Genomic DNA, 116,197 nt, shown 5'->3' with positions numbered 1-116,197 from the left:
TCACTCTTACTTTTCCACATTTTGCAAATGTACATGCAGTTTTTGATATTGCTATCTTTCCTCAAGTTTCAGTTCCATGTCACTCAACCTTGTCCCTCAGTGATGCCGTATGAAATGTTCATAGCTCATTGTCAGATAACAAGTTTGTGAAAAGCTGCCAAGCGAGATAATATTTGTAGTGAGAATAATCATTCTGTAGAACATAGTGAGTTTTTGTTTAGGATTCTTGGGGTTTAAAAACACAGTTGTATAAAATATACAGTTTCTCTGCCACTGTGCCAGAGATACTTGTTTAAAAAAAAGGACCTGTGTTGAACTGGTGTGATCATTATGACAGAATTAGACAGTATTAATTTTATATTAATGTTTATTTTGTATTTATATTGCATTAAATACTGTATATAAAATGAAACATTAGAAGAGCTGTTATAAATAAAATCTTACACATATGTTGCAGCACAGCTATATCAAAAAACATTAAAGCACCATATTTTCAGATACTAAGACTAACCACTTAAGAAGCAAAAGTATGCATTTGTGTCTTTTTGTTGGGTATAAGGTAAGGCACAAAAAAAAACTTAAGGTCTCACTGAGACAGGCTCACAGGTATACTTCACACAACACTTATATTTCCTTTATAAAAATTATAAAGGTCTCTTATGAAACTGAAATTATGCACTATCTATACAAAAAGTTATATGTGTGCAGTGAAAGAGAGAAGCCACAATGCCAACAGGAAATTTACAATAGCAACAGGCTAATGAAACATAATTCAATTGTGTACATTTCATTCAGTTTGCTAGTTTTAACAGACAAATTCATGGTTTTCACCACAAATTACTTTGAGTTCTCAGTCTATATTGATTGGCCCACTGTAGAATTAAGGAACAATAATAGAAGCATTTACCAGGGAAATAATAATAATGATGAAATAAATTCTTAGCATTGTTTTCAACAGGCATAGTTATACATTATGAATCTCTAAGCTGATGATCGATCACTGCAACATTTATAAAATTTAAATTAAAAATTGTGGTAGAATTAATTTCCTAATATATCTTTCAGTTGTTTAGGCGTAATATGTCTACAGATACAGATCAGCCTCAATATTTATCTGACCAAGCTCAAATAAAAAGCATGCATTTTCATATAAAGTTAAAAATATATTTTTCATGGATCTATATACATAGTAAATTTATAAACCAAACAGTGACATTTCTTGTGGGCAGCTGTGGTTTACACTTACCCATTTAAGGTACTTGACACCTCTACTGTAAATACAGTAATCATGATCCCACCTGACCATTTAGATGTAGATTTGTAAAACCTTTGCATTTTTAACAAACCGTGACAGCAACTGGTATTTGAGAAAAAGCATGGCAATTCTCCAACCTCATGAAAACAGAGTTAATAGAGAAATTTCTCAGCCTGTCCAATTTGCAGCTGCCAAAAATCAAAAGACCTGATCAAATGATGATCAGAAAAGGTAATGTTTGACAAATTAGATGATCATTATGGTATTCAAAGAATGAGGATTTTTCAGCTGTATAGTTCTCTATTTTCTGCAGAATGGGCTACAACTTATGGGTTATTCGCTGGTAAAGGAGCAGGTGGGCCCATAAAATATGGTGTCAGGTCATTGGTACAATATCTACTTCTGCAAAATTTTTAATTGGCTAAGATGTTGGGTGGGCATTTTGGCCAATGAAGACCAAGCAGGCAATTAATGACTATTTAAGAGCCTGATTTGTCCCTGTAATTGGTCAGCCACTGAAAGGGATGTCTCGTTTCATGGTCCCTGATGCTAAACAAAGGTTCCCATTTCCTTCTGTAGCCACCCTTCCTCTTGATTTATCTAACATGCACTGTAGCCCCTCATTGTTGCCTGCCAATAACCCTGATGAATTCATGGTTGCTTTTCCTCCCACACCTCCTAAAGTATAAGCGGTAGTTTCTAACTCTACGAGGCAAGATTTCTCAATGCAGGAAAGGTTTTGCCTAATTTGCCCAAAAATTAGACCTATGAGCTAGCCAAGCTGTTGGGCAGGGTGGAGAGTTGTAGAACAGTAATAAATGTTTGAAATACATACAAAATGATACAATCCTTAACATTTTTGTCTTTTAACTACTGTATTTATTTTATGATTGAATAATAACTTCAAATGTCCAATTGAGAAATTACTACATTACAGAAATCTACATTTGACCCACGTGCCCATGTTTGTGAACCATTCCCTAAGTTTACATTTGGTCTCCCCAATGTAGAGATCACATCAAGAGCATCGGATGCAGTAAAGTAGGTTGGAGGAGAGGTAGGTGAACTTAGGGAACGGTTCTCCAAGGATCTCAGCCAGGCCAGCAGGTGCCGACTCGACCTCCTAGTCATAACCATTTTAAATTGCCCTTCCTATTCCCTTTCCAACATGACCATCCTTGGCCTCCTCCATTGCCACAACGAACCAAACCGCAAATTGGAGGAACAACACTTCATCTTCCATCTGTAGCCTACACCCTGGAGAACTCAACATTGAGTTCTCAGATTTCAAATAAAATCCCTTCCCAGCCCCTCCCCCTACCTTCCACTCCCAGCCACCTACCAAATTTATTCCTCCCATTGACCTATCAGATCGTACCCTGTACATTGTCTTCAACTATCCCTACTTCACCACACTGCCCCTGCCATCCTCTTTATCTGCAGGTCCCCCTACACCCAAAATGTCAACTTCTGCATCTCCTGATGCTGCCTGGCTTGCTGTGTTCTTCAAACTTCCTGCCTGTCTACTTTGGATTCCAGCAGCTGTAGCTTTTTTTTTGTCTCTAGAGGAAGTGGTGGAGGCAGGTACAATTACAACATATAAAAGCCATCTGGATGGGTACATGTATAGGAAACTTCAAAGGATACGAGCCAAATGGGACTAGGTCATTTTGGGGATATCTGTTCAGCACAGACAAGTTGGACCCAAGAGTTGGGTTTCTGCTCTGTATGACTCTATGAGAGCTGTTGTTACATCCAACTAAGGCACCTCAAAAATAGATTATTGTTATTTGCAATATCAATGTGAAAGGTTTGCAGCAGTAAGTTTGTAGTCAGTCTGAAGCAGGTTTATTTTTGGATGGTGCAAAGTCGATAATTTTATCTGACATTTTTCTTATAGCTATTTTTTACCTTGGTTTGCATGTCAGTACTGGTCTATAATGTGGGAGCACATCAACTAATTTTCTCAGAAAGAGATATCCATTGAGAAAGTTACATTGATGTAAGGTGTGCCACTATCAGATTAAAGAAATGATCGGTGTGCTCCATGCACTTGCTATTAATGATTGAGAAAAGATAGACAACCTTACAAAAGAAATTTGCTTGTGCCATTTCATTTCATGTCTTGTTACGTGGTTTGATATCTTTGTGTTTGAATCATGCAATTGAGATCCTTCAGAAAAATGGCAGCAATATCAGTGTTGACAGAAATGATGAAAGACATGCAATGCAAAAGTATCCAAACCATCTCGGGGAACAAAGTTTCACACCTGAAAAGCAATCTAAGGAAAATATCAGAACAAATTAAATGTAGTAATAGAAATCAATCATGAAACAAAAATAAAAGATGCATCTTTGATTAGGATGTGCAAGACAACCTACAAAAGAAATCAAAATTAGCTTATTTAATCCTGCTATTGGTATAATGCTGGTCAGCTTAAGTGAACAGTCAGATTGAGTGTTTTATGCTTTTTTTTGTAACAGAAATAAAGAACGCTATGAAAGATGATAACCTGGAAGAGAGATAGCATGGTCTGTGCTCAAAATGGGTGATATTGATCCATCTTATACTGGACTTGAAATGAACAATGATCGTTTTTCTTACAAAGCTTTCCAAAATAGTGCTTGATATTTTTACACAATTATATTTGAAAATAAAGACTCCTTGACTTTTAATCCTCAAATAAGTATTGCATTCAGGTTGCTGTCAGGAGAAAGTGAGGACTGCAGATGCTGGAGATCAGAGCTGAAAATGTGTTGCTGGAAAAGCGCAGGAGGTCAGGCAGCATCCAAGGAGCAGGAGAGTCGACGTTTCGGGCATGAGCCCTTCTTCAGGATGGTGCCCTACCTTGGATGCTGCCTGACTTTTAGATTGCTGTCACATGACATGTATAATAGTTGCATCAAAACTAAATGTTTTCTGACTGAAATTGATCAACTATTTATATTCAACTATATCATGAGAATTTAAATATTTTGGCAACAATCTCAATTGAACTCAACATTTATTTGGAACTCAATGAAGGAATTATACAAAACTTTGCTGCAGCTGAAGCATGAAAAGCTGTTTCAGTTATAATATGCTTGTGTGCTGAACTTCAGCACTTCAAGACCTTCTTAATTACTCAGTATCATTTATTCTTGTGTTATGTAAACTTGACCTTTTGTCAACTATTTTTATACTATCGATTGCAAACATGCACAATTGTGAAGAAGCATGGAAATCTCACACCGTTATACTGCAGCAAAATTTAAGGACCTGAAATCAAGTTGATTTTAAGCCTCTTCGAATCCCTACAGCATGGAAGCAGGCCATTCAGACCACACCGGCCCTCTGCTGAACATCCCACCCAGACCCATCCCCCTACACTATCCCTGTAACTCTGCATTTCCCCTGGCTAATACACCTAACCTACACATCGCTGGACACTATGGGCAATTTAGATTAGATTACTTAGTGTGGAAACAGGCCCTTCGACCCAACAAGTCCACACCGACCCGCCGAAGCGCAACCCACCCATACCCCTACATTTACTCCTTATCTAACACTAGGGCAGTTTAGCATGACCAATTCACTGACCTGCACATCTTTGGGCTGTGGGAGGAAACCGGAGTACCCGGAGGAACCCACACAGACACAGGGAGAATGTGCAAATTCCACACAGTCGCCTGAGTCGGGAATTGAACCCGGGTCTCTGGCGCTGACGCAGCAGTGCTAACAACTGTGCCACTGTGCGTCCCACTTAGCATAGCCAATCCACCTAATTTGAATATCTTTGGACTGAGAGAAGAAACCGAGTGCCCGGAGGAAATCTATGCAGACTTAGGGAGAATGTGCAAACTCCACACAGCCAGTTGCCCAAGGATTGAATCAAATCACTGACCATTGCAAACACTACCTTCTATACTATGGTCAAGACATTATTAATTCAGTTTTAAAGTGTAGGAAGAAGCACAGAAAAAGGCTCTTTGGCCCATCGAGTCTGCATCAGTCAAAAACAAGCACCTAATTATAATCATCCCATTTTCCAACACTTGGACTGTAGCCATCTAAATGCTTCAATGTCATATGGGTTTCTGACTCAACCACCCTTAAAATCAGTGATTTCCAAATTCCCACCAACCTCTGGGTGAAAGAAGTTTTCCTCACATATCCCTCAACCTTTAGGTCCAACTCATCCATGCTGACCAGATATTCCAACTGCAAATGTGTTGCTGGTCAAAGCACAGCAGGTTAGGCAGCATCTCAGGAATAGAGAATTCAACGTTTCGAGCATAAGCCCTTCATCAGGAATATTCCAACCCAATCTAGTCCCACCTGGCAGCACCCAGCCCATGTCCCTCCAAACCCTTCCGATTCATATACCCATCCAAATGCCTCTGAAATGTTACAATTGCACCAGCCTCCACAACATCCTCTGGCAGCTCATTCCATACACGTACCACCCTCTGTGTGAAAATGTTGCCCCTCAGGTCTCTTTTATATCTTTCCCCTCTCACTCTAAACCTATGCCCTCTACTTCTGGACTCCCTGACCCGAGAAAAGACTGACTATTTATCCTATCCATGCCCCTCATAATTTTGTAAACCTCTATAAGATCACCCCTCAGCCTCCGATGCTCCAGGGAAAACAGCCCCAGCCTGTTCAGTCTCTCCCTATAACTCAAATCCTCCAACTCTGGCAACATTCTTGTACATATTTTCTGAACCCTTTCAAGTTTCACAACATCTTTCTGATAGAAAGGAGACCAGAATTGCATGCAATATTCCAACAGTGGCCTAACCAATGTCCTGTACAGCTGCAACATAACTTCCCAACTCCTGTACTCAATACTTTGACCAATAAAGGGAAGCATACCAAATGCCTTCTTCACTATCCTATCTACCTGGGACTCCACTTTCAAGGAGATATGAACCTGCACTCCAAGGTCTCTTTGTTCAGCAACACTCCCCAGGACCTTACTATTAAGTGTATAAGTCCTGTTAAGATTTGCTTTCCCAAAATGCAGCACCACACATTTATCTGAATTAAACTCCATCTGCCACTTCTCAGCCCACTGGCCCAACTGGTCCAGATTCTGTTGTAATCTGAGGTAACCCTCTTCACTGTCCACTACACCTCTAATTTTGGTGTCATCTGCAAACTTACTAACTATACCTCTTATGCTCGCATCCAAATCATTTATGTAAATGACAAAAAGAGGACCCAGCACCAATCCTTGTGGCACTCCACTGGTCACAGGCCGCCAGTCTGAAGAACAACCCTTTACCACCACCACCCTGTCTTCTACTTTTGAGCTAGTTCTGTATCCAAATGGCTAGTTCTCCCTGTATTCCATGAGATCTAACCTTGCTAATCAGTCTCCCATAGGGAACCTTGTCGAACGCCTTACTGAAGACCATATAGATCACATCTACCGCTCTGCCCTCATCAATCTTCTTTGTTATTTCTTCAAAAAACTCCATTAAGTTTGTGAGACATGATTTCCCATGCACAAAGCCATGTTGACTATCCCGAATCAGTCCTTGCCTTTCCAAATACATGTACATCCTGTCCCTCAGGATTCCCTCCAACAACTTGCCCACCACTAAGGTCAGGCTCACTGGTTTATAGTTCCCTGGCTTGTCTTTACCAGCCTTCTTAAACAGTGGCAGCATGTTTGCCAACTTCCAGTCTTCCGGCACCTCACCTGTGACTATCGATGATAGAAATAACTCAGCAAGAGGGTCAGCAATCACTTCCCTAGCTTCCCACAGAGTTTTCAGGTACACCTGATCAGGTCCTGGGGATTTATCCACCTTTAACCGTTTCAAGACTTCCAGCAATTCCTCCTGTGTAATCTGGAAATTTGGAAGACGTCACCATCTATTTCCCTACAATCTACATCTTCCATATCCTTTTCCACAGTAAATATTAGTGCAAAATATTAATTTTGGACAATAATTCCTCCACCAAGGGAGCATCTCTGTCTATGTCCCTCAATTTTGTACATCTCAGTCATGTCACCCCTCAGTCTACTCTGCTCCAAGGAAAACACTCACATCTACTCAACCTCCCTTTGTGACTAAAACTCTAAGCCCTGCAAATATCCTGGCAACTCTCCTCTGCACCCTCTCCAGTACAAACACATCTCTCCTATAATGTGAACTCCAGAATTGTATGCAATACTCTAACTGTGGCCTAACCAGTGTATTAGCATAACCTTCTTGCCCTTAAATCTATGCCTCAGCTATTAATAGCAGGTATCCCATATGTCTTCTTTACCATTTTATCTACCTGTCCCACTGCCTTAAAGGACAAGTGGACATGCACACCAAGGTCCTTCTGAATCCTGGTACTTTCCCTGGTCTTGCCCAAGTGCATGACCTCAAGTATTAATGATTAAGAAAGTAAAAATTATTATTCATGTGAGGAATATTACAAACAAGCTTGATGAGCTATACATTATAATGTAGACCCAATTGAAAGATGGGAATTAAATTTCCTGTTTATATGTAATTAGGAGGGTTAGTTGTTTTGTTGGGGAGGGTAGTGGTTAGCAGAATTGATAAAAATTAATATTAGATGTCTTGAGAGATAATGTACAGGAAGGTTTAAAGACTAACATTACTTGGTTACTGTTAAGAAACAGAAGGAGCAGCATTATGTTACTGGGTGTTTGTTATGAATTCCCAAGTAGTGCATGTTTCTAGTCCAAAGAGACCATGAAAAGAAATCAGTAGCAAATAAAGACAACACATTTAGGAAAAAAAGTATTAGAATAAATTAAAGGAATTTTGGAACCTATTCCAGTCAAAAGACCGCGACAGAGAATGTGGCTGAGGTACAGAATAAATACTTTCAATCTTCCTTTATAAAAGAGGATGAAGTTATTAATATGGAAGCGGATAAGAAGCAAAGATTTTGGACAAGATAAGTATATATAGAAAAGTAATGTAATTATGTGACATGATTCAACATTAACAAGGCATCTGATCCTGATTAAGAAAGCGAATGCAATGTTGTCATTTATCTCAAGAGGGTTGGAATATAAAAACACCGTTGTGCTACTGAGACTTTTTAAAGCTCTGGTTAAGCCCCATTTGGAGTACTGTGTCCAGTTTTGGTCCCCACTCCTCAGGAAGAACATACTGGCACTGGAGCGTGTCCAGCGGAGATTCACACGGATAATCCCTGGAATGGTAGGTCTAACATACGAGGAACGGCTGAGAATCCTGATATTGTATTCATTGGAGTTTAGAAGATTAAGGGGAGATCTAATAGAAACTTAGAATACATGGCTTGGAAAGAGTGGATGCTAGGAAATTGTTTCCGTTAGGCAAAGAGACTAGGACCTGTGGACACAGTCTTAGAATTAGAGAGGGTAAATTCAGAACAGAAATGCAGAGACATTTCTTCAGCCAGAGAGTGGTGGGCCTGTGGAATTCATTGCCGCAGAGTGCAGTGGAGGCCGGTACGCTAAATGTCTTCAAGGCAGAGATTGATAAATTCTTGATGTCACAAGGAATTAAGGGCTACGGGGAGAATGCGGGTAAGTGGAGTTGAAATGCCCATCAGCCATGATCGACTGGGGGAGTGGACCCGATGGGCCGAATGGCCGTACTTCCATTCCTATGTCTTATGGAAGCATGCATCCTACGTTGATAAGAAAAGCTAGGCCACAGAGAACAGGAGAAGTTGTAACCACAGTCTTTCAAATCAACCCTTCTAAGGATGTCTGGCATACTTGGCTAAGGAGTTATTGCCACTGAGTATATTAACAAGGTACTCATGCTAAATATTTACATATCACTGATTGTGCACCTGCTGGTGCACAATTCTGGCAACACATTATCGGAAAGCTGTTAAGGTCTTGGAGAAATAATTCATGTATCCTTAATCTGGTTCTAAGTTATTTTCACAAACTAGGTAAGGAAAAACTGTTTCCTTTGCCAAATAGGTCAGTTTCAAAACATAATTAGCAAAATAATTAGAGATGAAATCAGAAAAATGTGTTTCATGTAGAAGATATATTTCCCTCCCCTCCCCTATCAGCGTTCCGCAAAGACCACTCCCTTCACAACTCCCTCGTCAGGTCCACACCCCCCCCACCAACCCAACCTCCATTCCCGGCACCTTCCCCTGCAACCGCAGGAAATGCAAAACTTGCGCCCACACCTCCTCCCTTACTTCTCTCCAAGGCCCCAAGGGATCCTTCCATATCCGCCACAAATTCACCTGCATCTCCACACACATCATCTATTGCATCCGCTGCACCCGATGTGGCCTCCTTTATATTGGGGAGACGGGCCGCCTACTTGTGGAACACTTCAGGGAACACCTCTGGGACGCCCGGACCAACCAACCCAACCACCCCGTGGCTCAACACTTTAACTCTCCCTCCCACTCCACCAAGGACATGCAGGTCCTTGGACTCCTCCATCGCCAGAACATAACATGACGGTTGGAGGAAGAGCGCCTCATCTTCCGCCTGGGAACCTTCCAACCACAAGGTATGAATTCATATTTCTCCAGTTTCCTCATTTCCCCTCCCCCCACCTTGTCTCAGTCGATTCCCTCGAACTCAGCACCGCCCTCCTAACCTGCAATCTTCTTCCTGACCTCTCCGCCCCCACCCCACTCCGGCCTATCACCCTCACCTTGACCTCCTTCCAACTATCACATCTCCATCGCCCCTCCCCCAAGTCCCGCCTCCCTACCTTTTATCTTAGCCTGCCTGGCACACTCTCCTCATTCCTGATAAAGGGCTCTGGCCCGAAACGTCGAATTTCCTGTTCCTTGGATGCTGCCTAACCTGCTGTGCTTTAACCAGCAACTCATTTTCAGCTTAAATCTGGAGTGGTCTGCCTGGAAAAATGGTGAATCAAATTCCAAAGAACATTCAAAATACAATTAGATATGTATTATCCAGGGTTATGCGGAAGATCATGTAGTGTAATTGGACAGTACTTTTAAAAAGGCAGCGCTTCCATAACAAGCCAAATAGCCTTTTACTATCTAGTGTAGTAAGATTCTGAATGATAAAGTTTGAATCATGCTGGTTTTTGGGAATCATGATTGCACAGCAATGTACTCGACAGACATGTTCATGTCTAACATGATTTAAAATTTAAAAAAACAAATACTGAGAAACTTAGCAGGATTGGCAGCATCTGTGGAGACAAAAAAAAATGAATATTGAGTCCAATATGACTCTTTGAAATGCAAGACTGATGGGTTTCATGCCGTTGAAAAGGGAGGAGATACAAATAGAACAAAAAAAAAGGAAGGACAGGGAAAGATGAGATGGTGAGGGAAATTGGACATCATAAGTACAATGGAAGAAGTAGTAATAGTAGTGGCAGTGGTTATAAAGGATTGGTTTCAAGGAAATGTTAAATCGCAGAATAAACGTCAACTCCGACTGAAAACAGAACACGAAATCAAGATAGAAACACAAAAACAAAATCAAAATAGAGGAGGAAAGGAGTTCATAGTCTGAAGGTGCTGAACTCTATACCGAGTCCAGATGGATTTAAAATGCCTAATCAGAAAATGACAAGCTCTTCCTCTAGCTTAAGTTGGCCTTCACTGGAACACTGTGCCTGACCTTGGACAGAAACATGATTCTGACAGCAAGACAGTGTACTGAAATGGCAAGCAACAAAAAAGTCAGGATCATGCTTGTAGATTAGTGAAAATGTTCCAGTCACCCAGTCTGCATTTGATCTCCCTAATTTAGAGGGGTCTACATTGTTGAGATATTGGCAATGTCACTGACTCCAGCCAGAAATTATTTGTGAGGAAGCCGAGGGTCACAGCAATCTTCATGGCGACTGTCGGACCATTCTTGGCTTGCTCTGTAGCTTCAGATGTGGTTGGAGGAGGAGAAAATAGAAGAGTCTTTCTGAAGATTCCAGGTTCTTGCTTTTTAGTTAGAAGCATCCTTCTCCCTGTGAACAACCTCCATATTTGGCTACCAGCACCCCATACCCCTTCTTCAACGGGTTTCTGACTTTCAAACTCCAGAGCGCTTTGGAAAAGTCCAACAACACTTACTCTGAGTCCAGCCCACTCCACTAATTCAGTTGCAGTAAAACAAAGTCAAAGCACTTCACATAAAATTCCCATAATGAACCCTGTAAATAGTGCTGACAATGGTGTCTTGATGTGTTCAACTGAGATTGTCAGGGGAGGGCATTAACAGATATTGCAAAGTCCATAATGGCAGGATGTGCACCAAATCAGCATTAGATATTGAGTGACTTCAAAATCTCCCCACTCTGAATGACTCCACAGCACTTTCACACGAACATCTTTCTAAACTGGAGGTGTGCCAGTAATGCTGGCACCAGCAGCACTATGGATCCGAACTTGTGGCCAAAACTTTTATTCAGCATAGAAACAATGCAAGAGATGCAAATTTTCCCAGCTATATGGAAATAAACAGCAAAACTGGACCTTACATTATAAGAGTGCAGAACTACTGTGAATTTAGAGAATACGATAGGTCTTCAGCAATTAAGTAGTTCAGAAATAGTCTGACCACACTACAATAGATTTAATAATTATATTGATATGCCTTTATCAGCAGTTAAATAGCTGCAACAATTTTAAGAACAAAGCTTTGTATGACAGTAAATGGAACTCTTTAGTTAGTTGATTGATCTGTGAAAGCACCAGTTAATTCACATGATCTCTTCCATATTGCTATGATCAGATGTTGATATGTTTTATATTTTAGTACAAAATGTTCTGAGATGCTCTCAGATTACAAAAGTAGACAACATGAAAGGACAGCATTTTTCTTGACATTCTTTGTCTAATGAAGAGCAAGTATTGGCTTTATTTTTAAGTCTTGTATCCTTATCATCTTTGTAAACCTGTTCCACCCCAAATGGTAATAAGAGCTAAGTCAATAGAATGTCTTGAGAATAGTTAGGTGCTTGTTTTTGACTAGCACAGACTTGATGAGCTCAAGGACCTTATTATATGTTCAAAACCTCTAGAACTTCTAAAATGATCAGGACGCTAAATCTCACGAATTCTACTTCATTCCACAACAAGACTTTTCAAAATGCACAATATGTATGGAACTTGATTAAGAATCAGACATATCCCAACCCAATCTAGTCCCATCTGCCAGCACCCGGCCCCTACCTCTCCAAACCATTCCTATTCATTATACTGAAGTCACAGTATTGGAAAGGCCACAGACACTTATTAAGGGCCATTAAAGGGAAGATTTAAAAGGGTAAATTAAAAAATACTTAGTTACAGTGACTAATACAAATGAAATCAAAAAATTGGTTAATTAAAAACTGTGCAACTAAATTCAATTAACATGATTCCTGTATGGGTTAATGGCTCTGGAAGAGTTAAAGTTTAATTTGTAATTACAGATGGCCAGGGAAAATTTACCACTCTGATAATGTCATAGAGTCTTTGGATGAAGAAACAGTTAATCTTGCATAAAAGCAAACTCCAGCAAATGTTGGAATTCTGAAACAAATGTTGGAGAAACTCAGGAGGGTCTGGCAGCATCTGTGGAGAAAGAAACAGAATTAATGTTTTGAGTCTTCTGAAGAAAATTCTCACTTGCTCCGTGCTATAATAAAACCCCTCTGTACAGCTTGATTAGGTAACTATCTATAATGGAGAATTGGAGAGGTGGGGTGCTAATGTCACAAGACTGACAATCCAGATCCTTGGGATAATGTCCCTCCTTCTAAGCATCAGGAGGCCAAGATTAAAGTCCCACCAACAGAATCGGAAATAGCAAACTACTCCTGTAACAAATCAAAGTGGTTGACAACCAGAAGACACAAGATAAGCAATGTGAGTTTGAATTCCATTTGACCTTGGAGAATAAACTTTTTGAACATGTGAAATTTATGATCCAGCATTTTAACAGAAGGCTTTTAGGAGGTTAGCAGCTAAAACATGAAAAATGTCAACTAGTCATCTGCAATTATGGGAACAGCAGCAGAGCAAAAATAGCATTCCAGAAGACTATCACTTCGGAACTGATAACTGCAAGGAAGACATTGTGAACAAGGAAAAGGGTCAAGCCTAGCCACTGTGGGAAGAGCGAGAGACCTTAGAGAAGGTGGCTTTTTAGGGAGTGATTAAAGGCTTCAGAAGTTACTAATGTTTAAGGGAATGGGGAGAAGACTTTACAAAAAAAAAGGTGCATAGCCATAGGCAGCGAAGGAAGGGGATGAAAAGAAAGTTCTCACCTCTCAAAACAAAGTATCATTGCCATTCTAAGTGGCTCCACACAGCACAGCTGCAAGGGATAGAGCAAGGGGCAACACAATTAGACTCAGAGTCATCAAGATGTACAGCATGGAAACAGACCCTTCGGTCCACCTTGGCCATGCCGACCAGCTATCCCAACCCAATCTAGTCCCATCTGCCAGCACCCGGCCCCTATCTCTCCAAACCATTCCTATTCATTATACTGAAGTCACAGTATTGGAAAGGCCACAGACACTTATTAAGGCCATTAAAGGGAAGATTTAAAAGATTTGGTAAAAGAGTCTAACATAACGAGAAAGGTTCAACAATCATAAGAATTTTAGAAGGTCAGGATACTCAGCCCATGCTAAATTGCTTATAGTGTCCAGGATCTGCAGGCTAGGTGGATTAGCCATGAGAAATGCAGGGTTGTAGGGACAGGGTGTGGGATACATCTGAATTGGATGCTCTTTGAAAAGTCAATGTGGACTTGATGGGTTGAATGGCCTGCTTTCATGTATGGATTCTATGATTCTAAACCATGATTTCAGTTGGAAGATTTATTAAGGCCACGGTGAAAGACTTTAAAAAAAAATAGAATAACTAATCTGCTTTATGTTTGGGTCTGGAATGGCATTTTATTGCATTAATTTGAAAGTATTCATTTTATCCAGGAAGAAGCAGGAAAACCTCCATACTGACTGCAAAAGGTGGGAGCCCCCAGAAGATGGCAACCACCATTTTGAGTATTCAAAAAGGTGAGGAATCCCCCAGTAAGAAGTACATAAAGATAGGTTATTACTATTTAGCAGAAGTTGAAGCTTGACAGAAGTAATCAATAGTTATTAGAACTTAAAGCTTTATTGGAAGAATATCATACAGTATTGCTGGAATACAGAGTTTAAAAGATTAAAGAAAACCTTAAGACAAGCTTGAAGGCAGCAGAATACAAACAGCTTTAAGATGCTATAGGTTTAAAACAGCTTTAAATGGATAAGAATAAATATGTTGTGGTTCTGTTCGCCGAGCTGGGAATTTGTGTTTGCAGATGTTTCGTCCCCTATCTAGGTGACATCCTCAGTGCTTGGGAGCCTCCTGTGAAGCGCTTCTGTGATGTTTCCTCCGGCATTTATAGTGATTTGTATCTGCCGCTTCCGGTTGTCCGTTCCAGCTGTCCACTGCAGTGGTCGGTATATTGGGTCCAGGTCGATGTGCTTATTGATTTGAATCTGTGGATGAATGCCATGCCTCTAGGAATTCCCTGGCTGTTCTCTGTTTGGCTTGTCCTATAATTATACTATTATAATTATAATAATTATAATAGTATAATTATAATTACACTACTATTATAGGACAAGCCATACAGAGAACAGCCAGGGATTTCCTAGAGGCATGGCATTCATCCACAGATTCAAATCAATAAGCACATCGACCTGGACCCAATATACCGACCACTGCAGTGGACAGCTGGAACGGACAACCGGAAGCGGCAGATACAAATCACTATAAATGCCGGAGGAAACATCACAGAAGCGCTTCACAGGGGGCTCCCAAGCACTGAGGATGTCACCAGACAGGGGATGAAATGTCTGCAACACAATTTCCCAGCTCGGCAAACAGAACCACAACAACGAGCACCCGAGCTACAAATCTTCTCACAAACTTTGAATAAAAATAAATAAATGTGAGGAAGAAATGGAAGAAATATTTCAAAACGATTTAATATTAAAGATGCACAAGACAATACACAGGAATAGATACCTTCGGCTGGGGTGGGGATGGGGGATTTTTAAGATACAGAAACACTTCAAAGTTAAAATATAAAATCTGAAGCTGAACAAGTTAATATATCATTGCAATCCACGGGTTTTACAGTAGTTATAAATTATAAAATATCAAAGAAAGCACTTGTAGCATCTTTTGATCATTATTTTGGTCTTAGGACCAGGAGAATCCTTGAAGGAAAAACAGAAATTGCTGAAAAAGCTTAGCAGGTCTGGCAGCATCTGTGGAGAGGAATCAGAGTTACCATTTCAGGTCCAGTGACACTTCCTCAGAACTGATAGTAGCTAGGAAAATGTTGATTTTATGCAGAAGATAGGGTGTCTGGAAGGAGGCAAGGAGTAAATGATAAATGGAGATGGAGCCCAAAGAAGAAGAAGAACAGTTGGACAGCCTAGCAGAATGAATAAATACTAACAGAGACTAGAGTGGGTTGTATGGAATAACAGACCATGTGATCACAAGGCCTGGTGTGTGGGGTTTGGGGTAAGGACATGGGAGAAGGTGCAAGTCCTAAAATTGTTCAATTAGATATTGAGTCCAGTTAAGTGGAAACGGGGCTATGCTGGAGCACTGCAATGAGCCGGAGAAGATGTTGGCCAGAGAACAAGGTGGTATGTTGAAGTGGTAGGCATAGGTGTTCTGCGCAATGATCACCTAGTCTAAGGTTGGTTTCCACAATGTAGAGAAGACTACATTGTGAGCAGCGAATGTAGTAGACTAGATTGAATGAAGTGCAGGTAAAACACTGCTACACCTGGAAGGTGTGTTTGGGGCCTTGCACACGGAGGGAGGGAGGAAGTAAATGGACAGGTGTTACACTTTCTGCAGTTGCAGGGGAAGGGTTGGGGTGCTGTGTGTGAGAGTGAGTGAGGGAGTCTAAGAAAGAGTGTGAATGTGTGTGTATGTGAATGTGTGTGTGTGAGTGTGAGTGTGAGAGAGAGAGATGAGATATGATGGGAATAAAGGAGAAGTGGGCCAGCATGTCCTGGAAGGATTGATCCTTGTGGAAGGCTGACAAAGGAGCAGAGAGGAATAGGTGTCTCGTAGTGGCATTCCACTGGAAGTGGTGGAAATAGTGGTTAATAATCCTTTGGATTTGGAAGCTGATGGGATCGTAGGTGAGGATAAGGGGGATCCTATCACTGTTGTGGGAGGGAAGAGAGGGGGTGAGAGCTGAAGTGTGGGAGATAGGTCAGACCTGACTGAGGTTCTGTCAACGATGGTGCTGGGGAAATCCTCGGTTGGGGAAGAAGGTGGACATTTTGGAGACTCCCTTGTTGAAGGTAGCATCATCAGAACAGGTGCAATAGAGATGGAGAAACTGCGAGAATGGAATAGAGTCTTTATAGGAAGCAGGGGGTCAGATGTATAATCAAGGTAACTGTGGAAGTTGGTTGAAATAGCAGGATTTAACAGAGGAGCTCAGTTTCCAGCGATACCTGGAGATGATTTCATGAATGGCGTTTGCAGATTAATTATAAACTGTAAACATGGAGCTTTGGAATCAGAATTCTAAGGGCCTGAGTTGATTTTGGAATTATTGCTGATTTGGAATTGTTAGATTTTTTGCAGCCCAAGGAAATTTAACTTTGGAGGAAGACATTCAAATCGCGTTGAAAGCAGAAGAACTCTCAAAAGATCCTTATAAGAGGAAGAACAACTATACCTCAGAAAAGCAATACACGTATTTGCCATAAGGTACTGAAATGATGTCAGTCTCCCATACCACTGGTCTCCCATCACCTTTTATTTACACATGAAGGGTTCTTGACTCTAGTACTGCCTCTTTCAGAGTCAGCTCTCAGAACTCCAGAGTCTGACACTCTTTTTTTTACCTGTCTGCCCAGTTTCTCTAATTGGAGCTCTCATTCTGATCCAGTTAGGGAACTCATATTCTATGAGATCCAGCTGACTGACCTTGTTATGATCACTAAAGGTACAGACACAAAAAAGGCATATGACAAGTGAACACAGTAGGTACCACAAGTCAGTGTCAGTGCTGTGAAAAAACAAAATCTCATCGGGTACAGAAAATACCCAGCCCTGACAAAAGAATGTGACATCTATAAGTCTGCAGGTCACTTCCAGAAGGATGTGCCAGAGTAGGACACAGTTTTAAAACAGCAAAGAGTTGAGACTTACACAGAGGCTAAATAAGTTTATTGACCACTATGAGGAAAAAACCATCTTAGATGATGTACCTCAATTAGAAAAGATATCCAAGGCATTCCTAGGAGAAATTACTGTCTTAAATGAAAGTAGTGATTCAACTGATTTGACTTTTATAGAGCAAATCTATGCCAACGTTATTCATTTTAAACTTTATAAGGAATGAATTTCACTATCCTACCACATCAAATGCTATGGGTGAAGAAACAAAGGTTACAGCCTAACCAGATGAAACTACATTGGTCTTTATAGTTGTCCCACTTGAACTAAAGTATGCTACAAATAACAACGTAAGACAAACAGCATACGAGAATTGAAAATATGTATGTGGTTCACAAAAAATACTCACTTTCGAACCTACATGCATGTCTTGGCCTCAATCACTTTCTGGCAGCAGCAGCAGCAGCAGTGTGACAAGAGAACAAACAGTTCAGAAACAAAGTCATCAAGGTGAACCAGTAGATAATATCATTATGATTCCTAGACTCATAAGACTCATGAGAGTGCAAACAATAGAAAGAGTCCAGTGAGACTAGCTACATTGGTGCAAGAAAACCGTTTCATACTGTCAACAGAAGTAGTTAGAAATTTTACAGGACTGGAGTAAATGTTTCTCACTCTCAAAAAAGGGGAAGTGATGATCTAGTGGTATTACTGCTCGACTATTAATCCAAAGACCTAGGTAACATGACCTGGGTTTAATCCAGCCATGGCAGACTGTAGAATTTGAATTCAACTTTAAAAAAAAATCTGGAATTAAGAGTCTAATGACAACCATGAAATCATTGTCCATTGTCAGAAAAATATCATCCAATTAATTATTGTCCTCCCTGAGGAAAGGAAACTGCCATTGTTACTTGGTTTGGCCAACATGACTCCAAACTCACAGCAATGTGGTTGCCCTCTGGGCAATTAGGGATGATTGCCTAGTTAGTGATGGCAACATCCTGTGAATGAATAAAAACAATTCCATTGTTACTCAAATCAGAACTGGTCAGTGGCAGTGACAAAGATAGCAGTGTGAGAACAGCAATCCTCCAGTACAGTAACTAGTGATCTGAAAATATCTAGTTCACTAGAAAGGATGAATGAAGACATCCAACTCAATCATCATGTTGGGGTGGAGAGCTTGTACATTTTGACATGGGTATATCAGCAGATAGAGGGGAAAGATTTACTTAAGCTACGTTGGACACGCCAACATCCACATATTCAGGACATGGTCAAAAATAAGAAATTGCTGGTCTGGATATGCAGAGTACTTCACAAAAAGAGAATCTATGTCCAAATTAAAAAGCAATTGCTTTGTCCAGAAACCAGTGTACAGTGAGGATTCAAATGCTAGATTCAACTCAACGGCTATCTTCCATAATGGATATTCATGAGATTAAAAGTCCCTCAGATGACATTATAGACTTCTAACTTGAGTTAGCAGAGAAGAGGTCACCTGAATATGGATTAAATTTGGTGATTAAGGATCCTCAGATAAGATACTGGACCATCCATCAGCTTCAATAGGAGGTACATCCTCCATGAAGGACAAAGAGATAAAGGATCCCCTAGTGGAGAAATAATTTACAGTGAATCAGAATTACGTGCAATGGTCCTTGAGCAAAAGATCCAAGTCTAAAGGAAATGTGCATTTGGAAGAATTGCGAAATACCCAGACTCTCTGAATTTGTGAAGTCAGAAACATGCAGGTGGATGGGATAATGGGAAATAATATCTAATTGTTAACAGAGGTAAAAAGCTTGTGGAGAGGTTGGGGGGGGGGGGAGGATAAGAGGGGTAGGGAGAGACGTTCCAAATAATGATTCAGAAAGAGAAGAGAACTTGTGCTAGCTCTGAGTAAAAAATGAGGTCTGCAGATGCTGGAGATCACAGCTGCAAATGTGTTGCTGGTCAAAGCACAGCAGGCCAGGCAGCATCTCAGGAATAGAGAATTCGACGTTGATGAAGGGCTTATGCTTGAAACGTCGAATTCTCTATTCCTGAGATGCTGCCTGGCCTGCTGTGCTTTGACCAGCAACACATTTGCAGTTGTGCTAGCTCTGTCCAACCTGATGATGTCACAGAGTCTCTGAGTGGAGAAACAGTTTGTCTTGCACAAGGTTCCAACAGAGACAGATGTGATGTGCTTGCTTCAAGATAGTTATAGTTATACCAAACTACTTAAGATTATTTGTACCTGTGCTTTCATGCAGCAAACTACATTTTGTTATGTAAAATAAGATTCTCTTCTTGCCAAAACTCTGTAGGAGTCTGTCTTCTGTCCACCCACGGAAAATTTGACAGGATCGGAGTTCAGCGATGTGGCTGGAGTGTATCATCACTCAGGATAACTTTAATTTTAATTTGAATCTGAAAAGTTTCTGCACCAGGTCTGTAGATATCCAAAAACCAACAAAAGAGTAATACTGGGACATGTTGGATGGCAGAGGGGCAGGCTGGATGATGTCATGTGCTTGGCAGTAAGGGGGTCTGGTTAATGTCCATAGTATGCAGTTAGAGCCATTGACAATCTCCTGACTGTGGAACTCTGTCAAAAACACACAGCGAATTAAGCCCGTTTAGTTTTTAAAAGGGACGGATTTAAAAAGTTTGGTTGGACGTAATCTCCAGGTTCCTACTGTATGGGCGATCCGTGTGGGAAGGTAAGAGTGGGAGCAGATAGGCGGGAAATCAAATCACAGCCCTGCTCCTGGATCTGGCCAAAATGGCCATCAGCACGTCCAGGGAGAGAGTCGCGAACAGGGTCATAGTACCTCACTGTCTGCCCTTCTTCTGTGGTCAAGTCCCTCTCTGGTGCCCTTCAAGGGGGAGCACGAAGTGTCTGCAGGCACAGCAGAGGACGTTGTAGTTGCTGCTGGGGAGGCAGGGACTGGGGTTCATCATTGCCCACATTTTGATTTGATTTTGGTAGATTTCCGTTTTGGTTGACCATTTGCTATTGTTTTTGTCCTGCTCTCCTACTTGGAGCTGTTAACCTGTTTTAAGTTTTAAGGAGAGTATAAATAACGACTAGTGGCAGCAAGCTATCCTAGCCACAAGCCACCAGTGGTTGGTAAGGAAATAGATCAAAGAGGATTCTTTCCAAATGGTTTCTGTTACTCTCCATCAAGGAAAGTAATTAGCTCAAAATGCTTGTCTTTCCTCATCATGGAGTGTAAAATACCAAATTATGAACAAGCCTCATTTCGAGATCCACATTTTACATCTGTGTATTTTAGTACATATTAACTAGGCACAAAATACAATTTGTGGACTATTCTGCAGCTGAGATTTTCAAAGACCAACAAGCTGGAATTCTACATTAAAAGTAAATGTCTTGATTCTGCGGATAATAAAGCACCATCTGGCACTTTATATTAACTTGCTCACTACCTTTGTTCAAAATAATTATTAAACCAACTTCTTATTTCCAACTCTTCCACATTCTGAAAGGATCATAAAATATATACTGCTTCAAAAATTGACAAGCATTATAGTCACTTTAACTAATCTCACTGCACAAATTGAAAAGAAGCAAAATTCAAGTCCACCATCCAATCTCCAATTTCACCATGTAAACTAAAATGAATCTTATGTACTAATTCTGCTATTTCCTATCTTTTGAATCCAATTTCTAAGTGGTTTTTAATTCAAATTAAATAGTGTTACAGTATTTCAACAGGTAGTGTCAGAAATTAACAAAAAAAATTTATTTTCAGCTGCTCAAGTAAGCGATGTGTGTATTTTCAAAGTTGTGAAGTAGCACCAAAGATCAAGTACAAGAAATTGTGTCTGTGATGCCATATTTATATTTTATTAGCATTCAGTGGACTTTAGCGCATACCGAATCTCAAACAGACGTTTTTTCAAAAAAACAACTTTATTGATCCACGCAACACAATTCTAGAAAGGAATCACATCAGATGCCACTACTATTAACATCCACAAGAGTGTTTGAAGTAGGGCACACTTCAATCATTTTACAATGCACAAAGCACTAAGAAATTAGTTTTGAAATATGTTAAAATTTATGTGGTTATGTTAACTTTTTAAAATGAATGCAATAGGAAAGGAAGGTAGCCCAGCCACCATCCAATCCAACAGCATTTTAATTCAGTACTGTAGTAGATTTTTTAAAAAGTGAAATTTAATTATGTTTATATTTATGAGTTCTGGTCAAATTTCCATTTCTTTTCCCCAAATCATTCAAGAATAGTGGTTTTGTGAAGGGCCAAAAAAAGGATAAAGTAAGCTGTGAGACAGGTTGAATGTGGGAAAATAATTCAAGAACAGAAATGAGATCAAAAAATCAATTACTCTCTAAATGAAGTACACTACATGATGTACCCTTACAAATACAACAACTGAATCATCTTTTTAACCCAAAGAAAAAAGCCAGGTACTTCACAATAATGTAAACAGACGAACTGGGAATGTCAAGACGAATGAGAAACGTGTGTGTGTGTGTGTGTGTGTGTGTGTGTGTGTGTGTGTGTTGGGGGGGGGGGGGGGGGGGGGGGGGGCGGAGAAAGAGGAGTGACTAAAAACTTTGACAAAGGGCTGAGTTTTGAGGAATGCATCTCCAAAAAAAGAGAGAGAGGGGGAGGGCATTCCTCCAAACCACTGGAGCTTGACTACTAAAGGTACTCCTCCCCAGTAAAGGGAATCAGTCAAGAAAGGATTCATATAAATTGGAAAGGTAGACAGAATAGGCTTCCAGAATTCGTTTCCAAGGTAGGACTGGTCAGGCAAAAAGTGATTTAAACACAGATAAGAATTTTAACGAGAAAGTCAAATTACTAGTTTTGTCATTATGATTGATCCAAAACAATGCATTCCTAGAATCAATCAGACCACCTTATCAAGAATGCTAGAAAACAGCTGTTAGTTCAATTGCTGAACAGTTTCTAAAGGTGGTAAAATCCCATGGACGAATCCAAGGTCCACTACATTTGGACGGCAAGAAGCTTCTCCAATCGAATCCTTACTGAATGGGAGGAGGCTTTTTATTAAATTGCAGTCATGATACAAAGTCCAGATCTTTCCAGTTATTTTGAAGCCAGATTTTACATGACTATAAATCACCGATTGAAGGATTTAACTTACCTTCATGTAGATTTCCCACCTAACATCTGAGAGATTCAGTAACAAAAAAAAAGTGGTAAAATCTTTATCCAATCACTAAAGTAAACTGTAGTGCTTTACTAATTCTTCAGTAAACATAATTTACTGACCCAAAATGATATGACACATTTTGTTGGCACATTACCATGTGAAATTTCAATCTCTGAAAGAGTCTAGAGGATCAATTAGGATTCCTGGATCAGTGAAGATGGTTATGACTATTTGTTTTCACTCTTCAACAACAAAAAAAATTGTACAGAATTTCAATATCACCTTTGTGAAACATGCAATCATCCATTTCTATTTCCTCAATGCTTAATAAGCAGACACTCACACTTTCAGTTTTTTTTTCAAAATTCAATAAAAATGCAGAACAAAATGATATAGAGATCAATTCCCATTTTGATAAATAAGTAATAATATACTATTAATATTTAAGTTTCATATTCATTAGAAATTTTCCAAATAACATCAATTATCCCAGCAAGCACTTATCCCTGTCAGACTGGTAAATATGCAGCCTACATGAGCACAAATTTAGCTGTGTATTATCAGGCAGTCGTCAGGATTTTTAAAAATTATTCTGAATTTCAAACCAGCTGATCAGAGCAAAGAACAGGGATATTGGACAAAACTTCCCCAAGTGTGGCATTGCGGGTTGTCACTTTACACTATGTGCCTGCAGAAGATTTCTTAACCAATAACATGAATTTTGTCCCATTCCCTGAAGTTTATTTCAAGTATAAACTGAGGAAGCAGAAGTCTGCTTATAAGGCATACCTTCTCTTCTGTGCTTAAACTAAAATACATTGCAGATCCCAAACAAAGGACTGATCAAGGCCACTGCATTTTCTTAAGACTCTAATAGCATTTACTCTTCATGCTTGTGTACAAGCCTTGTGAGTAATGTGAAAATATGACACAATCGGCAGTGGTGCTGTATTATTAAAGAAATAGGATCTCATGTAACAATTACCAATTTGGCAATTTCCATCACTACAGTCGTAACATGGTGTCACACTGCTGATTCAGCCTATTTTTCCAATTTAGTTTGGCTACAGTTGGGGTATTTTCATGCACTTAAGAGGGCAAAACACCTCCTTTATCCTGCATAAATGAATTGCTGGGTAAATTGATTCCCGTGTCTCTACACAGACAAACCTCCCAGATTGAGAAAGCACAACCCAATTTTGTTTCAAAAAGTCACTGATTTTCATTGGCTTCCTCAGCTAATTAAAAGTTTGCTTTACTTGAGTGGATCACCTGACCTGGATACTTGCATGTTTTCTGGAAGTCAATTTTACTCAAGTAACTGCAGGTAGAGACTGTTGTCTGAAAGCAGGAGGTCACTCACATCAACATGCTATCATCACTGATTCAGTTCTCTCAAATGCCCAGCAAATTACTTATTAGTGGTGTTCTGGGATGATACAGCAGGATGCACTCTTACAATCTCTTCATATTTTGGAGGTGGGTCACTGTATGGTGTGCTTGTCTCCTCCCCACTGCTTTCCACATGTCCAGTGACCTCTTCATAGGAAGGTGGGGGAGTGGCATTGGACAGTCTAGAAGAGACTGATGCAGATTGTTCCTGTGCATAAAGAGTTCTGTTTGATGGTGGGCCACTGGGCTCACTGCGGTCTAAAGGAGGTCTGCTGCTCTGCTCATGATGAGATGTGTCTGTCTGAGCGTGTGACGTTTCCCGATGCACAAGGACTCGAGGCAGGCTCCGTGTCGTGCGGCTTGTCAGGTACCTGCTCTGAGAGTACGTTGGACGGCGTCGAGTTGCCTTTTGCAGCTGACACCTCCATATCACAAAAAGTGCAATAACAATTAATAATGCTACACCCAGGAGAGGAACGACAACATAGATTGCATCAGTGCGTTCCACACGCAGGCCAGAGTTGTTGCTGGGCGTTGTGTACAAACTGCTGGTATATTCCTTCCAGAACGCCATCTTTTAAAAAAAGAGAAAAAGTTTACATTTGAAACGAATCCTCAATTTTATCAAATTCACATTACCATTATTAATTACTTCATCATTTAACAGATCAAAAAATGTCCCACAGCTAATATTCTGTACATTTTACTTAAATGTCTTGTCCACACTAGCAAACCTAAAGCCATACAGGTTCCTGATCTGAGGGATTAACACTAAGTACACTTGAAGAAAAACTTAGATACACCCTGCAGGTGAGCAAAGAAAAAGTCATTCCTCTCCAAGGCTGCTGAAAACATATTTTCATACTGCAAGAATTGTTTGGATCTTCCTCCACTGGCTGCTTTCAAGAGTATAAATTCGCATATACTGGTACAAGAGAGAAGGGGAAAAATGGGCTGTGCCAGTCATTCAGAAAGTGATTAGGTATACTAGAGGCCTGGATTAATAAAAGGAGTTCATATACCACCACTGTTGCTGAGAAATTTCAATTCAAATTAATCTAAACAAAAATGGTGACCAAATGGTTACTAAAAATCCATCTGATACACTATAATAGTTTTAGAAAGGAAATCTGCTGCTTTGCCTGATCTGACCTACTGAACTCACAGCAACATAGTTCACTGCCCTCCAAAATCACCTAATAAGTATTCCATTGCCAAGAAGACACATTACAACAGCAATTACAAATGGGCAATAATCTCAATAGCAATTCGAGATGTGCAATAAATTCCTGTCTTGGCACCAGCACCCGCATATCACAAATGAAGAAAAAATTCAAAAGGACGTCAAGTTTAATCTTCCATTTTGTATTGTTTATCTGCTCTCAGCTAGAGTGGCACATGGTACACAACAATTAGCTTTAGCACTCTGAAATAGGAGGCAGAGGTGAAAATTATCTAGACTTCCTAATCTTGGTTCACAATTCGATGATCCCTACTGATAGTGTAAATGTTCAGACATGAACTGAGAATGAGATGAGGCATGGTTACGATATCCTCAGCGGTTCAGTAATCTACATTCCACCCTCAGCTTTATACAAAAATCTCCATAAGCGAAGTAATTCAAGAAGTACAAAGACCAGTACCTTTGGAGAAGGAGAGAAAGGACCAACTGGAAAGGAAAAGGTTAGGCTTGGCCATTTAATTTGCTGTACACAGGAGCAAGTTTACAATTTCCCTGGTCATGTGCCCCAAATTGCTTGTTTGAGGCAATGAATGGTGTGCTTGTTGAATTACAGGGGAAAGTTTTTCACACTTGCTGTCATATTGCAGAAGTTTGACAACACTATACACCAGCATAAAACTACAAATTCCAGTGTATGTTTTGTGAATATGCTTGACTTAAGGATATTACCCTCAGAGAATACTTTGTACTGTGTCATCTAATGTCACTGCTTAATCCATATTCTGACTCAACTCAGGAATGTTTAATTCCAAGAAAAATTCCATCAATACTCTATTATCAAGAAATCAGAAATTAACTTAAGCACTGGTTAGGCGAAGCATGAAGTTTCCTGGACCACATCCACTAACTAGTCCTATGTCAGCAATAATCTTCGAGTAAAAAATGAGGTCTGCAGATGCTGGAGATCACAGCTGCAAATGTGTTGCTGGTCAAAGCACAGCAGGCCAGGCAGCATCTATTCCTGAGATGCTGCCTGGCCTGCTGTGCTTTGACCAGCAACACATTTGCAGCTATGTCAGCAATAGCTCAGGTTGAAATTGCTCTGGAAGGATAAAGTAGCTTGTGTCAGAAGGTAGTGATTATTTTGAGTGTATTCAAGATGGTGTTCTGGAGCAAGGTCAAACCAAAAAGGGGGTCTTATCAGACTTAGCAAATAAAAATCCAAATTTAGCCTGTGAGCTGTGCTAACAGCTGTATATCTGAACCATCGATAAGACTAGTTGCTTTCCCATCTATGGTATCGTCTGATTGACTAAACTCAGCTGCTCTTGAACCCTTAATCATATATTTGTAACACTAAATTTGACTATTCCAAATGTTCTCCTGACCAGTCTCACCACCATTTTCCTTGATAAACCTGAGTTCATCATAACTCAGCCCCCCTCTCTATTTCTATTAGCTCCTCCAGGCCTACAATCATCCCAGATCTCTGCATTATAATCAACTGTGGCCTCTAGCACATTTCCAATTTAAATTGTTCCACCACTCATGACCATCTCTTCCACTGTCCAGGGCCCTCAGCTCTGGAATTCCCCTTGTGAACCACTTCTCTCTAATTTAAGACACTCTTTAAAGTTTACCTCTTCGACTAAGCTTTTGATAATTTGTCTCCATATCCCCTTGTTCTTACCTTCTCCAAAAGCTGTAAATTTCTTTCTCCTTGAATTCTATTCCTACTAATTGGCTACCCTACCTCCCTTCCTGGCTCCAATGGTAGTTAATATTGTTGTGAATATTTTGTCCTCAGGCACTGACCCCTTGTCTTCAAAGTCCTAGAATTTGCTGTCTCCTCATAAATCAATGCCAAACTTTCCTGCAAATTCCTCCAATCAGGTTGTTGCTCCTATCTCAGTACCAAAATAAAAGTTGTATTAAATATCATTTGTAACTTTAATGATTATTAGTTCACAGAAGTAGGAAGCATTTGCCTGGTTCCACTCTTAGAGTCATAATGTCAGATAGCACAGAAATAGACCCTTTCATCCAATTCATCCATGCCGAAAAGGTTTCCTAAGCGGAATAGTCCCACTGACAATTATTTTAGACAAAGTATAGTGAAAGGTAATAAAAACTGACTCATAGAATCACACAAATGTTATAGCGCAAAAGGAGGGTTTCCTGTCCATTGTATCAAGTATTAGAGAAACCCAACAAGTCTGGCAATATCTCTGGATAGCGAGTTTACATTTCATGTCCAATGATTCTTCTTTAGAGCCGAAAGAAACTGAAACAATAGAGCACGTGGAACAGATAGATGGAGGATGGAGCCCAATGCAAAATACGTGGGGAATGCTAATTGTTGTAAAGGAGAAATCGAAATGCAAAATAGTGTTAATCATAGGTGTGAATAATCAAAGAGAGTGGGGGGGGGGTATAATCACAAGGAATACTGTTCTTGTTCTGAAATTGCTGAACTCAATGTTGAGTCTTGGACATTGTGAAGTGTCTCATTGCAGTGTGCTGTTCCTCCAGCTTGTTTTACACTTCACTAGAGCACTCCAACAGGCCAAGGATGGAATTGCTGACATGAGAACAAGATTGTATTGAAATGGCCAGCAGCTGGAAGGCCAGCGTCAGAGTCATTCTCGCAGACAGAGTAAAGGTGTTCCACAAAGTGGTCACTGTAGAATCTGAAAATGGATCAAATGAAGGTGAGAGAAAGAAGGAAATAGGATACTCATCACAATGACCTAGAGGGTCTGCATTTCTTCCTTGAAAGGAGTTCAAAAACTCTACATCCTGCACCACTCTCTATCATCCAGCTGAGCTCATTGTTACATTGAACAATTTCACCTTTGACTCATTCCAGTTCCTCCAAGTCAAAGATATGTCTATGGGTACCCACATGGGTGTCAGCTGTGCTGCCTCTTTGTAGGGTATGTGGTACCATCCTTGTTCCAGTGTTACTCAGGCCACCTCATAACTCTTTTTCTGGTTGCTTCCTGGTCTCATCCAGAATTGGCAAAATGAATTAATTTTGTCCCCAATTTCCACTCTCCTCTCACGTTCACCTGTTTCACCTCTGAGTCTTCCCTTACTTGACTTTTCTGTTTCCATTTCTGCAGATACACTGTTCACCAGTATCCATTACAATTCCATTGACTCCTATATTAGTTACATTGACTACACTTTCTCTCAGCCTGCTTCCTGCAAGGTTTCCATTCCATTCTTCTTGTTTCTCTTTCTCTACTGCATTTCTTCTGATAATGTCACTTTCCATAGGAGTGCCCTTAACATGTTTTTTTTTTGACACCTCAACTGAAGACGGGATGTTAGCCATGTCCAACCCATTTCTACCATCACCCTTTCCCTCCCTTCCAGAACAGTAGAGTTACCCCTGTCCTCACTTTCACCCCACCAGTCTCTGCAACCAAAGTTAATCCTTCACAATTCTTTACATTGACAAAACCAAAATACAGACTGGGTGACTACTTTTCAGATCATTTAAAGTCTGTCTGTAAAAATGATCCAACTTTCCCGTTGCTTACCATTTCAATACACCATCTTGCTCCCAGGCCAACATTTCTATCCTAGGCCTGTTGTTGTGTACCAGGGAGTGTCACAGTGGCTAGTACTGCTGCCTCACAGCACCAGAGTCTCAGGTTCGATTCCAGCCTCGGATGACTGTCTGTGTGGAGTTTGCACATTCGCCTTGTGTCTGCGTGGGTTTCCTCCGGGTGCTACGGTTTCCTCCCACAGTCCAAAGATGTGCAGGCCAGGTGAATTGGTCATGCTAAATTGCCCATCGTGTTAGGTGCATTAGTCAGAGGGAAATGGGTCTGGGTGAGTTACTCTTAGGAGGGTCGCTGTGGACTTATTGGGCTGAAGGGCCTGTTTCCAAACTGTAGGGAATCTAATCTAATCAATGCAAGCTAGAGTAACAATATCATAACTTTCTGCATCTTACAGCCTCCAGGACTCTGAGTCCAACTACTTCAGAGAATAAACAGTGTTTAGACTTAGACTTACAGTGTGGAAACAGGCCCTTCGGCCCAACAAGTCCACACCGACCCGCCGAAGCGCAACCCACCCATACCCCTACATTTATCCCTTACCTAACACTACGGGCAATTTAGCTTGGCCAATTCACCTGACCCGCACATCTTTGGACTGTGGGAGGAAACCGGAGCACCCGGAGGAAACCCACGCAGACACGGGGAGAACGTGCAAACTCCACACAGTCAGTCGCCTGAGTCGGGAATTGAACCCGGGTCTACAGGCGCTGTGAGGCAGCAGTGCTAACCACTGTGCCACCGTGCCGCCCTTACAATTACATCTTCTCCCCATGATCCACTCCAAATGTCTAATTTGCATTGATTTGCTCTGAGAAAAACCGAACTTTTTTTGAATATTCACACCGATCATTACCACTTATCTTGTATTTGGATTTCTCTTTTTCTACCACTGGCATTCCCTTTGACTTTTGATCTGGGAGCCAGCTTTTCTACTCGCTCCTTCTCTCATTTTAGCAATAGCATAAAAAATTGCCCAGTCTCATTCAGTTCTGAAGAGGCGGCTTTGGACTCAAAACATCAATTCTGTTTTTGTCTCCACAAATACTACTAATCCTGCTGAGTTTCTCCAATACTTTGTTTTTATTTTTGATTGCCAGCATCCATAGTATTTTCCTTCTTTTAAGCAATGAAAGTTACTTGGCCCATTTACAAACAAATTGGGGTGACATTTTTTGCAATAATACAACAGCTGGCTTATCATCAAATAAGTTTACTAGCATTAACATTCAATAAAGGAGGACAATATAGCCAACATTCCAGGAAAACTAACAAGGACTGGAACTCACTAATCTAATGCAAAGAAAGAAATGGTATTAGAAAACATAATGACACTAAAGAATGATCCCTCCTGGATCTAAAGATTCCTTTCCCAGGATTTTAAAGAAGTGAGGAAACTACAAATTCTTTAGCCACAATCTTCCAAGGAGCTCTCAATTCAGAAATTTTTGTTTATATTCCAAAATTGCAAATGCAATTCCATTATTTCAGAATATTGAGAGAGAAAAATCAAGGGATAGAAATCAAAACATTATAGATCTGTCAGTCTAATATCTGTTTTGGAGATGCTACTGGAAAGGAGCATTTAGAAATTTGAGCTCATCAGAATGAGGCATGTTAAGGCCAATGAACCTAACTTAATGTTCCATAATAAAGTAGAAAACATAGGAATGTCTCCGAATGTAGTTTATACAATCTTCCTGAAGGCATTCAAATAAAAATTCCACAGAAGAGAATGTTAGCAAGAAGTAAAAAGTCATGAAATTGAAGGAGAATTATTTCGCTGTTTAGAGGATTGGTTAGATGGGGGGAAAACAGAGTGGGGATAATGGGCAACTAATAGCAAACTACAAAGATATGTGCTGGGCATCAACAGCTTGCTACATTAATGACTTAGACATTATAATACAGAACCTTTACTCCAAGTTTCCTAATGGTCTAAAGCAAAGCCTGGTGGTATACTTAATGTAAACAGGTGCTTAACATTACAACAAGACAGTGAAGAATTAAGTGAATGGGTGAAAAGTGCTGGACATATTTCAATGTATGTAAATAGGAGGTCTTCATGTTGACCCAAAAAGGGTGATCTGAATAATACATGACTGGTTAAAAACTAGGAAAAGTGGAGCTCCATAGCGACTTAGGGATTCATGCGTATATATTATTGAAATGTATTAGCCAGGTGTGAAAAATAAAGGATAATGGAACACTAGCCTTTATAACTAGGCAATTGGAATTTATATTGGAGAAAGCATTGCTCCAGTTTTACAAATCTTCTGTTAGACCACATCAGGAGTACTGAGTAGAATGTATTGGCTGAAGCAAAGAGTAAATTAAACAGAAAATTTTAAAAAAACGGAATCCAGATTCATGGCCATGAATGAAGACTGAATAGAGGTCTTCTGCATGTGGTAATTAAGTTTGCATTTACTCCTTTCAATGTAGGGGATGTATCATGTGCAGTGAATAGAACATATTCAACTGAATAATGTAAACTGTTGCCCGACTAATGGATAGTGGGAAGTGAGGAGGTAAAATGACACACCTTGTGTTTTACAAGGAGGTGACATGGGAAAGACAGAAGTAGTTAGGGTGAATGTCCCATAGGCAAGAGAGTGTTAATTGTTAATGTAGCAGATTGGATGAATAGGTGGGAACAATGGACAAGAAGAGAGAAAAAAATGATATGCAAGAAATCAGTTTTGTGAGGCAAGAACAGATTGATTCAATGAGGCTACTAAGCTGGCCTGTTTATGATTCTTGGGCAGGAGGCAGTACAAGGTTTGGAGGCCATGGCAGAAATGATATATAAACCTCAGAAGCAATGCAATGGAGAACTTTCATTTCATCAATCAATGCCAAATTCAAATGGAATTTGCAGAAATGCAAAGACAACATGCGAACCAACCGTGCAGTTTGCAAATGACAAACTTCAGCTCAAAACGTCTTTAGAAATCTTGTTCACGCTGTACATTTTATGCCAGATGAAATAGTCATAATGTTGCCAATCAGCATTTTACAGCAACAAATCTCAACTTCCCAACTCCATGTCACTCCAGTCAATTCATCCTATTATAGATGAAAAGCACCATGTAATATTACATTTTTTGTAAACTTTATGACATTGTGAAGAGGCAATTTAATTGCATTTTTATTAATAAATCTTGCTGCAAAATTATCCCTATAGCTTTCCAACAATAATGATCCTTAAGGAGGAGAATTATTACAACCTGCTTCCAAAGCACAAAACTGATACAGCAAAAACATACATTTTCAATTAAAAAAAACTTGGAAAATAACTAAGCAAGAAAATGAATTGAGTAATATGTCAATGTAAGTTAATAATGTGTCAAAATAGAAACAGATACAGATGCCAGCAACAAAAGGCTACAAATACTAATCTTAAAATTCAAATTTGGTTTATCAGCTTTCTTCATTCCACTCCGAGTACATGCTGGCATATGCTCACAATGCTGTCAGTAACCAGATGATACCACATTCAAATAGCCATTGAACCATGGAGATCAGAGGTAATTCCAATGCTGCATTTAACTGACATCACACATCAGAATTTTACATTTTAATACATTTATTATAATAGTTAATGTGAACAGAGACAGCTCTTTTTTAAAATTCCTAATCAAAAAGAGTCCTGTGATGAATTATATCAACACCTACCTGGACTGATTTAGCTTACTCAACAAGTATCTAATTTGTGTCATTAGTTACTCAATGGTTTAGTTCTACATCTGTTGGTGCATTTCTAAATATAAATCAGTATATTCCACAGCAGGACCCAGAACAATACTTGCTACCAGTGTGAAATTTGCCAAAAGGTTCAAATTTCACACTTAATCAGACCAGAAGAAACAAATTTTGTATGTACACAATAAAGACATGTACATTAAGCACTACTTAAACTTTACACGTCAATCAAGGTGGTGAAATCTGAAGAATACACTCACTGTTTTATCATTGTCCTCAAATACCTCCTTTACCTCTTCATACACACAGATCTCCTCCATACATTCTCGCTCAATGCTGCCTTGCCGGATCTCTTCTAGAAAACGATTTGCTCTCGGAAACCGCTTCAGAATGGAGTTGGCATCTTTGGATGTGAGAAACACTACAGGGGCAATGGGAACATTTAAACCTTACTAGTATGTTTCTGAATAAGTCTAAGAAAGGTTTTCAATACCTGCAGAAACCAATAGGATGCCTTGCATTGATCTGTGAAATGAATGTAAATACCAAAACAATAATGATAAAGTCAAAAATCTGCTTCGATCTGCATATATAGACCTCATGGAGCTTTCAATTCATGAATAAAGAAAAATACACACCACAAAGGTCAGATCTTCATTAACTAGGACTTGAAAACATTGCAAGGCTCTAGAACTGACTAGCAATGACAAACATTACTTGGTACGGAGCTGACCATGGGTTGAGACATTGCAATGGCCTAACAACAATCACTGATTTGACATAATTTGTTTCTGGTCAATCATGTTGGCAGGCTGAGAGAATTTTTCTTTTAAAAAGACTCTAATGAGGTATTTTAACTTGAATAAAAATAAAAGGTTCAATTTATGAAAACAAAGGATAACTAAATACACATGATACTGAAAAGGAAGAGTAGGTCAATCGCCATCCGGAAAGTGAGTAAACACTTTGGTTATGATCCTTCAAAATACTAGAATAGAAACACAAAATTGCCAACAATTAAGGAAGTAACAGCTCTAACAGATTGACGGGGTGGTGAAGATGGTGTTTGACACACTTGCCTTCGTTGGTCAGAACACTGAGTATAGCAGTTGGGATGTCATGTTGTGGCTGTACAGGACATTGGTGAGGCTACCTTTACATTACTGCATATAATTCTGGTCACCCTTCTATAGGTGTTGTTAAACTTGAGAGGGTGCATGAAGATTTATCAGGATGGTACCAGTTCTGGAAAGTTTGAGTTATGGGAAGAGGCTGAATAGTTTGGGGCTTTTTCCCCCTCGAGCATTGGAAGTTGAGAGATGACCTTATAAATGTTGATAAAATCATTGGGGGAGGTGTGGGGCATGGATAGAATGATTAGCTAAGGCCTTTTTCCTAGGGTGGAGTCCAAAACTATATGGGATAGGAGTGAGATGAGAAGGGCAAGATTTAAAAAGGACCCAAGGAGCAGCTTTCTCATGGAGAGGGTTGGTGTGTGTACGAAACAAGTTGCCATGGAAAGTGGTGGAGGGGAGTACAATTACAATATTGAAAAGGCATCTGGGTAAGTATTTGAGTTGGAAGGGTTTAAAGGGATATGGGCCAAATGCTGATAAATGGGAGCAGATTAGATTGGGATGTTCTGGTCGGCATGGACAAGTTGGACCAAAGGGTATGTTTCCATGCTGTATGATTCTGTGGCAATTCGGGATGGGGAACAAATGTGACCTTGTTAACAATGCTCACATCGCTTGAAGAGAAGAGTTTAAAAAACTAGATCACCAAGTACAACACACTTAGACGATGTTTATCAGAACTAGTGCATTCACATTGAAGAGGGTACAGGCTAGAAAGACCAATTTGTAAATACTGTGCTCTTGCAATAAAATGAACCAGCCTAGATTCAGAATCAGAAAACATGTGGAAGTGACCTTTGCCATTTTGATGAATTATTGAATGAATGGCTAAAGTAATACATCCAAAGAATTCCATCTGCTGCCATGTTTACCAATGAAACTGCATGCTGATTAGGAGGTTCAGAAGAAACATATCCATTACTAAATGAACTTCCGCAGGCAGCAATCTTTGTTAATGCATTAATAAAGTAAGACCTGGAGATGATCACATTGTTGCAATGTAAAATTTCACCTATTTGTTTCTGTATATGTATTAAAAGCTATTGAATGGGCATCAAACTATTAAACGGTGCAGCTCACATGTCACTATTTTTACATCAAGGAGGTTCTAAGTTAGATATTGTGCTGAGGAAGAATGGATCATGCTTCACCTTACTGTAATAACAGCATTATACTCACTTAAAAACAAAATAATTAGCATGGGGCAAAGAATTCAAACTGTGACAGCTTACTCTTGAAAACCATAGTTTCATCACAATCTTTAATTTACTGCCTTCTCCAATTTGGGATGAAGCACAAATAAGTTGTTCATACTGTAATTTCTGATGCAAATGAAACCATAAATATTTCATGTGTTGAAACAAAACTAAATTCTAAAGTCTCAAATCAAATTCAGTTATGTGCATAATTAAAAATGTTAACAGGTCTTTGAAGACACATTATCTCGTTGTGATTGCATTTCCTGCCAGAATAAATTCTTTTCCCTCAACAACTGAAACGTAACAATAGATCCCAGTTCAAGCAAAAAAGATTTACCATTTCCCATACCTGTAAAGCAATAAGGTGAGGCTCCAAAATATCTTGCATACACACTGAAGTGTTCAGTTCTTAAGCTATGCAAGCACTATACAAACTCTTACATAGTTCAATATAGAACCATGCCTGAAAATTTCCAGGATTATGCGAACTAACACCCTTGCATAAAACCAACATACTGAACCAAACTGGGAGTGCATTCAGGGAGTATATTGATAGATTTACTTTCCCAACTTAATCTGAAATACCCTGATGATGTTTTGGGGAAAACAATGTTTGCTGATGCTGTAGCTGCAAAGGGCACACTCCCACATTTAAATAATGACATCCTTAAACATTACTTGCATCCAAGACAGCAGAGTGTCAGAAAATCCTTTCCTATCATCTGTTTCACAATTTCCCAATCTCTCCCACCTAACTCCACTGCCTTGTCCCCTCTCTCCCTCTGGGAAGCAGCAGAGTAAACACCAGGAGCAAGAAATGGAAAGTAGTAGGGAGCAGTCAGAGAGATTCCAAGAAGCAGATGATGGGCAGAAACATGGTAGTGATGTCAGCAAAGGAAGAAACAGTGCAGGTATTAGTGTATAGAGTGATAGCCAAGTCCCAGATCAGCAGCAGAAGTTCAGTGTTTCCAAAATTAGTATCAATTTCTAGACAAAGCATGGAGAATTGGAGATGCCAACGCAGAGGCGGAGCTTTTCCATGAGTAGGGAGGAGATAACTCAACACTAAATTAATATGCAACTCAGACAGTGGGATCAATGAAAGTTTTGGAAGAATCTTGAAGCAAGAAAGCGCTTTATAGTGGGATGATAATCACATGATAAAAAAGTCTAGTGGAAACACAATTAGTTTAGACAATACTAATATGTTAAACATGTAAACAGGCAGTATGTGCATGGTAGTGGTTTTGAAATATACAGGAAAGCTACAAAAAGGGAAGCAAAATGCATGAACAGATAACACATCTTAGCTGGTGCAGGGTGTGAAAAAAGTTTTTAAGGTGAGAAGAAGCTGAAAGTAAAATCTCCACTAGTAACAAGTAATGACTCAAACAGGCCCATCAGGACAATAGAGACAACTTTTATTTTCAACGAAGAAAATGACAGTTAAAAGAAAATGACTGGCCTATTCAACAGAATCCTGATCATAACGCCCTAAACCCATGATCAGCTATGCAATCACTGGAGAGAGAGAGAGAGAGAGAGAGAGAGAGAGAATCAGATTAAGAAAACCAGAGTCAGAGGCAGAGGCAATTTAGGAAGAAAACATCAGGAAAAATTTTGAACTATTTAGGTTATTTATTCCAGCTCCTATTTACTATGATTTATATCATTTGCTAATCATCCTACCTTTTGTTTGTTGTCAACGTTGTTATAAGCAGGAACTGATCCAGCTCTCTTTTGAAATACACAGTAAATCAAGCCAAACCTGCAACTTCTCCATAGGTATCCTATCAATTGGGAAAACAATAACCTCCCAATGCACAAGTTAGTGCTCGGCTTATATAATGAGTCGGTATGATCTCAGTCCTCCGATCTGAATGAAATAATCTATGTAAACAAATATAGCCTAGATCCATAAAGCTGTTAAATACCTCTACTAGATCATCCCAACTTTAGTACAAGTACATCTAGGTTTTTAATCTTACTTGGGCAGCTACGATGGTATAAGATGGGTGAAAAAACAAAGCCAGACATGATTACTGAAATAAGACTCAATCAAAGTCTTACATAAAAGGAGAAAATGCTTTACTTAGTTTTATATTTAATTTTCCTGTCAATTTCTAACATGAAAATTGTTTGGTCTTCCATTGCTAAAGTCATAAACATATTTGCTAAGGGTACAGAAGCCCTCAGATTATAAACTACAAAATAAGGTCCTCAATACCCATAATGGGAATGTTTGAAACAACACTGTTGACATCAGAAATTTTTTTTAGATGTAATAGTATATGTTCTGAAATGACTCCAAGAAGAAGAAAAATGATTTACTTACTTCTTTCTCGCCTGCTGAAATTCTCCTTGGATAGAACACATACACCTGTCAACAAGACAGAATTTATTATCAGTAGCAATAGTTGATAGCAATAGCCAGATAGAACCAGAAATCTGTAACCATGAGATATAGTGCTGCTGATTATAGGAAGTAACTTAAATGTGTTCATTGTCAGCCAATTGTTAGATCGAACATAGTAGCCATATGCTGAACTGTAATCCCTAATTCAGATGCCAACAATGAAGAGCTCTTGTTTATGAGTGCCTAGCTGGACATCAGAATGTAACAGAAAACAGTTCTAACCACAACAAACTAAAACAAGCACATTAGATGACTGCATCAAAATACAACTTTATCCACTCATAAAATATTATTCAAGAAATTAAGGTAAACAAAATAGACTCAGCAAATATGGCTTTCACAAAAAATATCTATGAGGAAATTTACACAGCGGTCAAAGTTCAATATTTTCAAACTTCACAAGCATAAATTACCCTAAACAAATAGCTGTAATTTTCACATGTGCACCTTTCAATTTTGCTGGTACGCCCTACATTTTCTTTGAATATTTCTCTTCCTTTCATTAACCTGCTTTCCTTACTGAAATTAAAGACAGTGGACATGCTTTGAAACTATTTATTAAAAATATAAGCAGAGGGGGCAAAGTCTTTGAAAATGACTCTTAAAGACAATGAAAGTAAGCAAACTTGGTGATGGAAAAGAAAGTGGACAACACCCAAAGGAATTCAATTCCTTAAATACTTAGGACAAACAATTGACTTGTTACTGCTCATTCATTTAGGAATTCCAAGTGTCTTCGGAACTTCAAAGGCACAAGTGTACATTTTTATTGTGCATTTTACCTAATCCCACATTAGATTAGATTACTTACAGTGTGGAAACAGGCCCTTCGGCCCAACAAGTCCACACCGACCCGCCGAAGCGCAACCCACCCATTCCCCTACATTTACCCCTTACCTAACACTACGGGCAATTTAGCATGGCCAATTCACCTGACCTGCACATCTTTGGACTGTAAGGGGAAACCGGAGCACCCGGAGGAAACCCACGCAGACACGGGGAGAATGTGCCAACTCCAGTCAGTTGCCTGATTCGGAAATTGAACCCGGGTCTCTGGCGCTGTGAGGCAGCAGTGCTAACCACTGTGCCACCGTGCCGCCATAATGCAGCACAATGTTCCCACCCAGGATCGAACTGGGGACCTTTCGCATGTGAGGCGAACGTGATAACTACTACACTATGGAAACTACACATTGTCCGGCAAATAGTGAATAGCTGCTAATAGTGTGGAGTATCATGACATGTTTGATACCAAGTGTCATTTTTGAGTTAGATATTTCAGCTAGCAGCTCTCTTAACTTTACACAGTTAATCATATTAAGCAGCAAGAAAGTACTTCTCACTAGCATTATTTAGAGGGATCATCAGCTTCCCATTAAGTTACTGCTTCACTTCTTATGGCTATTGCTCTACTTCTATAGTGTTTAATGATTTATATTGTTGTTCCAAACTCCTACAAAGAACTGTATGGCAAGTGCTGAAGGAATTTGTTTCTTGTTTCAAGGCTCCTGCACAAACTGGGTGCTTGCACACATAGATGCACTAACAGATAATCCACGTGAAATTCAATATGAATTGGAAAATAAACAGAGGTCTCCGAGAAAAAGACAAACGGCTAAAAAAGAGAGGAAGGTGCAACAAATCTTATTGCTGACACCTGGCTAATGGTGCAGCGTGTAACTACACACTCACGTGTGACATGTATACAATGACAACTATCATGCCCCAGAAAATGTCATATAGTAAACCACAGGCATAAAGAAATACCATTTCCAAAGTTTCAACCACTCTAGAGAAGACCTGCAGCACACGCCAGAGAAAACATACAAGCCAAGGTGATCTGTTGCGTGTTATACATTCTTTGAATTATACCCTAGAGGGCAGGTAAGGGGCACAGAGCGTATTGCAGCAAGGATCGAGAGGAAGAACAGGAAGGGTGCAGGCAACACAGACAGACATTTTGTGCTTGGGCTCTCTGAAGAGCTCATCAACTCTGAAGTCAGAAACACAACTCCTATTTCCTATTTATCACCGTACAGTCCTCCATCAGTAAGCATAACAGTGTACACTTGGTACAATGCAAAAAATTTTAAAAAGTTAACTGGATTTTAAAAAGTAAGATACATAAATAAGCATACAAAGTCAACTAATCACCTTTGTTCATGCCCTGACAGTCTGCCTTCTGCTTATGTATGCCTTGCTAAACACACCTATCCCAGTGACTTTTGTATATCAGAAAAAACAAAACAAATGGCCATGCAAAAGACTTCAAACAGCTCTATCTCCGGATGGTATAAGTTCAGACTGCACCATCTTGGCACTGGTGACTGCAAGCTAGGTTGGCTAATGAGCTGACAACAGCAAGGGCACTAACAGATTGAATGTGGCATGCCACCAATTAATATCTTCATAAAGGGATGACAACAGTTTTGCATTCGGTGGATCCACTGTCACTCCCCATTTTCTTTTTTATTTACTCACGGGATGTTGGCTCAGGCAGCACTTACTGCTCATTTCTAATTGCTCTAGATTAGAGAGGCTTGCAAGGCTATTTCAGAGAGCAAATAACAATTAACTTCACTGCTGTGGATTTGGAGTCACATGTAGGCCAGATCCAGGTGAGGATTGCAATGTCCCCTGAACAGCTCAGGGGATTCAGGCATTCCTAACCTACAGCACCTCTCCATTTACTCCATGGTTATCTGTGACCTTACCCTGAAACAGAGACATAAGAACATCAGCAACAATCTGTAGGTTTCATATTGCAATACTCTGGCCTGCCTGCTACAATTGAAGCTATGTTGATGCTGCAAAAAGTTGATATAAGGGTGACAAGCATCGAGTAAAAGTGAAGTGCACCATTCGAGTGTCAGACAAAAGTCCTGTTTGCTAATGGGTGAGTGATAGGGCTGTGGTACAGTGGGTAGTATGAGAGACTGCTCCTGTTGTAGGGTTGATTTGAAAAATGTACTCACTGACCTCAATTAGATTTGCAAAGCTACTGAACATTTTCCCGGTCTTCAGGTTGCTTTAGCCACCAGCTCCTACTTCCTTTGCAGGGTGTGCCTCAATGGTCTCATGGTCCCTGCAGACCCATCATCTCGCTCCTGTTTATAAACTCCATCACTAAGACCTACAGTACTGCATCAACGAAGCTGGAAGCCTTCTGCTTCTCTGCTACCCTAGTACCACTCATTTTCCATCACCAAAGTTTTTCAGGATATGTTCGAGCAACTGATGTAACCCGATGCACCTCCACATTAAAGAAGCACAGGCAGACATGCAGCCAGTCAACATCACGTATAGTATCATGCTAAAGTGGACACTTTCATGTTAGAGAGTAGGCTGCACAATGTTTGTGTGCATTTCTCAAAAATTTCTGCTACATCATAGAGTTTACAAAATTAAACATTACTTTATTTATTAAGCTGTTCTAAACAATAATGGTTTAAATTAAAAAGATTTATACTCAGAGGAAGATAAATTTGAGAGAAAGTGCCATAGGGGTAATATCACTGAAAGCAGAGTACCTGACATTATTCATCAAGACGACTGAGCTAATTGACCTTCTATAAAGTGTGGCACAGAATAAAGACGACAGCATGTGTTCGCCATGGTGATTCATGGAGGCCTGCCTCCTCCCTTTATTCTATGCTTGTGGAGTAGTCAAACCCAAGCTGTGTGAAACCAATTGTCTCTATAAAAGGAGAGAGAAGTGCATGGCCCTTTGTGGGCAATAGCATCTTATATTGCATTATATTACAGTATAGGGACTGGAAGGAGTGTGCAGCAAATGGCACCACTGTGAACCGACTGCAAGAGCAGACCTGCACAAGCATGGTAGCAAAGGTTGATATAAAAATTAATAAGTTAGAACACCCCCAAACACATTCCAACCTGTCAGAGCTGAAGTGTGGCATCACAAAAAAACAAGTAGTTAACTTTTAGATATTTCTTCCATGTCTGTTTTAATTGGCCAAGTAGTTTGATTCAGGTAACATTATTACAGCTGGAGGACGGTTAGGAAATTTGCATTTAAGAATATGTAACATCCAGATTAATTAAATGGAATAGAGATCACCCATTTAGTTATGTACAGCAACTATAATAAATGGGAACTGGTGGATCCCAGTGCAGTTCATGGTGACCATATCTACAGCAAGCATTGACTGCTTAAAGAAACTTTGGCTCACAATTGATGAACTGGAGCCCAAACCATGCCACTGTTATGCATCAGGGAAGGGTGAAATGCCCAAACATTGTTTCAAGTGGCAGTCAGATCCCTTAGATTCATTAAATCAAATTTTATCTACAGTCAAGCACAGATGGTGTGACTGCCAATGAGGCAGTTATTGGGATCCAATCACCAATTAGCTTTGGCAGGGCCTCAGCCAGTTCCTTTGTTCAACAGTTATGCTATACTCACCCGCAGTGTCAACAAAGGCACAGACTGCAGGGACAGTCAGAGTTTGACTAGAGGGTCATTCAAGTTGAGGAAGAAAAGAGAAATTAAATGGTCATAAGGGATAGTACAGTTCATGGAACAGATGCTCCACAGCAAAGTTAGAGTCCTGTGTTGGCTACTTGGTGCCAAAGTTCAAGATATCACTTTTGGGGTGGAGAGGAACTTACAAGGGGAGAGGAATGATCCACCAGTCATGGTTCACATAGATATGAACAACAATACAGGGAGAACTCCTCACACTTGAAGATTACGAGGCACCTGGGCCAAATTAAAAAGCTAAACCACAAAAGTAATAATCTTAGGATTACTACCTAAACCATATGGAAATTAGCAAACGATAAATAAAGGAGAGATAAATATCTGGCTAAAGATTAGTCTACAAGAAATGGGTTCCAATTTATGGGCACTGGCACTATAACTGGGAAAGAGAGAGCTTTTGGTTAAGACAGACTTCATCCGAACCCTGTTGGGGCTAGTGTCTAGTGGATCAAATACATAAGGTTGTAGATGGGGCTATAAATGAATTAGTTGGAGCTTGGCTTTTGGGGCGGGGCGGGGCGGGCTAGTTCAATTAAAGTGAATGTAAAAAGTCAAAAATTTATTACAGAATAGAGGTGCAGGATAGTGAAGAAATGAACAATAATCAAAGTGTATCTTGAAGAAGGCACTGTCTTACAGCAGAGATTAGAACCAGAATAAGTTATAAAGGTAAGGAGTCAAAAATTAAGCACCTTTATTTGAATATGTGCAGCATTTGTAACTAGAAATGAATGTCAGATACATTTGTAGACTGTCTCAATGATTGTTCCTTAGATCAAGATGGTGCACACCCTGTACCTAGGAACAGGCTATTTTAGATAAAGTAAACTGTAATGAGGTGCAAATGATATCTCATAGCTTGGTATAATGGATGCAGTGCATGTCATCCTTTTTTATTTCTTTGTCGTACATAGACCTATCAGATTTTTAAAAATTTATTCATGGGATGTGGGAGTACTGGCTCAGCCAGTATTTATTACCCAACCATACTTGCTCAATTGGCAGTTAAGAGTCATTCACATTGCTTTGGGTCTGGATTCACATGTAGGCCAGACCATGCAAGAATGACGTTAGTGAAACAGATGGGTTTTTCTGACAATCGTCAATGGATTCAGACTCTTAATTCCAGATTTTCGTTGAATTCAAATTCCACCATCTGCACACCGGGATTCAATCCCAGGTCCCCAGAACATTATTTAGGTATCTGGATTAACAGCCCAGTGATAATACCACCAGAGCATCACCTCCCGATAAGCAAATGAAGAAAAACTGCAGGTCTATAGAGAGCAGGCAGAGGAGCTCGAATATCTGAGCTGTTCTTACGGAAAGTCTACATTGACATGATGGTCTGAATAGCATACCATGTTTCTAATACTTTAATATACTGGCTTCACACATCAGTTCCTGGAATATTCCTTATTAGTTTGCTTGCATTGCCACCTTAAAAATTACTTTACTCTGCAATGACAGCCCATCTTGACCAAACTGAAACACAATGCAACAAGCTGGCAAAGCCTGTTAACAGCATGCACTTTTCTCCAGTCTTGGCTTCAGACAGTAGAAGTCATACAGCACCATGATGTGTGCAGCAATAAAACACAGGAATGTGTGGTGAGATCAACTGTTCGAGATACACATAGTGCCAGAATGCAGATGCTGTTGAGATCGACTCTCAGGGACTCTGCGATCAACATGTAGGAGACCATGGCTCTCAGAGGTAGCAATCACAGCATGATAGCGTTTCAAATTCAGTTTGAGAGATAGCAATTCAGGTTTCAAAGCATTGTCCTAAAATTAAATAAGTCCAGTTACAGAAGTATGTAACTGTGGGCGGGAAATAGACTAAAGGGACAGTCAGTATATGAGCAGTAGGCTGCCATTTAAGTAAACATTAGTTCTGGTTGGAAAGAAGGACCCAATGGGAACAATGAACTATCTTTTGTTAACCCAGGTGGTCAAAGAAAGGTGGTCATCATGGTGTGTAAGGTAGAGACCCTCATTTCCTGTTAAGTGAGCTATATCACATATTCATTCCTAATGCTCAAAACTCTTGATAATATCTAGTTGTTCTTCCAGTGTTATAACCTTTCTTTTGCATTCACCACCTGCAATTTTAATCACCAGGACACTTCTTGTTAACATCCTTGTCACTATGCCCCTCCAATATTTCAAAAATGGGATAATCTATGAGTGGTTTACCTTTCACTGGAAGCTGCTCAATGCATCTCTCTCAGAAATAGAGAGAAAGCTGCTCTCTGTACAGTACCTCTCTCAGTACCTCTGTCTGCAGCTGACATCAGCACATGCGCAGAACAGTATGAAGACCGGCACTGACATTGGTGCATGCGCAGAACAAAGCGCGTGAAATGATCATCTTGGAATCATGCTATTGTGAACAGAGGTAAGCATTCTCAAAATGCGGTTCCAAAATGCCAGAATGCTCGCATTCAGAGAACTTCCTGTAGCAATTTCTAACATGATGGACAAAGTTTTTGTCTTACAACTAACAGGACAGAAAGCAGACTTGTCACCAGGACCTGGTGACCAGCATGCAAGGATTTGATGCAACAAGGTATGTGTCAGGCAATAAGTGAGTGGGCTCACCTGGAATGATAGCATGAATTTGTCTGTATTGTGGTTGCTTTACAAATTGGAGAGAGGCATTACATTTTTTTTGTTTAATTGAATTTTGTTTAGGAAAGCCCCAAACATTAGAAAACTGCCTGGCATCAAATGTAAGAACAGGTTGTCCTAGGGGAAAAAAAAAAGTTATTTCAGAACATTTATGAAATTGTTCACCTCGCTGTTGAGGGTTTCAGTTTGAAAAGCTCAGACCTGAAGGGCTTGGTTAAAAACCTTGAAGGGTTTTTTGAAGTTTAGAAATTTTTAGATCAGTTGTGTGAATAATCAATGAAAAGGCTGTCAAGTTCTCAAAACCGGGAATCAAAAGAAACTTGTAGATGTGATAAGAGAAGGGAATTCTCTTACAGTTGAGTACTGTGAAGTGATAGTTTGAAATAGATGGAATTTTGTTCTGTCATGTGCTACAAAACCTTTACAAATAAAAACAGTTTGTTCTATCTTAGTTTTGTTTCTCTTGTGTATTATAATTAAGCCAAATGTGCATGGAGCATTGCATGCAAATGTTTCAGTGAAAGACCACCACATTAAAGAAAAGAAAGACAACTTTGATCTATTAAGGCAGACTTCAATCTGGGATCTGACTTGTTCAGCAATATCATCAGCTGAGATCATAATAATATTTTCCCATTGCTTCTCTCAGGCTGTAAAACATGGAATGTGTTTTAATGACATAACCAGATGATTTTGATAAATCCTTCAAACAATGCTTTGCAATGAATGCAAATAATGAATGAATGAATGAAAGCCCTATCTATAGTGGCCGCTCTTCATCTGGAATACCCAGACCCAGTCTGGTCTGTATGCAGCACCTTCCAAATTCACAATCACTACCATCTAGAAAAACAAAGGCAGAAAATACATCACCAAGTTCCTATCAAGTGAGTCACCTTCCTGAATTGGAATTATATTTGCCATTCATTCAAAATCCTGGACTCCCTGCCTGAGAGAATTGGGGTGATATGTAAACCAAATGGACTGCGATAATTCAAGGAGGCAGCAGGCCATCATCTTCTCCAAGACCATGAGGAATGAGGAAAATAATGTTGGCACAGCCAGCAAAGCCACATTGTATGAATAAATAAAACAAAATTAATTGTCCTCTGGAATTGTCCAGTAAAGCGCTTAGATATGAAGAACTCAACTCATTACCACTTCATTGAGGGTACTTATGAATGAGCAATAAATGTAGGCCATGACAGTAGGTCACATCCCAAGAATTAAGAAAATACAAATTGCTAACAATATCTTGTACTTATCACAGTAGTGAAGTTGTGACACTGGTTAACATTATTTCAGAGTTGTAGCCTTGTTTGAATCATGACATCAGGAATTATTTCATTAAAAATATTCCAGAAGTAGAACATCTACCCTGTATAACATCAAAACTGAAAGCCTACAGCATTAATTCAAGTGATTCAGATGATATCATACATTATGAGGTAAAGTTGGAAATCAACCATGAGGAGATGTGTTGTTAAAATACAGTTGGTGTTATTCAGCCCAAAAGCAATAATCAGGAAATACTAAATTACCTAAATTTGATGTGTTCTGTTAATAAATCTTGCAAAGCCTGAGAAATCCTGGGTATACAGGTGAACAATTCATTTTATTTAAAATTTCACGCAATGCTTCATTCAGAATGGGCAATTGCATCAACAGATTTACTGCAGATGTAACTGCGTAGACAATTAAGGATTTCTAAGAATACCTATTAAACCATCAAGTGTGAAAACAACCCTTTAGTTAACTCATACCAATGTTAATTTAATACTAAATAGAATATGGAAAGTATTCCTGCCATCTGCTGGATGGCATTATAGCAACATATTCCACATTATTTTCTTTTTAAATACACTATCAGCAACCATATTCCTACTATCTTTCTTCACATTCTTCACACACCTCACTCTTGGTTAACACACCAAGGTTTCTTTTCCATAGTAATGCATTTTACAAATACATTAAAGGACAAAAGGGGAAAGAGGGAGAGAATAAAGCCCCTCAAAGATCAGCGAGGCAAAAGTGAGGACGGCAGATGCTGGAAACCACAGTTTAGATCAGAGTGGTGCTGGAAAAGCACAGCAGGTCAGGCAGTATCCGATGAGCAGGAAAATCGGCGTTTTGGTCAAAAGCCCTTCACAAGGAATAGAGCCTCTGTTCCTGATGAAGGGCTTTTGCCCGAAACATTGATTTTCCTGCTCATCATCCTACCTGACCTGCTGTGCTTTTCCAGCACCACTCTGATCTAAACCCCTCAAAAGGTCAACAAGGCGGCTTTTGTGTGGAGCCACAGGAGATGGGGCAGATACGAAACGAGTATTTTGCATCAGTATTTACTGTGGAAAAGGACATGGAAGATATAGAATGTAGGGAAATAGATGATGACATCTTGAAAAATGTCCACATTACAGAGGAAGAAGTGCTGGATGTCTTGAAACGTACAAAAGTGGATAAAAGTAGGACTTGATTAGGTGTACCCTAGAACTCTGTGGGAAGTGAGAGAAATGATTGCTGGGCCTCTTGCTGAGCTGTTTGTATCATCGATAGTCACGGGTGAGCTGCCGGAAGACTGGAGGTTGGCTATCGTGGTGCTATTGTTTAAGAAAGGTGATAAGGACAAGCCAGGGAACTATAGACCAGTGAACCTGACGTCGGTGACGGGCAAGTTGTTGGAGGGAATCCCGAGGGACAGGATGTACATGTATTTGTAAAGGCAAGGACTGATTAGGGATAGTCAACATGCCTTTATGCATGGGAAATCAAGTCTCACAAACTTGATTGAGTTCTTTGAAGAAGTAACAAAGAGGATTGATGAGGGCAGAGTGGTAGATGTGATCAATATGGACTTCAGTAAGGTGGTCGACAAGGTTCCCCATGGGAGACTGATTAGCAAGGTCAGATCTCATGGAATACAGGGAGAACTACTCATTTGGATACAGAACTGGCTCAAAGGTAGAAGACAAAGGGTGGTGGTGGAGGGTTATTTTTCAGATTGGAGGTCTGTGACAAGTGGAGTGCCACCAGGATCAGTGCTGGGTCCACTACTTTTCATCATTTACATAAATGATTTGAATTCGAGCATAAGAGGTACAGTTAGTAAGTTTGCTGATGACACCAAAAGTAGAGGTGTAGTGGACTGTGAATTACAACGTATTACAATGGGATCTTGATCAGATGGGCCAATGGGCTGAGAAGTGGCAGATGGAGTTTAATTTAGGTAAATGTGAGGTGCTGCATTTTGGGAAAGCAAATCTTAGCAGGACTTATACACTTAATGGCAAGGTCCTCAGGAGTGTTGCTGAACAAAGAGACCTTGGGAGTGCAGGTTCATAGCTCCTTGAAAGTGGAGTCACAGGTAGATAGGATAGTGAAAATGGCATTTGGTATGCTATACTCAATACTCAGACCAACAAAGGAAAGGAGTTGGGAGGCCATGTTGTGGCTGTACAGGACTGTGGTTAGGCCACTGTTGGAATACTGCATGCAATTCTGGTCTCCTTCCTATCGGAAAGATATTGGTGAAACTTGAAAGGGTTCAGAAAAGATTTACAAGGATGTTGCCAGGGTTGGAGGATTTGAGCTATAGGGGGAAGTTGAATAAGCTAGGGCTGGTTTCCCTGGAGCGTCAGAGGCTGAGGCTCTATAAACCTTAGAGGTTTATAAAACCATGAAGGGCATGGATAGAATAAATAGACAAAGTCTTTTCCCTGGGGTGGGGAAGAGTCCATAACTAAAAAAGGCATAGGTTTAGATTGAGAGGGGAAAGATATAAAAGAGACCTAAGAGGCAACTTTTTCACGCAGAGGGTGGTACATGTATGGAATGAGCTGCCAGAAGAAGTGGTGGAGGCTAGTACAATTGCAACATTTAAAAGGCATCCAGATGGGTCTATGAATAGGAAGGGTTGGAGGGATATGGGCCAGGTGCTGGCAGATGGGACTAGATTGGGTTGGGATATCTGGTCGGCATGGACGGGTTGGACCGAAGGGTCTGTTTCTGTGCTGTTCATCTCTATTACTATGAGTCTATAACTAAGTTTATACAATGGTATTCACAATACACAGCAATGGTTATTTGGGATATATATACACAATGGAATATATCTTCCTCTGTGTAAACTGTTTTCTTAAATTAAACATTATGCTTATGACAATAAAAGGAATTTTTTAACCTTAGAAGGAAATAGTCTTTATTCTGTCACATAAATAAAATTAATACGTGTTTTCTCATAAGCATTGTCATTGAATAAACTCTCACTTGTTGTAATATCCATGATGTCCATGGGACGCAGAGCATAAACAAAAAGTTCATGCGCTGTATTACAAGTATCAGAATCACAGAAGACAGTACAAAAGTAAAAAATGTTGAAACATGGGGCACACTAATCTACAAGTAAAAAAATGAGGTCTGCAGATGCTGGAGATCACAGCTGCAAATGTGTTGCTGGTCAAAGCACAGCAGGTTAGGCAGCATCTCAGGAATAGAGAATTCGACGTTTCGAGCATAAGCCCTTCATGATGAAGGGCTTATGCTCGAAACGTCGAATTCTCTATTCCTGAGATGCTGCCTAACCTGCTGTGCTTTGACCAGCAACACATTTGCAGCACACTAATCTACAGTTAAAGGAAGGCAAGGTTTGATAGAAGCTTATAAAATCATATTCTATCAATCGAAGGGTGATCAACATACTGCACATTTCTAACATTATGGGAGGTAAAATAAATGGCCGTTAAAAATGGCCACAGGGAATGCGATGCACAAATAACTGACACCTACTATCAACAATGCTCATCAGTTTAATGCCACCTTCTCATTTTCATGGTATCCAGGCAGCATCAACTGCATTGTTCATTGGCTAGCTGCATCTGAATGCCTACCATCATTGAAAGCTAGTCTGCACTGGTTAGAATGTGCCTCTTTGAGGTAAGGCATTGGTGGAGGGAGTGAAAATGAGGATGTCTCGCATCTGCAGGTGATCATAAGGTCTTTTAAAACCACAGTCAGATGACAACAAAAGCAGATAGCCATGTAAATCAATGCCAGAAGGCAAGCTCCAAAGATGCAGTGCTGTAAGAAGTGATCACACAAGTGGTGAATTCTAGCAAATACTCTGTCAATGCTTACCAATGTCACCATTAACCTCAGATACCACTGAAATCACCAGACCCCAATCACCTATCAAGTCTGAATCAATCAGAATACACAGCAAACATTCATGTTTCACTTAATTCTTCTACATTTAGCCTCACATCTTCATCATATAGCTTTTATTTGAACAGGTCTTCCACATCAGCTAAATAGATTAGTGAGTGTCCTTCAGTCTATGTTTCTCTTTTTGAGGATAAGGTGGTACATAAATGAAAAAAGAGCAGAAGCTAACTTGAGGGGCAGGCGAGTCCACATGTTCTGAACAGTTTGGAAGAGATGGTGTTGGTCATGATTTGGATGTCTACTGTTGGGACCATGACTAGTGGCAGGCCCAACATCAAAGATGACAACATTAACAAACCTAATCATCCTCCTCAATTTCTACGCCAATTCTCCTCCACCCTCCCCATCCCCCAGATTCCTTGTTATCTTCTTTCTTATCTTCTTTAGTGCAGCTCTAACTACACTTAGGAAGCTCACTACCAGCCAAATCCAAATGGCCTGCTAGATCAGCACAGCATATGCCACCTGAAACATTCTCTCCAACAACACATCGTGAAATTAACACATGCCATCTTTGAGATGCAGCACAGCTATTTACGATACCACCTTGACTGCACTTTCCAAACAAACTACCCTCTGATCTAGAAGGACAGCAGATACACATTAAACAGTAGAAGATTAGCATCTACAAGTTTGGCTATTAGCCGAATACCATCCCAATTTGGGATTACTATCTCTGTGCTTTCATTGCTGTTGTATCAGAAACCTGGAAGTCCTTTCCCAAAAGCATTGCATTTATGTGTACACCTCATGGTCTGTACCACAGAATCACAGAATGATCATCACAGCAAAGGAGAAAGACATGTGGCACTGCATCTCTGCCAGCTCCCTGCAACAGCAATTCACCTATATCTCTAACTCTTCCTTTAATTCTGTAACTGTTTCCTATTCAGAAAAGTTATCTAATTCTCTTTGAAGGCCTTAATTGAATCAGCCTCCAGCAAAACTCCTGACATTGCATTCTAGATGCTCACCAACTGCTCTACATTAATGTTTTACTTGATGCCGCTATTGTTTCTTTTATTAATCACCTGAAGGTGTTCGCTGGTTCTCAATTCTCTCACCAATAGGAGCAGTTGCTCCGTATCTACTCTGACCATACTCTTCAACCTTTGTAGGTACTCTTCAATCAGCCTCACCAAAGCCTTTGACTCAGCATCAAGGGAAATTCTATGGGATGTCCTATCCACCTATCAATGCCCTGAAAAGTACATTCAAAACCGGAGACTTCTCAACTGTGGCAAGCATGCCATCGAGATGGTCAACAATAGTAACAGTGAGCCTTTTCAAGTCAGATCAGGAGTAAAATCGGGATGCGTGATTGCCCCAGTTTTGTTCACCATCTTTACTGCGATAAATCATCCATATCATCAAGGACGACCTACCCCCAGGAATCAAAATTGTCTACAGAACAGATGGCAGACTTTTCAATCTTGCCCAGCTTGAAGTCCAAAAACAAGACATCTATGAGTTCCCTCATTAGGTTCCAATATGCAAGTGACAACAATGTTGCAACTCTCTCAGAAAAGCACCTACAACAGATTCTGACTGCCTTCAACCTGTCATACACGAAACTTGGACTTACCATCAATTCTAAGAAGACTCAGATTAGCTATCAACCGTCACCAACTGAGACAAATCAGATAGAATCATCAATTCAACTTGGCAAAACAACCCTGGAAAACGTGAATCACTTTCTGTATCTTGGAAGTCACCTCTCCTCCAATGTCAACCTTAATGACAAGATCCAACATTGTCTTAAATACGTTTGGATGTCTCCAAACAAAAATCTTTCATGATCGTGACACCCAGACGGACACCAAAATGTTACTGTACAAAGCAGTGGAGATCCTAATTCTCCTTTATGCATCAGAAACTTGGACAACATACCGACAAAGTCTGAAGGCCCTTGAAAAGTTCCATCAATACTGCCTTAGAAGCATCTTGAATATCAGCTGGGAAGATAGAAGAACCAATGTCAGCATGCTGAATGAAGCAAAAACAACAAGCATTGAAGACTACGTCATCAAGATGGAGCAGTCATGTTGTTTGGATGAAAGACGAACGTCTGTCCAAACAAATCTTTTACTCCCAGCTTAAAGAAAGCAAACGTAAAAGAGGTGGACAACAGAAGAGATTCAACGACATTTTAAAAGCCAACATGAAGAAATGTAATATTGACATCAACAATTGGGACACCAATGTCAAGGACAGAAAACTCTGGCAAACCATCATCCAAGAAGGAACAGCAACTTTTGAAGCAAACGGATTGTGCAGAACTAGAAGAGAAGAAAATGGAAAGCGAGGTTCAACAACCAAAGCCCGACCTGCCATCTGGCACTACTTGTCCTGAATGTGGAAGAACATTCAAAGCCAAGATTGGACTCACAAGCCACCTGAGAGCCCATAAATAGATCAACAAAATGAAGACCATCATACTCGACCACGAGGGATAGCTGTGATGACATGACTCTTCATGGTTTTGAAGACATCTCCAAATCTCTTTTCTAAAGGGAACAAATCTAGCTTCTCCAATCTATGTAAATAAAGTTTTCATCTATTAAACCATTGCTATGAATAGTTTCTGAATACATTCCAATGTCTTCATCTACAACCTTAAGTGCAGTGCTGGACACAATCCCCCAACCGAGACTGAAACAATTTATATGCATTTATTATAATTCATCTTTGTACTCTATGCATCTGTTTATACAGTTCAAGATCTAATATGCTCCATTAACAGCCATCGCAACCTGACCTGCCACTTCAATAATTTTTGCAGAAACCTCATGTCCTTCTGCTCTTGTACCCTCTTTAACACTGTACACTCCATTTTATATCCTGTTCTTTTTTCCCATTAAAGCAATCACATCAAACTTCTCAGAAATAAAATATCTGTCACATGTCCACCTATTCCACTTCCTTTGGAAGCTTATACAGTTCACAATATTGCCAATTTCAGTGTCATTTTCCAATTTTGAAACTGAGCCCTGTTCACCATTTCAAAATCTTAATATTAATCAAGAAAAGCTGAATTCTCAACAGTGATCCCCAGGGAAACCCAATGCATACCTTCCTCTAAACTGAAAAACCACCATTCACCATATGTTTTCTTGTCATTCAGCCAATTTCATAAGCTACAGACAAAATCAGAGATTTACAGCATAGAAACCGACCCTTCGGTCCAACTTGTCCATGCTGACCAGATATCCTAAATTAATCTGAGTTAAAAATCACACAACACCAGGTTATAGTCCAACAGGTTTTTTTTGGAAGCACTAACATTTGGAGCACCGCTCCTTCATCAGGTGATAGCGGCAATCCAAAAGCTAGTGCTTCCAAATAAACCTGTTGGACTATAACCTAGTGTTACATGATTTTTAACTTTATCTACCACAGTCCAACACTGGTGAGATATTAAAGGGTTAATTTGCTCTGTTGACCTGCAGGAAATTGGATGTCCTGAGGGTAGGATAGCATGTTTCTGTCTTTACAGGCAGAATGTAAGGAATTTACATTCCCATCTCTTGCCATTCAAAGCCACTTGCATGGCCATTTCCTAGTTTTTCAGAGTAAAAGAATTTACATTATCATCCCCTATTCAGAAGAATTAATAGGACATTGCAATTAAAATTCCGACTCCTCCCTGCAGTTTAAAAAAAAAGAGACACACAACAAGTCTGGCCATTAAGGGATGATTTACATTACATTGTTCCTGGAGATGATCATGTCACTGCATTGTGTCTTGACTGGCATGCGACTGTGAGGGAGTGGCTGGGGTTGTCTTGTGGGCATTACTGACTGTGATGTAAAGATTTTGTATAAAGGAAAACTGTTGCTTTGTTCAGACAGCTTCTCTTGACACGCTTCACAGGCATTGTGAAGAGTGTTAAGTGATCCTCCAAAGCTTGCACATGCTTAATAAATTTTGGTTATTCACGGAAGTTGGCGTATTGCAGTTGCATCAAGAAAAAGAACCTAACACTGACACTTCCAATTCATAAATTAATCTAGTCCCATTTGCCAGCACTTGGCCCATATCCCTCTAATTCCTTCCCATTCATATACTCATCCAAACACCTTTTAAATGTTGTAATTGTACCAGCCTCCACGACTTCTCCTGGCAGCTCATTCCACACACGCACCAACCTCTGCACCCCTCTAGTTCTAGGTAAAAGACCTTGTCTCTTTATCCTATCAACGCCCTCCATGATTTTATAAGCCTCTATAAAGGTCACCCATCAGTCTCTGCTATTCTAAGGATAACAGCCTCAGTCTATTCAGCCTCTCCCTTTAGCTCAAACCCTCCAACCTTGGCAACTTCCTTATAAATCTTTTCTGAACCCTTTCAAGTTTCCTAACATTCTTCCTGGAGCAAGGAAAACAGAACTGCGTTCTTATTTCATGGCTATAAAAGACAGCTGTGAATTAATTAGTATCTCAGTCATGTCCCATTTCTCCATTCTTAAAATTTATTTTCAGGAAGAAATAAAATCTATTTTGAGACTCAAGCAAACTTTTCAATTAATGTTAGCTGTCAGCTGTAATGAAATGTGTGTGTATATATATATATATAATAATTTTATTTAAAGGAGTTTGGATTTCAAACTAGTGGCAAATGGGTGTGGGTTGACCTTTGAAAAGGGCTGTAAAGATTAACCAGGTTTTAAATGATTGATCAATCTTTCTGGAACAATTATATGTCTGAAACCAAGTGACACCAGGCTTTCTGAGTGTTAATGAAAGTTTCTGCATATTTGTGGGGTGTTATGACAGGAGAAACCATTATGCCCTACATACAACGCCTCATTGTCTGCCCTTTCGGGCCTCTCCAAAATTCTGTATGTTTAAATGAAATCAGCTGTTTTTCTAACTTCTAGGGAGTATAGGCTCATTATACGCAACCTCTCATCATATAACAGACCTCTCCTCCCTGGGACCGACAGTGAACCTTCGCTGAACCTTCACTATAACACCTCCAAGGAACGTATAGTCTTCCTTGAATATTGAGACTGGAGCTGCATGCAATATTTGCTAAGTGCAAGTTAGTGTTCCTAAGTTTAATCAGCAACTACTCATCTGGAGTTCTTAATTGGCTGTAAAGTGTTTTGAGATGGTCTGACGTTGTGAGAACTGCAATCTAAATGCAAGCCTGCCTTCCTTTTTCCAAAAGGAGTATTAAAATTTCTCAAGACCCAACCACATTTAAGAATCGTCATGAAACAAAATAGTTGACTTTTGAGCTTCTGTGCATGTTCTTAAAATGCGGAACACTTTGAACAGTCTAAAGGACTTAACATCGTGCAATTGCATCAATCAAAGAGCAAAGCTCATGGCAGTCCGTCAGAATCAACAGATCCACATAGTAAACAGAATCCCTGTTCACAGATTAACTGTGGAACCTGGCGAAATGCCAATAATTCCTGAAATTGTGAAGTGGAACAAAACATTGTAGAACCAACTATGCTTCTTACAATTACATATTCTGGAAAGAACTAAGTATACAGCTATTTTAGATCTAGTATTATGCAAAAGGAGAAAGAGAAGTTGTAATTTCTTAGCAAGGGCTCCTCTGGGAAAACTGAATTCCACATTAAGTCTGAAAGCAACATATTCAAGTTTACAATAAAGAATCTTAAACTTAAGTAAAACAAAGCTAATTACATAGGTATTGGGGTGCAGATTTGGGTTAATTGGGTAAATAGACTGAAAGAGCCAGAGAAAAGGTATCATGGAATTTAAACTTAAAAAGAGAAAGGAAGAAACCTTCAGAGTGATATGGATACCTTAAAAGGGTAGTATTAGAGGAAAGGAATACTGCTACAAAAGGTACAAGGCCTGAGAATTGGAAGGGTTTTAAAAATCAGCATAGGATGACCAAAAACTGATAAGAAAAATTACAAGAAATTGAAGTATATAAAAAAGAAGAGATTAGCAAAAACAAACATGGATCTCAGGCAGGTTGAGGCAGGTGACATGATAAAATTCAATATGTTTTTTTGATGGTGTAATAGACATTGAGGATGCTACCATTGAACTATAATGGGACATGGAAGACCAGAATGGGGCAGACAGACGCCGGATGGAATTTAACACACAAAAGTGTTCGCTGATGCATTTCAGCAGAATTGATAGGGAGAGCCAATATAGACCAAAAGGTACAATTGTAAAGTGTGCAAGGATGTGGACAAGAATGATAGATCTTTGAAACTGGTTGGCCGTATCAAGAGAATATAAGCTGGTGTGCTTCATAAATAGAGATTTTAGGTATGTTATGGTTGCACATATATAAAGCTCTGGTTAGACTGTAACTGGAGTAAAGCATCTAGTTTTGGTCACTGTATTTTCAGAAGGATGCAAACTCTCGAGAAGGCTCCAGAGGAGTTTAGCTAGAATTGGTCCAGGGATGAGATCTTAGCTACAAGGTTAGATTGATCTCCTTTTAACCAAAGGAGATTGAGATGAGATTTAATAGAGGCAAACATGATTACCGTAGATTTAGATTAGATAGTCAAAAGCTGTTTCTATTAGTTGATGGTAGCTGGCATGAAAGCAGTGATCCAAATGACCATCTTCTGTAAAATAAAAATGATGATATTGTATCAGAATTAAAAAGACAACATTTTGCATAAGGATGATAGGATGAGACACATACAATTTGTGGATTGAATTTTATACAGTCCTTAGGATTGGCAACACAAATGTACAATAATTATGTAGATAAGTTGTAATTTTTAAATTTGTTTATGGGATATGGGCATCGCTGATTAGACCAGCATTTATTGCCAGTTCTTCATTGTTCCTTGAATCAAGTGGTTTGCTAGGGCTATTTTAGGGGACAATAAACAGCAACGTTTCTGCTAAGCTGTAGTGCTGCATGAGTGCAACCGCTCCAATATTCTGCACATGGCAATCAGTGATGGCACGCCAATCTTGGACATTGACTTCCAGATCTGGGCCTTAGAGACCTGCTGCAAATGTGTTGCTGGTCAAAGCACAGCAGGCCAGGCAGCATCTCAGGAATAGAGAATTCACTATTCCTGAGATGCTGCCTGGCCTGCTGTGCTTTGACCAGCAACACATTTGCAGCTGTGATCTCCAGCATCTGCAGACCTCATTTTTTACCCTTAGAGACCTGCACAGCTGGTAAGAAAATTAAAGGGAGTGCTGGTTAAGAGTCAACCATGTTGCTGTGCTTCTGAAGTCACATGAAGGTTAGACTAATCTAAAAGGTCATTAGGGAAGTAAATGGGTTTTTTAATGATAATTGACAATTGTTACATAGTCATTTTTCAGCTAGCTTTTCAGATAGACATATTGTGACAGAGTTAAATAGGAGTTATAGGAGAATGTGAAATTGGGCTTATTACTATGTTTTTTGTGGGTCATTCATTTCACTCCTGTGAATGATTTTTTTAAAAATGCCCTTGATCATATTGTTGACCTGCTGTCCAAAAATTTAAACTAGAAATAATTAATTATTGGGTGGGGTAGGGTGAAAATGGATCCACTCCAGTTAAGTTGGAATCAGAGATTGGTATCTATCACTGTAGTTGAATGAGCCACTTTCAATGAAAAGGTTGTTCGAGTACAGTTCAGATATAATAAACACCACAAGCTTCCTGAATGACTAAAGAGATAGAGATTAAGATGATGGGTAAAATAAAAGGCGACATATAACAGATGGCAGATGGATAATACAACGGAGAAGCAGCCTGAACATAGAAGGCTCAGAAGGAAAAGTAAAACAACAAATAAGAGAACAAAGTAAAGGAATAGTATGAGTAGAGACCATGTTATAATTCCAGCTGATATTATGACTGGAGAAGTCAGATTCTAGAATGAAATCTGGTTTGATAGATCATATTTTCTTTATCTTTAATTTAACATGAAGTCTCACTCTAAAACACAACACACATTTTAAGAATAAATCAGAAGTTTTTGTTTTAATTGCATAAAAAAGCAGATAAAACCAACATATCAGCTTGAAAGATTTCAAAACATTGTAAATAAAATTACAAAATCCCATTTAATCTCCAACACCGTCAACTTACAATCAGTCAATCAGAATCCATAGAAATGCTTCTTCCTTGTCTAATCTGTTTGACTTCATTTTTGACTTGATGTAGGTGATAAAATGTTGACTGGAAAGGCACAGCATGTCATGTAGCATCGGATGAGCAGGACAGTGGCTGTCGTGTCAGGACCCCCAACCTGAAAAGTCGCCTGTGCTGCTGCTCTGATACTGCCTGACCTTCTATGCCTTTCCAGCTCCACATTTTATCAACTCTGACTTCCAGCAACTGTAGTCTGTACTATTTCCCACTTAATTTGACATAGGGTTTGCCTTAACTGTTTCTTTTTAGTTCCTGCCCTGTGAGCTTGAAGTCGTTTTCCTGGAATACTCTCACAACTGAGAGCTTAGACTGTCTCAGTTATTTAAATAATCAGTAGAGATCTAACCAAAACTCCAGACTTAGAAGATTCGAAAATTAACCTCCTTCTCTGAGGTAACTTGTTTCCTGAACTGCTCTGAACAACCTTCTTTTCTACAAAAGACCACACTAACTTTGACCCCAGTGATGTCTTCTTCAAACTAAACCCACAAGCTTTTAACCAAATTTTTTAAAAAAATTTCTCACCTTGGATTCTGCTAAAGCCCTCAATGTCCGCATTTTAAAATAGCTGTATTCTTAGTTCTTTCCAGAATATTTTATTGCAAGTAGAGTTGGTTCTACAATGTTTTGTTCCAGTTCTCAATTTCAGAAAGTGCTGACATTTCGCCAGGTTCCACAGTTAATCTGTGAACAGGGATTCTGTTTACTATGTGGATCTGTTGATTCTGATGGACTGCCATGAGCTTTGCTCTTTGATTGATGCAATTGCATGATGTTAAGTCCTTTAGACTGTTCAAAGTGTTCCGCATTTTAAGAACATGCACAGAAGCTCAAAAGTCAACTATTTTGTTTCATGATGATGGGGCGTTGTATCTGCTGACAGGAAATCTAAACACAAGGGCAGAACTGTGAGATAAGGAGTTGATTATTTGAGACGGAGAGGAGGGGAAACCACTTGACACGGTTGTGAATCTTTGGAATTCTCATTAGTCGACTGTAGATACCCACATTGTTGACTCTGGTCAAAGCTAGGTTATCTGGATTTTTGCTGAAAATGTGTTGCTGGTTAAAGCACAGCAGGTTAGGCAGCATCTCAGGAATAGGGAATTCGACGTTTCGAGCATAAGCCCTTCATCAGGAATGAGAGAGAGTAGCCAAGCAGGCTAAGATAAAAGGTAGGGAGGAGGGACTTGGGGGAGGGGCGATGGAGGTGGGATAGGTGGAAGGAGGTCAAGGTGAGGGTGATAGGCCGGAGTGGGGTGGGGGCGGGGAGGTCAGTAAGGAGATTGCAGGTTAGGAGGGCGGTGCTGAGTTGAGGGAACCGACTGAGACAAGGTGGGGGGAGGGGAAATGAGGAAACTGGAGAAATCTGAATTCATACCTTGTGGTGTCCCTCCTCCCTACCTTTTATCTTAGCCTGCTTGGCTACTCTCTCTCATTCGTGATGAAGGGCTTATGCTCAAAACGTCGAATTCCCTATTCCTGAGATGCTGCCTAACCTGCTGTGCTTTAACCAGCAACACATTTTCAGCTGTGATCTCCAGCATCTGCAGACCTCATTTTTTATCTGGATTTTTGATCTAGCAATATATTATGGGAAATGGGGTGTGGGAGCAAAAAGTGTTGAGACAAACGTTTAGTCATGATTTTATCAAATATTAGAGCTGGCTTGAGGGGCAGTTTGGTCTATTCCTGCTCCTGTTTAAGTTCTTAGAAAACAAAGCAATAATGCATGAAATGGTCATTTCTGAAATTTATTTCTGTGTAAAATCATACATTTTGCCAAATATAATGACACTAGGCAAGCTATTCTGATCAAGTTATTCTGTGGAAATTACAATATCATGGCTGCATCATTCCTTATAATGAATTTTCATCAATATTTTCTAATACTGCACAGACTTGCCAGCATGAGACCTGGAAAGAAAGAAAAAAGGAGCTTGCATTCCTTTAGAACCTTTCATGACCTCAAAACATGATCCCTTGATCTCAAACCACTCTTGACAACAGAATATGTCTTTTCAACTATGTCTACTATTGTAATGCAGGAAAACAGAGCAGCCAATATGTACACTGCCAGCCCCCACAAATGGCAATAATAACCAGATAACATGTTTATTTTAATGCTGTACATTGAAGAATAAATACTGGTCCCAAGCTACCAAGAAAAATGCATGTTCCTGTGTATTGAACTGGTTACATGATGCCATACTAATTCAACATATTTTGTCAGATTTGTTCAAGTGACTATGCCCCTCCTTGATGTAACATGTGCAATGGCGAAAAAGATGGGAAAGAATTCAACATTTGAGAAAAGTTTTTCCAACTTAAGTTTTAAATGGTAACTGCAAAATCTTGCCACTGAGTGGTAACTCCCATATCTACAGACATTTGCAACTCATTAAAAAGTTACATCTTGCCCCTCTCGCACTTTTAATTCTCCTCTCCTTCCCCAAGAAACTAAATTCTTGAAAATGTAAATCAGAGCAGGCACCTAGAAATACAAAATGATTTCCCCAGCCTGCATCCAACTGCTTCTTCACAACAGTGTCCCTGCATGCCTTTACTGGTCAGTGCATTGAGTGCAGGAGTTGGGCGGTCATGTTACAGCTGGACAGGACATTAGTCAGGCCACTTTTGGAATACTGCATTCAATTCTGGTATCACTGCTATAGCAAAGATGTTGCAAACCTTGGAAGGGTTCAGAAAATATTTATAAGGATTTTGCCAGGGTTGGAAGATTTGAGCTATAGGGAGAGGCTGAATAGGCTGGGCTGTTTTCTCTGGAGCATGGAACCTGAGGGGTGACCTTATGGAAGTTCATAAAATCATGAGGGGGCATAGAACAGTCAAGGTCTTTTCCCCAGGGTAGAGGTGTCCAAATCTAGAGAGCATATGTTTATGGTGAGAGAGGAAAGATTTAAAAGAGACCCAAGGGGCAACTTCTTCCACACAGAGGGTGGTGCATATATGGAATGAGCTGCTATAGGAAATGGTAGAGGCTGGTACAATTACTTTTAAAAGGCATCTGAATGCGTATATGAATAGGAGGGAAATGGGCCAAATGGGACTAGCTTAATTTAGGATATCTGGTCAACATGGTCGAGGTGGACCAAAGGGTCTATTTCCATGCTGTATGACTCTACGTTCCATGGCCATCATCCTCCTCTATTTATCATCCATGAAAGTCAGCCATGGCAAGCTATGAGCCTCACTACACCCTCATTTCTGCTTCCACATCAATTTACTCTCTTGATTTAAAGCCAATCAGACACAGGTGAAGTCCAAGAGAACTAACGTAGCTTTTCAAAAGTACATCATGGAACATCCAAGAGTCTTTTTAACACTCAAATAGTTCCATCAGCAAAGTAATTTGAAATATAATTTTAAAAGTGCAGTGGTAACGTCCATACTCCTGAACAGAGACATCCAGATTCAAGTCCCACCTGCTCCAGAGATATAATAGCTGAACAGGTAGATAAGAAATAATAAGTTAATGAAAGAAAACTGCAGTGCGTGATGTCAAAAGGACACAAGAAACAATTGTGCAGACAGAAAGAATGTGAAAGATCTTCATTGGTGCAATGTTTAATATTTATGAATGCAATTTTCCAACATTTAGCATTCATTTTAGCATCGGCTGCATTATTCAACCCTGGAACCAATTACCAGATGTGACAGTAACAGCACAACTTTTTTGATGTACTGAAATACACGGTTAGATTTATGATTTAATTATAAATATGGCTGGCATTCCAAAATAATCCCAAATACAGAATGTTGTCTAAATAACCTAATGTCGATGAAAATGCTAATACAGAGGGGTATGGCACCATTGTAGCATACTACTGAGCCAAGCAATCAGGAATAGCTTAGCTTGTTCCTCAGCCAAGCCAAGTTTCTGATGGGGCTGATGCAGTGGGGGAGCACTTGGGGCCAGTGACCATAATTCTATTATATTTAAAATAATGATGGAAAAGAATAGACTAGATCTAAAAGTTGAAGTTTAAATTGGAGAAAGGCCAATTTTGACAGTATTGTGCAAGAACTTTCAAAAGCTGATTGGGGACAGATGTTCGCAGGTAAAAGGATGGCTGGAAAATGGGAAGCCTTCAGAAATGAGATAACGAGAATCCAGAGAAAGTATATTCCTGTCAGGGTGAAGGGAAAGTCTGGTAGGTATAGGGAATGCTGGATGACTAAAGAAATTGAGGGTCTGGTTAAGAAAAAGAAAGCATAGGACAGGTATATACAGGATAGATCGAGTAAATCCTTAGAAGAGTATAAAGGAAGTAGGTGTATACTTAAGAGGGAAATCAGGAGGGCAAAACGGGGACATGAGATAGATTTGGCAAATAGAATTAAGGAGAATCCAAAGGGTGTTTAAGAATATATTAAGGACAAAAGGGTAACTAGGGAGAGAATATGGCCCCTCAAAGATCAGCAAGGTAGCCTTTGTGAGGAGCCACAGAAAATGGGGGAGATACTAAATGAGTTCAAGGTTTGTGCGAAGATTTGTAGCTCGGGTGCTCGTTGTTGTGGTTCTGTTCGCCGAGCTGGAAGTTTTTGTTACAAACGTTTCGTCCCCTGGCTAGGAGACATCATCAGTGCTCTGGAGCCTCCTGCGAAGCGCTTCTTTGATGTTTCTTCCGGTATTTATAGTGGTCTGTCCTTGCCGCTTCCGGGTGTCAGTTTCAGCTGTCCGCTGTAGTGGTTGGTATATTGGGTCCAGGTCGATGTGTTTGTTGATGGAGTTTGTGGATGAATGCCATGCCTCTAGGAATTCCCTGGCTGTTCTCTGTCTGGCTTGCCCTATGATAGTAGTGTTTTCCCAGTTGAATTCATGTTGCTTGTTGTCTGCATGTGTGGCTACTAGGGATAGCTGGTCGTGTTGTTTCGTGGCTAGTTGATGTTCATGTATGCGGATTGTTAGCTGTCTTCCTGTTTGTCCTATATAGTGTTTTGTGCAGTCCTTGCATGGTATTTTGTAAACTACATTAGTTTTGCTCATGTTGGGTATCGGGTCCTTTGTTCTAGGGAGTTGTTGTCTGAGCGTGGCTGTTGGTTTGTGTGCCGTTATGATTCCTAAGGGTCGCAGTAGTCTGGCTGTCAGTTCTGAAACGCTCCTGATGTATGGTAGTGTGGCTAGTCCTTTTGGACTACTGGACTTGTGCCTCACTACACACTTTACATTCAACAATCAGATATACGAACAAATCAACGGAACACCCATGGGATCACCAATCTCGGGACTCATAACAGAGGCAGTTATGCAAAGGTTAGAACAAACAGCCCTACCACAAATTCAACCCAAACTCTGGGTCAGATATGTCGATGACACATTCATAATCATCAAAAACACGGAAATAGAAAAAACACACCGGATCATCAACGCCACACTCACAGGAATCCGATTCACGAGAGAAGAAGAAAAGGATAGCCAACTCCCATTCCTAGACGTGATAGTACAGAGAACACCGAACGGAGAATTCACCACAAGGGTACACAGGAAAACAACACACACAGACCAAGTCCTAAACTATGAAAGTAACCACCCCAACACACACAAACAAAGCTGCATCAGGACCCTATTCAAAAGAGCCACAACACACTGCAGTACACCAGAACTGCAAAAAGAGGAAGAGGAACACCTATACAAGGTATTCGCCAAAAACGGATACCCGCGCAACTTTATCAACAGATGCCTAAGAGACAGACCACGGAACGAGGACATGCCACAACCAAAAGGACTAGCCACACCACCATACATCAGGAGCATTTCAGAACTGACAGCCAGACTACTGCGACCCTTAGGACTCATAACGGCACACAAACCAACAGCCACGCTCAGACAACAACTCACTAGAATAAAGGACCCGATACCCAACATGAGCAAAACTAATGTAGTTTACAAAATACCATGCAAGGACTGCACAAAACACTATATAGGACAAACAGGAAGACAGCTAACAATCCGCATACATGAACATCAACTAGCCACGAAACGACACGACCAGCTATCCCTAGTAGCCACACACGCAGACAACAAGCAACATGAATTCAACTGGGAAAACACTACTATCATAGGGAAGCCAGACAGAGAACAGCCAGGGAATTCCTAGAGGCATGGCATTCATCCACAAACTCCATCAACAAACACATCGACCTGGACCCAATATACCAACCACTACAGCGGACAGCTGAAACTGACACCCGGAAGCGGCAAGGACAGACCACTATAAATACCGGAAGAAACATCAAAGAAGCGCTTCACAGGAGGCTCCAGAGCACTGATGATGTCGCCTAGCCAGGGGACGAAACGTTTGCAACAAAAACTTCCAGCTCGGCGAACAGAACCACAACATACTAAATGAGTATTTTGCATCAGTATTTACTGTGGAAAAGGATATGGAAGATATAGACTGTAGGGAAATAGATGGTGACACCTTGCAAAATGTCCATATTACAGAGGAGGAAGTGCTGGATGTCTTGAAACAGGTAAAGGTGGATAAATCCCCAGGACCTGATCAGGTGTACCCTCGAACACTGTGGAAAGCTAGAGAACTGATTGCTAGGTTTCTTGCTGAGATATTTGTATCATCAATAGTCACAGGTGAGGTGCCAGAAGACTGGAGGTTGGCAAACGTCATGCTACTGTTTAAGAAGGGCGGTAAGGACAAGCCAAGGAACTATAGACCAGTGAGCCTGACCTTGGTGGTGGGCAAGTTGTTGGAGGGAATTCTGAGGGACAGGATGTACATGTATTTGGAAAGGCAAGGACTGATTCGGGATAGTCAATATGGCTTTGTGCGTGGGAAATCATGTCTCAAAAACTTGATTGAGTGTTTTGAAGAAGTAACAAAGAGGATTGATGAGGGCAGAGCAGTAGATCTGATCTATATGGACTTCAGTAAGGCATTCGACAAGGTTCCCCATGGGAGACTCATTAGCAAGGTTAGATCTCATGGAATAAAGGGAGAACTAGCCATTTGGATACAGAACTGGCTCAAAGGTAGAAGACAAAGGATGGTGGTGGAGAGTTGTTTTTCAGACTGGAGGTCTGTGACTAGTGGAGTGCCACAAGGATTGGTGCTGGGTCCTCTACTTTTTGTCATTTACATAAATGATTTGAATTCGAGCATAAGAGGTACAGTTAGTAAGTTTGCAGATGACCCCAAAATTGGAGGTGTAGTGGACAGTGAAGAGGGTTACCTCAGATTACAATGGGAGCTTGACCAGATAGGCCAATGGGCTGAGAAGTGGCAGATGGAGTTTAATTCAGATAAATGTGAGGTGCTGCATTTTGGGAAAGCAAATCTTAGCAGGACTTATACACTTAATGGCAAGGTCCTCAGGAGTGTTGCTGAACAAAGACCTTGGGAGTGCAGGTTCATAGCTCCTTCAAAGTGGAGTCACATGTAGATAGGATAGTGAAGACGGCGTTTGGTATGCTTTCTTTTATTGGTCAGAGTATTGAGTACAGAAGTTGGGAGGTCATGTTGCAGCTGTACAGAACATTGGTTAGGCCACTGTTGGAATATTGCGTGCAATTCTGATCTCCTTCCTATCGGAAAAATGATGTGAAACTTGAAAGTGTTCAGAAAAGATTTACAAGGATGTTGCCAGGGTTGGAGGATTTGAACTACAGGGAGAGGCTGAACAGGCTGGGACTGTTTTCCCTGGAGCATCGGTGGCTGAGGGGTGACCTTACAGAGGTTGACAAAATTATGAGGGGCAGGATAGGGTAAATAGACAAAGTCTTTTCCCTGGGGTCGGGGAGTCCAGAACTAGAGGGCATAGGCTTAGGGAAGATATAAAAGAGACCTAAGGGGCAACATTTTCACACAGCGGGTAGTACGGGTATGGAATGAACTTCCAGAGGAAGAGGTGGAGGCTCGTACAATTGCAACATTTAAGAGGCGTTTGGATGGGTATATGAATAGAAAGGGTTTGGAGGGATATGGATTGGGTGCTGGCAGGTGGGACTAGATTGGGTTGGGATATCTGGTCAGCATGGTTGGGTTGGACTGAAGGGTCTGTTTCCATGCTATGACTCTAACTGATCTCAATGTCTAAGCTGAAACAAAGTACTAAAGGACCAAAATTTTCATTTGGTACTGCATATAAGGCTACTTATTAAGAACCATGATGGTGGAGCTCGTATACTTGAAGTGTTGCTAACCAATAGAAATCAAAGGGGAAATCAGTTTAGCTCATTTGGCTGGACTGTTGTTTACAGAGCAGTGTGATACCAACAGCGTGGGTTCAATTCCCATCACAGATTGGAGGTTACCATGAAGGATCCTCCTTCTCAACCTCTTCCCTTGCCTGAGGTCTGGTGGCTCTCCGGTTGAACCACCAGTTGCTTCTCTCAAAATGAGAGCAGTCCCTGTAGTTTGATCAGACTATGACAACACAACAGAAACCATAGAGATTGCCATCCTGAAAATTTATTCAATCTGTAACTAGTGGAGTGCCACAAGGTTCACAAGTTGTTAATACAGATTAATGGCTTGGATGAAGGAAGGAAATGTAAAGTTGACAAGTTTATGAATGGTACAAAAACAGGTGAGAAAGCAAGTAGCGAGGAAAACACAGAGTCCTCAAAGTAGTGTAGACAAGAGACTAGCAAAAACTTGGCAGATGGGATATAACATGGGAAAATGAGGTCATGCACTTTGGCATGAAGAATAGAAGGATAAGTATCATTTAAATAGAGGAAGGGCACAGAAAGTGACAGAGAGGGATTTTCTAATAGAATTCTAATATGTTACTTGTTCCAGCCTTCTCGTGCATTCCTGACTGCCCAAAGTTCCAGACATTTTGGAAGAAAATTATTAATTGGTCTAATCTGAAAACATCCCTTTATGTACTAGACATTCCCAGCAGCAATTCTCCTTTCTAATTAAATATTGCTTCTGCTAAATTAAATCCACTCAAATTTCAGCTTTTTCTTAAAACTTTGTATTTTTTCAAAAAAAATTTAATGCAGATGCAGCAGAGTGCAAACTTCAAACTTATTTTTAATTTAAAACTCAGGAATAGATACAATTCAGTGGGGCTTTCTTTGAGATAAGAGTTGAATTTCTTTTAATATAACAATGGCAAGTGCTAGTGAAACTCAACGGTCTGGCAACATCTGTGGAAATAGACACAGAATTAACATTGGTTGAGATCAGGTTTGAGGTATTCAATTATCAGGTCTAGCTCTGATTTTATAAAACCTACTGACAAGGCTAGATCTGTTGTCATCGGACATGCTGACAGAGGCTGAGTGCCAACTCTCAGACTCTTCCATCTATCTCTCTCTTGAACGTGACCCTATCACTGAACATCAGCTATTGTTCCCAGGACTGTCATTAATATCACCTCCTCTGGAACTCTTCCCTCCACAGCTTCCCACCTCATAGCTGCCCAACCTTGCACAGCCTGCTTCTACCTTCTTCCAAAATTCCAAAACAAACAGAATTGCTCTGGCAGACCAATTATCTCGGTTTGTTCCTGCCCCACTTTCTTCCGACCTTGACTCTCTTTTTTTACCCTCTCCTCATTCATTTTCATCTCATTTACGTTTGTTAAGAGTCTCATTGAGCTTGAAACATTAACTCTGTTACTCTCTTCACAGATACTGCCAGACCTGCTGTACTTCTCCAGCAATTACTGTTTTTATTTCAGATCGCTATTATCAACTGTATTTTTATTTGAAATTTATTTTCAACTCATCAAGTTTATTGTGAACTTGTTGGGACCAGGTAAACAATTAGTCAACTTGTACAGTAAATTAACACAAATGTAGTTTGTGAATTTAGTCTACTTGAAAATCTCTAGTGGGATTCTATCTAGGTAAACTAAGACATACGGTACAGGGTAATCCCCTGACAGCCTACGCCTCAAGTACTAGTGCAGACTTTGGTTATGTAGTAACATCTGGGTACTTGGCACAATTGCATGTTCAGAGCTTAAAGGAACATCATTTCAAAAGGTAATAATACAATATTCCTTTCCTTCCCCCAAAAGGTGGCTTTTTATGCTACAAGTGAAAACACAAACATTGAGTGATAGAAAAATTAGTTGCACACAGATAGGCAATGTAAAACTGAAAAATACAGAAGATGAAGAGTGCATATAATGTTTTGGCAGTTTGACAACTTTGCCAGATCTCATTGTGTTGTAACCTTCTGGAAGTGCGCATTTCACTCTGGGCTGTTCTTCGTCTCTTCTGCCTCCGTAGGTACCTTGTTGATCTCATGGATAGTCACAGCTTGAAAGAGCTATTCAAGCTGGCTATCCTGCCATTGTCTGCTCATATCTGCCAGGTAAAATATTTGTGGTTTCCATACCGAATTGCCATAACTATACTGCATATTTTGATTCAGGTCTCTGGCATATGCATTGCTGTTGTTGCTCTACTGCTGCACCTGTCCTCTTTGTAACATCTGACTATATCTTTGGAGCAGCATTTCTTACACATGCAGGCTCAATGTCACATTGTACTGCAGGCCTCACACAGATCTTGGATAGCAACAAAGCTTCACAGTGAATACAGTAGAATGCCACTTGCCACACAGCTTGCATACTGTTCGTATCTTGCTTGCAATGTCAGTACTGGCTGCAGTACAATGCTCACAGGTAGTACTGTCTGGCTACAGTGGCTTCATTTTTTCTGACATCTGGTGAGCAACGAACAAATACAATGACCTTTCCTTTCTTTCCCAGAGCTATTTTGAATGCTTTGATAAAAGCTGATGCAATCACCAATCCATTATCTGTGCCACAGTTCTGTCTTTGGGCAGTCATATTGCTGACTCACGACTGCAGTCCAATTGGTGCAGGTGAACTCAATGTCTACACCAAATCAAATATAGTGGTTCAAGAGGGCAACTCACAATCACATTCTGAAGGGCAAGTGAGGATGAGCAACAATTGCTGGCCCAGCCAGTGACATCCACATACCATTAATTAATCTTTTAAAACTTTGGTTGCTGCTAAAAATGTATCTATAATTCCTGCAACTTTTACTTGTGGGACATCAATTCTTCGCAAATTATTCCTACCTATACTGATCTTCCAGCACTCTTTATGGGATCTTTCTGGTCCTCTTCAGAAATGTTGATTATCTAATCTCTCAATACCAACTGCTGTGCAACTGGTCTATGAACCTTAGCTGCAATGTGTTGAAAACATTTCAGTTTGGATAGGAGGTCTGTGATTTTCCAGTTCATGCTTGAGGATATGGTTTGTGCTTTTGGCTTTATACTTTGTGTTTCTTTTCTATTTCTTGGCTTGAACTTTGCTTTGGGGCTTATTCTGTTGGCTCACTGCTGTTCCTGAATTCAGCCCACCTTTATTTATTGCTTGAATTTATGTGTACTTTATCTCATTTCAGTGCAAGACTGACATCCAATGGCTATTCAAATTTCACACAGCCTTTAGATGGGATGGGCTTGAATCAGCTAAATGCCTGAACAAACTTGGCCAACTCAAATACTCAATTTGTAAAGAAATCTAATTTTCTTCTCTTTAGTGTATTGGAAACTTTTCGATTACTGTTATATTTTGTTTTCTGCTGCTCCCCTTGGCATTCAAGTTTATGCGATTGATTTCTTATTTGTTCTATTTCCTAAAGAAAAAAAGATCTCATCTGCACACCATGTAACAGTATTCTTGTGATGTGGAGGTGCCGGTGTTGGACTCAGACGGACAAAGGCAGAAGTCACACAAGTCCAACAGGTCTACTGTAAATCATAAGCTTTCAGAGCGCTGCTCCTTCATCAGGAGGTGTAACAGTGACTATAATCTGATGTTGTGAGACTTCTGACGGAGTATTTTTGTTTTATCTAAATGTAACCAAATTATATATGTGGATTCGATTTACTTGAAGATCTCTGGTGATTTTATTTACAGCTGAACTAATATATACGAGTACACCATAATCACCAGACACAACCGGTGCTTCAAGAGCTGCACTGCAGACAGTTATGGCTGTACAATAACAGGCAGGTACATAGCTCATTTGGAATGTTGAACACTTAAATGGACATTAACCTTAATGTGATAACACAACAACTTTAGCTCCTAATGCCCTATTTTAAATGCTCTGGACAATCAAAAGAAGTTCTGCTGCATATTCTTAACAGTAAATGACACCTTTTTTTGGGACTGGTATAAAAATGGATAAAAATATTGCTTTAAGCCAAAGAAGCTGCCGAAGATTATGTTTACAAAACAAGTTACTACAGCATATTCTGGAGTTGTATATGCAATGTTGCCTTATTGGAGAAACAAGGAAGAATTCCAGATAAACCAGCACTGTTCGAGTGCATTCATGGTCATTTTGCACAGGGACAGTATTGATCAGATAGATTGAAATACTAATCAGTACCAGTTGCTGTCGGCTCAAGAGGTCTCAGCATAACGAGTACTTGACTGCGTCCTGGGTAGGTGGCTACAGCCTGGTATGTGTATCATACAATAGAAATATCCAGCCTGCCAACAGAAAGCATCCACCTCTCTCTCTCTCTCTCTTTTCTGTGTGGAAAAGTAAAGCATCTGGCATCTAGTTACTCTGCTTCAACGTCCCTCTGAGTTACTCTCTGCAAATCCCTTGGTGAAATGAAAAGGGAAAAGATGAGCTTCAGAGGCCCTGAATGAGCAAATCTTCAACAACACGTGAAAGGACAAGAATCAAAGAATAAAACACAGGAACAGGCCTTTTAGCCCTCCAAGTCTGTGCCAAAATATTTTGCCCTTCCCTTAGGGATATATCTAAGGATTATGTGGGAAGGAAGAGAGGAAATTGCAGAGCCATTGGCAATGAGCTTTTTGTCTTCAATGTCAACGGGGGTGGTACCAGGGAACTGGAGAGTGGCGAATGTTGTGCCCCTGTTCAAAAAAGGGAATAGGGATAACCCCAGGAATTACAGGACAGTTAGTCTTACTTCGGTGGTAGGCAAAGTAATGAAAAGGGTACTAAGGGATAGCATTTATGAGTATCTGGAAAGACACTGCTTGATTAGGGACAGCCAGCACGGATTTGAGAGGGGTAGGTTTTACCTTACAAGTCTTATTGAATTCTTTGAGGAGGTGCCCAAGCATATGGATGAGGGTAGAGCAGTGGACGTAGTGGATTTTAGGCATTTGATAAGATTCCCCACGGTAGGCTTATGCGGAAAGTCAGGAGGCATGGGATAGTGGGAAATTTGGCCAGTTGGATAGAGAACTGGCTAACCGGTTGAAGTCAGAGAGTGGTGGTAGATGCTAAATATTCAGCCTGGAGCCCAGTTACAAGTGGAGTTCCGTAGGGATCAGTTCTGGGTCCTCTGCTATTTGTAATTTTTATTAATGACTTGGAAGAGGAGTCAGTAAATTTGAAGACGATACGAAGATTGGTGGAGTTGTGGATAGTGCGGAGGGCTGTTGTCAGCTGCAAGAGCTGGGATGAGGAGTGGCAGATGGAATTCGCCTCGGTCAAGTGTAAGGTTGTCCATTTTGAAAGGACAAATAAGAATGTGGAATACAGGGTTAACGGTAGGGTTCTTAGTATGGTGGAGGAGCAGAGGGATCTTGGGGTCTATGTTCATAGCTCTTTGAAAGTTGCCACTCAGGTGGATAGAGCTTGTAAGAAGGCCTATGGTGTATTAGTGTTCATTAGCAGAGGGAGTGAATTCAAGAGTCGTGAGGTAATGTTGCAGTTGTACAGGACCTTGGTAAGGCCACATTTGGAGTACTGTGTGCAGTTCTGGTCACCTCACTTTAGGAAAGATGTGGAAGCTTTGGAGAGGGTGCAGAGGAGATTTACCAGGATGTTGCCTGGAATGGAGAATAGGTCGTACGAGGAAAGGTTGAGAGTACTAGGCCTTTTCTCATTGGAACGGCAAAGGATGAGAGGTGACTTGATAGAGGTTTATAAGATGATCAGGGGAATAGATAGAGTAGACAGTTAGAGACTTTTTTCCCCGGGTACAACAGAGTGTTACAAGGGGACATAAATTGAAGGTGAAGGGTGGAAGGTATAAGGGGGATGTCAGGGGTAGGTTCTTTACCCAGAGAGTGGTGGGGGCATGGAATGCGCTGCCTGTGGGAATGGCAGAGTCAGAATCATTGGTGACCTTTAAGCGGCAATTGGATAGGTACATGGATAGGTGCTCAAGCTAGGACAAATGTTCGGCACAACATCGTGGGCCGAAGGGCCTGTTCTGTGCTGTATTGTTCTATGATCTACTAAAACGGTCTTCATTTACAAGATCTGTATCCCTCTATTCCATTAGGTCACAAGACATAGAGGTAGAAGTAAGGCCATTCGGCCTATTGAGTCCATTCCGCTATTTAATCATGGCTGATGGGTATTTCAACTCCACTTACCCGCACTCTTCCCCCATAGCCTTAATTCCTTGCGAGATCAAGAATTTATCAATCCCTGTCTTGAAGACATTGAACATCCCGGCCTCCACTGCGCCTCATGGCAATGAATTCCACAGGTCCACTAGTCTCTGGCTATTCTCCCTTCCTATTGAATGTAACGATATACTTACATGAAATGTCATCAGTGAAGAGTCAGAAGGAATCAAATAGAGCAACATGAAAACAATGCACTGACATCCATGATACAGGCTGGTGCTAGAATCGTGCTTCTGACTGCTTTTTCATTCCTCACTATAATATTTGAGTCTTGTCTGTTTGTATGTATATGGAAATTTTAAGAAAGGGGTGGAGTTTAAGTTACAGATTAGCATTCAATTTGTTTACTTTTTCTAACTGATCAAAACAGTTGATTACAACATGCAATTGTTTTTCTGTTAACAGAAAAAAACTGGTTTGCATATAACTTTAACCTGAATTAGACATTTAGATAGAATTGAGCAACTTTGTGTTTTAATCAAATTTTCACATTTGTGACAATTGATGGGACTTGATTTCCAGTGCACTGCACCAGTGAGTTGTGACATTACATACTGGGCACCTGTCTGAAGAGCAGCAGTTAGAGTGAAAGAGAATCAGAAAGTTCAATATCTCACCCTTACTTCAGCAATGCCATATGGAAAGGCTGATGGGCAGATTAGCTTCTGATTCTCTTATGGGACAAATGAAACCTTTGGTTAACCAAAGGAGTCAGAAAATACATATATTAAAATTTACAATTTGTTTTAAAACAGTCAAACTTCAAATGGATAAGTTACATCTTCTTTCACAGTTGTGCGGTATCCATTCTCAATTCATGAACTTTTCTGATCTGAAAGTTCTAAACCTTCAGCATAAGAGTTTGAAAAGAACAAGTTTTGTAACCAAAAGTGGGGATGGACTTGAGATTGTGTCCCTCAGAATTCCACAGGAAGCCAAGCACAACAATTCAAGTAATGGTAAATATACTTGTTTACCATGACAATGCAAATGGTTGCAACACAGGAGGTCATCCAGTCAGTTATGTCCATATCAGCTCTCTGCAAAAGCAATTTAGCTTGTCCCAGTCCATACCCTTACCCAATAATCCTGCAACTTCTTTCTTCAGATGCTCATCCAATTCATTTTTGAAAGCCAAAACTGCATATGCCTCCTCCTCACATTCAGACACAAATTCAGATTCTAACCACTCATTCTATGTACAATTTCTCGCATAGTGCATTTGATTCTTTTGGCAATCACCTCAAATAGTAGGCCTTGGATTCTCAATCCTAAAGACAAAGGGAACAGTTTCTATCCATGTGTCCAATATAGACATGAACACTTTGATCAAATCTCCTTTCAACCTTCTCTAATCGAAAGGAGAACACCGCAGTTTCTCCAGTCCATTTATGCAATTCAGTTATTCCTGCATCCAAGAACCATTCTTGTGCATCTTTTCTGTACCCTCTCCTCATCATTCCTAAATTACTGCACCCAGACCTGGACACAAAATTCCAATTGATCATAATATACAGTTTTATAAAGGTCATCATAACATATTTGTTGAACCCTGTGCCTTCATTTATAAATCCCAAGATCCAATATGCCTTTTTAACTAACCACTTACTCAACCTAGTCTGCTGCCTTCACCTGCACAAATTTGGAGATCTCTGCATTCTTTCAAATTCCCTCACCCCTAACTTTAGAATTGTAGTTACTGTTACTTGTGAGTAATACAGAAGCCAAGGTTAATGCTGACGACAGAGGTTCAAATCCCACCACAGCCACTGGTGTAAATTAAACTAAATTAATTAATAAATCTAAAATTAAAAATTACTCTTGGTAAAAGAGAACATGAAGCTAAATCTATTTTATACATAAGTAGGTTATCTTCAATACTTTGCTTAACTCAGTATTACTAATATATGTCTAATTTTAACTTAACTTAAAAATTTCTCTCCTGGAAGGGTGGAATTCTGTGATTAGTCACATGCTTTATGCAGGTCGGGCAAGGAAGCAACACATAAGCTAGAATGGGGATCAAACACGGTGTCTTTGACATTTATCTAATCTATATTCTAAACCAACTAACCCACTCAATTAAAAATTAATTCTTCATGTTACAATTTGATTTAATGTTAATTTCATCCACTGATTAAACATTGTAACTTTAAACAATATACAAATATATTGCATTTTTTTTCAATTGGCTTTTGCTATTTTCAGTGCTTCTTCAAATGGTGCTCAATAAATGTACAGGTAGTTCTCCTGTAACACTGTAGTTGCATTCCTGCAAGACTTTGCTTAATAGAAAATCACTTAATATAAATAATGGGGCCTATGGGAAAAGTGGGGTAGGGCAGACCACCAAAAAGAAATCACTCACAATCACTCAAAAATCACCCATAACACAAAGTCTAACATAAAGTACAGCATGGCCTGAATGAAGGTATAAATCATATTTATCAATGAACAAGAGTAAGTTTAACACCGTAAATTTAAAAATGTTGTTGCTGCAGGGACAGGGCTCATCATGGTGTTTACTCCTTCTTTCCTGTTAATCACCAGGATGCATCTTGCTAACATTCTTGTCACTGTGCCCCTCCATTTGGTCAAAATAAAGGGATAATCTATGAGAAGTGTACCTTTTACAGGAAGCTCCTCAATGTATCTCTCTCAGAAAGCTGTTCTCTGTACAGTACCTCTCACAGAAAGCTGCTCTCTGTTGGCAGCTGACGTTGGCACAAGCCCTGAACGGCATGAAGACCAGCACTAACATCGGTACATGCCCTGAACGGCATGAAGACCATTGCTGGCATCGGCACATGCCCAGAACAGCGCAGAGCCTTTGACGCGTACATCGGTGACTGCACAAGACGAAGTGCATGAAACAATCACCGCTGGAATTGCACTATTGCGAATAGAGAGGTAAGTGTTCTCAAAAATAACTTTCCTTAATTCATCAGCGATGTTATAAGCAAATTGTGCTGCCAGAACACGTGTTATCTGAGAACTATGTCTACCCTGTACTACCCTGTATTCAGATCTACTTTAGGTACACAAGTGATTAAGTTACTACTCTGCAAGTACACAGTAAAGCAATGGCATCTTCAAACATGTGCTAAAAGCAATATCTTGAAAAAAATATACTTAGTGGAGATGTGATTGGCCTAGCATCACCTGTGTTAAGGAAAAGGAGCAGTGGAGGAACAAAATACAAAAAACAGTGCAAACATGAGGAATCTATGTCTGCTTTTACATAATTTCTCCATTTGGATATTTTGAATTATTTAATAAGTAAACTAAAATGGTTACAATTCAAAGTGAAAGAATCCACAAACATGGAAAGATATCCTACACACAAAAACTGATAGCACTGAGACACTTACAGAAATTCACCCTTCTTGTGTTTGTATTCAAACCAAAACAACAAGATGCAGTGTTGCACTAGCTGTTCAGAATTAGAGGGAATTCACTTAATTAATACCAATAACCAGCACTTCATGTAATGGCTGACTTCAAAATTGTTCTGTTGTTTTGTCACTGAGCCAAATTTAATATTCTAGGGTACAGAATATTCTACATGTCACCTACAGGAGAATATTCAAGCAAGTACAGGCAGGTATCAGTAATTTCAAGGAATCAACAATTTCAGACATGGCCACTCTTTTTACTCATTCATGGGAGACTAGCCTAGCTGTCAAATCCAAAATATTTTGCACAAAAGTGATGGCAAGCCATCTTTTTAAACCACTGCAGTCTGTATAGTGAAGATACACCCATCGTGTTATTATATAGGAAGCTGCAAGATTTTAACAGGGTGACGATGAAGAAAGATAAAATATTTCCAAGCCAGAATGGTAAGTAACTTTGAGAGGAACTTGGAAATATTAGTATTTCAATGTGCGCAATGACTTGTTCTTCTTGGTGATAAAAGTCTCAGGTTGAGGTACGGTCAAAGATGCCAAAATGAATTGCTGCAAAATACTTTGCTCATGGTAAATTTGTGTTTAAGGTCATACATTTGGTGCCAATCAAATGAGTTGCTTCACCCTCAGAGTTAGAGGAAAACCAGTCATCAGGAAAATGCTGGAATCTATGAAGGCTTAACAATGGACTTAGAAAATTATTGTATTACCAGATAAAATCAATACAGTTTTACTAAAGGAATTTGTATTTGACAATTTTTAAGGAGACTTTTGAGGACTTAACCAGCAAGGGAGATAAAGCGGACTAGTAGATTTAGTTTACTTATATTTCTTAAAGCCATTTGGTATGTTACCAAAATCAAAATTTGCAAAATATCGAACCTGGGGTTGGGGATTATGTGTGATCATGGATAAAGACTGAGCTAATGGACAAGAGCCAGATATTGGGGACAATTGTTTTCAAGTGGGCAGGTAGTAACTAGGAATGCTGCAAGGATCAATACTGGGCCTTCAGCTATTTAATTTATATTAAAGGCTTAGACAAGAGGCTACAAGTAACGTATCAGCATTTGCTGACAATACGAAATGATATGAACATGCACAGTGAGGAGCGCACAAACAGTTTGCAAAAAGATATTGACAAATTAAACGAGTAACAAAGTGGCAGACTGAGTGAAATATGGGAAAAAGCGTGGATATTCACTTTGATAATAACAATACAAAAGCAGCACATCTTTAAAAGGTGTAAAATTTCTAAATATTCCATGTTCAGAGAGACACAAAATATGCTTGTGTGATTTACACAAAGTTAACATGCTGATACAGCAAGCAATTAGGAAAGCAAACTGAATGGTAGCCTTTGTTGCAAAGGGATTGAGAGTAGGGTTTAAAAAAAACCTCTCAATACTGTTGTACAGGGCTTTGGCGAGACCATACCTGGATTAATAAATGCAGACCAAAAAATATTTTTTTAAGGATTAATAAGCTTACAGTACAAGTGGTAAGATGAAGGTGTACCAGCTTGATTTCTGAGGAAAGAAGCTGTATAAATTGTGTCTACAGATGATTTCACTAAAAAATGCAATAAAATCTGTCCTGATATAATGCGGTAGTTATGTTCCCATGTGATTCTGCATTAAGCAAATTGCGTAATAGCAGCACCATTTAAACCAATGGGATCAAAATCACCTTATAGCAAATACAGGTAAGAAAAATTCACGTCTACAAATAATGGTCTAAATTCTTCAATCGTGTTATAGCCAATTTGCATTGAAGAAACACGCTTTATAGCAGAACTAACTGTACTCTGAATTAGCTTGAAGAGGTTGATATCTCTACTAGGAAATCCAGAAGAGTCTCATGATATGGGTTCAATCATGTATGCTTCAGATGAGCAAAGATTTCTTGATTCAGAAAGTTACAAATCTTTGGAAATCTTGATAGAGACTTGTGGTCAAGAGACACAGGAAGCAGGTTGGGAAGTGGAGATCAGGCAGAAGATCAACCATGTTTGTACTAAATGATGGAAAGGAGCTGTTGTTTCTCCTGTTCCTACATTTTTAAAATATTACCTCTGCCACTTACGTTGAATGGGGGTAATGTTTTTGCTCCTGTTTTTCAGTTTGTGTGAAGACAATATAACACGTAACAAATAGATCGATTTCAATAAAACCTCGCACCCAGATATGGTATGGTCAAAGGAAGAACTGACTAGTTTTTGACAAAGACGTGGATCCTCATTTGGGATTTTGGGGTACCACTAACATTGGTGATTTGATATTTTCTTTTAGAATATTGTTGGTTTATTCTTAATTTTGTTTCAAAATATTGTTGATTCATTTAGAATGTGGAGGGTTATTTCCAATACTGTGGTAGAATATGTGACATCAGGTCAAAATGTGAGCAGAGTTTTCACAGCAGGTCAGTGGATGCCTTAAACCCCCTCAGAGCCTCTTAATAAAAATATTTATTTTTCACATTTGTTGGTACAGAGCATTAATCAAGCAGGAAAAAGCTTCAAAGTGGAGCTAAGAACTGACACAGCATTGCACAGGTATACACTCTACTGCAAGCCCTCTTCATATATATGCGTATGTTCTCAAGCTGATCAATGAACAACTGCAATTGATCTCCTGCTTCAACACCATTTCCCACCCTGCACTCTATGCCAGTTGGCCATAGGCTTCTAAAGTGGAGATTTGAAGATTCTCAGCCTTTTGAATTAATATTTTGTTCATATCAAACTCAAATTATTTATTCGTTAATCGTCATCCCATTCTAGATTTACTAGTCAACAGCAACAATCTCTGCATTTACCTCAACAAATCACTTCAGAATCTTGCATGTTTCAATTAAATCAACTCTACACACAATTTCTCAGCCTATCACCCCAGGAACTAAGCTAGTGCATCGTCACCATATCACCTCCATCACAAGGATATAATTCTTTTTTAAGTCTACATTCAGTAAGCCACATGGGATATTATCAAAGCTCTGTAGAATACAACTAGGATTTTCTTTGGTTTCCTGATCTGATCATGCAGAGTTTAATCCTGGATGGTGTTAAGCTCCTGGTGGAGTTGCCTTCACCAAGACATGTGGACAGTATGCAACACACTCCTAACTTCTACCTAATAGATGCTCAAAAGGCTATGGGTAGTCACAGATGAATCATGCGCCGAGAATACCCAATTTACAACCTGCAGTTGTACCTACAGTATGTACACAGCTAGTTTAATTAGATTTCCTGTCAATACTAACACTATCCCCCCTCACACCAGAATGTTGGTAATGGCGGGGCGTGGTTATTACCATTAACTATCAAAGTGAGGTGATTAGGCTCCATCTTATAAGATATGGACATTGCACTACATAAGTCCAAGCCATTTATTATTTGCCAATTATCAGCTCAAACCAAAATTTCATTCCAGTTTTGCTGCATGCAGGAACTGACTACTTCAGTGTTGGAGGAGTTGTGAATGTAATTGAATTTTGCGTAGTAAAATTCCCACAGAAAGTAACAAAGGAATATATGAACAGAAGTTGGCCAATCAGCCCCTTAAGTCTGTACCACCATTCAATGAGCTCATAGCTGATCTGTGGGCTAATTCCATATACTTGCCTTTGGCCCATATCCCCCAACAGCCTTACTTAATAATTTATCAATCTCAGATTTAAAATAAGCAACTTCTGAATTCATGATGGGGGAGAGTAGTCACTGGTAAAGCAGTTGAAGTTGGTTGGGTCAAGGAACCCATGCAAAGACATCTCAAAGCAAAGATGATTGGCCTCCAATAGATACTCACATTTTTCTCTTTGCCAGGAATGAATAGTGTCAGTGGAGATCCAGGCACCATAATTCCCCCACATGCCTGAACCTATCAGTTCCAGTTGACTTTAATTTTACATGAGTTCCTTGATGCCACACTTAGTAAAATGATGCTTCAAAGTCAAAGGCATTTATTCTTGTTCAGCTTCTGAATTTGCCTCTTTCGCCTGTGTGTCAAACAAGGCTGTAATGAGGCCCACAGCCAAGAGATCCTGGCAGAATTCGAAGCATTGGTGAGCAAATGTCTCTTGGTAGTATTAATGATACTTGGGCAGGTTGGATTTGATTTGCTTTTTGTGGGCAGATATACTTAATCTAGTTTCCTCTTCTTTGGGTAGATACATGGAAACAGTTATCTAGAGAACTCCTGCAAAGTTGTCTTAGAGCTAGTTCTGAAGCACCAGCCTTACATACTGCATCTGTATTTTCTCTGGGGCAGAGCCTTTGTTGTGTTCAGTGTACTTGGCTATTTCTTGACATATTGTGGAGTGAATCAAATTGGTTGAAAACACCATTCTGCTACAGTACAGACCTCAGGAGTAACCTTGGGTGTAGCATCTAGTTGGCCCTTCTAGCTGATGATTACTGCACATGCTTTAGCCTTTTGTGTTCATCTGCGGATACATCATTGTTAAATGACTTATTATGAGAATAATCATGCTCAACTTGAACCACTTAAAACAGAGAACCAAGGAGTTACACAATAAACAACTAAATCCAACTGGCAAAGTATTGCTCCACTAATTTACTCTTGCTCATCAGATACATTACAGAAGGTATAACTGATGGTGCTACCAAGTGGTGCTTACTCAACAATATCCTGCTTACTGATGCCTAATGAGTTCGCCAAGACTACTTCACTCCAGATGTCATTACAGTCTTGGTCAAAACAGACAAAAGGACTGAATTCCAGGGCTGAAGTGAAAACGGTTTTCCCAAAAGCAGCATTAAAATGTGACAGAAACCACTGAAAAATAAAAGTCAATGGAAATTAGGGATAGTCTTCACCGGTTTGAGTTATACCTGACACAAGAGAAGATAGCTGAATTTTTTGGAGGATGATCATCTCAATTCAAGAGCATTCATTCAGATGTTTCTCAGAGCAGAGTATTAAGTTCAACCTTCATCTGCTTCATCAATGACCTTCCCTCTATCATGGAATTAGTATAGGGATGTTCAGTGATAATTGCAGAGTGTGTACAGTTCAGTTTGTAACTCCTCAGATATTAAAACAGTCTGTGACCATATGTAGCAAGACATGGACAAATATAGGCTTAGGCTGATATCTCCTAAAAGAGAAGATCTAACTATCTCCCCGAGGAAGGAGCTGAGCTCCAAAAGCTTTCAGTTTAAAATAAACCTGTTGGACCATAACCTGGTGTCATTTGATTTTTGACCTTGTCTACCCCAGTCCAACTCCAGCATTTCCACATCATCATATTCTACTGTCTTGGTTGTTTCAAGAATTATGTTAATCACATTGTACTGATATTTAACCATAATCCATTAATTATCTTCCTGACAACTGTGTACAGTATTCATTTCCCTTCAGAAAGTTGCTATGAAATCTGATTCCATTACCCTTCCAGGCAGGGATTCAGGTTATAATTCACTGCATTTAAAAAAAAATCTCCATTTTCCAGCTTTATCACCTTAGATCTCTGTTCTCCAGTTGCCTGCATCACTGACAAAGCGTTTTTATTTTTCATGGCAAAATAAGAGACAATTTGTAGTTGAATCACTTTCTGCAAAGTTCTGTTTATTTAAAATTGGAAAGTACATCCATATCATGTTCCTTCAAAAAGCTGACCTTTACACTTATGACTTAGAATTTTTATCATAATAAATCCCACTAAGGAAAAGCAACATTCACTTTTCACCTAACAGGTTTTTGCTGTTAGACAATAAATCAATAATAAATAATAAATAAATGATTTCCTGAGCTACACTACATCCTGGAAAAGAAATGCAAAAAACGAGCAAACCAATGTACACCTCATGAACATACAATACAAGACGAACCAACGGACAAAATATTCAACTTTAAATCAATACCAAAGCCAGTGTCCTTCCACACCACCAATCCCCAACTCTGATTTCTAAAATGGTACTACAGCATTTTTTGAGTATTAGCCATCCTCATTCTTCTTAATGAAATCTATCACTTCACATCTCTCTATTTATTTTCAGCTATCTTGATCCACCATTCCACAAGTCTCTGTACTTTTCAGGTTTATGATCTTTTTTGCTATTTGTCACAACTTGAAGTTTTGTATGGTCTGCAAATTTTAAAATTGTGGCTTGTACCATGTCTTGCTTTCCCTCCACCACCCAAAATGTTAAAGAAAAAATTTGATAGGCATGTAAAAATCACAGAGTTAAATTATATTGGAAACCATTTCTTTTTATTCAATGTCTTCAGAACCAATAATCAGAGGGCACAAACTTAAGGTGATTGGCAAAAGAACAAGAGGCAACTTGCAAAAACATTTTTATGCAATATGCAATTAGGTTTGAGAATGCATTGCTCAAAAACATGGTGACGGGAACTAGATAAATTCTTGAAAGAGCCGGAAATGGAAAAAGATCAGGCAAGTAGGACTAGCGTAGGTGCGATCTATCTGGACTTCAGTTAGGCATTTGACAAGGTTTTTCATGTAGATTGGTGAGCAAGGTTATATCTCATGAAATACAGGGAGAACTAGCCATTTGGATAGAACTGGCTCGAAGGCAGAACACAGAGGCTGGTGGTGGAGGGCTGCTTTTCAGACCAGTGATGTACCACAAGGATTGATGCTGGCCCACTGCTTTTCATCATTTAGATAAATGATTCAGATGTAAGCTTAGGAGATAAAAGTTAGTTAATTTGCAGATATCACCAAAATTGGGAATGTAGAGGACAGCAAAAAAGGTTACCTTAGATTACCTCAGATCAACAGGATCTTGATCAAATGGGCCAATAGGCTCAGCAATGGCAGATTTAGATAAATCGCAGATTTAGATAAATTGGAAGGATGGTGTGAAATTTGAAAGAGTTCAGAAAAGATTTACACGGATGTTGCCAGGGTTGGAGGATTTGAGCCAAAGGGAGAGGCTGAACAGGCTGGGGCTGTTTTTCCTGGAGCGTCGGAGGCTGAGGGGTGACCTTATAGAGGTTTACAAAATTATGAGGGGCATGGATAGGAGAAACAGACAAGGTCTTTTCCCTGGGATGAGGGAATCCAGAACTAGAGGGCACAGATTCAGGATGAGAGGGGAAAGATACAAAAGGAAGCTAAGGAGCAACGTTTTCAGACAGAGGGTGGTACACGTATGGAATGAGCTGCCAGAGGAAATGATGGAGGCTGGCACAATTACTGCATTTGAAAGGCACTTGTATGGGTATATGAATAAGTAGTATTGAGGGGGTTATGGGAGAAGTGCTGGCAAATGGGACGAGATTAGGTTAGGATATCTATGCAGCACAGACGAGTGGGACCAAAGGGTCTGTTTCCATACTGTATATTTCTATGATTCTGTAACTAGAATGCTTTTCCAAAAAGTCAGAACAAACTCAATGGGCAAAAATAGCATTTTCTGTGCTGCACTTGTTCAACGATTCTATAAAGATTGACCTAATAAATCTTCCTAAATTTTCTTTGTCCAATTTTCTCCCTTGCTGAAGACAGTGATTCAGATTCTCACTGCCCTCCTGTGCTTTATGTAAGGCATGCATGTAATGAAAAACAGCAGGTAATTTGACTTCAGAGAGAGGGAGTGGCATCACAGTCATGTCCAATCACATCCTCAGCTACAATCTATGAATGTACACTTTCCAGCAGGACACAATGAATTCTAATCAGGAGAGAAATGTCAACTTGTCACTATTTGTGGAAAGCCAAGGTCAGCAGCATGTCTGTGCTACTCAAAGCACAGGATGGGGAGGCTTTTATTTTTTTTGCTGCATTAATCCTCTTCCAACCCAATTCCTTAAAATGAAATAACATTCCTACAACCCACATTTGTAGCATCATAATTCATCAAAATTGTATCTCATTCCACCATTGCTAAACTGCTTGGATTTCCCTTCCCCTTCATAAATGAGGTTGTCAAGTGTACCAGCATTATTTTTCACAATTACTTCTCCAAACGCTCATCGTTTGAGCACAGTGTTTAAGGCCAACCTTGCCAGAGTAAGATATGACATCCTTTATAGAGATTGCATACCTTTTCTCTATTCTTTCCTTGATTTTCTACACAATCAATTTTTGTATCTGTAGCAGACAAATGTCAGTAACTCAGTTTACTGGACAGCAGCTTGTGATGCCAACAGTCTGTGTTCAATTTCCATAACAGTTGAGGTTACCATGAAGTACTTGCCTTCTCAATTTTTCCCCTTACCTGAGCATGGTGACTCAAATTCTCAATGTTTAATTTCTATATTTTCCCAACTCCAACCAATCTTGACTAACATTGAAGTACTTTCCAGGTACACCTTCTCAAACGCTTTTGCTGTATTTCCATTCCAATAAATTTCAATTTCAAAATAATCATGTTCTTCTTCAAATCTATCCACTCTACCAGAGGTACTGGTGTTGGAATGGGCTGGACAAAAGTTAAACATCACACACCACAAGGTTATTGTCCAACAGGTTTATTTGGAAGTACTAGCTTTTGGAGCACTGCTCCTTTGTCAGCTAGCTACCTGATAAAGGAGCAGCCCTCCGAAAGCTAATACTTCCAAATAAACCTGTTGGACTATAACCAGGTGGTGTGAGATGTTTAACTTTTGTCTACCCCATTCCAACACCAGTACCTCTGGTAGAGTGGATGGATTTGAAGAAGAACACGATTATTTTTGAAATTGAAATTTATTGGAATGGAAATATAGCAAAAGCATTTGTATTGTGTGATTTTTAATTATCTTCTCCAGAACAAGTCCCCCCGTTCATGCTCTGCATCTTCAATTCTGGTCCACTCTCCAGTCATCTCCCATACTTTCCATTCAGTTTTCATAACTATCTGTAAAGTGCCTATCTGGAAGGTGCTGTATAACTGCACTATTTAAATAAAACATTCACATTTTACAATATTGTTACGTTGGTTCTGATTTCTGAGGGAGTGCTTGCTCAACCTCTGGTGTTGAAAACTCTCCATTAGACTTTATCCTATCCAGTCTCACTTTGCCAACCCTAGCCTCCATGCTTTCTTCGAGAAAAAATCAAGCTTCTCCCCTGTAGCTACACACAAATACAAACCTTGTTCAGAGTAAATTCTCATTTTTGAAAAGGGAGAAAATCTCAACAATATATTTCCATATTCAATTGTAAAACTGGAATTATGCACACTTACCCTTATTACACAATTTGAAAGGAAGGCATGTTTAACCCTACAATTCTCCATATAGCCTAACAGTACATTTTATTGGAGCAATGGTTCCAACGATAACAATCCTGGAGTTCCAACAATACCTTGTGTGCAAAATAATGTAACAAGAATAAAATAAAACCCGCTAAATGTTTTACATAAAATACTGACAAACCTTAAGAGAAACCATCGCACGAGGGTCTGACCAAGAAATGTAACGACTGCCTCAGAAAATGGAAAGAGAATCAAGTAAAAATCCGAGGAGGATGTTTTACTTGAGGTTTTCCTATTAACGAGGCTTTTTGCTTTGTTTTTAGATAAAGACTAGCTCAGTAAAATGAGATTGCTGAAAGCATCATATCATTTCACCCTTAAATATCCCAGGGGGTTTCCATGGAAACCAGAATGTGAGGGTGGAAAGGAAAAGGTACCAAGTGAGTGATGCTGCAATAAAACAAAATCATCAGGGCAAGAATAGAGACACCTTGAAAACCCACTCAGCTGCGATATTAAAAAGCTTTCGAGTAAATAACACAGTCTTTAGACTTTCATTAATGAAGACAAAAGACGGAGACATAGACAGTACGTACCTCACACGTCACGCTCCGAACAAACCCCACACCTCAGTCGCTGCGCCGCTCAACCGAACCTACTGACAAGCAGACCCCACCCCCAGACTGACTGACAGCAGACTCCACCATACACACATCGAGATCCGCGCACAGGCGCCAATCGCTGAGCAACGTTTGCCATTCTTTGATCAAGTTTGATTTGTGCCTGCCCCGCGCCGTGATGTATTCTGGGAGTTGTAGTTTTCCCTGGCCATAATCACCGGGCTGCCTTCTTGCTGTCTTTATCTGTTTGCCCTTCGCCGGGATTCACTCCCGGACTCAGCTTTGCGCCAGCGAGTGGGAGTTTTTTTTTCCTCTCAGTAACTGGGCTGCGCAGGTTATGGATGCCGGCCACGCCTTGAAAACGGGGCGACAGCTGCCAGTGTGCCGGGACGTGGCGTCCGGCCTCCTCCTCTCCACAGGCCGCGTTGTCATTGGAATCGCACCAGCGCACTGCACGAAATGGGAATGCAACACCCACGCAGCCCTCAGTATCCCAGGAAACAGCTGCTCGCTGACACACTCATACATCACGACTTTTTGAAACTTGGATGAATATTATGGTTTCTTACACGATGATTTTTTTTTGTAAAAAGATATATATATATATATATGTGTGCGTGGTGTATGGCACCTCAGTGAAACGGCAGTATCACATTTGTTTGAAAGGAAGAGAGGTTTTCAAATGAATGAAATATCACATGGGATTTTGGGTGGGCTGGCTAGATGGATACAAAGCTGGCTTGCTCAATGGAGACAGAGGGTAGCGGTGAAAGCTGCAAATGTGTTGCTGGTCAAAGCACAGCAGACCAGGCAGCATCTCAGGAATAGAGAATTCGACGTTTCGAGCATAAGCCCTTCATCAGGTAGCGGTGAAAGGGTGCTTTTCAGAAAGGACACTGGTAACTACTGGTATACCACAGTGTTAGGTCCTCTGTTGTTTGTAATATATATTGGCTTAGTAAGTTTGTAGATGCCATGAAGATTGGTGGAGTTGTGAAAGGATACATCAGGATTGGTAACTTGGGCACAGAAATGGCAACTGGAGTTTAATCCAGCCAAATGTGAGGTGTTGCATTTTGGAGGATCAAATTTAGGTGTGAATTATCCAGTAAATGGTGGAACTGTGAGGAACATTAACATACAGACAAATCTAAGGGTGTAGGTCCACAGATGACTTTGTAATTAAGACAGCATATAGCATGCTTGCCTTCATTGGCCAGGGCATTGAGTACAAGAGTTGGCAAACCATGTTGCAGCTTTGTAAAACCTTTGTTGGGCCACATTTGGAGTGCTATGTGCAGTTTTGGTTACCACACTACTAGAAGGACATGGAAGCTTTGGAGAGAGTGCAGAGAAGATTCACCAGGATATCTAGGGGAAAGTGAAGGCTGGAGATCAGAGTCAAAAATTGTGGTGCTAGAAAAGCACAACCAGTCAGGCAGCATCCAAGGAGCAGCGGAGTCAACATTTTGAATCTAAACTCTTCATCAGGAATGTGGGGGGCCCAAAAGGAGCTGAGGTATATATGGGAGGGGTAGGACAGTTCAAGAGGGTGGTGCCAAGTTGGAGAGTTGGATCTGGGATAAGGTGGGGGAGGGGAAATAAAGAAACTGATGAAATCGACATTGGTTCCATATGGTTGGAGGGTCCCAAGGTGGAAGATGAGGTATTCTTCCTCCCAGTTATCAGATGGCTATGGTTTGATGGTGGAGGTAGCTCAGAACTTGCATGCCCTTGGGGGAGTGGGAGGAGGAGTTGAAGTGATTGTCGGTTGTGTAGGCAGGTGCTAAGGAAGGAGATGTGACTGTAGTAGCAGGTCTGCTTCAGGGTGGCTGAGTGTCACCAGGACGTTGCCTGTTCTTGAGGGCTGGCTCTGAAGAAAGGTTAAAACTAGGATTGTTTTGACTGGAAAGATGGCTGAGAGGAGACCTGACAGAGGTCTACAAAATTATGAGAGGTATAGATTGGGTGAATAGTCCGTGGCATTTTCCCAGGGTTGAAGTTTCAATTACAAGGGGGTACATACAGGTGAGAGGTGCAATTTTAAGGGAGGTTTTCATGCAGAGAGTGGTAGGAGCCTGGAACACTGTCAGAAGAGGTGGTGGAAAGATGCACTTTGGCGACATTTAAGAAGCATCTGGATAGTTGTATGAATAGGGAGAGATAATGAATGAATAAGGGCAGAGGTTTGATAGTTTGGTTAGGGCATGATGATCAGAGGCTTGGAAGGCTGAAGGGCTCATTCCTGTGCTGTACTTCTCTTTTGTTCTTTTGGTAATTGACAAAAGAGAAATTGGATAATTTCTGCAAAATGTAACACAGCTCATAATTAATTGGTGTACTATAAGTTGTGATAGGACCTAGTTTCTTAATTGGAATATTTGAAATAAGATGTGATACCTCACTAGGAGAAAGTGATGACTGCAGATGTTGGAGATATTAATCGAAGAGTGTGGTGCTGGAAAAGCACAGCCAGTCAGGCAGTACCCAAGGAGCAGGAGAGTTGAAGTTTCAAGCATAAGCCCTTCATCAGGAATAAGGGGGTGGCTACTCCCAGATCCAACCTTCCAACTTGGCACTGCCCTCTTTAACTGTCTTGCCTGCCCATCTTTCTTCCCACCTATCCACTCCACTCTCCTGCCTGACCTATCACCTTCAACCCCAGCTTCATCTATTTATCACATTCCCAGCTACCTCACCCCCCCCCCCCCCACCCCACACACACACACACACAAAACCTCACCTCTTCCCATTTAGCTCTCAGCCCCCTTGGGCCATCCCTTCAATCCTGTGGATATCTCACCCCTTCTTCTCTATTTAAGATGCAAAAAAAGATGAGAAGTTTTTTTTAGTTGTTACGTTCTTAAAAACAATGCAAACAAAACAATCACCTGGGCTGTGTCGGTCATGTTGCTGGACTGATTGAACTGGAGTGAGAACCATTCACAATCCATCAGAACTACACCTTGTGGTTCATGACATCACTGCTGCTGGTTAAGCTGCAGGTTGGCCTCTGGATCTGTAGTTTCTGTAAGATATCTTCAGACAGTAGTTCCACTTGTCTTGCTACTGTGTAAGCATCAAGCAGTATGCTCTATATTGCTGTGATTATTTCTTCTTTGTTCTTCAAGACAGCTGAATAATCAGTCAGCAGCCATAGTTATTGCTTCTTCAATTACTTTTCCATCTGTGAATGGTTTCTTGGGTTTTTCCAGGAGAAGGTAAACATGAACTGATGTTTCAATGCATGCCTTACCTTTTGCTGCATGTTTAGGAAAATAAACGATTGAGTTCGCAAATGACCATCAGTTCATCAAATTTCTTTGCCTGAAGCATGCAGTTCAAAGGAAAACTATCCTTTACTGGGCATCATTGTGGCAGTGTTCTACTTCCTCCTTTTTACATATCAGTAATCTTCAATGACATAAAGACAAATGCTCTTAATTTTTAAGAGTTAACAGAAAATAATTTTCCCATTCCGTGCGGAAGTTGAAAATTTTGTGGTTTATTTTTCAGTGGTCCTAGTTCATCACTCATTGTTATTGCTTCATTTTGTAGTTCATCACATCACTCTGCCCTTGGTCAAGCTACAGGTTGGCCTCTGAATCCATGCTTCTGGAACTTCCAGAATGCAATTTTCTGCTTTCAAAGGTGGAGGCATGAGAGGTTACTTCAGTTGTTGTGATTTGTGTCTGTGACCCCTGGTCAGTTTGTATTGCTTGGATAACGGATATTGTGCATGGCAGAGTTTCGTGTAATTTTTCTTTTTCCTGCACACATCTGTTAGATAAGCAGCTGAAGAAAGAAGCTTCAGGTGTACAGAGAATGGGCAGAGGAGCTGGAATAGCTGAGCTGTTCTTGTGGAGTATGTACAGGAATATGATGGCCTGAATAGCTTTCTGTGTTTCTATTACTTTAATATACTGGCGTCAGACATCAGTTCCTAGTCTATTTCTTGCTAGTTTGTTTGCATTGCCATCACAAAAATTACTTTGCCCTGCAATGATAGTCCATCTGGACCAAACTGAAACACAATGCAACAAATTTTTGTCCAGTCATGGCTTCAGAAAGTGAAAGTCATACAGCGGCATGATGATCAACCTGTGTGCAGCAATATAACGTGGGTGTGTGGTGAGAGCAATTGTCAGATACACACAGTGAGGGAACATGAGCAAGCAATCTACATTTTGGAGACCATGGTCATAGAATCATAGAATAGTTACATGACCGGAGGCCACTCCGCCAGTCATGCCTGTGCTGCCTCTCTGAAGATACAATTCACTTGTACCACTCATCTGCCTTCTCCCTGGAGCACTACGCATTCTTCCTTTTGAAGATAAGAAACCAATTTACTCTTGAATGCCCAATTGAACCTGACTGCACCACACTCTCAGGCAATGCATTTCAGATCCTAACTTGCTGGGTAAGAAAATGTTTGCAGCAGCTGACGCGGAAGATGAACAACGATCATACTAAGTTGTAGAGTAGGTTTGAGGGGCCTTACGATCTACTCCCGTTCCTGTTTCTTCTGCTCTAAGTCACCAAAGTATCAAAAGTAGCATATATCTCAGAACAAGTATCTCACTTTATAACTATTCAGATTTTTGACAAAACTTGGTATAGTATAATTCTCACTTTTATAGAAGTGTTTACAGACACAATTTAAAATTGATCTAGTTCCATAAAAATGACAGATACTAAAGTGTATGAGAAATATACAAAATTCTAATTGTGTTAAAGTAAGTTCTGATTGCAATAAAACAGCCTAAAATACAAAAAGCCAATGCTTTGCACGAGTGGTTCTGCAACTATGTAAGTACCAACAAAACGCGAAAATCTCGGGTTATGAAAGCTTTACAAGTAACAAAGTGAGACTCGAAATGTAATAAGTTGCAAAAAGTACTATGAAAACAAAAACTTAGAAGGGATATCAAAGCCAAAGTGGGTAAGTAAGGAGAGTTGCATACCCTTTAAGATAAACGCAGGTGAAATAAGAGTAAAAAAAATCAGGGATTGTAAGACATATTAAATAAATGTCTTAGAACCACTTTCATCATTGGAGGAAGAGGTTCAAGTACCAGCTTTCCAAGGAAACTGAAAAACAAGGCAAGGTAAGGAACTTAGTGAATTTAAGTAAACTAATGGTAATAAAGTAACAAACAATTCATTTCCCGAACCTGAATATTTGAGTGACAGGGTAGTCAACGAAATTTCAATTTTGGAATGTACCTTTGGCTTAGAAAATTCTAAATGTTACTCAATTGTTGTAAAATGGGAAAATACTAGAACTGTCAATTTAATATCAGTTGTAAACTTACTGGAATCCATTATCAAAGTTAGAGTTACTCAACATTTGGACAAATAACCCAAAGTATATGGTTAATGTCTGGCTATTCACTACACACAAATTAATAACTCGAAGGAATTTGGGGGGGGGGGGGGGGTAGGTTTGCTCGCTGAGCTGGAGGTTTGAAATCCAGATGTTTCATTACCTGGCTAGGTAACATCATCAGTGGCGACCTCCAAGTGAAGCGAAGCTGTTGTCTCCTGCCTTCTGTTTATATGTTTGTCCTGGATGGGGTTCCTGGGGTTTGTGGTGATGTCATTTCCTGTTTGTTTTCTGAGGGGTTGTTAGATGGTATCTAGGTCAATGTGTTTGTTAATGGCGTTGTGGTTGGAGTGCCAGGCCTCCAGGAATTCTCTGGCATGTCTTTACATAGCCTGTCCCAGGATAGATGTGTTGTCCCAGTCGAAATAGTGGTTTTTTTTCCTCCATGTGTAGGGCCATGAGGGAGAGAGGGTCGTGTCTTTTTGTGGCTAGCTGGTTTTCGTGCATCCTGGTGGCTAACTTTCTTCCTGCTTGTCCTACGTAGTGTTTGTGGCGTCCTTGCATGGAATTTTATAGGCAACGTTGGTTTTGTCCATGGGTTGTACTGGGTCTTTTAAGTTTGTTCGTTTTTGTTTGAGAGTGTTGGTGGGTGTGTGTGCTACTAGGATTCCGAGGGGTCTTGGTAATCTGGCTGTCATTTCTGAAACTTCTTTGATGTATGATAAGGTGATTAGGGTTTCTGGCTGTGTTTGGTCTGCTTGTCGTGGTTTGTTCTTGAGGAATCTGCGGACTGTATTGTTTGAGTATCCATTCTTCTTGAATACGTTGTATAGGTGGTTCTCCTCTGTTTTCCAAAGTTCATCTGTGCTGCAGTGTGAGGTGGCTCGTTGGAGTAGTGTTCTGATATAGTTTCGTTTGTGTATGTTGGGATGGTTGCTGGTGTAGTTAAGTATTTGGTCAGTGTTTGTCGGTTTTCTGTATACGCAGTTTGTAATTCTCCCTTGTCCTTTCTTTCTACTGTGACGTTCAGAAATGCGAGTTTGTTGTCAGTTTCCTCCTCCTTGGTGATCTTTATGCCTGTGAGGGTGTTGTTGATGATGTTAAATATCTCTTCTTATCTTGTTTCGTTTTGTGATGACAAAGGTGTCATCTATATAGCGGACCCAGATTTTTGGTTTGATGGTTGGTAGGGCTGTTTGTTCTAGTCTTTGCATTACCGCTTCTGCTATGAATCCTGATAACGGAGATCCCACAGGTGTGCTGTTGGTTTGTTTGTAGACTATGTTGTTGAAAGTGAAGTGGGTGACGAGGCACAGGTCCACTAGCTTCATGATGTTTTCGTTGGTAATGTGATTGATGGTGTTTGGTGTGTGTGATGGTCTCTTCTAAAAGTGTGGTAAGTGTTTCCTTTGCCAGGTCAATGTTGATGGAGGTGAATAGTGCTGTTACGTCGAATGAGATCATTGTTTCGTCTTCCTCAATTTTGGTGTTTTTGATGATTTTTAGGAATTCCTGGGTAGAGAGGATGGAATGCTTGCCTCTTCTACTAGGTACTTCAGTCTTGCATGTACTTCTTTGGCCAGTCTGCAAGTTGGTGTTCCGGGTAGTGAGACTATGGGTCTGAGGGGGGCTCCTAGTTTATGGATTTTTGGTAGTCCGTAGAATCGTGGGGTGTTGGTCCCATCTGGTTTCATTTTTTTGGAATTCTGTCTTGATTAATTGTCTGGAATTGTGTAATTTTCTTAGGAGATATGTAATTTCGTTTCCGAGTTGTGGGGTCGGGTCTAGCACCACCTGTTGGTAGGTTTTGGTGTTTGCGAGTAGTGCTTTCTCTATGTAGTCCCTTCTGTTCAGGATGACTGTGAGCCGACCTTTGTCTGCCGGTAATATAATGATGTTTTTGTCTTTTTGAGGTTTTCTAGGGCTTTCTTTTCTTGTGTGTTCAGTTTGTTTCCTTCCCTCTTTCAGCTCAGAGTAGGTGCAACTGTCTGTCTGATCGCTTGTTGTGTTTCTTCCGTGAGTTTGTTGTCCTTCACTGTGGTTTTTAATGCTGCTAGGAAATCCTTCTTGTCAGCGTCTCAGTAATTGAAGTTTAGTCTTTTTACTAGTACCGCTTTTTCTGTGTCTGATAGGGTCCGGACTGATAAGTTCTTTATCCATGCCCCTGTGTTATCGGTTTTGTCTTTGTTTGTGAGTTTGTCAAGTTTTTTCTTCAGGTCCCGATTTTTCTTTTTCTGTGTTTGTCGTTTTTTGTTATTTACGGCTCGTTCTACCGCGTCTATCTGTTCTTGATTTGTTGTTTGTTTGAAGGAATAGAGTTGGATATCCACAGTTATATGTGACATTTGGTTGGGAATTAAGTAACTTGCTCAATACAAACAAAATACTGGGAATGCCAAGAAGCTCTGGCAGCATTTGTAAAGAAAGATGTTGTATTTCTAGTCAATGATCTTTCACTTAAATTAGGTAAAATTAAAATATTTAATAAATTTTGAGAGTGAAAGGGAGGACAGTCAAGTAAGAGACAAAAGACGTGTCTTTTGGAAGTGTGAGTAGCATATTAATAAAATAGACAAAAACATCATCTGTTTAACTGAGAGCAGTAAATTGAAGAAGCATATATGCAGACTAAACTGAGTGGGTAAAACTAGCAGTTGGATGTATGAAGTTGTCCACTTTGGATCTGAGGAAGTCAGTTCCAAATATTTTGTTAATGGCGATTGACTGGGAAAAGTTCAGCAGTGAAGTGATTTAGATGTCCATCTATGTAATTCATTAAAAGCTAGTACAGATATAACATAAAATGAATATAATGTTGGATTTTATCTCAAGGGAATTGGAATAAAAAATTTAGGAAGTTATGATATATAGTGCAGAACCTTGATAAGATTGCATTCTGTTTTGGTTACTGCACTTTATTGGTGTTGATGGGAGTACAATGAATTGGGTAAAGTATAAGTTCCATACATTTGAGTTCTGGTGGAAGTTTATTCATGTAAAACATATTTGTTTTTCTAGGAGAAAGTGAGGATTGCAGATGCTGGAGACCAGAGTTGAAAAGTGTGGTGCTGGAAAAGCACAGCAGGCCAGGCAGCATCCGAGGAGCAGGAAATTGACGTTTCGGGCATAACCTCTTCTTCAGGAATGAGGCTGGTGTGCCAAGTGGGCTGAGATAAAAGATGGGGTGGGGGGGGGGGGCGGGGGGGGGGGAGCACTGGGAATACAAGAGGACGGTGCTGAATCCAGGGGTTGGGACTGAGATAAGGTGGGGGGAGGGGGAAATGAGGAAGCTGGAGAAATCTACATTCATCCCGTGTGGTTGGAGGGTTCCTAGGCAGAAGATAAGGCGCTCTTCCTCCAGGCGTCGTTTGGGCAGGGTCTGGTGATGGAGGAGGCCAAGGACCTGCATGTCCTTGGCGGAGTTGGAGGGGGAGTTAAAGTGTTCAGCCACGGGGCGGTTGGGTTGGTTGGTGCAGTTGTCAAAGAGGTGTTCCCTGAAACGTTCCGCAAGTAGGCGGCCTGTCTCCCCAATGTAGAGGAAACCGCATTAGGTGCAGCGGATACAGTAAATGATGTGTGTGGAGGTGCAGGTGAATTTGCGACGGATATGGAAGGATCCAGTGGAGCCTTGGAGGGAGGTGAGGGTGCAAATTTTGCACTTCTTGTGGTTGCAGGGGAAGGTGCTGGGGGTGGAGGTTGGGTTGGCGAGGGGTGTGGACCTAATGAGGGAGATGCGGAGGTCGTGGTCTGTCTGGAACGCTGATTGGGGTGGGGAGGGAAATATATCTTTGGTGGTGGGGTCTGTTTGGAGGTGGCGGAAATGATGGAGGATGATACGATGTATCCGGAGGTTGGTGGGGTGGAAGGTAAGGACCAGTGGGGTTCTGTCCTGGTGGCGATTGGAGGGGCGGGGTTCAAGGGCGGAGGTGCGGGAAGTGCAGGAGATGCGGTGGACAGCATCGTCGACCATGTCGGAGGGGAAATTGCGGTCTTTGAAGAAGGAGGGCGTTTGGGCTGTTCGGTAGTGGAATTGGTCCTCCTGGGAGCAGATGCGGCGGATGCTAAGGAATTGGGAATATGGGATGGCATTTTTACAGGGGGCAGGGTAGGCTGACTGAACTGGTCCTCACTCTTAACAACTTCTCCTTCCAATCCTCCCACTTCCTCCAAACCAAAGGAGTAGCCATGGGCACCCGCATGGGCCCCAGCTATGCCTGCTTCTTCGTCGGATATGCGGTCCATCTTCTGCAGCTACACTGGCACCATCCCCACCTTTTCCTCCGCTACATTGATGATTGTATTGGCGCTATCTCGTGCTCCCATGAGGAGGTTGAACAGTTCATCCATTTTACTAACACCTTCCACCCTGACCTCAAATTTACCTGGACCATCTCAGACTCCACCCTCACCTTCCAAGACCTCTCTATTTCTATCTTGGGCAACCGACTCCCACAGCTATCTTGATTACACCTCCTCCCACACTGCCCCCTGTAAAAATGCCATCCCATATTCCCAATTCCTTCGTCTCCGCCGCATCTGCTCCTAGGAGGACCAATTATCCGACCAAATGGCCTCCTTCAAAGGCCACAATTTCTCTTCCAACGTGGTTGACATGCTCTCCATTGCATCTCCTCCACTTCCCGCCCCTCCGCCCTTGAACCCCGCCCCTCCAATCGCCACCAGGACAGAACCCCACTGGTCCTCACCTTCCACCCCACCAACCTCCAGATACATCGTATCATCATTTCCACCAAACAGACCCCACCACCAGGGATATATTTCCCTCCCCACCCCATCAGCGTTTCAGAGAGACCACTCCCTCCGCGACTCCCTCGTCAGGTCCACACCCCCCACCAACCCAACCTCCACTCCCGGCACCTTCCCCTGCAACCGCAAAAAATGCAAAACTTGCGCCCAACCTCCCCCCCTCGGCCCCAAAGGATCCTTCCATATCTATCGCAAATTCACCTGCACCTCCACACACATCATTTACTGTATCCGCTGCACCTGATGTGGTCTCCTCTACATTGGGGAGACAGGCCACCTACTTGGGGAACGTTTCGGGGAACACTTCTGGGACAACTGCACCAACCAACACAACCACCCCATGGCTGAACACTTTAACTCCCCCTCCAACTCCGCCAAGGACATGCAGGTCTTTGGCCTCCACCATCGCCAGACCCTGGCCGCACGACACCTGGAGGAAGAGCGCCTCATCTTCCACCTAGGAACCCTCCAACCACACGGGATGAATATAGATTTTTCCAGCTTCCTTATTTCCCCTCCTCCCACCTTATTTCAGCCCCAACCCCTGGGTTCAGCGCCGTCCTCTTGACCTGCAATCTTCTTCCCGACCTCTTCGCCCCCACCCCCTCTCCGGCCTATCACCCTCACCTCCTTCCACCTATTGTATGCCCAGTGCCCCCCCCCCCTTTTATCTCAGCCCACTTGGCACACCAGCCTCATCCCTGAAGGAGGGGTTGTGCCCGAAACGTCGATTCTCCTGCTCCTCGGATGCTGCCCAGCCTGCTGCGCTTTTCCAGCACAACACTTTTCAACCCATATTTGTTTTTCTGTCTTCATCTGCTATCTGCTTTGCTGAGTATATCCAACATTTTCAGTTTTTATTTGTCTAAATTTGAGTAATTTTCACTTGAATTCAATAGGTCAGATATTGAGCAAGTATTTATTCTGATGGGATATCAAAAGGGAATATAAATCTTGAAAATCATCATTATGGCATATATCAGACTCACTTCTAATACGGTTCAGCATTTCAATTCAACATTTTACATGAAGCTGACACTTTTCATTGCAATGCTGCTATCTGACTATTCTACATGGAACTGGATGCATTTTAACTTGTTGTCTTTGTGGTTAACCATTTTGCACTTACTTGGGCACTCATAGCATTTCTGCCTCTCCTTTTTAGTACATTGTCACTTCATTCAGAATGTACAGGCCCACTGAGGTTCTTTCTTGCCTTGCCTTTTAGCACCAACAGAAAGCCAGACAGCTTGTCATAGCTGTCAGCACTGAAAAGTATTGGGGGAAGATGTGGTGTGGTGTAGCACCGTATATGTCAATGTCACATCCACACCATGTGCCAGCAACCTCACAGCATGTGCTTCAAATTAGTAGCAATATCTGAAAGTCAAAAGAGAATAGTCCTGAGTCAAAGGAGACTCGAGTCAGTCAGGAGCATCATCCAAGTTCAGTTCAGGCAGTTGCTTGGTGCGGTCAGGATTTGGAGGTATGCATCCTTATAGTCCAGGGATTGGGTCATGGTCAGTCCTTCAGGTTGAGTCCAGCCAATCTGAGATTCAGTGGGGAGTGGGTCATGGATAGTCCGAGGGGCTTGCATGTCAAACATCAAGGGGCACGGTTTTCATGGTAGAATGTGTGTTAGGGAAATTGTGAAAGTCAAGTGAAGGGATTGGAGCCAGCATATAGGGTACACAGAGGGGACAATCATTGTGAAGAGAATGTTATATTCTTCATATAACAGGACACAGGGAGTTTATATAGCACAAGGCAGCATGGGGATTATGTGGAAAGGGGGTTCAGTAGACCTGGGGTTCAGGAGAAGATTGGAGTGCTGAATAACAATAGTTAAATACAAGGTTTGGGTGGTATAAAAGACCACAATTTTTGTATCAAGGACTGAAATGTGAAAAAATGGACACTGCTTTTAAAAGAAAATATGAATAAAGGAGTTTGTATGCAACTTTGGAAAAACAAGGGGAGTTAACTGATGCATATGTAACAATGTTATTTTTGAGGAAATTGCACTAGACAAAGTGGCAGTACCTGGGTGTGTTCATGGCAATTCTACCCATAGCCAGTCTTTTGATGAACAATTAGAACTAACTTTTGTGGATTGAGGAGAGCTGGGCTCAGTAACAAATTTGATGGTCAGGTTGCAGTTTAATACAGACCCTGTGAAGGGGAATGAAAATAAAAGACAGAAGCCCCAGATGTTTGCACCATCAACACTACTCTCTTGGTCTGAAAAGTTGCCTTATTTAACTACCTGTCGAGAAAGCTGGGAAAAAATACATTCAGAGCTGTTGAAAAGAAGAATAATAAGATGCACAGTGAAAAGAAGCAACTAATGAACTAAAGACTGATCATCATTGATGCTTCAATATTATTTGCACATCGAAGAAAAGGATTGTGGGACCAACTCAGCCAGTTTTGTGTTGTTCGGGTAGTGATTCAGGACTGTGTTCCTCTTACTATTTTTTGCATTGATTCATAGTAAGAAAAAAAAGACAAAACAAATATTATGTCAAAGTTTGTGTATGTGGTGAAGGGGAATTTCAAAGGGGGCAAAATTACATAAATTAGAAGTTTATTTTTATTTTCATTCTTTTACTGTTTTTGTTAAAGTTAAGAATGTTAGAGTAAAGAGAGTGTTTTTAAAAATATATATATTACCAAGGAACCTAAGATGGCTTGATGTTTTTTTTCCTGGGTGGCAGTAAGTCAGAGGAAAACTTGTACTCGTGCCAATTTTATTAAATCCCACCATTTGTCACAGCTCCTGAAACAATGGGGCTGAATTTCCAGTGTACTGCTCCAGTGAGTCATGACAGTGGAAACATGGGCATGATCAAAGCTGCTGGGGTTTAAAGGCAGATGAAGATTAATGGTGGGGATGTAGGGAAGACTTGAAGAATAGGCAGAGCCTGAAACTCACTCTTAAGGGCAAAGTGGAAAACATACATCTTCAGCCAAGTGTCAACTGTACAATATGAATGAAAAATGGCTGCCAGCATACTCAAAGTGGGTGGGGTATATTTTGTTTCATCTACAGGAGTAGGGTCCATTTGTTGATAATGTAAGGCCATTCAAGAGGCAATTGCATTCACTAGGCATGCATAGATCTGAAATGGCACATCTTTAATTAGATTAAATTGTATGTGCAGTTTATGAAATGACCAGTAATATATATTGTTGCACCTCCCTGGGGTAGGTCTTTGAAGATTATGTCCCACCAGTCCTGGAGTCATCAGAAAAGACGAAGATATTTTAAACAATACACAATTCCCCAATTTACCTGTATTTTAGACCCACGTTGACAGAAAGCACGAACCCGATTTCTGCCTTTAACAAGAATCACTATTTAGTATAAATAAATGGACTCTGGCCACAGGTAAAGAACCATCAGCATATAATTCAATGAGTTAAAACTCTAAGCTCATGGGACACTAACCTCTACACACACATACATACATAGACACAAACAAGGGAAAGAAATCATGGATATTATAAACAGAGGGAAAGAATGGAAGGCAGTTCAGTGGGCCCTGTTCACAGGGTTTGCTGGGATGATTCTCATGCCAATCCAAATGCTTCTCAATGTTCTTTCTCTAATGTTTTCACTTGTTTGCAAGGTGACAGGTTCTCACTTGTAGAGGTCACTGATTTATTAATAAAAGTCACAACTTCAGGCCTAAAGTGGTTTTCACTGCAAAGAACAGAGAAGCTCATGAGCTTGCAGAAGCCTGATGGCTTCTCATGATCTTGTTCACAGCCCTGAACGATCCAGCTACCTGGGAGACAATGGCTGTTGGCAGGCTTTTGTCATCAATAAGTTAGTAAGTTTGCAGATGACACCAAACTTGGAGGTGTAGTGGACAGTGAAGAAGGTTACCTCAGATTACAACAGGATCTTGATCAGGTGGGCCAATGGGCTTAGGAGTGGCAGATGGAGTTTAATTTAGATAAAAGCAAGGTGCTGCATTTTGGAAAAGCAAATCAGAGAAGGATTTATACACTTAATGGTAAGGTCCTAGGGAATATTGCTGAACAAAGAGACCTTGGAGTGCAGGTTCATAGTTCCTTGAAAGTACAGTCGCAGGTAAATGGGAAAGTGAAGAAGGCATTTGGTAAGCTTTCCTTTATTGGTCAGAGTATTGAGTAAAGACGTTGGGAAGTCAGGTTATGGCTGTACAGGACATTGGCTAGGTCACTTTGGGAAAACTGCATGCAATTCTAGACTTCTTCCTATCAGAATGATGTTGTGAAACTTGAAAGGGTTCAGAAAAGATTTACAAGGATGTTGCCAGGGTTTGGTGACTTGAACTATAGAGAAAGGCAGAATAGGCTGGGGCTGTTTTCCCTGGAGCCTTGGAGGCTGAGGGGTGACCTTATAGAGCTTTATAAAATCATGAGGGGCATGGATAGGATAGACAGTCTTTTCCCTGGGGGAGTCCAGAACTAGACAGCATAGATTTAAGGTGAGAGTGGAAAGGTATAAAAGGGACCTAAGGAGCAACCTTTACACGGAGAAGGTGGTGTGTATGGAATAAACTGCAAGAGGAAGTGTGGACGCTGGTACAATTGCAGTATTTAAAAGGCATCTGGATGGGTATTTGAGTAGGAAAGCTTTAAAGGCCAAGTATTGCCAAATGGGACTAGATTAAGTTAGGATATATGGTTGGCCTAGATGAGTTGGACCGAAGGATCTGTTTCTGTGCTGTACATCTCTATCACTCTATAACTGATCACCAATCCACAAACCAATCAGCTATTTGCTGTTGGCTGAATCTCCATTTGTACACACCACTTGGCGCCAGCTCATCTGTAACCCTTACACTACTGCTTGAACCAGCAGCTGTGTAAACAGCACCCTATTTTGGGTCATTTCTTCTGTAATGAGACAAAAGGAGGGATTGAATAAGATGAAACTATTAGAAAGCTTAATAGTTTATGGGGATGGTGCTGGTGAAAGTTCTAACTGGAAGATTGGGCATGCAATATCGAAAGCCATACACCATCAGCCTTGGTAAGAGGGAGGTGCCGTTGTGGTGTTAGAACGAGTTTGCCTTCGCAGAGCGAATAAAGTAACACTTAACCTTGCGGAGTGCAGAAGTTCATTAATTTTCTTGAGGCACTACTGCACATTCCTTCAGAATCTGGACACTGCAGTGCCCTGTGGGCCTACCGCAGACCAGGCTGGCAGGGTCTGGTGCCATGATTCTCCTTTAATAGCCAAGGTGAAACAGTATAGTTCTCCTCTCCATTGCCTCTCATGATCTCCAGGTCCCTATCAGCAAAGGGATAACTTGCCTCTCGTAGCTAAGTTGTTTCCTTAACTCTATCACACTAAGGGAAGTTTCTGGCCTGCAAAGGTTTAAGTGGTACGCAGCTGGGGTTCAAATATGGCACTAGTAACCTAAACCTGGTGAGCACATCTGCCTCTGCTGAGTGTAACAGTATACAAAAATAATGCTGTGAAGATATGACACATACCTGGTGAGGTAAGCAGTGAGAATTGTGTGTGAAAAGTCACCACAACTCACAGAAGAAACCTTTCACAAAACTCTTTAAAACTGACATTTAAGACAAAATGAAGAGATTCAGTCCAATGGTTTTCTTTGAAATCCAGAACATACAAATTGTTAGAGGATTCATGATCACAACATAGGCAGATGATGTTTTTTAACCAAATTCAATAAGCTATCAGAAAATTGCCATGAAGAAACTTTATTTCTTTTAAGTGCTGCCAATAAGCAATGTCACACCAACAAAAATGAAGACATACTTTTATACAAAGCCTTTCATGAACTCAGAATGTGCATGCAATGAAGTAATTTTAAAGTGTTTTAATGTAGGAAGCTCAACATTCAATGTGCACACTAATATCTGAAGCTGTTGGTTGTTGGATAAATATTGGCCAGAATACCTGAATGCACGTCCCTGCTCAGCTCTAATTCAAGTAGTGCTGGGGATGACAGAGGAAAGTTTCAGTATAAAATATGAGCTAATAAACAGCACCTTTGACAGTGCACCTCTCCCTTAATACTGCTCTGAAAGAAGAACCTAAAATTATAAAAGAGGGGTTATAATTATATTATCGGGTGAATAGTTGAAGTCTTTTTTGCAAGGTGGAAATGTCAAATACCAGGGCATGTAGGTTTAAGATGAGAGGGGACAAGTTTAAAAATGTGCAAGGCAAGTTTTTTTTAAAAACAGAGAGAGTGGTAGGTACCAGGAACAAACATTCCTCATATGTTAAGCTTTTCATTCATGTGACTATTTTTGTGAACCTCCTCTGAACCCACACATGAACAGGCAGAGGATAGAAGGAAACAGACTATGAGCAGGCCGATGGTTTAGAATAGCAGCATGGTTAGCATGGGCATGGTGGGCCAAAGGGCCTAATCTGTGCTGTACTGATCTATGTCCTCAGCAATTTAGATATAATACATTAGTTGATAAGATAAATAAAGTTTCTAACAGGGACAATTGGGATGGTCACTGATAAATTGAGAACAGACATGCTGTTGGTGCGAAATGTGTTTGTCTTATTAAATTTGTGGGGCAGCATCCTGCTCTGTAGATAAGGTGGTACAGAGCTCTTCCCTGGGTCTTCCTCCTCTTCTTCTGGTCTGTCTTCCATCTGGATAAGAACCCCTCCTCTGCACTGCAGCACTTATTGTGATTTCATATTTCTAGAGGTAGGTTAGTTTTCTGTGTCAAACAATTGTCTGAACTCTTTTGGCCAATGGCCATAGGACTATTGTCCCTTGGTCTACCTCCATTTGAAGGCTAGCTTTCATCATTTGCCTGAACAAAGCCTTATTGTGAAAACATTGTACATAGGATAGATTTGGAACCAGATAAATTGATGCACATTATGGCTTCTGTTTCTCATAATTCTTCCCTGTTGTCTTCAATGTTAGAATTTTGAAAAGTTAATTACTAATGACAGCTGTTAAATTAAATCACATGCTCCACAGTAAAGACTCGGAAAATTCAGTTTTTAAGGGAACCAATTTCTAACACTATGCAGACATGTGAATGATTTGACTCAATAAAAATCAAAACATAATCAGGTAATTGAACTATGTATGATTTGTCAACTTGCACAATAATGATTCTGCAAAATTCTGAAATATGTTGGCTACTTACAAAAAATTTAAATCTGTTTAAAAAAACATGACAGATGTTTGGAATGGTTGTTCTTAGTGCTGTTCATTTTAAAATTAAAAATCATAAATTCAGATACAAACTATATTAGCACTAATAAGTTGACATATTATTAAAATAATGGAGATCAGGATTTAAATATTTGCATCCTTCAAGATTCCAAAGTATGCTTTTGTGTTGCCCACAACATAATTTCTGATCCAATGCTGCATTTTACAAAACTAGTGTCAGAAATTACACTTTGTCAATGTTTCAATGTATCCTTCTCATTAAAAATAACGAATATTCAGCCATCTTTTTTGAGAAAATTATCATTACTTCCACCTGACTTAAGATCTTTAGAAATAGGAGCTATTCAAATAACAAATTATCCATTTGAATTTTCAAGTCTGCTTTATCAAAAAGATTACTACTGCACTTTTATTTCACATCTATCTTTCTGCACTATCCCAATTTTTCCCAAATTCCCATAGTACCCCTAAAATACATTGCCCTGACAAATACTGAATGGCTGAGCTCTCTGGGATGGAGAATTTCTAATATTCACAACCCTTTGAGGAAAGATAATTCCACTCATCTCAGTCTGAAATGGCTGATCCCTTATTCTGAGGCTGTGATTCTACATCCCAGGTTCCTCAGCCTGGAAAGACACTTTTTCAGCATCTGCTTTGCCACGCTCCTTAATAATGTGTTTGAGTTAACTCACTTCATATTTCTTAAAGTCCAGAGAATATACGCCTAATATACTGAATTTCTTCATAGAACAAACTAGTGAACTTTCATTTCACTCCCTAGGACAAATATGTCTTTCCTTGTGTAAGGAAACCAAAACTGCAAACCAGACTTGTGTTACCTCACCAATATCCTGTATAAATGTGAGACAATTTGCCCTTTGACTCAAATCCCTTGATTTACTTTCCCAATTGTTTGTTGAATCTACGTTAACTTTTTTTATTCACATACAAGAACATTCAAGTTTCTCTGAATCTTTAACCTTTTTAAAATGTATTTGTTTACCAAAGTGGACATCACTTCGCTATATTATCCTCCATTTATACCATGTTCTTACCCATTGACCAATATCTCTCTGCAGTCTCTGTGCATCCATCTCACTATGTACTTTCCAACCTAAAATCTCCATCAGCAGCAAGCTTGGCTGTATAACGCTCAGCCTCTCATTTAAAATAATCAAAAACTAGATTGTAAATAGCTGAGGCCCAAGTATTGACCCTTGCAGCAACCTCTAATTAAAGCAATGTTACCTGGAATCAAGTAATGATTTTCCTGTCATAGTTTTTCATTTTAAATTATAAGCCTTTTACAGTTTTCTTTGAAGAATGTGTTTTATTTTGAACCCTACTTTGAATTATGCTTGGTGACAAATTGAACAGAGAGTTATATTCTGAGAAAGTCCTGTATGCTCTCCTTGAAGCTACTCATTACTGGCTATTTTTCCTCACCCTTTTATGTTATCGACACTGATGTTGGCTGTTATTACTTAGTCCTTGTTCTATGAGCTAACCTTAAGAATCACCAGAGTACAGGTTGAACTGAAGGACTTCTTTTGTCATTGATTCATATCCAGAAATATATTTATTTACTTGACAGTACCTCTCTTACTCATTGTTAAAAATTGCAAGATTTGGCATCTTGTGAACCAATCCTTACGTTACACTCCTGATTGTAACCATCCTCTGAAGACAGATATTTCCCCCTGGGGGAATAAAAGACAAATTGTTTTGTGACAACGTGAATTTAGCCAATGCTATAGTACCAGTAAACTGAAAACTAAGCTCAGTTGTTTCAGATTCTGGCGAGTTATGTTAGTTCTATGAATGTTAGGAATTATTAATAACTACAGTTAGAAGTGACACAAGACTTCTAAATCATAAATGAGGCAAATTTATAAAATTTTTAATTCCTCATAACAATGACTTATTTTCAGAACAGGATGGTGTAATATGAAGTTCCCCTTAGATACATTTTATGATTTATTCACATGCTATAAACAAGAACCACTATTCAGCTGCTTAGCGAGTAGGTGTATGCAATTGAAAGCAGACTTTTTTGAGTATCCAATCCTTAATAAAAATGGTCCAAAACATTATTTTTCTTTGTTTTAAAGTTGTGTTTGATGTCCCAATACCAAGTACCATCCAAAACCGTCTTACACAAAGGATTTACCACAGGGAAACATGGGCTATTTAGTATATTTAAACGAGAGAATTATTACTGAAAGCAAGCATATTCAAAAACGGGCATTTTCAATACAAGATTATGTTGTGTTTGGCAATATACAACTGAAGGGGGAATTTTTTTAACATATTTAATATTAAATCGTTACTAGTAGGTTGTGCACAATTGTGTATTTGTGTCTATGTAAATACTGTACCAGCTTTCTCTTACTTGCGAATTAGCCATTAAAAACAAAGTTTATGCCTCAGGATGAATACTATCTATAACAACTCTAGTGAAAATGTTTTGCAAAGGGTTTCCCCTTAATGCATCATCTACATAGTATTTAATGGGTCAGAAATTGTTGGGAACATAGCAAGTTTAATGCTCATATCATTATTTTGTAAATAAGCCAGTTTTTTTTTGTCAGACAGAACAACCTTGTGGGTTTACTTCAAGTCACTACAAATTGCTGGATAATTTGCATGAGACAAAAAAAACTGCAGATGCTGGAATCCAAGGTAGACAAACTGAAAGCTGGACGAACACACCAAGCCAGGCAGCATCAGGAGGTGGAGAAGTCAACGTTTTGGGTGTAACCCATCTTCAGGACTATATTGTTAATCTTAGAAATGGTAGGTTCCATTAACCTCCAAGCATTTTTAAAAAGTACTGCAACTGTGCCATTGTATTAAATTTAACTTACTGCAAAAAGTTAAGGTTAACTAAGAACAGTGTGCCAATAGTCAATCCTCACTATTCCACAAGTTGGAAGAAAATGTGAAATGAAACTGTCACAGTCTTGCCAGACTATAGCACTGCTCCATTATTAGAGAGTCATACAGCATGGAAACAGATCTTTTGGTCCAATTCGTCCACACTGACCATGTTCCCAAACTAAATTAGTCCCACTTGCCTGCATTTGGCCCACATCCCTCAAAACCTTTACTATTCATGAACTTCTTCAAATGTCCTTTAAACGTAACGGTACCTGCATACACCACTTTCTCTGGCAATTCGTTCCGTACATGAACCACCCTCTGTGTAAAAAGATTTCCCCTCAGATCTTTTTTAAATTTTCTCCTCTCACCTTAAAAATGCATCCCCTACTTTTGACCCCCCCACCTCAGGAAACATCCCTTGTCACTCATCTTATCGATGCCCCTTGTGATTTTATAAACCTCACATCTCAGCTGAGGGCATGGGCTGAGGAGAGTCCTTCATAATAGCCTTAAACAGTGTAGTAATTGAACCCACACTGTTGGCATCACTCTGCATTATAAACACACCACCCAGCCAACTGAGCTAACCAACAGATAATGTGCAGACAATACAAAACACAACAAAAATTTATTCATTTTTGCTGATTCATTTCTCACACAGAATTTAAACAATGTTATTTTCTTGCAAATTATCAAACCATTTCAGTCCACTCATTCCTCAGAATGCACCAGCTATTTTATTATCTTTTGCAATAATATCATCTTTTACATTGAATGGTTGCATCAATTCCATTGGAACAATCTTGCATTGTGTCTTAAATTTCTCGACCAAGGTTAGCAGATTATGATCAGTCATCCTCCAATATTCTTAACATCAGATATACTTACTTTTCCGTCTTCCCACAAGTGATATTCTTTTAACATGTATACATGACATAACTAATTCTTCTTCCTGCAATCTGGAATACCTATTACATCAGTTGCTTTACTATCCCTCTTCATAGCCTTGTATGGAGGACCAAATCTTTATGTCAAAGGTTCATTTTGTAAAGGTTATTGCACGAACAGGTTACCACCTGTTTGCGACATCCTAATTGTAGCATATTTGTCTGCTTATTCCTTTATCTTCGCCTGTAACATTCTTCAATGCTCTTCTGCAAAATGTATTCTCCTGAGAATCTCTAAAAATATCTCAGTAAGGATGTACTCGCCCTTCAGCGTGTTCAGAGAAAGTTCACGAGAATGGTCCCAGTAATGAAAAGCTTAACATATGAAGAACATTTGAGGACTCTGGGTCAATACTCAATGAAGTTTAGAGGGAGGATCTAATTGAAACATACATCTACTGAATGGCCTGGACAGAGTAGATATGGGGAATGTTTCCCTTGGTAGGAAAGACTAAGACCAGAGGGCATAGCCTTAGAGGAAAGGGAAGACGTTTTAGAACGGAGATAGGAGAAACTTCTTCAGCCAGAGAGTGGTGAATCTATGGAATGCATTGCCACAAAAGGCTGTGGAGGCCAGGTCATTGAGACTGAGAAAGGTAGGCTCTTGAATATCAAGGGGATCAAGAGTTATGAGGAGAATGGGGTTGAGAAACTTATCAGCCATGATTGAATGGTGAAGCAGACTCGACGGTCTGGATGGCCTAATTTCTGTTCCTATGTCTTATGGTCTTAAATAAAATTATTGTTTACAGCAACTGTTTGAGGTAGCTCTTTCACTGGTGATGGGCCTTGTTTCGCCATTTCACTGACCATCATACACCCTTCCAGCTGACATATATCACAGGTTAGATGGTCCATAAAATCATCTCCACACAAAACCAATGATGGTTTTAACCACAAACTCAAAAGATTATTCCCGCCTCAGTGGGGTAATCTTTCCATTTATAATATCAGATGTCTTTGTTGCCCAAGAGAGTAGCATGCATCAGTATTAAGTAGTGGAAGGTTGGTGTGTAATCTCGTGGTCACTGAAAATTGGGTAGAGACTGCCTATCACAAAGTATGAAGTGAAAAAAAAGAATCACACAACACCAGGTTACAGTTTAACAAATTTTTTTGGAATTATCAGCTTTCAGAACGCTGCTCTTTTATCAGGTAGCTAGTGGAGCAGGATTATAGGATGCAGAATTTATAGAAAAATATCAAATTATGTGATTTAGTGAACAAACCTAAATTGCTGTTGAGTCCTCGACTACAACATCTTCACCTTTGACAATCAGTTCTTCATCCAGACACATGGAAACCAAATTTTAACCCCAATACGCCAACATTTTCAAGCATAAGTTCAAACAAAACTTCTGTGCTGTATAGGATCTCCAACCAACACTATACACCAGTTGAATTGATGACATTTTCTTCCTCTGGACCCGTGGTGCAGGGTCACTGAAACAGCTACAAAGTAATATCAACAGGTTTCGCCATACCATCAGACTTACCATGGACTACTCTTTAGAATGAGTCTCATTCTTAGTGACACACATCTTCATCAAGGACGAGCACCTCAGTACCTCACACTATTGCAAGCCCACGGATAACCTCACAATGCTGCACTTTTCGAGCTTCCACCTAAACATATTAAAATAACCATCCCCTATGGACAAGCCTTACGCTGGATTTGTTCGGATGAGGAGGAATGCGACTGACACATGAAGATGTTTAAGTATACCCTCATAAGAACAGGATACAATGCTCAACTCATCGATAGCCAGTTCTTACGTGCCACAGCGAGAAATTGGAATGACCTCCTCAGGAGACAGACATATGATACTACTGATAGGGTACCCTTCATTATCCAGTACTTCCTGAGAGCAGAGAAAGTACGCCATGTTCTTCGCAGCCTGCAAGACATTATCGGTGAGGATGAGCATCTTGCCAATACCTTCCCTATGCTTCCACGTCTCACCTTTAAACAACTGCCAAACTGCCCAGCCTTCAGGGCAACATCAACCACAACACCATACAACCCTGTCATGGTAAAATGTGTCAGTGTTGAAACGGATACTACTATTAAGCATGGGGACACCATCCACCATGTACACAGCAGGTACTCATGTGGCTTGGCCAACATTGTCCATCTCATACGCTGCAGGCAAGGATGCCCCAAGGCATGGTTGGTGAGACCAAGCAGACACTACAACAATAGATAAATGAACATCGCGCAACAATCGCCAGACAGGGATGTTCCCTCCCAGTCAGGAAACACTTCATTCATCAGGGCCATTCGGCCTCAGATCTTCAGGTGACCATCCTCCGAGGCGGACTTCAGAATATACAACAACGCAGAGTCACCAAGCAGAGGCAGATAGCCAGGTTGAGTACCCAGGAGGATGGGCTCAACCAGGATCTTGGATTCATGTCACACTACAAGTGACCTCCCTACACTATACACTCTCGCATTCACACGATCACACATCCTCTCACAGGCATATACTCTACCACACTCATCACACACTCTCCCTCGCACGTGCACACACATGCATGAACACACACATAAGTCTATGGGCTAAATTTACATTTTCAGATTTATATTTGCAGATAGATTCTACTTTGTTCAAAAAGCATACAATCTGTAGGCAGTCAGGCCATGTGACATTTTATAAATTCCTACTTTGGAAATAGAACCTGTCTGACTCAAGGTTGGAATACCTCACACTTTAAATGCATTGTCTGAGCTGAGATGTCACTTTTTAAAATATAAACCTTTAAACCCGGTGTTTTGTGATTTTAACTTTGTCCACCCCAGTCCAACACCAGCACTTCCACAATAAAGTATGACAGCCAATTAACGGTAAGTATCCTATTATATTACTCCTGTCAGAATTGTTTCTTCTTTTAAGGTTCCCCTCCACCACCATGTCCAAGAACTTGGAGGTGCCTAAAACTTTGGGGTTGGCGTTAATGTTAGTTTGTTCACTGTATTTCTCACTGCAAAAATCAAGAGTGAAAAAAACTAATAGAAACACCAGCCCCTAAGATATATTTAATGTTGCACTGGAAAACAGCAGTTTAAAATGTGAAATAATCACAAAACACATGTTAATGAAAATTTTACAGTCAATTATAAAGCATGTAACAGCAGAGCATTTAGAAATACATATTATAACCAAACAGAGTCAGTGTGGCTTCATGAAGGGGAAATCACGCCTGATATTTTTATTAGGATTCTTTGATGCAATAACAAGTAGGATAGATAAAGGGGAACCATTACAGTAATATATTTGGATTTCCAAAAGGTGTTTTAATAGCGCGAGGCTACATAATATAAGCCACTAATTAATACGGTGATGGGGCTAGTATATGATCATGGATAGAGGATTAGCTACCCAGCAGAAGACAGGGGTGGAATAAGGAAGATCCACAGGGACAGTTTTGGGACCATAATTATTTACAATATATTAAAGACTTGGATGAGGAAAACGAATGCACGAGCACAAAGTTTGCGGAGGACACAAAAATAGGTGGGAAGATAAGTGGTGAGGATGAGAGAGTCTGCACAGCGATATAGGCAGGTTGTGTTATTTTGTACAAGTTTGGCAGATGGAATATAATGTGGCAAAATATGAAGTTCTGCATTTGGCATGAAAAAGAGGAGCTGAAATTTAGTTAAATAGAGAAAGATTGCAGAAAACCATGGCACAGAGAGACTTTGGGGTCTGCATCATTAATCACAAAAAGTTCATCTTATAACAAGGAAGACAAATTGAATGTTGGCCTTTACTTCAAAGGGAATGGAGTATAAAAACAGAAAAGTTTTGTAGACCACACCAAGAATCCTGCGAATAGCTGGTCATTTACTTAAAGGAAAGATACACTAGCATTTGGAGACAGTCCCGAAAAGGTTCACTCATTTGATTCTGGGCATGGGCAGATTTTCTTTTGAGGAGAGGGTAAGTGGATTGGGCTTGTATTCATTGGAGTTTAGAAATATGAGAAGACACCGTATTGAAACATTAAGATTTCTAGGAGGCTTAATAGGGTGGATACTGAGAGGCTGTATCACCGTATGGGAGAATCTTGGATTAGAGGACAAAATCCCAGAGTAAGGATTAGTTTAGATTAGATTAGATTACTTACAGTGTGGAAACAGGCCCTTCAGCTCAACAAGTCCACACCGACCCGCCGAAGCGCAACCCACCCATACCCCTACATTTACCCCTTACCTAACACTACGGGCAATTTAGCATGGCCAATTCACCTGACCCGCACATCTTTGGACTGTGGGAGGAAACCGGAGCACCCGGAGGAAACCCACGCAGACACGGGGAGAACGTGCAAACTCCACACAGTCAGTCGCCTGAGTCGGGAATTGAACCCGGGTCTCAGGCGCTGTGAGACAGCAGTGCTAACCACTGTGCCACCGTGCCGCCCACTAGTAGTCAATGCAATACAAAGGTGAAGAAATTCTTCTCTGAGGATGGTAAATCTCTGCATTTGTTACCACAGACAGCGGCAGAGGCTGAATCATTAGGTATATCCATGGCTGAGATGATAGATTTTCCGTTATTAAGGAAATCAAGGGTTATGGGAAAAAGCCATGAAAAAAAAAGGGTTATGGAATTAAGGATGATCATATCAGCCATGATCTCAAAGAACTGCAGAACAGATGATGAGTCAAATGGCCTACTTCTGGTCCTATATCTTATAGCAAAAGTAAAACGGCACATTTCTAAGACTGGTTAATTTTTAATGGAGAGTGCCATAGGTAGGCTCCAGGTAAAATTAAACAGCAAAGGGGAGCGAACATATTCCTAAAGAGAAAGAAAATAATTTGTTTGTAGTAGTTGGAGAGAAAAATGCAATTCTTTAAGAACTTACCTCGACGCTGTTGGGGAGAATCTGCTATCGGGGTACCTACATTGGGGCTAGGGAGGGGAGCACCATTATTAAAGCAGACACTGTCAGGTACCAGCTAAAACACAGCCATGTAAAGTAAACCCAGCCACTGCAGGCCACATTCCTTGGGGATTAGAACATGTCCGTCAGTTTCAGATCATCCTGTTACAATCTCATTGTTAATAAAGGAAACCGGTAACTATCGGATGGTGTAAATCGCACCTATACTACACTTGATTGATAAAGTACTTGCTAATGCCTCCGCTGACGTCAAAACTCATTCGGGTCCTGTGTTAAATGATAATACCTGTATATTCAACTATGGAGAACTATTGTGAACGCCCAGACAGCCAGGCGCATAGCAATGAGGAAACCCTTCCAAACAATAAACTTTTAAATTACAAGATCGGAAACTGCTGAGCCCAGGATGTCTACCCATTGTTCAGCACAGCAGGAGCTGGACAGGTATCTCGGGGCAGCCAATAGAGACACTAATCCCTTCACAGACAGGTGAACCGACCAATGAGAGAACCGAACGAGGGGAACCTGACCGGGAACTCGAGGAAGCGCGAAGTATAACTGCTCCAGGTCCGTAGAGGAAGACAGAACGCCTTCTCCAACGAATTGCATGCTTTTGAATTCGTTGTATAGTTTGCCAGTCTTGATTCTGTAATAAACGGTGTTTTTGCTCCAAACTCTAGCCGGTGTGATCTCTCCTTCCAAAGAACACGTGGAGACGAGGCCCTACGGATCTGTCCCAACAACGCTAACGGTCTTTTCGCATCAGAGAGCGGCGGGAGCTGGGCAGAAGTGAAGGCAGAGCGCAAAGCTGGTCAGGAAGGTAAGTGATTATTATTTGAGTGGGTGTGTTCTAGACCCCAGGTCCTACAAAGTAGGGCCTCCCTCTCTCCCTCCTCCTCTAACCTAAATTAAAAGTCCACAGACTTGCCCCAAAAAGAGGGTCCAAGGAAGTTCCTGTGGATTGAAGAGTGAGGTTTAGATCAGGAGTCTTTGACAAGGAGGTTGAATGAAGCGATTACGCCATAGTTAAGAGGGTGAAGACATGACTGCCAAGCTGGTTCAGTGTGCTACGTGCTTGATGTGGGAGGTCAACGACTCTGGTGTGTCTGGCTCGTATAAGTGTGGAAAGTGTGTGCACGTTCAGCCACTGACCGAGCATATCGCAGCACTGATGAAAGAACTCGAGGACCTTAGCCTCATCCAAGAGAATGAGATCTTTCTGGACAAGACCTTCAGCGAGGTTATTACACCAATCGTACCAGAAGAGAGCAGATGATGAGGAAGGCAGAGAGGAGACAGGTGCAAGAGACCCCAGGGGAAGTACCTGTCAGGATCAAGTTGAATCTTTTGGAAACAGTAGAGACAGATGACACTGCCAGTCCGCGAGGTGGCCAAGTCTGTCAATCAAAGATTGGCGTGGAGACAGAGCGGAAGAGTCGGACATGGCACAGAGCCGTGGTAATAGGGGACTCCATGGTGAGAGGAGCTGACCGGGGTTTTTGTGGCAGCAGACGGAACTTAAGGATGGTGTGTTGTCTTCCTGATGCCAGGGTTAAAGACATCACAGACAGAGTGCAGGAAATCCTCAAGGACGAAGGTGAAGAGCCAGAGGTGGTGGTACATGTCGGCACAAATGATGTCGGGAAGAAGAGGAGGAACATAACACAGCAGGACTTCGGAGAACTAGGAAGAAGGCTGAAAAGCAGGACGTCCAAGGTGGTTATCTCCGGTTTGCTTCCAGTTCCTCGGGCTGGTGAGGCCAGGAACAGGGAGATAATGGACTTGAATGTGTGGCTGGGGAAATGGTGCAGAAAGCAAGGATTTAAATTCTTGGATCACTGGGGTATGTTTTGTGGTAAGCATAAATTCTACAAGAGAAACATTTGCACCTTAATAGGTTAGGGACCACCATTCTGGCAGGCAGTTTTGCGACTGCAACACAGCTACGTTTAAACTAAGTAGCAGGGGGGAGGGGACAAACTGCACGTTTAAGAAGGAAATTGAAGGTAAAGTTAGAACAAGGGAAGTCAAGAAAGATAACTGTATCAATGAGACAGAAAACTCAGAAAGGGATCATGCTGTAAGGTTGAGTGAAATAGGAGTTGATGGAAAGGGTGAGGGCAGTAACAAATTAAAAATACTATACATGAATGCACGAAGCATTAGAAATAAGATGGACGACCTTGAGGCTCTTTTGGAAATTGGCAGATATGATATTGTGGAGATAACATACGTGGCTTCAAGTGGACAGGGCCTGGGAAATGAATATTCAAGGCTACACGTGCTATCGCAAAGACAGACTGACGGGCAGAGGGGGTGGGGTGGCCATGTTGGTAAGGGATGATATTCAGTCCCTTGCACGGGGGGACCTAGAATCAGGGGATGTAGAGTCAGTGTGGATAGAGCTGAGAAATACTAAGGGTAAAAAGACCCTCTTGAGAGTTGTCTACAGGCCCCCAAACAGTAGTCTGGATCTCCGATGTAAGTTAAATCAGGAGCTGAAATTGGCCTGTCGCAAAGATGTTACTACAGTTGTTATGGGTATTTCAACATGCAGGTAGACTGGGAGAATCAGGATGGTATTGGACCTCAAGAAAGAGACTTTGTGGAGTGCCTCAGAGATGGATTCTTAGAACAGCTGGTGCTGCAGCTGACCAGGGAGAAGGCAATTCTGGATCTGGTATTGTGCAACAAACCAGAATTGGTCAGGGACCTCAAAGTGAAGGAGCCATTGGGAAGTAGTGACCATAATACAATAAGCTTCAATCTGCAATTTGAGAGGGAGAGGGTACAATCGGAAGTGACAATTTTTCAGTTGAATAAAGGGAACTATGGAGCTATGAGGAGGAGCTGGCCAAAGTTCAATGGTTCAATACCTTAGCAGGGATGACAGTGGAGGAACAATGGTGGATATTTCGGTGTATAATGCAGAAGTTGCAGGATCAGTTCATTCCAAAAAGGAAGAAAGATCCTAGGAGGAGGCATGGGTGGCTGTGGCTGACAAGGGAAGTTAAGAAACATATAAAGTTAAAAGAGAAAAAGTATAACATAGCAAAGATAAATGGGAAAACGGAGGATTGGGAAGCTTTTAAAGAACAACAAAGGATTACTAAGAAGGAAATACGCAGAGAAAAAATGAGGTACGAAGGTAAACCGGCCAAAAATATAAAGGAGGATAGTAAAAGTTTTTTTAGGTATGTGAAAGGGAAAAAAATGGTTAAGACTAAAATTGGGCCCTTGAAGACAGAAACAGGGGAATATATTACAGGGAACAAAGAAATGGCAGAAGAATTGAATTGGTACTTCACATCTGTATTCGCTGGGGAAGACACAAGCAATCTCCCTGAGGTAACAGTGGCTGAAGGACCTGTACTAAAGGGAATTTATATTTGCCAGGAATTGGTGTTGGAGAGACTGTTAGGTCTGAAGGTTGATAAGTCCCCAGGGCCTGATGGTCTACATCCCAGGGTACTGAAGGAGGTGGATCGAGAAATCATGGATGCGTTGGTGATTATTTTCCAGAGTTCGATAGATTCAGGATCAGTTCCTTCGGATTGGAGGGTGGCTAATGTTATACCACTTTTTAAGAAAGGTGGGAGAGAGAAAACAGGAAATTATAGACCAGTTAGTCTGACCTCAGTGGTGGGAAAGATGCTGGAGTCTATTATAAAGGATGAAATTACGACACATCTGGATAGTAGTAACAGGATAGATCAGAGTCAGCATGGATTTATGAAGGGGAAATCATGCTTGACTAATCTTCTGGAATTTTTTGAGGATGTAACTCTGAAGATGGACGAGGGAGATCCAGTAGATGTAGTGTACCTGGACTTTCAGAAAGCTTTTGATAAAGTCCCACACAGGAGGTTAGTGAGCAAAATTAGGGTGCATGGTATTGGGGGCAAAGTATGAACTTGGATTGAAAGTTGGTTGGCTGATAGGAAACAAAGAGAAGTGATAAATGGCTCCATTTCGGAATGGCAGGCAGGGACCAGTGGGGTACCCAGGGATCAGTGCTGGGACCGCAACTTTTTACAATATATGTTAATGATATAGAAGATGGTATTAGTAATAACATTAGCAAATTTGCTGATGATACTAAGCTGGGTGGCAGGGTGGATGTTAGGAGATTACAGGGTGACCTGGACAAGTTAGGTGAGTGGTCAGATGCATGGCAGATGCAGTTTAATGTAGATAAATGTATAGTTATCCCCTTCGGTGGCAAGAACAGGAAGGCAGATTACTACCTAAATGGAATCAATTTAGGTAAAGGGATCTGGGTATTCTAGTACACCAGTCAATGAAGGTAAGCATTCAGGTACAGCAGGTAGTGAAGAAGGCTAATAGCATGCTGGGGATTGAGTATAGAAGCAAAGAGGTTCTTCTGCAGCTGTACAGGGCCCTGGTGAGACCACACCTGGAGTACTGTGTGCAGTTCTGGTCTCCAAATTTGAGGAAAGACATTCTGGCTATTGAGGGAGTGCAGCGTAGGTTCACGAGGTCAATTCCTGGAATGGCGGGATTACCTTACACTGAAAGACTGGAGCAACTGGGCTTGTAAACCCTTGAGTTTAGAAGACTGAGAGGGGATATGATTGAGATATATAAGATTATTAAAGGATTGGACACTCTGGAGGCAGGAAACATGTTTCCGCTGATGGGTGAGTGCCGAACCAGAGGACACAGCTTAATAATACGGGGTAGACCATTTAGGACAGAGATGAGGAGAAACTTCTTCACCCAGAGGCTGGTGACTGTGTGGAATGCTCTGCCCCAGAGAGCAGTGGAGGCCCAGTCTCTGGATTCATTTAAGTAAGAGTTGGATAGAGCTCTCAAGGATTGTGGAATCAAGGGTTATGGAGATAAGGCAGGAACAGGATACTGATTAAGGATGATCAGCCATGATCATATTGAATGGTGGTGGGCAGAAGGCTCGAAGGGCAGAATGGCTTACTCCTGCA

General features: G+C 40.5%; 1 protein-coding gene and 1 non-coding gene across 4 annotated transcripts; both read right to left on the bottom strand.

Annotated features, from left to right (window-relative positions):
* Nucleotides 1-22,990: 22,990 nt before the first annotated feature.
* On the bottom strand, nt 22,991-85,256 carry LOC132820228 (transmembrane gamma-carboxyglutamic acid protein 3). Of its 3 annotated transcripts, none has more exons than XM_060832222.1 (4): nt 85,186-85,256; nt 37,058-37,102; nt 32,648-32,808; nt 22,991-24,501 (listed from the first exon to the last, which is right to left on the bottom strand). In XM_060832222.1, coding segments are annotated over exons 2-4 (717 nt in total). In that variant the 5' UTR covers nt 37,059-37,102; nt 85,186-85,256; the 3' UTR covers nt 22,991-23,946. The 3 variants fall into 3 exon arrangements, with proteins under 3 accessions (XP_060688205.1, XP_060688206.1, XP_060688203.1); XM_060832223.1 differs by lacking the exon at nt 85,186-85,256 and adding an exon at nt 71,975-72,037; XM_060832220.1 differs by lacking the exon at nt 85,186-85,256 and adding an exon at nt 55,988-56,073.
* On the bottom strand, nt 38,253-38,325 carry trnav-cac (transfer RNA valine (anticodon CAC)). Its single transcript has one exon. It is a non-coding gene; the product is annotated as a tRNA-Val (tRNA).
* Nucleotides 85,257-116,197: the final 30,941 nt, after the last annotated feature.

Source organism: Hemiscyllium ocellatum, chromosome 11 (genome assembly GCF_020745735.1).
Source record: "Hemiscyllium ocellatum isolate sHemOce1 chromosome 11, sHemOce1.pat.X.cur, whole genome shotgun sequence".
NCBI lineage: Eukaryota > Metazoa > Chordata > Chondrichthyes > Orectolobiformes > Hemiscylliidae > Hemiscyllium > Hemiscyllium ocellatum.
This window is presented reverse-complemented; position numbering and strand designations above follow the sequence as displayed.

Coding starts and splice junctions, on each gene's coding strand:
- LOC132820228 (XM_060832222.1), bottom strand. Junction 24,502..32,647: donor TTGAGGACAATGATAAAACA/GTGAGTGTATTC, acceptor TTTTTTTAAAAG/ATGGCGTTCTGGAAGGAATA.